We start from the raw sequence: 136,888 nt of genomic DNA on the forward strand, positions 1-136,888 counted from the left end.
CCTGACCCCAAGGCGGGGGTGGGGTGGGGTGGGGGGAGGGCACCAGAACCCGCCAAGCAGCCCCTGAACGGAGGGTTCAGGGGGCCCAGGATTGGTGGGAACCCGTCAACTGTGTGCAGGATGGGGGTGGCCTGCTCAGCCCTCACCAGCCTCTTCTCTTTCAGCTACTTAGATTTTTCCATGTTAATGCACAGGCTAAAAATGTGGAACAGTACAAAAAGTAATAAATTAAAAGTAGAAATCTCTGTCCCCGACACCTGGACCTCCTGCCCATCGCTCAAGGAGGCTCCCACCAGAGGAGCCATGACGTCAGGGCTGGGGCAGGCTCAGCACCCCGCAGTCCAGGCCCCCGTCTGGGACCCAGAGCACATGCAGCCCGCCCTGTCCTCCCCAGGAGTAGGCCCGCTCAGCCCCCCTCTCCTGGGCCCTCGCCCTCCGTGTCCTGTGCATGGCCAGCCCTGCCCGGGCGGGGGAGGGGGGGTCAGGAGCCCTCGCAGCCCTGACACCCTCTGCTCCAATGCCCCTCCTTCCGAGGCCCTTCTCTCTCCAGGGCACCCTGAGCTCTGAGTGAGGGGAGCCTGGCCCCCAGATCATCACTCTGTTCCCTTCCTCCCAAGTCTTTCATTTGAACCCCTGTGGCAGCACCCTGACTGGGACTGTCCCCCATTTAGAAATAGTGACTGGGTCCAGCCGGCATGTCTCAGTGGTTGAGCGTCGACCCTGCACCAAGAGGCTCCAGTTCGATTCCCGGTCAGGGCACATGCCCAGGTTGTGGGCCTGATCCCCAGTGTGGGGCGTGCAGGAGGTGGCCCATCGATGTTCTCTCTTATCGATGTTTCTCTGTCTCCCTCTCCCTTCCTCTCTCTAAAATCAATAAAGAAAGAAACAGTGACTGGCAGAGGCGGGGAAGGGTTGGGGCTGTGCGTCCTCACAGTGACCCCACCCAGCTGCTGGGACACTGGGTCAGGACGGGACAGCCCACCAGGGTGTGCCCCACCCCAACCTCAGAACTCTGGAGCCACTTGGTGAAGCTGCCCCCGCTGGCCCGGGTCTGACTCACTGTCCCTTGATTTTATTTTATTATTATTTTTTTTAATCATCCTCACCCGAGGACATTTTTCCATTCTTTGTTCAGATAGAGTGGGAGGGAGAGAGAGGAACAGAGAGAGAGAGAAACATCGATGTGAAAGGGACACATCGAGTGGCTGCCACCCGCACAACCAACCAGGGCCGGGGACAAACTGCAACCGAGGTACATGCCCTTAGCGGGAACCGAACCCGGGTCTCTCCGGACCGCAGGCCGACGCTCTAACCGCTGAGCCAAACCGGCCAGGGCACTGTCCCTTGATTTTAAAGTCCCTGTGGTTCTGCAGACCAACCAACCGTGGCTGCTTTTGATCCTCAGTAGCTGGAAATGTGGGGAGATCACCCCCCAACCCATGAGGGAAACCAGAGCCCCTGGCCCCCGGGTCAGGCAGGGCAGACCCGCTCTGGGGCCAGGAAGAGGGTCCCAAGGAGTGAGGGCGGCAGCTGCAACCCCTGAACCCTCAGCAGCAAGGGCCCGGGACCTGGGGACCCTCCAGGAGCCCAGCATCACGCTCCCCCTTCCTCTCTCCCAAGTCGGCCCTCCTGCTGAGACAGCCCCACATTACTGCCCGGGGACTCCGGCTCTTTCACCAGCAGGTCCCTCCGGCCCTGCCTGTCCCGGCCCGAGGCCCAGCTGTGGGTCAGAGGAGCCTGAGCCCCAAGGGCCGAGCTGACAGAGGCCGCATTTGCGTCTACAGAAATGAGAACCAGCTGACATGTGCAAGACATTAAGCCCCTGTCCTGCTCTGGTGGTGTTGCGCAGGCCCCTGGGGGAAATTTTCCTTCTAAGAGGTGGCTTTTCTGTGCAAGTGAAACTGGCTGAAAACTCAGGGGAGGGCCGAAACTCAGAAAAAGAGCAGCAACACCCAAGCTCATGACGGGGGAGCAGAGCGGCACCTCCCTGCTCCCGGCGCGTCTGGTGAGTCTAGGGGCTCCCGAGGGGGCTGCGGGCCTGGGCGCTGGATCCCCCACCTCTGCAGCCACCTGGGTGGGGGCCCCCAGGGAGGCCTCTGAGTTTGAACGGGGTAGGGGATGGGGGGACAGACAGGTGAGTGCTTCGTGGGCGGGGGAAGGGGGGCCCCCAGGATGGAGTTCTGGGGTTCTGTGGCAATGGATGGAGGGCAGGATGGAGCAGGGATCACTACTGCCAGGTTGGGTGGGGGTGTGGGGAAGAGGGTGGCTTCGGGGTGGGGGGGCATGACATAAGGCGGGGGCCACCCTCCTCTCGGGGTGTCCCTAAGGGAGGACGCGCTGCTGTACAAACCAGGGGTTGCAGGGAAGCCAGCCAGGACGTATGGCCACCGCGGGCAGAGTGGGGTCAGGCAGGGCCACCTGGAGGACTGGAGAAGCCAGCTGCCTGTGAGCTGCCGTCCTCGGGGTCCGGCAGGCTGGGGCCAGCGAAAGCTCAGGTCTGGCTGGGCCGAGCTGTGAGTGATAAGACAGGGGGGTGCTCCAGGGGACAGATCCAGGTGGCAGACAGACTGCGTGCGGGCCGCCGCCTCTGGAGGAAGGGACAGGTGGCACCTAAGGCAAGCACGCAGGGGGGCCAGGCCCGCTCTTCCTGAGCCTCAGCAGGCAGGTGACCTGGGAGGTGGGCTCGTGCCTGAGTCCAGCCTGGCACCGGGCCCGTCAGAGGCCGGCCGCTCCTCATTCTGCACAGAGCCCGGCGTCAGGACAGCCCAGGTGCACGGCGCCGGCTCCCCCGTGGTGGCTGCCTTCCCGCACGCTGACTTGGAGGAGGAGACAGCCGCAAACACAGCCCTGGGTCTGCACAAACTCACAAGTACAGTGAGTGCAGTCGGCCGAAGACAGAGCTTCTGGGCAGGCAGCGTTGTCTCGGTGACCAGAACCGGTGCCCTGGAAAAGCATCGACCACCGAGACAGCGGCAAACCACTCGAGACGTTAGCTCTGGAATTCCCCAAAGGAGATGCCAAGTGATTTGCGGGGAACAGAACAAAAGCAGATGCAGCCTGAACCGGGAGGGAAAGACAGGACACGGGAGGGCCAGTGTGAGAGGGCCGTCCTCCGGGCCAGAGCAGGACGCCGAGAGGACCGGGACCCGCCGCTTCTCTCGACAAGGGCAGAGACTCGGCTGTGGGCCCCGTGATGCTCCGGCCTCATGAACAACAGCCTGGAGCTCGGCGCTTGCGGAGGTCAGAGCCCTGAGGACAGGAAGATGAGGCCCTGCGGACGCTGGCCCCACACCAGAACAGGTGCACCTCCCGGCAGTGTGTCTGAGCGCAGCCCCGACCGCAGGCGCCCGAGGTGCGGACACTCCTCCCCACATGCCCACGGCCAGGGGAGGACCTGAGCACCAGCTCCAGCCAAACAAGCACAAGAACGGAAGAGGAGAGAAGCCAGGTGCAGAGATCACCTGGAACCATGCATTACAGCTAGAGCTTCGCAGACAAGGCGATCGACTCTGGGACCGTGGTGGCCTCCACCTGACAGACAGAGGCGTGGACTGACCTGCTCCTGCAGCAGTCGGACTCGGGGCCCACTCAGCTCTCACCTGGCCACCCCAGCACAGGTCAAATGGGAAAAATATGCAAGATGGGCCTGCTCAGAGACTCCGCCGCCATGAGCTCGGCTGCGGTCGGGATTCCTGAGCAGTTTGAACAGGGTGTTGGGGGCGGGGGCCCATGGTGTGGCCAAGGCGCCCGGGTCCTCTCCAGGCTGCACTTAAGGACGATGGTCACACCCACAGCGTCCCTCCTAGAAATGCCACCCTGTCACCAACTTGCAAGAAACACCTGGAGTTAGGAGTTAGGAGCCAGAATGAGACTGTCCCCAAGAGACCAGGGCAGGAGGGAGAAGTCAGAAAACCGGCTCTTTCTTTACTCAAAAGTTGTACGTTTTGTTCATCGTGGGTTATATTTGCACAAGTTTCTTGTTTTTTAAATTATTGCGTTAAAATGCTACTCATTCAGCCCGGCCGGGGTGGCTCAGTGCCTGAGCATTGACCCTGCACCGGGAGGTCGCCGGTTCGATTCCCGGTCAGGGCACCTGCCCAGGTTGTGGGCCCGATCCCCAGAGGGGGGCGTGCAGGAGGCGGCCAGTTGATGTTCTCTCTCATTGATGTTTCTATCTCTCCTTCTCCCCTCCTGTCTAAAAACAATACAGAAAAAAATTATTTTTTTTAATTTATTTTTATTATTTTTTATTTTTTTTATCCTCATCCGAGGACATTTTTCCATTTTTTGTACAGACAGAGTGGGAAGGAGAGAGAGGAAGAGAGAGAGAGAGAGAGAGGGAAACATCGATGTGAAAGGGACACATCGAGTGGCTGCCACCTGCACGACCAACCAGGGCTGGGGACAAACTGCAACCGAGGTACGTGCCCTTAGCGGGAACCGAACCCGGGTCTCTCGGGACCGCAGGCAGACGCTCTAACCGCTGAGCCAAACCAGCCAGGGCTATTATTTTTTTTTTAATCTTGTTAAATGTATTACAGATGTTCCTCATTTATAGAAAACAATTTTTTAAAAAAATACTACTCATCACGAAGACGGAGGTTTCTGGTGCCCCCTGTCTGACAGTTGTGCCCGAGACTAGCGCCTCTGTCATCCCCACCCAGCCCTGTACCACCTGAGCTGCAGGGAGATGGGTTGAGCCAAACCGTGTCAGCGGTCCTCCTGCGACCTGGCTGTGGGTCCCTCGGGCCCTGGACACTGTAGCCTCCGGAAGATTTCTGACCCAAGCCCCAAAGTCCAACCTGCTCGGCTGGAGCCTGCAGCGGGGGTGCAGGTCCCTGTGAGCCCAGAGGCTTCTGGCCAGGAGTTGGGGTACAGACCCCGGTACTGGTGGGTGTGGTGGGAACAAAGTCCAAACGACTTTCTTTCAGTTCTAGTTTGCAGACCTCTGACAGGCCGCGGTCTGATGGAGGGGGTCATAGCAGCACAGCCCTGAGCTTGTCACCTCTGAGCTGCATCCTTCTGTCTGGACTCTGGCCCCTCCCAGGGGTCAGCAGCCTCTGACTACCTCTCAGCCTGGTCCAGGCAGCAACGCCCAGCCACAGGTTGGGGCCATCTGTCTACCCACCCTCCCAGAGAATGTGCTGATTGCTGATAAACTGAGCGGCTCCTGGCAACAAGTACCTGACCAAAGGCCTCTGCTGCCTTCCAGCCGCGGCGCGTTCTCTGTGCACAGGTAGCCAGGCAGGAGCAGCAGCAGGAGCAGGCGCTGGGGACCGTCATGTGGACCAGCTGGTGGCTCTGGTCCCTGGTGGCCATCTGCACCGCCGATCAGTTCCAGGACAGGGCGAAGAAAATTATGCAGGATACACCTGTCATTGATGGGTAAGTGGCCATTCCTGGGGTGGGGCTGGGGACTGGGCCTGGGGAGCCAGGAGTCAGGCTATGTGTCCCTGACCGGAGGCAGGCACCGCCCTGTCCCTGCCAGGACGCCATTTCTCCAGCTGTAACCTGGGTCATGCCCTTTGTTGGCCTTGGTTCTTTGTGGGGTCTCAGAGGACCCCAAAGTCCTCAGCAGACGAGGACCTGTAGGGAACAGAGCAGAAGGAGAAAAGTGGCGAGGTCCCTGGGGCACCCCACAACCTGACCCCCACTGTACCTTGGGGGCCAGGTCCCTGCTCAGAGTGGGTGCTGGGGCTAGGGGCCGCGGGGAGCCTGGCCAGGTTGTGCCTCCTCTGGCCACACGGCCTCAGGGAGCACCTTTCGCTCTCGGGGCTTCAGCTTCCTCACCAGAAGCTGCAGGTCGAGTGGTGTCCACCGCAGTCCCCAGGAGTGACCTTGTTCCCTGAGACCCTTTCCTCGTGGCCCTCCCTGTCCTGCATGCACCTGGGGTGTCCCAGCACGCGTGGGTCTGCTTGACCTCACTGCAATGCCCGGAGGGCCCCCACAGTCCAACCCAGCCGAGCCCCTGCTGTGTGCACACCGGCAGCCGAGCCCCTGTCCCTCCTCTGAGGCCACAGCCAAATGGCAGCCCTGTCCCTTCCACCTCCCAGCCCTGCTCTGGGCTGGGCTCCTCGTGAGCCAGACTCTCCTCCGCTTCTTTCACCCAAGGTCTGGTCTCAGCACCGTGGCCAGAGGGAGCCTTGGAGACATACGTCCCAGCTCCTGTCCTCCCCGCTCAGCCCCTCCTGTGGCAGCAGCTGGTCCTGAGTCCGCCCAGTGCACCCCCTGCCTCCTGCTGTCCCTGCTCATCCTGCATCCACACCCTCAGCTCCCCGGGGCTGTGTGCAGCCACCAGAGTGGCAGGCCTTTCCTGGCCCTTGACACCCAGCACCCGCCCCTGCCTGTGCCGCCGTGTTCGACTCCCGGGCTGAAAGTAGGGACGGGGTCCCCGTGCAGGGGGCGTCTGCACCCACGGGCATGGGGGCGGGGACTGGCAGTGTGAGCAGGGTCCCCCGCGTGCTGTGCACAGTCAGTGCTCAGCAATGTGCAGTCGTCACTATTTGGCAGATGCCTCGGGATTTCGTTGGACAAAAAAGTCTGTAAGGGCCCTGGCCGGTTTGGCTCAGCGGTTAGAGCGTCGGCCTGCGGTCCCGAGAGACCCGGGTTCGGTTCCCACTAAGGGCATGTACCTCGGTTGCAGTTTGTCCCCGGCCCTGGTTGGGTCCTGTGGGTGGCGGCCACTCGATGTGTCCCTTTCACATCGATGCTTCTCTCTCTCTCTCTCTCTTCCTCCCACTCTATCTGAACAAAAAAATGGAAAAATGTCCTCAGGTGAGGATAAAAATAAAAACCAACTCTGTAAGGTAAGAGAAAACAGAGGGCGGCGGAAGGATGTCAGGTGCCGGCCTCGCTTCCCCCCCAGCCCCCGCTCCATCTCCGGGGACCGTGCATCCCCTGCTCTCTCTGCCTAATGGTCCTGTCCGAGGGTGTCCACACACACTCGCCCCACCCTGGAACCCTGCAGTCTAGCAGAAGGGAGGCAGGGGAGCAGCTCCTTCATTCCAGGGGACTCGGGGCAGCTGGGCACAGAGAGGGGGTCTGAGCTCAGGTGTTGGGAGCTGTGCAGAGGCCCACTGTGGAGTACGACGGCTCAAAGAGGCTAGACAATCGGAATACTCGGGGAGCTGGGGTTGTCCATGTAAGGTAGCCAGGTGCCGCCGGTGGGAGGTGGGAAGAAACCGAAGAGCCAAACAGCCGAATAAGCAGAAATCGGGCTTTATTGGGTACACTCCGGGCGGGTTCACAGACTCCGGGGGTCGAGTCCGAGAAGCCGCGCCCGATGCTGGGGTTTGTGATTTTTATATCTGCGCCTATGGCAGCAGGAACTTGTTGTTAGGGTTAGGTCCTGAGGGGCTACGCATGGGGGCCCCTGGAATGTGAGTCTATTGTCCCGGAGCGAACAGTTCCTGGACTAGGACAGGAGAATGGGACAGGAGTTGATCTATGAGTTCGGGGCAAACAGTTCCTGAAACAGGGTGGGAGTCTAGGTTGGGTAAGCGAGGTAATGGCTGAACAGTTTGCCTGGCGCCAGTTCCCAGGCTATCGGACAGTCCAAAGACCTGAGAAGCTAGGACTAGGCTGACAGAATAAAAACCAGTAACAGTGGATCTGTTAGTATTAGCTGTTCTTGCAGGTAAGAGACCTAACTAAGTAGCTTCAACAACAGAGAAGTTCAAAGGGAGTCCAGGCACATTGCTCACAGTGCCAAGAACTTGGTGTGGCCACCATTCCCTACATTACCTCATGGTTTAAAGTGGCTGCACCAGCTCCGGCCATCATATGTGCCTGCCATCCAGCAGTAATAAAAGGGCAAAGGGTGAGCGTCCGTCAAGGCCAGCTTTAAGAAGGTGTGATTTAGTTACATGGCCACGCCCAGCTGTCAGGGGTGGAAAGCAATGACTCCAAATGAGGGTGTACCCTGCTGAAAATGGGGGGCGGGGTCTGTCTTCAAGGAAAGGAGGGGCATGGCAACCGGTAGTGTCTCCCACAACAGCCGCCCAAGTGTGTCTGTTGTTCAGCACTGTCCAGCACTCAGAAGCCTCACCTTCCCCCTTGAGTGGGTCTCTCCCCCCCAGGGACAATGCCCAGTCCCTGAGGTAAGGAAGGTGGACGGCGGAACAGCAGGTTGATCACGGGTGGAGGCACCCTCTTTTCCCCACTTTGGGTCCCAGCAAAGGGTGGAGAGGTTGAGGGGAGAGAGGGAAGACAAAGCGCCCCTCCCTCCGGGTGGCACTGGGGGGTGGGGCTGGGGGTCCTCAGGGTGAGGAGTGATGTCCCCTCCAGAGGCCCTGTTCAGCCCTGCCCCCGGGACAGCACCCAGAGCTGAGACACCCCCACCCCTGCAGTGAGATAGTGACTCTGCCCACTGTCCACCACTCAGACAGCAAAAGGGTCCTGACCCCCAGCCCAGTCCCTGTCACGTCCATGAAATCTCACAATTCACAGAACCTCTTGCCCCCCTCAGAGAGCAGGGGCAGCTTCCAAGGTCTGAGATGGAGCTTGCAGAGAAGGGGTGGTATGCAGGGGCCTCGCAGTGGCCCCCAAAGGCGCCGGGGTCCCCAGGACAAAGCGCCCTCCGGCCCAGACGGTCCTCATAGCCCCGTCGCCACGTTAGAAATCCACAGGGGCCCCGGCTGGTTTGGCTCAGCGGTTCGAGCATCAGCCTGTGGAATGAAGAGTCGCAGGCTGGATTCCAGTCAAGGGCATGTGCCTGGGTTGCAGGTTCAAGCCCTGGTCAGGTTGGGGTCATGTGGGGGGGCAGCCAATCAATGTGTCTCTCTCACACTGGTGTTTCTCTCTCTGTCTCCCTCCCTCCCTTCTACTCCAAAATTCAATGAAAAATATCCTCAGGTAAGGATTAACCAAACCAAACAAAACAAGGAATCCAGAGGACCCCTCGTGTGCGTGTGTGCGCGCGCGCAAGGACTTGTGTGTGTGTGCACGTGTGCGCGCTTGTGTGTGCTTGTGTGCACACATGTGGGTGCGTGTGCACGTAGGCATGTGTGCATGTGTGTCGTATGTACGTGTGCACATGTGTGCGCACGTGTGTACATGTGTGTATGTGCACTTGCTCACAATGACGGGTAAAGCCAGGATCCGACTGGTCAGTCTGGCTGGGCCTGAGACTCTGCATTCTACCAGCTCCTAGGGGCTGTGCACAGGACACCTAGGAAAGGCCCTTGGAGGGAAGACCAACCATGCAGGGCTCTCAGCTCAGGTGACCTGGCTCAGGTGTATTCGGATAATGGGCAACCTGTGACCCCTGTGCCCGCCTTAGTCCTGAGCGTGTGAGAAGTAGGAATTGGAGAGGGGAGACAGAGGCCCTGGAGGAAGCACGGAGCCTCAGGGTCAAGTGGCCACCGCGACCTCCCATCCCTCCTCCTCCTGCCCCTCCAGGCACAACGACCTGCCCTGGAAACTGCTGACCATGTTCAACAACCAGCTTCGAAATCAGAAGGCCAACCTGACCAGCTTGGCCCCCACACACACCAACATCCCCAAGCTGAGGGCTGGTTTTGTGGGGGGCCAGGTACGGCCCAGCTAGCCCTGTGCTCACCTCTGTTGGGATCTGTCCCCTCCTCCCTTGGGTCCTGGCTAAGGTGCAGCGCTCCCTGGTGGTGGCAAAGCCCCGCCCAGATCTCCTTGGGGCCACAGACCTTCGGAGGGTGATAGCCACCCAGGCTGTGGGGATGCTTCCACGGGGGGGGGGGGGTGCAGACATTCACAGGACGTGGGCAGAGGGGCCTGGAGCCTCGGTTCCCAGCCCCTGCCCCTTGGCCCCCAGTTCTGGTCTGCATACACAACCTGTGAGACCCAGAACAAAGACACCGTGAGGAGGACACTGGAGCAGATTGACGTCATCCAGCGCATGTGCCAGATGTACCCCGAGACCTTCAAGTGCGTCACCAGTAGCCAAGGTGGGTTCAGCCAGCCCGTCCTCCGGCTGGCACCACCTCTTCCTGAGCAGCTGGTGCCAGTGCGGCGGGCGCAGCCTCTGGGGTCTGTGCCCCCTGGGCGCCCAGGGTGCCTGCTGCCTCGGTGCCCACGGCCCCGCCGGCTCTCCTCACAGGCATCAGACAGGCCTTCCAGGAGGGGAAGGTGGCCAGTCTGGTCGGCGTGGAGGGCGGCCACTCCATCGACAGCAGCCTGGGCGTCCTGCGGGCACTCTACCACTTGGGAATGCGGTACCTGACCCTCACGCACAGCTGTAACACGCCCTGGTAAGGGACCCCAGGGAGGTCCGGGCCTGGGAGAGGCTGCAGGTGGGCTGAGGCACTGTCCCCTCTTCCCGAGAGCACTCCACGGGGGTGGGTGGGGACGTCCACTCTCCTCCCTCCCAGGGCCGACAACTGGCTGGTGGACACGGGGGAGGAGGAGGCCCAGAGCCAAGGCCTGTCGCCCTTTGGGAAGGTAAGTGGCTGGGGCAAGGCCCAGTCATCCTCAGGGACGTGACCCAGGACCCGGTGTCTCGTCTCCTGGGACCTCAGTCTCACTTGCAAAACGGAGCCGGCAGGGTCATCCCGGGGCTGTCTCATTCAGCTGGAGGCCACGGGCCATTAGAGTGGCCCCAATCTTCTAGCCACGGAAGGGTTGAACACCTGGCCAGCGAGGGGTGCCTGTCCGGATGCCCTCCCCCTGCCCGGACTTCTCAGGGGGCGGTGGTGAGTTCCGGAAGGCTGTGCCAACACAAGTGTGCACAGGGCACCGGCCATCACCCCCGGGATGGGGGCAGGCTCTCCTCCCGAGCCCTGTGTCCCCACAGAGTGTGGTGAGGGAGCTGAATCGGCTGGGCGTCCTCATCGACTTGTCCCACGTGTCCGTGGCCACCATGAAGGCCGCGCTGAATCAGTCCAGGGCGCCCGTCATCTTCAGCCACTCCTCGGCCTACAAGCTGTGTGCGCACCGGCGGAACGTGCCCGACGACGTGCTCCGCATGGTGGTGAGGCCCTGCCCCAGGCGGGGGGGGGGGTCCCCGCTCCAGGGCTGCCCCAACCTGCAGCTCCTCTCTGTCCTGAGCAGAAGCAGACCGGCAGCCTGGTGATGGTGAACTTCTACAACGACTACGTCGCCTGCAAAAGGGAGGCCACCCTGTCTCAAGTAGCAGGTAGGTGGGTGCGAGCAGCAGAGCCGCTGAGTGGGGAGGGCCTCCCCCGGGACCCACACCTGCTGCCTCCCCCACAGACCACTTGGACCACATCAAGAAGGTGGCGGGGGCTGGAGCCGTGGGCTTCGGTGGGGACTTCGATGGTGTTTCGAGGTAGGGTCTGAGCCTGTGTTCCGTGTGTGAGCTGGGGGTCGTGACCCCCCGGGAACCTGTCTGAGGGGCTGGCGGGGGGAGTGGGAAGTGTGTCCCGAGGACCTTCCCAGCATGCCTCGCTCGGAGGGCCACCCCACTGGACACAGTGCCTCAGGATGGGGAGTGGACAGGTCCCCAGGCCCCTTCCCCTGGCTGCACAGCGTGGTCCTCTCTGCCCTCCTCTCAGGGTCCCCTCGGGGCTTGAGGACGTGTCCAAGTACCCAGACCTGATCGCCGAGCTACTCAGGAGGCAGTGGACGGAGGCGGAGGTCAGGGGTGCCCTGGCTAACAACCTGCTGAGGGTCTTTGAGGCGGTGGAGCAGGTAAGGAGGGCTTCTCCGCCCATCGGTTCCTCCCAGGCAGGCAGGCAGGCAGCCCAGCCTTGTCTCTCCTCAGGCCAGCAACCACGCCCTGGACCCTGAGGAGGAGCCCATCCCCCTGGACAAGCTGGACGGTTCCTGCAGGACCAATTATGGCTACTCAGAGGCCCCCCGCCTCCACCAGTCGGGGGTCCTGGTGGCCTCCCTTGCCCCCCTTCTCCTCAGCCTGTGTCTTCTATGACACTCTGGGGACCAAACCCCTTGGGCTCCTGAAGCTCAGGGGAGACTGTGGCCACGGGAGCAGCCCAGACCCCAGGGACACTGCTCCCCATGTGCAAGGACTGGCCTGTCCTGAGCAAGCACCTGGGAACACGCTGTGGGGAGCTCAGGACAGGCCCACAGTGGACTCTCAATAAAGGCACCAACCCCTTTGAGCCCAGCGGTTGTGTCGTCCTGGAGGGCTCTGCGACGCATCCCAGGGCAACTGTGTGGCGTGGCCCTGGCTGGACACCCAGGCCCAGGGTGCTGAGTCGCGGAGGGCCAGGGCCAGAAGGGCTCAGGGCTGAGGAGGGCTTTGCACAGACATTGCAGAGGGTCTTTGAGAACAGTCCAGGCTCCAGTACCACCCCTGCACTTGTACACATGCACACACCTGCACACCCACCTGCTCATGCACACCTGTATGCACACCCACCTGCTCATGCACACCTGTATGCACACACCCACCTGCACTCACACCTGTATGTAAACACCCACCTGCACACCCACACCCTCCTAGTTATGCCCACTCACACACCTGTATGCACACCCACCTGCTCATGCACACCTGTATGCACACCCACCTGCTCATGCACACCTGTATGCACACACCCACCTGCACTCACACCTGTATGTAAACACCCACCTGCACACCCAGACCCTCCGTTATGCCCACACTCACTCACACCTGTATGCACACCCACCTGCTCATGCACACCTGTATGCACACACCCACCTGCACTCACACCTGTATGTAAACACCCACCTGCACACCCAGACCCTCCGTTATGCCCACACGCACTCATGCACACCTGCAACCTGTATGCATACACCCACTCATGCACACACCAACCTATACACACACACTCACGCACATCTGCACACACACATTTACACATATTCATATATATCCACATGCACTCACACGCGTGTACCCCCTCCCCCCCAGCTCAGCCTGTGGTGGTAGATTGGAACCAGGCTTGAGCAGGCCTCTCTGGCTACTCCTGCAGGGTCTCTTCACATACAGGGGACTAGGTCCTGCCAGACCCTGCAGGGCAGAGCTCCATGTGGTGGGAGAGGAACAGCACCTCCTGCTGGACATTTGGTGGATGACTCGAGATGAATAACTCATGGGTGACAGACCCAGCATGGGACCCCAACATGTTGGAGCCCTTCCAGGCTCGAGAATGCCCCTTCTCAGCGTGGCCCCGGCGGACACGGGCAGCCTGTGCCTGTCATTAGTGTCCCTCAGACTTGCTGTGAGGCCGTGACTCTCCAGGCCCTGGGCCAGCCGGGCCTGTCCCTGTCCCGCTGGCACCCCCTCCAGGGGATCTAAAGTGACCAGAAAGGACATTGTGCGTGCTCGACGCCTAGGGTCAAGTTAATGTTAAAGGGGAAAAAAAGCAAGCCAGGATTTCTCTTGAGCTGGCTGAATTCTGCCAGCGCCCCCACCGTGCCAGGGCCGCTCCTGGTGGGGCCGGCACGGTGGAAAGGGCCCCCTGGTGGGCTACGAGAAAGGCCTTATTTACTTTTTCTTTATTGATTTTAGAGAGAAAGTCAAAGTGAGAGAGAGATAAAAACATCAATGAGAAAGAACATCGACTGGCCTCCTGCACGCCCCGCACTGGGGATCGGGCCCACGACCTGGGCATGTGCCCTGACTGGGAATCGAATCAGCGACCTCTTGGTGCAGGGTCGATGCTCAACCACTGAGCCACACCGGCCGGATGACAAAAGCTTTAATACTCGTCTTGAAATAGTCTCAAAACATTAAGTTTACAATTATTTCAAAGTAAAAATTTACTACAGATTCTGTCTGGGCGGAGACTGAGGATCTGTATTCCCTGTACCCTGCCTGCCCTCTTGCAGGTACCCCTCAGCCTCCTGCGTGGGGGGCTGCACGGCCACACTGAGGGTCCCACGTATGGCTGCCCCCACCCCAAAGCCACTGAAGCAAACTTGGAGCCATTTCTTAGGGATCAACTTGTTTACTTACAGCATTCTAGGAAAAGGGCACAAATACCCACTGCCGTTCATGGGCCACGGCCTCTCCCCCACTAGGTCCAGGACACACAAATCTCCTTTGAACCCCAGTACGTGGGCACCCCAAGGGGTCACAGCCAGGGCACTGAGGGGGGTATTGCAGGAGAAAAGCCAGAAAGCGCCCCGCCCCCACTCCCGGGCCTCAGCCCACAGCCCACGGCCAGCAGGCTGCCCAGCTCCCAAGTCCGGGGAGAAAACGCAGAAGTCAAGGTGAAGGTCTCCGATGTCTCTGTTCCCAAGAACCACTGGAGTGAGGACAGACTGGGCAGCCAGGACCTCAGCTGTACAAGGAGCCCCCTGGTTGGCACCCACCACGCCGCTCCCACCAGCTCCCACCGAGGGCACAGACCCAACACTCTCCCTCTGCCACCCATTCCTTCTGTTTTGGCAAAAAAAAGAAACCCCAAAAAACAAAAAAAACAAACAGCTTCAAGAACAAAGTAAACCTCAGGAACGTGGCACAGACAGTGCAGCCGTCTCTGGGCCCCGAGGCACCGGGATGCACCTGCTGTCCTGGGTGCCTGGCCCCAGCTGCCCCTCAGCGGCTGGCTTCCAGGGTCAGCAGTGAGCACAAGACAGGAGGCGTCAGGGAGGCACCGCAGTCGAGGGCCAGGAGGTGTGACCGTGTGGCTGCCTGCTCCTGGGCCGGGAGGGCCTGGCTGACTGGGCTCCGAGGGTCACCCCACACCTCCTGGGCCCTCCCAGAGGCAGCAGTGGTGTGAAGATGCGCCCCCAGAGTGGGCATGCCTGACCTGCGGCTAGGTACCCCCAAGGAGCTCAGCCAGCAGGCACGAGAGCAGGTCCAGGCTGGAGGGGAACATTCTGCAAAGGCCGCAGGGGGAGCGTCTGTGGGTGGCCCTTGAGGGCGCCCCCCACAGGTCCTGGGGCACTGCCTGTGCCGTGTCTGCCCAGGGGCGGGGAGCCCCTGCCTGCTGCGGGGAGGGCTCCAGGTACTGCCTAGCAACAGGGGCACCAAGCCCACTGGCAGACAGCCAGCAGCACAATGGCTATCGTAGGGCGCCCTCAGAGTGGGGCACAGAAGGAAGCCTGCAGGTCCTCCAGCTGCTTGGCCCAGAGTCACAGAAATCACCCACAAAAGTCAGTTTGTGCAAACTCATCCGCCACCCAGCCTACGAGGGCAGGAAGGTCTAGGCCGGGCGGGCGGGGAGGCCGAGAGCAGCGAGGGCCCGGCTGCTGCAGGTGAGCGGAGGCCCGGCGCGGGCGGGGCGGGCGGCGGCTCCTAGTTCCTCAGGGCAGCCAACCTGCAGATCACAGCGGAGCCGCCATGAGGAAGGCGGGATCAGCACCCTCCCCCCGCCCCTCCTCCAGTCCGGCTTCTCCGGGCTGCCCCAGCAACGCTGGGGAAGGCTCTGGGAGCAGCTGTGTCCACCCCCACAGGGAGCTGGGTGCACTGGGGGCAGGGAGAGCCTGAGGTGGGACCTGACACAGAGGGGCCTCACTTCAACTCAGGAACCTGGGCAGAGCCCCCTCCCTGCCGGCACCTGGACCGTGCTGCGGGGTGGGGTGCGCTCTGTCTCCTCAAGGCTCAGAGCACGGTGCCCCCGCACCCACCTGCGGGACAGCTGGTCCTCCTGGCTGCGCGTGGAACTCTCGCCCACGGCGGAGGCGCCCTCCGGCAGCTGGCTGAGCTGGTCCAAGACCTCCAGGCCGTTCTCCTCCGCGATCTGCACGATGAGACTGTCCACCTGCTCCTGCGGCGTGGTCAGGGTGGTGGCCGAGCTCATGGAGTCCTCCATCACCTGGGGGTCAGGTTCTGGGCGGTCAGGTCCAAGCCGGGAGCCGCACTCCAGCCTCACAAGGGCCACCGGCCCTGCGTGGTGACTGGCCGGCCGCATTTCCTGCTCACTGCCCCTCCGGCCTCCTCACTCTGCAGCACGTGTCTGGCTCTCCAGCCTCGGGGTGTCCCACAGGAAGCCTTTCTGGCCACCCATCTGGCAAGGAGCTAGCACCCCAGCCCCAGCTTCATCCGCTCAAGCTCTGTGTGCTACAGGACCCCCGATAAGATGCCAGGCACCCTGGGAGCGGCCCCAGGGGCTCAGCACACAGGACACTTGCTGATACCAGGGGGGACAAAGCATGGCAACCAGAAGCCACCCTCCCGACGCGCTGCCCACCTGCCTGGACACAGCCAACCTACCGAGGTGTGCACATCCAGGTTCTGCACCTGCTGCTCGAACCTGTCCATCACCGCAGACACCTTCTGCAAGTCCATGCTGCTCAGCGCTCGGTCCAGAGCTTTGGTCACCTGCGCCATGTTCTTGGTCACCTGGCACAGGAGGGAGGGAGGAGGCAACGCAACTGAAGAGAGCAACGCCCCCCCCCCCCAGACAGGCCCCCGAGCCTCCTCTACTCAGGCCCACAAGACCCAGCCCTGCTGAGCAGACAGCCCCCCCCCACCACTGGGACAGGCCCCTGAGCCTCCTCTACTCAGGCCCCCGAGACCCAGCCCTGCTGAGCAGACAGCCCTCCCCACCCCACTGGGACAGGCCCCCGAGCCTCCTCTGCTCAGGCCCACGAGACCCAGCCCTGGCTGAGCCAACAGGCCCACACTCTCCCTGGGACAGGCCCCCAGGAAATGCCGTGAAACAAATGGACACGAGGAGACCAGGCTGCGGCACTTAGGAGCCCAAGGGCTCCAGGGCTCTCGGGGGCACTGTTCTCTTCGGCACACACCTGCTGTGTGGAGGGACCCCCCAGACCCTCTTCCAGCCTCAGCTGGTCCCTGGACGCAGCCAGCAGGGGAGCGGCCCGCACACACAGCCTGGCTGAGCACTCACCCCCTTCATGGTCACAGCTGTCTGCACCTTGGAGGCCACCGCATCCACGCGGGACGCCATGCGGAGCCAGTTCACGCCTTCGTTCTTCTTGCGAATGGCATTCTCCGCGTACACACGGGCACACTCCACGTTCTTCTGCTGCAGGGCCTGAAATTCGGGGCAATGCCACCCCTGCTCAGGGGCCTGGGCCTGGCCTCTCCTGGGCGTGTCTGCTGGTGCGGCCCTTTCACAACCCTCTGCAGGCTCATGTTGATGCGACACCAGGCCCCAAGCCTGCTCAGGAGCCAGGGCGCCAGGGCAGAGCCGCTAGACCAGCCTGCAGCGGGGCCCCGACAGCAAAGCCAGCAACACGGTCACTGCCCCACCCTCCACTTCCCCGTCTCCCAGCCTCTTCAGCTCCTGCCCGGGTCTCTCACATCACCTCCCACACACACAGAGAGGGAGACACCAATTTCAAAGGGATCACAGCGGTTGAAGACAAGAACTCCGACTACACTGGGCTCTCTGGCCTCCTTTCTACCTGGAATCCACCATCTGGGTGGGAGTCACCAAATCCAACACCCCACTCAGCAGCCATAGCAGAGGCTCCACCGAGAGGAGCCAGACCCCTCTGGCCTTTCCGTCTTCCCTCCCTGGAGAGGCCCCACTAGACATGGGGACCCCGGCAGCCTCCAGCCCTGCCCCTCTCCCCACAGACAGGCTGCCTCCCCTCTGCCCAGGCTCCGGGAAAAGAGGGCTCAGAGTGGTGGAGTCCGGGAGGGACCGCCAGAAACCCACGTCCTACGTCCTTTGTTGGGAAAATCAAGTTCAGACGAAGGAAGTGAATGAAAGTCACGGGCAGAGAGAGCACAGGCGACGCCTGATCTTTCTGCTCCGGACACATGGGGCGCGGAGGCAGAGGAGCCACTGCAGGCCTCAGGCACGGCCCCTCCCCGTGGAAGTGACAGCCCCAGGGAGACGCAGGAGCGAAGATGGGGACGGGCTGCAGGCCTCACCTTCTTCACCTTGGCCTGCTCCGCCTTGGAGTCCTTCTCCGCCTTCTTGGCCAGCTTCTCGAGCTGCTTCGCTGTGAACTGAGCAGAAGCCAGAGCCCGGGTCACACTGGCAGGGCCGCCCCAGCCTGCCGGCCTCTCAGGCACAAGCCTTCTCTACAAGGTCACCCTGAGTCCTGACCACCCAGCCCATCCCTGTCTTCCCCGTGGTCATCTGACACTCCGACCGCTCTCTCCTCCCCTGACCAGGGAGCCGACAGAGGGGACGCCCAGGTGACCCACGTCCCCAAGGCCCAAAGTCTCCTAACGCTGGTCCTGCGAGTGTTGTCCCCTCTGCCCCACACCACCCACCGGGGGCCACTGCCTCAGGCCCTCCCACAGCCATGCGTCTCTCCTATGCACTCGGTACTGGGACCTTCTGTCACCGAAAAAGAGTCTCGCGCCTGTCTACTCACACTCCTACGCTCCTTACGGGGAAATCCACATTTTCCCGCCCTGGAAATCTGGTCCTGGTCACCTAACACGGTGCCGTCCACACAAGGGCTTGCGAACAAAGTGCCCGAGGCCTCCCATGCCCCCTGCCCTCCCTGTCCGTGGCAAAGCCAGGGTGACAAGCAGCACCCACAGCTGGCGGGCATCAGTCTGGCCCAGTCGTTCAGCACCAGCCAGGATGGTGAGCTATTAAGGGAACAGTGCAGGGGCTCACCTTGGAGTCACCAGAAGTGCAGCAGCCCCAGACCGGAGGGAGCACCCAGACCAGAGGGAGCCCAGACCGGAGGGAGCACCCAGACCAGAGGGAGCCCAGACCGGAGGGAGCCCAGACCGGAGGGAGCCCAGACCAGAGGGAGCACCCAGACCAGAGGGAGCCCAGACCGGAGGGAGCACCCAGACCGGAGGGAGCCCAGACCGGAGGGAGCACCCAGACCAGAGGGAGCCCAGACCGGAGGGAGCCCAGACCGGAGGGAGCCCAGACCAGAGGGAGCACCCAGACCAGAGGGAGCCCAGACCGGAGGGAGCACCCAGAACGGAGGGAGCCCAGACCGGAAGGAGCCCAGACCGGAGGGAGCCCAGACCGGAGGGAGCCCAGACCAGAGGGAGCACCCAGACCAGAGGGAGCCCAGACCGGAGGGAGCACCCAGAACGGAGGGAGCCCAGACCGGAAGGAGCCCAGACCAGAGGGAGCCCAGACCAGAGGGAGCACCCAGACCAGAGGGAGCCCAGACCGTAGGGAGCACCCAGACCGGAGGGAGCCCAGACCGGAAGGAGCCCAGACCAGAGGGAGCCCAGACCGGAGGGAGCACCCAGACCAGAGGGAGCCCAGACCAGAGGGAGCCCAGACCAGAGGGAGCACCCAGACCAGAGGGAGCCCAGACCGGAGGGAGCACCCAGACCAGAGGGAGCCCAGACCAGAGGGAGCACCCAGACCAGAGGGAGCACCCAGACCAGAGGGAGCCCAGACCGGAGGGAGCACCCAGACCGGAGGGAGCACCCAGACCAGAGGGAGCCCAGACCGGAGGGAGCACCCAGACCGGAGGGAGCACCCAGACCGGAGGGAGCCCAGACCGGAGGGAGCCCAGACCAGAGGGAGCACCCAGACCAGAGGGAGCCCAGACCGTAGGGAGCACCCAGACCGGAGGGAGCCCAGACCGGAAGGAGCCCAGACCGGAGGGAGCACCCAGACCAGAGGGAGCCCAGACCGGAGGGAGCACCCAGACCAGAGGGAGCCCAGATCGGAGGGAGCCCAGACCAGAGGGAGCCCAGACCGGAGGGAGCACCCAGACCAGAGGGAGCCCAGACCGGAGGGAGCCCCCAGACCAGAGGGAACACCTAGACTGGGGGGGAACCCAGACCGGAGGGAGCCCAGATGCCACAACAGCTCCCTTCAGTGGGATTGCACAGGACCTGAGTTCAGTTTTAAATCCTAGTGGAACATCAAGGGAGGAGCCACAGGCCCAAGCTGTGTTTCTTCTTTTTTTTTTTTTTACCCTCACCTGAGGACACCCTTCCACCTTTTGTTCAGATAGAGTGGGAGGGAGGGAGAGGAAGAGAGAGAAAAACATCGACGTGAAAGGGACACATCGAGTGGCTGCCACCCGCACAACCAACCAGGGTCAGGGACAAACTGCAACCGAGGCGCATGCCCTTAGCGGGAACCGAACCCGGGTCTCTCTGGACCGCAGGCCGACGCTCTAACCGCTGAGCCAAACTGGCTAGGGCCCACGCTGTGTTTCTTAAAGATAACACATCCACTCTTTCACGGGTGAGCCCAAGTGACCCTTCCCCTCAGCCTGAGACAAGAGAATAATGAACATGCCATCAAGCCACGCAGTAGCCCCTTGTCAGTCTGGCTGAGCACTGTGCAGCATCAACCATTCACAGTCTGTCCCTCTGAGTGTGACTTACTCCACTGTCCCCTCTCACTAACCAGCAGGACAGGGTTGGGGCGCATGGTCATTCAACACATACCTTCAGCTGGAACAGGGTATCTGCAAAGAGAGGAGATGGTTTGAGTATTTTAAGAAATGTGACAAGTGATACTTCCAAGAAGCAGATAGGATCACAGACCCTCTAGACACGCAGAGATGAGCAGAGCACAGGAGTGGCCGGCACTGACAGGGCCTCAGGAGATGGACCAACACGTAGCAGCTCTGCTCCCTCGTTGCCGCAGGGCCTGGGCAACTGCAGGGCCTCCTGAACCTCCAACTGCTCAGCAGTGACACAAGGAGGCACCAGCTGACCTTGAGGGTTGGTGTGCGGGCAGTGTGTGGCCCACAGTGAACATTCAAGGGGGTGGTCTGTCATTAAAGCAACTTTACAAAGGTCCTTTGGAATTCTCTCCCAATCTCACAAGGCTCAATACTTGACAATCTATTTTTGATCCACTTTCTCCCCAAAAGTAAATGGATGGGTACAGCAGGGTGATGCCTCTGACACCATCAGATCCGGCTGAGGCGCCTCACCGCACACACTGAGGAGCGAGGAGACCTAAGTGTGTCCTTGGCTAACTGCCTTGACAACGGGGGGGACTCGCTGCTCACTCACTAAAGCGCAGGGCCAGGGAGGTTCGAGTGCATCTTAAAACCATCTCAACTGACTCCATCTCTCAGCCTGGAGACTGACTCCCGAAAGACTGCACCACAGCAGCTCAGAACGAAGACATCGCCTCCCGTGACCAGACAGGGTGCTGAGGGGCCTCTCCCAGCACAGGCCTGGCCAGGGCCGAGGGCGGTGACTGGAGCCACAGCTAGGCTGGCACCGTGCAGGCGGGTGCTCTCACACGGGACACAGGGCTGGCCGGGGTGTGGCCCTGCTGCTAAAGCACCCTCTGCCCCTGGCCTTCTCCTCTGGGCCTGAGTGGTGGGGAGACTCTGGAAGAGCAACACTTGGCCAAGGAAATCTCTCTTCCTGAAGAAAGTGGGGCAGGCAAAGCCAGCTCCCTTGAGCGCCCACCCAGGGAGTAAATCCCGTGTGTGAGTGTGAGTGTGTGTGTCTGTGAGTGTGTGTGAGTGTGTGTGTGTGAGAGTGTGTGTGAGTGTGTCTGTGAGTGTGTGTCTGAGTGTGTGAGTGTGTGTCTGTGTGTGTCTGTGAGTGTGTGTGTCTGTGAGTGTCTGTGAGTGTGTCTGTGAGTGTGTCTGTGAGTGTGTGTGTCTGTGAGTGTGTGTCTGAGTGTGTGAGTGTGTCTGTGAGTGTGTCTGAGTGTGTGAGTGTGTCTGTGAATGTGTCTGTGAGTGTGTGAGTGAGTGTGTGTCTGTGTGTGAGTGTGTGTGTGACTGTGTGTCTGTGAGTGTGTGTGTATCTGTGAGTGTGTGAGTGCGTCTGTGAGTGTGTGTCTGAGTGTGTCTGAGTGTGTGAGTGTGTGTCTGTGTGTGTGTCTGTGAGTGTGTGTGTCTGTGAGTGTCTGTGAGTGTGTCTGTGAGTGTGTGTCTGAGTGTCTGTGAGTGTGTGAGTGTGTCTGTGTGTGTGTGACTGTGAGTGTGTCTGTGAGTGTGTGTGTATCTGTGAGTGTGTGAGTGTGTGTCTGTGTGTGTGAGTGTGTCTGAGTGTGTGAGTGTGTCTGTGAGTGTGACTGTGAGTGTGTCTGTGTGTATGTTTGTGACATGTCATCTTCCCAGGCCACCTGTGCAGAACTCCCCTCACTGAACGACGGGGTTGGTGGCTCTTCACTTGTCAGGAAGAGGTTTTCCAAACCCCCCTGGGGCGCCAGCACCCAGCGAGCGGCCCCTCCCTGCCGGTGTGCTGAGCGGGCAGGCAGCCCCCCGGTCCCATCTGCAGGAGGAGGCCCCTCCGGAGGGCTGCCGGGGGCCGGCCTGGGCTTTCCTAGGCTCTTCGCGGGGTCCTGGGCCGCGCTGCCCCCGCTTCTTTTCCCGGTGCCCTCTGACCTGACATCCCAGGGCCCCAAAGCCCGTGTCCCTCACAGGCCCCGGGGCTGGAGGGTGGGGGCAGCCGGACGCCCAAAAGGGCCGGGGGCCGGGGATCTGGAGCCTCGGGCCGAGGACCGGGGGCCTGGGCCGGGGGCTTGGAGCCTGGACCGGGGGCCGGGGGCCGAGGACGAGGCCTGGGGCGCCCGCCTGCGCCCCGAAGGGCCGCGGCTCTTACCGTCCATGGTCAGTCCGGCGGCGGCAGCCCTCGAAACGGCGGTGGGACGGTGTTTCCAGCGGTCGTCGAGCGGCCAGGCGGGAACTTCCGGGTTGCCCCCGACTTCCGGCGGCCCGCCGCTCTCGCGAGAGGACGGCGGCCGGTCCCGCGAGCGGAGGCGTTGCCGTGGCGACCGCGCAGCAGCGGCTTCTGTGAGTCACTGGCGCGGCCGCCCGCGAAGCGCAGGTGTCCGGGCGCCGGCCGGGAGCAGGCTCACCCATGGGGCTTTGCAGAAGCAAACACAAGTCCCGGGAAGGTAAAGCGCCGCCGGCAGGCCGTCTCTTAGGAGCAGCCGCACCTGTTGGGGCTTGGGGTGCTGGGCACCCGCCCCCCTTACTCCCGAGTCCTCTCCGGTGACCGTGCCTCGGGACGTTTCCCTCCATGGAAATACCCAGTTTAGGGAGATGGAGCGACCCAAGTCTGTCAAGCCACCCATTTCATTGTGAACCAAAGAAGGCAACTGAAGAACGGACCCACTGCCCGAGTCAGGAAGTCATAGGTCTAAGTAATCATCCGTATACTCCAGATGCGGAGCAAGAGGGGTGCACCTCCTCAGGCCCAAAGCCTAAGGAGAGGTGGATGGAGAGGTATTCCCAGGACTCTGAGAAGCCTCCAGACACTAAGCCTGCGGGCTTCTCTCGGTCGAAGGGCAGCAGGGGCCGTCACCCGAGATCGAAGGGAGGACCCATGCAGAAGGGGGGAGAGCCGGAGTTGCAGCTTCAGGGAGTTTGGGGATGGGGTAAACAGCTGACAGCAAGGGGCATGCCCTCCTGGATGGATTCAGGACCTTTATATAGGAGAGAACAAGTTCCGTGAAGTTGCTAAGCGATCCACGCGTGACAGATAATCAAGTGCGGGCGCAGTGCGCAGACACGGGGCACACGCTGTTGTCCGAGGGTGGACGTACTGCCGCTCTTCAACCTCAAGACCGGAACAAGCTGGAGCAGTCACCTGTAAGAGGGGCCTCAGTGGCACAAACGCTGCAACAGTTTGGCAAATGGCTGCACGTCACCCCTGTGGCCAGACCCTTCCATGTGGGTGAGAGGTGAGGCCACAGCAGCAGCCGGAAGATGAAGTCTTCTATCAGTTCTATCGTGTGGGTTGTGGAAACGGACCTGAATTAAAACAAGGGACGTGTGATGGGGTTTGTGCCCTGGAAAAATCTGTCTCCAGCATCAAGGCTCTTTGGGGCCGCGGAGAGACCTGTCACAGGCCCACAGTTCCTGCCAGGAGGTAGGAACTAATGAGGCAGTGGCCGTGGGAAATACAAAGGACCCAGGAGGCAGAACCAGCGCAACCTGCTGTGTGATATGTGCGGAAAACCAGGGGCAGGAGGGTGGCGGCAGTGACCCAGAGACTGAGTAGTTGCTGGGTCAGGAGGAGCTGGGCTCAGGCAGGTTCAGACTGAAGCATCTGTAGGGTCAGGAAGGGAAGGAAGCAGTTTGAAATGAGGGTGTCGGGCTTGGGAGCAAGGCCTGAACTTCAAATCCCAATTTAGGGACCCTCGTTTGGGGTTGGAAGATCGAAGGAGGGGCCAGAGTCCTAGGGAGGAGGTTTGGAGAGTGCTGCCAGTCTCAGGAGGCTTTTGGCTGCAAGTCACAGAAAAGCCAACCAGAGGTGTTTTTACTGCCGAGGGTTTGATGTTTCCCATGTAAGGAGGGGTCAGAGGCAGAGCGCTCAGGTAGCTTGCTCAGCAGCACAGCAGGTGGACATGGTAGGACTGTGAGCACCTATACTTTGCCACCCTCCGGATGTGGTCCCAGACTGCTGGACAGCTCCAGGTGTCACAAGCAGACAGGACTCTACAGTCCATGAGAGGCGTTTCTCCTTTCTTTGTATTAGCAAGAACCTTTCCCAGGTGGGCAGCACCTGCCTGGCATCTCCAGGATGGGCTCATCTGAATCTTACAGGGCTGGACCTCTGCCTGCAAGGAAAGTTGTGGGCAGGCGACTGCATGTTGGAAAGGCACCAACATTGTCTGTCACACTGTCATTTCAGGAGGGCGAAGAGAAGATTGATATAGATGGGGAAAGGTCAGAGAGCAAGAGGGAGAATGGTTGCCCTGGCTGGTGTGGCTCGTTGGAGCATCATCCAGTACACCAAAAGGTTGTGGGTTCGATTCTCAGGACACATACCTAGGCTGTGGGTTTGATCTCTGGAACAGGAGGCAACCAATAGATGTTTCTCTCTCACATCAGTTTTTTTCTCTCTCTCTCTTCTTCCTCACTCTCTAAAAAATAATAAACCATCCTTGGGTGAGGAATAAATTTTAAAAAGAGTGAGGATGGAGCTTTAAAAAGGTGAAGTGTGGTTTCTCTTGCAAGGTGGCATCTCAGCAACGGGCAAGGTACTGACACACGCCACACCGCAGGGGTCTCTACAGCCAGCGTGACGTGAAAGGGGCCACACGTAAAGACCATGTGTATTATTATTCCATTTACATGAAATGTCCAGAAAAGGCTAATGTACAGAGCGGGAAGCCCGGGATGAGGGCGAGAATGGGGATTGGCTGCAGATGGGAACAAGAGGTCTTAAAGCTGGATCGACAGTTGCCCAGCTCTGGAAGTTCACTAAAATCACTGAACTGCATGCCTTAAACCGGTGGATGTTAGGATGTGTAAATTACACTGCAATAAAGCTGTTAAGAAGAAAGGAAAATCAGTCAACAGTGTTCAGCGCTGCACAGAGACCGAGGAAAGCCAGACAAGGCTGCATAGAATGAGCCGCCAGGCTCCGTGGCAGAACCGTGTCCAGGAATCTAGTGGAGTCCACCAGGACGAACAGCAGAACCAGGATGGAGACATCTGCTTTCACATCTGTACTTTATTTTACTTTATTGATTTTAGATAGGAAGGGAGAGGGAGAGATAGAAACATCGACGAGAGAGAACATCGATGGCCGCCTCCTGCTTGCCCCCCACCGGGGATCAGGCCCACAACCTGGTCATGTGCCCTGACGGGGAATCAAACTGGTGACCTCTTGGTGCAGGGTCAACATTCAAGCACTGAATCACACCGGCCGGGCTACATCTGTATCTTAAAGCTAAGGAATGTCCTTACTAGATTTGGAAAAGTTTAGATCTTTGGGAAGTCTAGTTTCTTTAGTTAACCTAATACCATAACAGCTTCAGGGAAATGGAGACTTCCAACAAGTCAAGAATCTGTGTGTTATCCAAGTATTGAAAGTAAGCTTGACTACTATGGGATAGAAACCAAGGGGACTGCTGGCCTGAGCTGAGGATGCTGGCTGACCAGAGGATGCTGGCTGACCAGAAACAGGCCTGAGGGAACTTTGTGGGACGATGGAACATTCTGCATCGTGTTTGGGTGGTTACACCGCTGTATAAAATTGTGGAAACTCATCCAGCTGAGCAGTCAAGAACTATGCATTTTATCTTGTGTAGATTATGCCTCAAAGAAGCATAGGATATAGGCAAGTCCTTGTGTGAGATCTGCATCCAGATACTTTAGGTCTAAATGGACATGGTGTCTGAGGTCTGCTGCAAAGTGAAGGTGTATATGTGTGGCTGCTGGTGTTTCCCAAAGACGAACCCAAGTCTTCCCGCCATGTGCTCCATCATGTGTCCTTGACACGCCTCTCACCTGGATGTGGTCTTGTGCCCCTCCTTAAGTCACTGTAGGCTCAACATTCTCTTGTAACCACCAATACAATGTGGCAGAAGTGACTTCTAAGGCTGGGCCAGGACAAGCTTCCTGGAATACTGGCTGGGGCTTGGAGCCTCGAGCTGCCCCCTGGTGGAGGTGCTGCAGTCAGCTGTCCCCCATCTCTGAGCCTTCCAGCCAGAGGCTGCTACATGTCAAGCAGAAGCCTGTGTCAGTTAGCAGTCCTGTGAGTGGCCACCACCTTGCATGTCCTGCAAGGGGAAGAATCATTTCATGTGCAATTTTTAATTGACATGTATTATTTTAAATTAAGTATTCATAGCCTTTTAAGTAGTCTTAATGTATAAAAAACTTGTATAAATCAATGTAAAAAATTAACTCCCCAATTGAAATTAAATGGAGAATATGATGAAATGCAAGTTTTTGGCTTCATGATCAAAAGGAATGAAAATCTCAGTGCCCAGTGCAGGCTGAGGTCATTTGGTTAAAATATTAAGGCTGTGGGCCTGGCCGGTTTGGTTCAGCGGTTAGAGCGTCGGCCTGCGGTCCTGAGAGACCCGGGTTCGGTTCCCGCTAAGGGCACGTACCTCGGTTGCAGTTTGTCCCCGGCCCTGGTCGGTTGTGCGGGTGGCAGCCACTCGATGTGTTCCTTTCACATCGATGTTTCTCTCTCTCTCTCTCTCTCTGTTCCTCTCTCTCCCTCCCACTCTACCTGAACAAAAAATATATATATATTAAGGCTGTGGATGCAGCACTGACCTTCAAGGGACCTCTGGACCTGATGATACCCAGGCTCCAGCATCTCCCTCTGCCGCCAGCCTTGGGTGGGTGACTTAAACTTTCTGTGCCTCAGTTCCTTCATCTGTAAAATTAAGTCATAGGAGGACCTACTTCAGAAGCTTGCTGTGGGTCATTCATTATTCACTGCCATCACTCTAGGGCTCAGAATGGGCAATTATTTGTCCCGTGTGACTGGGTCTGTGAGTGTTAAGTGAAGAACAAAGCATGCTGCAAAGTCATGTGGTGCAAGGATATGATGGTGTGCACATTCTAACCATACATGCACGTGCATGCGCAGAGAGACCTCTCCAGAGCACTTTGACAGAGGCTGCAGGGATGTCCCTCAAACGGTGACCCCAGGGTGGAAGCAGGGCAGGGCCTGATGCTTTTGTAACATTTGACAAACTCAGCATTGCACAGGTTCTGTGTATTCCTTGTAACGTTAACAAGTTTAAGAAAATGTGGCCAACATCAGAAACGTCCATTTGTACAGTGTTCTGACAAAGTTCTGTACAGAAAGCTTTTACCAGACTTGGAACCCTTTGGAAACTGCACCTGAACCTTTGCCTGAGGCACACCTGCCTTTTCCAGGTGTATTATCTGAGCCTTTGGCAGCTCTGGGTCTCCACAGTGGATGGATGGCAGGTGTCTCCTGTTTTCGTCCTAAAAGAGTGTCTAGTTTAAACTTTGGAATATCCATGCGGTTTGACTGCTTTCAACCTCACCTGTTTCTTTTTCCTGAACCACAAATGTAGTCCCTGTGCTTTGGCCCTAACACAGACATTGTCTGTTTTTCCAGACTTTCTAAATACCTGGATGCTTCCTTCCTTCTAGAGAAACCTGACAGAAAGGTAAAGTCGACGAAGAAACTTGTTATTCCAAAGATCATCATCACTGGAGCCTCAAATGAGACTCTGACCAGCTACAATTCCACTGGATGGGAAGAGCAGAGAACCATTGAGGAGAGGAGAGTTTGTGGCCCCTACGCCCAGCACAGGAACCCCAGTACAGTAGATGCCTATGCTTCAGACCAAAGCATAAAGGAGCATCCCAAGTAGCTGTCCCTGTTCACTGCGGTGTCTCAGCCATGGTGGCAGAAGGGCCATCTGTCCTGTGGAAGCTGCAGGTACCCTTCAGGAGACAAGGACCCCCAACCCCTGGGTGACCATGGTGGTCTCCCCTTCCCCAGAGCTGCTGGCAGCTTGGCTGAGGGCAAGAGTGACTCTTACGTGGGTTTAAATGAATAAATCATTTCCCCCCGTTGGAAGTGGCTGGCTGTGCAGACTGATGAACAGACAGCAGGTGGCATCTCCTACGTCAGCTCAAGTTCTTTCGGCCCACTCCAAAGGAGAAGGAGCGTGGGCAGCTGCAGTGAATGGGGTGTCCCCCCCGACTTGGAAAGAAGGTGGGGCTCTGAGCACTGAACTCCAAGGTATCATGTTCCGTGCAGGGCCTAAGGGCTCCTAGCCTGATCCTGGGCATTAAGATTCAAAAGAAGAATGTGGAATGGGGGTGGGGGGTGGGGGGAGGGGAGCAGCCACACACTCAGAACTTTGGAAGTGGCCTTGTCATATCTACCCCAGGAAGAGGAGAGTGGAGCTGACAGGTCCTGTTTTTCTGGCTGAGGATGCGGGATCCCTATGGCGGGGGCCCTCCAGGGGACTCTCAGCTGTTCCACCCTCGCCAAGCTGCAGAGAAGGCCCCACTCAGGCTGGTCTCACGTTAGTCTGTGTGAGCTTCCTTAGTTCCTAGAATGGTCAGCAGGCTCTACACACAGTTCCTATTTCTCTGTCGATGAAGAGTATGTTCTTTTAGTATTAAACAGTACAATTCATTTCCAATCAGTTAAGTTTTGGAATAACACGAAAAGTAATAACTCTCATATTGACATTGTTTACTGACACACTATTGACATTACTCAATATATTTAGGCATTCTGACTGCCACAACTAAATATACAGACAAATCAAGTCCATACAAATGTAGGTTTGAATCCATAGGGTCAGTATGCCTACCCTTCTCCATAAGTTTCTAGTAGCCATTACATTTCTACTGGACCTACAAATTGCCCTCCTATGCCTGTCCCGAGCATCTCAAATAATCTAAAAACTGCACTTACTATGGCACTAATTCCAACCTCATTATCAGCTTGTGAACGAATTCAAAAAGGCTAGAATGAACTGAGAGTTGCCAGAGTGGGGGCTGGGGGCTGGGTGGACAAGGTAAAGGGATTGAAAGGTAAAGGGATTGAGAAGTAGGGATTGGGAACCTCTCTGGGACAAACGTGTGAACAAGGGTGACGAGCAGAAGCTGAAACGGAAGGAAGCCGCAGAGCTGTTGGCTGTGATCTGACAGGATGTGAAGCTCTGGACAAGATGTCTTCTGGGCAAAACCAAACAGGCATTCACACCTGTGGAACAGGTGTCCGTCCTCACCAGAGAAGATCCAAAGCTGGGCTCAAACGTATCCCCAACCACAAGACACTGACCGCAGAGATTAATTTTCTAGTATGGGTGTTAGGAGATAGAAGTACCTTCTGGATTTCATCACATATTTTTATAAAATAGAATCTAGAGGGTTGGGGGGGGGGGGCGGTCTTTTAAGGATCGGGTCAGAAAGTTCTTCCCTTTTGTGAGCCCAAGGGTCATACAAATGCTTATGTTAGGTGTTTGGATTTTGGTTAAAGTAAACAGAAATGCTTTCTGTTTAAAAAAAAAAAGTACAAATTGGCAGCTACAGAACAGTCGGGTAAATACAGCACCGCGCAGTCAATAACGCTGTAATAACTACGGATGGATGGTGCCAGGCGGGTATTGGACCTGCCAGGGGATCACTCTGTAAGTTATACGAATGTCTAACCACCGTGCTTATACCGCAAATTAATATAAAAAAAGTTTTAATGTTAGGCTAGAACGAATCAGCTTAAATGGAAACACAAGGTTTCCACGCATTAACTGATTCACGTCCTCGTTCCGCAATGTCCGAGACGGGCTGACAGCGGCTCGGCACTAGCAGCGCGTCCCCTGGCACAGGAGGCCCCCCCGCTCGGCGGCCCCTCGGCCGCGCAGCTCCCGAGCCGCCCGCCCCGCAGAGCCGGGCAGGGCCGAGCAGGCGCTCAGCGCGCACGCGCCAGGTGGCCCTGGTCCCGCCCGGTCCCGCCGCTGCCGCCGCGCGGTCCCCGCAGGCCCGTCCGAGCCCCCAGCCCCCGGGCGCCAAGCCCCTCCCGAGGTCCGAGCTCCGAGGCCCGGCTCCCGCGGCTCCACTTCCTCCGGCGGCCGTCGCCCGGCGCCCCCGCCCGGCCAGGGGCCATGTTAAAGCCGAAACACGGCGCGAGCCTCCGCAGGCCGAGTACACGGTGGGAGCTGAGGTCCTGAGGGCTTCGGTCCCCTTGGTAACCGTCGCTACAGGGAACGCCCCGGAAGTGGCAACGCGCCTGCGCCGAGGAGCCCGGCCCGCGCCTGCGCAGCGGGGCGGCTGGTGCAGCGCTCGGCATGGGGGAGCCGGAGCCGGAGCCGGAGCAGATCCGCCTGAAGTGTGTCCGTAAGGAAGGCTTCTTCACGGTGCCCCCGGAACACAGGGTGCGATCCGAGGGTCGCCGGCGGCAGGGCGGGGCCGAAAGAGCCCGGCCTCAGTGTCGTGCGGCGGCGCCGAGGTTTCCGGCTCGGGCGGGAACGACAGTCCCAGAGTTCCTCGCGGCAGGCGCGGGCCGGCGTCCCACCGCGGCGCGGGGCGGGGCGGGGCGGCGCGGGGCGGGCGGCTCTGCAGCCGCCGGCCTGCGCGTGGGGAGCGGCTGCAGGCTCCCAGGGGCCACTTCCTAGGGCCTCTGCCCCGGGCCGGCGGACGTGTGCCTGCGGAACCCTTGGAGCCGTGGGCTCCGCTGGGTCGGGAATGGGCCGGGCCGGGTCGCGGCCGCCGCTTCCATGTGTTCTTCGCTCTGCGCGGGCCCTCGCCCGTGCCCTGTGCCTTCGCCGCAGGCGCCCCCACGGTCCCCCTTGGGGAGACGAGGAAGGGGAGGCTTCGGGGTGAGAGGGTCACACCACGGCGGGCCGGAGCCCCGGCGTGGGTTGCACTTGCACCCGGTGCTCCCGGAGGCCGAGTCTCGACCCATCGGGATGTCACCGGACTGGAGCGAGCGAGCGCAGGAGCCCCCGGAGCCGCCCCGCGGGGCGCAGCCCCTGCGCCCCGACACCGCGCTGGGAACCCCGCCCCAAGGGCGGCGGACACACACCCCGACCCTCAGTGCAGAGGCGCCACAGCAGGGCTCCAAGGCGAAGCCACCGGCGCCTCGGGGGAAGACTTGTCTTCTCCTGGGGGCCAGGAAGAGATTGTGGAAGCAGTGACAGTTCTCTGGGCCAGGACGTGACACTAGAAGCTGTACACGCAGAAACGAGGCCAGACTTAGGGAGTGGCAGGAGCGGTCACGGAGAAGGGAAATTAGGCGGGAAAGGGAGCCTGCCCGGAGATCGTGGAGGGGCTTCTTCAGGCCGCGTGGTTCCCCAGATGTTAGAAAGCAGAGTTGGGTGCCCAGCGGGTGTGGCTCAGTGGTTGAGCGTGGACCCTGCACCAGGAGGTCGCCGGTTCGATTCCCGGTCAGGGCACATGCCCAGGTTGTGGGCCCGATCTAATATCAATAAAGAAAAAATTTTTTTTGAGAGAGGAAGGGAGAGGGAGAGATAGAAACATGGATGAGAGAGAACATCGATTGGCCACCTCCTGCATGCCCCACACTGGGGATCGGGCCCACAACCTGGGCGTGTGGGGAATCGAACCGGCGACCTCTCGGTGCAGGGTCCACACTCAACCACTGAGCCACACCAGCTGGGCGAAAAAAAATTTTTTTATAAAGAAAGAAAGTAGAGTTGGAGGGTAAGGGTTGGTAAGAAAATAGAGGCAGAGGCCAAAGAGGGGCTGTTAGAATTCAGCTCGAACCTTGCTCCCTGTGCTTCTTGGCCTTAAGCAAAGGTGTTCAACTCAGTCTACCTACGAGTGTGCCAGGTTGTCTCTTGTTGGCCAGAATTTAGTCACCTGCTCATACCTAGCCACAAGGGAGGCTGGGGAAAACGGCCACCCACTGTGCGGCTGCATGCCCTTGGGCAGCGTTTCATAGCTCAAAGGAAGGAGTAGTGTCTGCATGTTAGGGACAGTCAGTCTCTGCCACAGAAACATTTCCACCCTGGTAGATATTTCATCTTGAAGCTGTTGCCATCCGCAGAGCATAATTTAGGCCAGGGCTGCTCAGTAGACTTTGTGATGATGGAACTGTACTGTTTCCTGAACCATCTGGTGTCACCATGAGCCACATGGAGCCATAGAACACTTAGCACGTGGTAATGCAGCTGAGGAAGCAAACTTCTATTTTAACCACGGTTGGCTGGTGGTTACTTGTTTAGACAGCGTACATCTGGACCATGGGACAAAGGGAGAGTGGTTAGGACGTCTCTGGTTTTACATTAGAAGTATCTGGCCCAGTATCATCACCCCCCTTTTCTCATCTGATAAGCCAAGTGTGTGATTACCTTTCTGTTTGGTGAGACGTACGTGGTACAGATTAAATGTGAAATGGCAGTCTTCAGCTGCCCATTAGCTACCAAATCCTCGCACTGCCAGCACCTCTCTCTTTCAGCTGGGACAGTGCCGGAGCGTAAAGGAGTTTGAGAAGCTGAACCGCATTGGGGAAGGCACCTACGGCATCGTGTGTGAGTGAATAAGATGGGAGGCCAGGGGCTCAGGAAAGTCCCACAGCAGCCATCATAGGGCGGGAAGGAGCCAGGGCAAAAGCCCAGACAAGTGATTACCTGTGTGAATGATCATAGCGTCGGATCGCTAACTTGTAACCATGAGTGCTGTAGCTGTTACAGTCGCAAAGTGCAAAACTTCTAAAAGCAGCCAGAGCTGCAGCAGCTGCAACATCGGTGTGGTTCCCAATGCTAAACATTTGGAGGCTTCACAGATCAGCACAATGCTGTGGGGAGCCATCTTTGCACAAAATAAGGGTTCTTTTTTCTAGGTAAAGTACCTGATTTGGTGCTAGAACATAGTAACAACAGAACACCAAGCAGTGATCTAAGAGGGAATCTTAGAGGGAGCTTATTACAACTAGGCACCCTGTACCCAGCACAGAGACTCCCCGGGAACACGTGTCCAGTGGGGCCATGGGTGTGGATTGCACAGAGAGAACAAGTGTCACTGGGTACCTGGTTCTCAAAGAAGAGAAAGGGAACCCCAGATATCAGGAAGAGCCCCTCTGTGGCCCAAGGGTGTGAGATCAAGGAGCAGGTTGGATTCTATCACAGATGAGTTTCCATCCCAGATCGGGCTCGGGACACCCAGACAGATGAGATTGTCGCCCTGAAGAAAGTACGGATGGACAAGGAGAAGGATGGTGAGCAGGTGGGGATGCTGGACCACTTCCAGCTCAAAGTGGGAGGAGGCAGAAAGGTACAGGTTGACTGGGGCTCGCTTAGGAGAGAACCTTCTGTGCTGAGACTGCGTGGTGGCCTTCCCAAGAGCATCTGCGTGGTGGTTAAGGGGGCTGGTCTCGGCTCCAGCTCGTCATCCCCACCCTCTGGGCTGTAGTCCTGCTCTGTCTCATCTTTCTCAGCTCTCACCCCCCAGAGGGCCTTCCCCTACAAAGACCTGGCAGCCCCTGTGTGCTCCATGCACCCCTGCTCACCACCCCCACACCTCCCTGGCTGCCTGCACAGAGCCCTGCCCATTGTGTGGTCAGTGGTCAGTGTAGAGCTGCTGCCTTGCATATGATGAAGGAAGGAAGGGCTCAAGGTGCTTGTTGGGATGGCCTCGATTCTCCCTGAGCTACGAGCAGAGCCCTGACAGTGTAGGGTGGGGGTCACTGAGGGCTGATGTGGGCCTGGGGTGCTTGCTGAGGTGGTTGGGTGAAGGGGTCCTATCTCCAGATGTGGGCTTGCTGAGGCATGTCCGGTTACAGGGGTCCCCATCAGCAGCCTTCGTGAGATCACGCTGCTCCTCCGCCTTCGCCATCCAAATATCGTGGAGCTGAAGGAGGTGGTTGTGGGGAACCACCTGGAGAGGTGAGCAGTCCGCTGGCCTCCATGCTGGGCCCTGCTGGGCCCACTCTGCCTAGCTTCCACAGGCAAGGAGGTGCGAGGTGGCATGTGTCTTCCCTTCTTCCAGCATCTTTCTGGTGATGGGTTACTGTGAGCAAGACCTGGCCAGCCTTCTGGAGAACATGCCAACGCCCTTCTCTGAGGCCCAGGTGCGAGGTCAGGGCACGGGGGGGTCTTCGGGTCCTTATCCAGCATATTTGTGCCGAGCAGGTTGCCCTGACTGCCCGCCCTCCACACAGGTCAAGTGCATTGTGCTGCAGGTGCTCCGGGGCCTCCAGTACCTACACCAGAACTTCATCATCCACAGGTTGGGAGCCCTGGAGAACCAGGGGCTGGTGTGCATGGGGGCAGGGCCTCAGGGTGCTGGGATGGCAACAGCCTGGAAGAGGGCAGGGCCTCGAGCATTTGTGCTTGTTCTTTTTTGGTTTTTTTGTTTGTTTGTTTTTAATTTTATTTATTTATTTTAATCCTCACCTGAGGACATTTTTTGATATTTTGTTCAGATAGAATGGGAGGGGGAGAGAGAGAGCGAAACATCGACGTGAAAGGGACACATCGAGTGGTTGCCACCCGCACGACCCAACCAGGGCCGGGTTCAAACTGCAACCGAGGTACGTGCCCTTAGCGGGAACCGAACCCGGATCTCTCCGGACCGCAGGCCGACGCTCTAACCGCTGAGCCAAACCGGCCAGGGCTGTGCTTGTTCTTGACACGGGGAAGGGTGACCACCATTACTGACCCCTGGCTTCCAGTGCATCATTGCCCGGGGTCCAGGAGGGGAGCAGAAGCAGGCACAGCCCCAGTGCAGTGGAAGTTCTCATGATGCTCCTGGGGAGGGGTCCAGGAGTTAGTCAAGGCTCTGAGAAGTCCTGCAGTGGAGAGCCTGCTTGGAGTCTCGTGGCAGAGACTTGGAGGGGAGGGCCTTCTGAGCCCAGAGCAGAACTACAGACAGCAGCTCCCTGCGTCCTGGGGCAGTTTGTGCTGCCCGGGTGGGGAGCTCGGGCAAGACTGGACCTGAGTTGTGGGCCGGAGGCCTGGCTCTGCTGCTCCGAGAAAGGCACTGGTGGCCCTGCCCACGTGCCCCGCGCCGCCTGCCCTCGTCTGTAAAACATTGGCAACAAACTAAAGAAAATAGAAAGTTCAAAGAGGAGACATGGGGAGCGCTGAGTGTCACCCTGATGTGACAGGACTACCCTGACAGTCCCTTTCTGTCGCAGGGACCTGAAGGTTTCCAACTTGCTCATGACTGATAAGGGCTGCGTGAAGACAGGTGGGTGCAGGTGCTGGCTCTGAGGTGGGCGTCTGGGCACGCCAGCTCGCGGGGGTGGGGCCTGCAGGCTGAGAGCTGGCCCTGGATGGGTGACACCCTTCCTCTGTCTGCCTCTGTCACAGCGGATTTTGGCCTGGCTCGGGCCTATGGCATCCCAGTGAAGCCAATGACGCCCAAGGTGGTCACTCTGTGGTGAGTCCCTCGGGACAAGGTGACCTGGTGGAGGGAAGGGTTGGGGTGTCGCTGCAGGTCTTTGAGCCGCACACACTTGGGGCGGCTGGGTCTGGGGCAGCTTCCTGACAGCAGGTCGCCCAGCCTGGCCCTGGGCTCTCGGGAAGGGGCGGCTGGACTACGTCCATGGGCTGTGTCCTGGCCGAGCTGCTGGTCCAAGTGCCTTCCTGTAACTGCTTACTATTACAGGAAGGTGGGGTGTGGTTAAGGGGAGGTCACTGGAGTCAGGTGCCTCCTGCCATGGGTCACTCAGGCCCAACTATCACCAGGGAAGGTGTAGGCCCCGCTGAGGACCCTGATGCACTCGGCCAGGGCTTCACGGGAACGGTGGTGTCAGTGGTCCTGCCGTCCACCGTCTGGGTCCCAGGAAGGCCAGTGGCCGGTGGGCGGGCTGCACACATTTGCTGTGCCCTGTGGGGGCCCAGGAACTGCTGGACTCGAGGTGGGTGGTTCTGTTGGCAGGTACCGAGCCCCAGAACTGCTGCTGGGAACCACCACGCAGACCACCAGCATTGACATGTGGTGAGAGGGGTGGAGTGCAGGCCCTGTGGGAGCTGCTGTCTGGGGCCAGAGCGGGGCTGTTCCTCCAGCTCCCCTCCTAAGCCTGGGTCCCAGAAGGGAGAGGGAGAGCTTAGCACCGCGGGCCCCTCGCACTGAGGTCCACAGGATGCCGGCCTTGCCCTCGTGGCCACCCAGTGAACCCGCTGGGCCCAGTCAAGTGGCCTCCATGCGACCTTCTCTGGAGCTCCACCCTGGCCTGACCCTGGCTCATGGGGGACGTAGGGCAGAGCTCGGCCTCCGGGGGTCTCGTTGGAGTGGCCCTAACAGGTGTGTGAGGTGAGGCCCTGCTCTGCTCTGCAGGGCCTTGGGCTGTGTCCTGGCTGAGCTGCTGGCCCACAAGCCCCTTCTCCCTGGCACTTCTGAGATCCACCAGGTGGACCTGATCGTACAGTTGCTGGGGACACCCAGCGAAAACATCTGGCCAGTGAGTCCTCAGCCTCCACCCTGCCCACCCTACCGGCCTGCCCTGCCGCTCCGGCTCCCACACCCACCCCCATCCCGCAGGGCTTCTCCAAGCTGCCCCTGGTCAGCCAGTACAGCCTGAGGAAGCAGCCGTACAACAACCTGAAGCACAGGTTCCCGTGGCTCTCGGAGGCCGGCCTGCGCCTGCTGAACCTGCTCTTCATGTATGACCCGAGGAAGAGGTGCGGCCCGTGGCGCTGGGGCACCCCCAGCTCGAGCTTGGTTTTTGTGGTTTTTGTTAATCCTCACCCGAGATAGAGTGGGAGGGAGGGAGGGGGAGACACACACATTGGTTGGTTGCCTCCCACACATCCCCGGGGAGGTAGGTGTCCTTGACCAGGAGCCAAACCCGTGACCCTTTGGTCTGAGGGCCGACACTCTAACTGCTGAGCTAAACTGGCCAGGGCCAGCCTGAGCCCTTCAAAGGTTTATCGGAACACGGACCATGCCACCACCAAGGTGCTCTCTCCCCAGACACGCACGGCAGGCCGGGTGCCCAGCTGTGGTCTCTGTCCACTCAGTCCCTGGAGCCCGTTCTGAGCTTCCCAGCAGCGTCTAGGCCCCAGGCCCCTCCCTCCCACCACCCCTGTTGTCGGGGAATCCGAACCTGGGGCTGCGGAGTTGGGCAGGTGTGAGGGAGAGGAGCTTCGGAGACCCAGGATCGGGCTGACAGCAGTGTCCTCCAGGGCGACAGCGGGGGACGGCCTGGAGAGCTCCTACTTCAAGGAGAAGCCCTTGCGTGAGTCCCCAGCTCCCTCAGGCTCAGTGTGCAGAGTTCTCGGCCAGCGGCCTTCTCCAGGGTGGGCGTGTTGGGACAACCTCAGAGAGCTCCCCAGGCCCCCAGCCCATGGTGTGTGTATGGGGGCTCCCAGTCCAGGTGGGGTATTGGCCCTGCATAGGTGGCAGCTAGACACTCTGGCCACACGTAGTCTGCAGGTCACAGCAGGGGAGCAGGAGGTGTGGGGGGCTCCCGGGGCCTGCTGTGAATGCAGAGCAGGGCTCAGACCCCCACGCAGTGCTGACAGCCCCTCCCTGCAGCCTGTGAACCGGAGCTCATGCCTACCTTCCCCCACCACCGCAACAAGCGGGCCGCCGCGGCCACGTCTGAGAGCCAGAGCAAGCGCTGCCGGCCCTGACGCCAGAGGCCCATGAGATCCGACTGGACCCTCAGCTGGGACGCACCAGCTGCTTCAGCTGGCGGCACGGATTCCTGCTGCCTTTGCCCGGTGCTGCCCCAGAACAGCAGGGCGTGGACGCAGGGTGATGCGTGCGGGGGTACATCCTGAGGCTGGCCCTACCTGGGCTGTGGTGGCACCATCTAGTAGCACTTCTGGGTCCTGCCCATTGCCACACCCTTGGCTCCTAGCAGCTCAGGAAGTGCCCACTGGGTGTTGCTGGCTTGGGATATGCAGACCGCTCATGGATGCTGTGCCCTCTCTTGGTCACCAAGGTCTGCCTGGGGCAGCGCTGGTGGGACTCTGTGGGGAGAAGGGACTGGGTGTAGGTTGGACTGGGGTCTGGGCCAAGACCACTCTGACACTAGAGCAAGGTCCCTGCTGGGGCAGGGCCCCAAGGGGAAGGGTGTGGTTGGTGCTTCAGGAACTCGGAGATAAAAGCTTTCCTGACAGATGCGGTGGGTTCAGTGTTCTTTAATGTATTTGAGATTCTGTCCTGTGACATGATGAGTGCTGGGAAGGAGGGGAGGTGGGTGCCGGGCAGGTGCTGGCTGAGGAGGTTGCCCGGCAGGCAGGACGGTCCCACGGCTGCGGATGGTGGACACCCTCCAGGCCTGGGAGCTAGCGGTTCCCAGGACCCAGAAGAGGGGCTGCACCTGCCCACCTTGGCCTTGGGAGTCTGCCCAGCCAGATATTTACCATTGGTCCTGGGGTGGACTGACAGCCAGTCCAGGCTCCGTCCGCACCTGCCTGCTGCTGCCTGTTCCCCAGAGCTCTGGGCCCCTCCTCTCTGGTGTGAGATCCGACCACTCCTCCTCCACCTGTGGACCTGGTTTCCACGCACAGCTGTGGCTGGGGCACACGTAGCCAGTGTCCAGCCAGTACTCAGTGCTAGCCTGCGACACCCACATCAAGGGTCCAGATCTCCAAAGCCAGGTCAGCCTAGCTCTCGGCAGAGCCCCCAGACGAGGCCCAGCAGACACTGAGCTCACAGCGTCACCTCCAGGTCCCTCTGGACACTTGGCGGGAGGCGATGTGCTTCAAGTGGCAACTGCAGGGAGCAGGTCAGGGCTCCAGAGTGGCCGCTGGGCCCTGGGGACAGGCTCAGGTGCCTTGACAGGGGCACAGGCTGGACTTCGTCCGGCACGTTCAGGCATGGGTCTGAGGGCAAGGGGGTGGGGGTGGGTGAGGCAGGAGCCCGCCATGGGAGGCAGGACCCACTCCTGCCTGTGGGCTCTCCGCACTGTTCCCACTGTGCCTGGGACCCCTCTCCAGGGCAGCAGCGGCCCAGGCCTGAGGAGGGATGAGAGCCAGAGAAGCACCGCACACTCCGGAAGCCCTTAACCGCGGCCTGGGTAGGCCTACGGCCGGGCCCCAGGGCTGTCGTAGAGCAGGGTGTCCACCGCCGCCCGCTGCAGCCACAGGCGCTGCTGGGTGTCTCCGAGCAGCGCGCGGAGCTCGTGGCCCAGACGGCAGGCTGGCAGCACGGCGCAGTGGGTGGTGTGCAGCTGGCGGCAGGTGTCACAGCAGAGGGTGGGCAGGGCACCAGGGGCCAGGCAGCTGTGTGCCTGGTAGCCAGGGGGCTCGGGAATGGGCCTGTGCCCGTGCTGGGGGCTGGCCCGCCCGGGGCTCCCCGGGGCTTTGGGAGAAGCCAAGTCCTCAGGCTGACTCAGCAGCTCTCGGTGCAGAGAAAGGAAGGAGAAGTCCTCGGGTTCCAGCTCTTGTTCCCCCAAGGCCCTGTAGGGCGGGCTGCTGGCTGGTTGCGACACCTCAGCCTCCTCCAGGGGCTCCCAGGCCTCACCCCCAGCACCCCACAGTTTGGCACTCTGCTCCCAGAGCAGAGGCTGGTAGGCCAGCTCCAAGGAGGGCGACCCTGGGCCTGGAGAGTGCTCTCCATAAAGACTGGCCTCTTCCGAGCCCTCGTCCTCCTGCAGGTCCCGGTACAGATCCAGCTGGGCCCGGAACACAGCTGGGGAGCCCCGGGGGGGCAGGGGTGGAGGCTCTTCTTCCCGGGCCAGCCGCTGCTGCAGCCACGCCACGCAGGAGGCCACGTCCCCGCTGGCTCGCCGAGCCTGCAGGAGCTCCTCGGCTGGCAGCACGCTGGTGCCCAGCTGCTCCAACACCTCGCCCAGGATCTCACACTCCAGCCGCAGGGCGAAGCAGCCCAGGGCCACCTGCACCAGCTGGCAGGCGGGAGGCAGGGCAGTCACCGTGAGGCAGTGGTTGTCCCTGGGCACATAGCCCATCTTCTGGAAGCTCTGGATGAGGAGGTCCTCCGACAGCGTGCCCTTCAGCACGTGCACGTAGCCACCCGAGAACGTCTGCAAGGGAGGGGCCTGGTCAGCAGCAGCCCAGCCACACTCCGCCTTGGCCAGCTTCAGGGGCCGCCATCCTCACTCCAGATGGCGGGTCCCAAGTGACCAGACGGTGCCTGGCTGTGCGGACACTCAGGGCCATCCCGAGACTCGACTGGGGCAGCCCATCATCACAGTATAAGAAACGAATTCATTCTCCTGGCTCATAAGTCAGAACAAAAGGAAGAGCCCTTGCACTGAGAAACCTCGCTGCCTTCTGGGTTTCAGGGGGTGAGTGGTTTCTGGACTGCAAAGCCGTGTGTGCAACTAGAGCACCGTCAGGATGGAGAAGGTGTCCCCCCGGCTCTAAAATTCCACAGCCCTGGGACTCGTGCCAGGACCCCCCGTCGGCCCTGACGGCTCCGTGTGCAAGCAGCGCACTCAGGGCTTTGCCTCACACTCCACTACTCTCGAGTCCACTGGGAAATGAGTTCAGAGATTAGGGAAGCTGCCCAAAGCCACACAGCCAGGAGGAGGCAGAACCAGACCTCATCCAGGTCTGTCCAATACCAAAACCCAGGATGCCTCCAGAGCACCCCCCCACCCGTGTGCCTGGCCCTGCAGGCCCCCCACCCTCCACCTCTTACCCTCTGAAGAGATGAATAAAATTCCTAGAACCTCGGACCAGCTGGTGGGCTCTGTGAGCAGTGGGTTCCAGAGCTCACCTCCCTGGAGAGGCTGCCGCTGCCATGGCAACCGGCAGAGGCAGCTCGCCCGCGTGCCCAGTGACATCATTACCTCCCCACTCTTCCGAATTGAGCACTGGGCGACCTGCCCCCTTCCTGCTGGCCGGCAGCTCACCTCCAGGGTCCAGGCAGCCCTGAGTACACCCTCTGTACCAGGCCGAGCAGTGAACTAGGTTCGTGCCCATCCTGGCCCCCCAACCCCAACCCCTGCGTGCACCCGTCTGCATTATCTATAAATGGGATCAGCCCACAACCTGGGGGAGTTAGGGTGACCATGGAAACTCAAGTCCCTCCCATGCGCCTGTCCTATAATTTTTATGACAAGCAGGGCCGCAAAGCCACTTTGGTGAGGGCAGTGATGCTTTAAGGGGTAGGACACCCCCCCCCAGGAGGCAGGCACCCGGAGTGGGGGTTGGCCTCCGCCCACCCCATGTTCTCAGCGTTGGGAGTGCCCAGGGGGACTTCGACCCAAAGATGCTCCAACACACGCAGGACCCCTCAGCGAGCTCTGAGGCCTGAGACCACCGGGGTGAGGACCTGAAATCCCGCATCCCCAACGCCTGGGCAAGGAAGCCCCTGGCCCGGCGCCCTACCTTGATGGTGGTGAACTCCTTCCTCCAGGGCAGCAGATACAGGTGCACGGCCGCCAGCTCCAGCAGCTCGAAGGCGCGGGCCAGGCCGCGCAGCGCGGGGGCCAGGTCGGCGCGGCCCCACAGGCCGTCCGTGAGCAGCGCCAGCGCGTCGTCCTGCAGCGCCCCGTGCAGGTCGAAGTCTTCCACCAGGATCTGCCAGAGCACCGCGCGCAGCGAAGGGTCCCCGCACACGCCCGCGCGGCCGCGCCGCAGCTCGCGCTCCAGGCACAGGCGGTAGTCCTCGGACAGCGAGCTGCTGCCCATCCTGGCGGGCGGGGGTAGGGTTTCAGGAACCAGAGACCCCGCCCCGCCGGCTGTGCGCCCCTCGAGCCCCCAACCAGCATCCACAGGTCCCCCTCCAGCCTGGTGACCCTGTCCTCGCCAGCTGAGCGGCCCCCGGTACCTACTGTAACCCCCTTCCTGGAAACCCGCCTCGCCCCTCCAGCGGAGCCCCCCATCCCGAACGGAGAACCCCTCGCCACGAGATCCTGCCATGAGCCCCGCAGGCGACCCCACTACCTGTTTCCCCAGCGGCCCCAAGCGCCCACCGCTCAGCTCTGGCCTCTCGCCTGGAGGGCGCTTCCGCCAGGAGCCAGCTCCGCCCGTCGGCCTCGGCCGTCACTCTCGGGGCGGGACTTGAAGCAACTCCCTCCGCCGGAGGAGCTGGGCGGGGCCGGCCTGAGGGCGGGGCCTTCCCGGGGGCGGAGCGGGCTTGGTGGGCCCGGGAGGACCGCCGCGGTCCCGCCCGCCGAGCACCTGCGTGACGCGCCCGCACGGCCACCTGTCCCCGCGTCGCCAGTCACGGCCGAGCCCCCAGCCGAAGACCGCAGGCCCGGCGGGAACTCAGTAAACGGGCGTGTCCCAGCAGCGGTCCGCCGGGGCGGGCACCAGGGTCCGGCCCTCGGGAGCGCCCGGCCGGAAAGCAGGAGCGGAGGCTCCTCGAGAACCCGCGGGGCTGGGAGCCCGGCGCGGGGCGGGCCCTCCGCCTCACACGGGGTGCGGGCCTGTCTGTTCCCGCCGCACTTGTGGGCAGGGGACTCCAGCCCACACCGGATCCTGCAGGACAGAGACCCAGGTGCCCAGTGGCTTTCAAAGTTGGCCCGCTGGGCTGAGACCCAGGTCCCTCACCATGAGATGTGGACTGGAGAAGGGCCTTCACCGCCCGTGGCTGTTACCTCGTGGGATTCCTGTGAGGGGCAAACCTGGCAGGAACATTCTGGCCCAGCAAATGCCACCTGCCGCTACTCCGCAGGAGCCTTTCCCAGGGAACGTGAACCTGCTCCCAGGACCAGCACCTGCTGTGGTCGGGCCCCTGCTGCCCACCTCTGGGGCCACCCTGGCGGCTGGGGGTGGGGGGCTCCTTCCCTGGCAGGCACTGCCCATGGCTGGGGCCCAGCCACATGCTCTCTCCTGTCCCGGAGGCGTAGGTACCACTGCTCAGGGTGCCCGTGTGTTCACCACCTGGCGCAGAAAGCGGTTGAGCGCCCTTTGGGCTGAGTGCTCTGAACTCGGGGTCTGCCCAGGTGTGATCTCCAACCCTGCCAACCCACTAGGCCCCCCAGAGCATCCTCCCCTGGGGCCACTCCAGGGTTATCCTACTCTGTGCAGAGGGACTGGGGGCAGGCCTGTGTGGTGGACCCCAGTGTCTCTGGGAGTCTGGCTGTTGTTGGTCAGGAGAGGGGGTGGCTGTCCTGCCTAGGCCTCTGCCCAGACAGTGAGTGGGGAACAAACAAGCTACATGGAGTGAGACACCAGTGACCTCTTTTATTTCCAGCCAGGTCAGGGGCTGCTGCGGGCACCTGGAGTCAGAGCAGGCAGGCGCTGACCCTCAAGCTCTCACCCACCCGGAAGGGGATGTGCAGGGGTAGCCACCTGCCAGGGGGTTTTGATGCCCAATGCCAAGGGTGCGGATGCGGCTCAGAGCCCTCAGACACGGGAAGGTCCCCCGGGGACGCCTGGGCCTCAGGGGGGAGTGGGATGTCAGTGCCCAATAAATAAGCAGTACAGTCTCAAACCACCTGGGCCCCGGGCCTCCAAGAGCAGAGGGCTGGCACACGCTCTTCTTGATTCTGACAAGAAACTGGCTCAGGGAGCTGTCCCAGGGAACAGAAGGCCCACACCCTTGCTCTGCCCTTGTGTCCCCCAGGGGAGCCCGCAAGTCCAGTTCCCTGCACGGGGTCTCTCGGAGCCTGGAGCAGGAAAGAGACGGGCCTGATCCAGCCCAGCCCATCCTTCCAGGAGCAGCTCCTTGGGGCAGGGGTCGGGTTGGGTGGGGCGAAAGCTGCAGAGCCCCCGGAGCGGCTCCTGGCCAGCCCTCGGCAGGTCTGTCCTGCTCTACTTGCCCAGGGCCCCCCGGGGCAGCAGCTCCACATAGCTCAGGGCGCTCTGCAGCGACGTCAGGCAGTAGCCCCCCTCTCCAATCAGATACCTGTGGGCACAACACCCGTCACTGGGGAGCATGCCAGGAGGCCTGGTGCCCTTGAGGGGCAGGACCTGGACACAGAGGTCCCATGGGGCTGTCAGGGAGGCTGGGCAGGGGACAGCCCACCCCAGGCAGATGCTGCTCAAGGCGTAGCCCCCACCTAGGCAGTGTGCTAAGCGAGGGGTGGTAGAAGGGGCTGGGGAGAGGGTCCTGGGCCATGCGCACAGGTGCCCTACCCCTCGTGGATGAACTCCTCCAGAGCAGCACACTCTGACACCAGCTGGGGGAGGCCGCTTCTCAGCACCACAAAGGACAGGATGGGCAGGAGGTCGTCAGCGCCACTGCTGGGCAGAGGCAGCTGGCTGGAGGCTCTGGGGCCTGTGGGGCTGCTCAGTCCCCAGCCCCTGAAGCCCCAGCCCAGCCCCTGGAGGGGCCCTGGGTTTGTGGCTGCTCACTCTACACCCCTCTGCACAGAGCACCTAGGAGCAGCCAGGCCATCCCCAAACAGGCCCCCGGGGTGGACAGGCGGGGGCGGTTGCAACCCAATAAGCTTGCCCGAGCCTGGGGAGCAGGGTAGTGGAGGGGATGGCCCGGGGCCCGGGCAGCCTGCTCGCTCCTGAGATCAGGTGTTACAGCTCAGCCAGCCAGGACCCCAGACCCTCTGTAAGAGGCAACTAAGTGAGCTGAGTGGGGAGTGAGTGGGAGTCCTAGAACCCCAACCCCAGGGCCCCACGACCAGTGCTCTCTGGGGAGAGCAGGGGGCAGGCTGTGACCTGAGTCTGACTGGGGGGCCTAGCCCACCCCGAGCTGTCCCGGCCGTGCCTCCATGTCCCCGCACTGCGCAGCTGCAGGGACACAGAGGCCTGAAGAGGGAGCTCGCGAGGGCTTCAGCCTGACTAGAAACACTTCCAGTCCCGGACTGTGCTCCCGCAGGGCCTCCCCTGCAGGCAGGTGGCGTACTGGTGAGGGGGCGTGTGGGAGCCAGGGCAGAACCCCGCTCACCCTGCACTGAGGCACAGCACCCTGGCCCTGGGGTGGGTGGGGTGCATCTGTCTCCCTCTCCTTGGGTGAAGCTCCTCCCTGCTGACCTCACACTCAGCTCTGATTTCTACTTGCCCCTCATCCGCAGGCTCCTGGGGGTGGGTAGGTGCCTGCCCACCAGGCTGCAGTGATAGGCCCAGGGGCAGGGTGGCAGGAGGCAGAGCCCTGCGGGTGCTGTGGGAGCACCAGCCCCAGGGGGGCACCAGGGCAGGAGACTGCAGGCGGGACCGACAGCAGAGCTCTAGGCTGCAGCACCCAGGTGGCAAAGACCCCTGCCCCACCCTCCCCAGGTGCACCAGGCTCCTCACTAAGCCAGGGCAGCTTCCCTCGTGTGCAGCGGAGGGACCAAGCACGTGCTTCCGGGGTGAGCAGCCCTAAATCTCATCAGAGTAGCCAGAGGTCCCTGGCCCTAAGAAACCCTGACCAGAGGAGCGGAAGGTGTGGTCATGGGGCCGGAGCCTGGGGTCCTCGCGCTCTCCTGGAGGGTGAGCTGCTGGGGAACAAAACCTGGCCCTGGTGTTGAACAGAGTGGGAGGGTTCTCTTCCCCCGCCTCTGCGGGCAGCCCTCACGTGCCCGGTGTCCACCCCAGGCCGTGCCCTCCCAGGACTCACATGGCAGCCATGCCAGGCTGTGGCTTAGCCTCAGGTGCAGGCTCCTGGGCCCGGTAGTAACCCTCAGCACAGGCACAGATGACCCGCAGGGCCCGCACTGCAGCACAGAAGCGAGGCTTTGGGTGAGGGGCGGGGGAGCCTGTCCCAGGACAGCTCGGCAGCCAGAACAGCTCCCAGCACCCGGCACTGCCCCACACCCGTCCTGTGGATGAGCCCTCCCACGGACACCACTTGCACCATTCATGTCCCCGGGACACACCCCACTTGGCAGGAGGAGGACCTGCAGCTCAGAGACAAGGCACACAGGCCCTAGGTCACCCACTGAGACAGGACGCTGGCTGGTCTGGCCACGTTCCCTTCCCCCTCCTCCCAACACCCTCCTCACCGACGCACTGCAGCTTCTTCTGGGGGCAGCTCTCCAGGACCAGCAGCCCCAGCTCCTGGGCTGCCGCCCCGTAGGGGGCGGCGCTGGCTCCGGGGGCCTCAGGGTCCCGAGGGAGCAGCTTGGGGGGGATGCCGAGGGCTGCTGGCGGCGCGTCCCTGTACAGCTCCATGCTCCTGCTCAGGGCAGCCTCCCGGGGGCGGTGCACACTCCTGCGGCCAAGAAAGGCTCAGCTGCCCAGGGCCCGGCCCTGGGGACACAGGGTGGGGCAGTGGAGCCACCACCACACACCGACATGGCCGAGGATGGCCTCAGAGTAAAGCACCAGGGGAGGCAGTCACAGGTGTGCCCCGGGTGGAGAAGGGGCAGCGACACCTGGGGAGCCGGTGGGGGACTGGAGCTGGGACAGCACCTGTAGAGGGCCAGCAGCAGGGGCCACAGCGGGGAGAAGAAGGGCTCCTCGATGCAGGCCAGGCAGCGGTCCTTGGAGGGGGCTGTGTTCAGGCCTTCGAAAGCCAGGAGGGTGAGCGAGAGCAGCCTGTCTGCTGGGGCAGAGCCAGCACACACTGCTGCGGGCCAGCTGGCAGCCCCGGACACCACCCAGACGAGCCCTCCCCACCACCTTCCCTCTGCCCTCCGAGCCCGCCTCAGTGTGCCTGGGGTCAGTGCACCCTGGCTCAGAGGGGAGGGGTGTCTGCTTGGCCCTCCCTCCACTCCCCTTCGCCCCACCCCCTCCTATGTCCATGTGGCCTCGGGTCAGAGCTGGGAGTCTAGACCCTCATCCCTGGGTGCTCACAGGGTCGTATCCAGTCCCCCCAAAGGGCCAAGGAGGCAAGCATGGGAAGGGGGCCAGAGAATGGGCCCTTTCTGAAAAGGATTTGTACCCCAACTGCAGGAACCCAGAGAAGCTTTAGAAGCAAGTTCAAAGACAAAAAAATCTCAGGCCCAAAGAGACGAGGTACCCTCCTGGGGACGAGGCAGACCTGCTCCAGAAGATGGGGACCCACTCAGGGAGGAGAGGGACTGCCTGAGGCGATGGGCAGGACCTGGCCAGGCCCCTGGAGCGTGTAGCGTGTGCCCCACAGTGAGAGCAAGGCCCTCAGCTGTCAGGACCGCCTGAGGCGATGGATGGGACCCGGCCCAGGCCCCTGGAGCGTGTGCCCCACAGTGAGAACAAGGCCCTCGGCTGTCAGGCCTCGGTTGCTGGTTCTTAGAAACCCTGAAGGCCTTCCTCCTCGGAAGGGACTCGAACGTCACTGGCCACCCTGGGCTCACACTGTTCTCAAAACGGAAAAAGCTGGGGGAGCCATCGTCACCACCAGGCTGCACACCCCCAACCGTCCTTGGTTTGGAAGGACGTGGAGCCCACCCCAGTGAGACAGCCCAGGCCACCTGGCTGCCAGAGGCTCTGGTCGGGGGACTGTCCCCAAGCACAGGACTGCAGGGCCGAGGCTGCACCTCACTGTGCAGCCCAGAGAGGCCACAGCTGCTCCAGAGGCAGGGCGGGTGCCTGTCTGTAAGCAGCACGTCTGGCCACAGGAGGGTGGAGGGACGGGCCCTGCAGGTCAGCGCTGGCCTGGCTGCTGTCCAGAGGAAGGCCCTCCTCCCCGGGCCTATCCCAGCTCCTGGCCTGCTTCAGAGACAGAGCAGCGCCCCCACCCATCGGGGGTGCTGCGCTCACCGATGGCATTGTGTATGTCCTTCGCGGTGCTCCTCAGCTGCTCCAGCAGGGGCCCCTCCTTCACCCCTGAGTTTTGGGGCTCAGCCCGCCCCCCAGAGCCCGGGCCACACCTCTCAGAAGTGGCCAAGAACTGTTCCAGGTCCTCGAAGGAGCTGTCCTTGCCCGCCAGGGTTGAGGGAGGCCCCTTAGAGCTGCTGTCCGCCCCTCTGTCGGGGGGCCCAGGCTGGGACAGGGGTGTGGGGGGACTGGCGAGGGGGTCGTCAGGGGGCTGGGGGGCTGGGCTGGGCTCTGGGGGGGAGAGCATGCAGTAGAGGCTCTGGGAGGGCCGGAGCCTCCGGCGTCCGGGGGCCAGCAGCCCGTCAGCGTCAGGGGGCAGGGAGCAGAAGCCAGGGGCTGAGGCAGCCTCAGCGCCCCGGCTCACGACGGGGTACAGAGCCCGGTACACCGCACACTGGAGCTTCTTGAGGAGCTGTGAGATGGGGTGGTCGGGAACACTGCAAGCAGAAGTGGAGGCCACATGTGGGGGCGCAGCTCGGGGAGCCCAGCGGGTCGGGGGGCTGCAGTCCCTTTGCTGGCCTCTGGCCTGGGGGCTGACTAGCTGGCCCTCCCCCCACACCCCTCGCCCAGAGAAGCATCTCGTGTTCTTTCTCGAGGGAATGTTGCAGATAGAGTCTGACCCACCCCTTGGAGAGAGCAGAGGAGCCCTGGCTGGTTTTCTCAGTGGTTAGAGCCTTGGCCCACGGACCAAAGAGTTGTGGGGTTGATTCTGGTCAAGGGCACATGCCTTACAGTTTAGTCCCTGGCCCTGGTGGGGGTCATGCGGGAGGCAACTGAACCATGTGTCTCCCTCACATCGATGTTCTCCCTCTCTCTCCCCATCCTGCACTATCTGAGGTTAAATCCTCTATCTGAGGATTTAAACAAAATAATAATAATAATAATAATAATAATAATAATAATAGAGGCCCTGCTGGTGTGGCTCAGTAGATTGAGTGTCATCCTATGGGCTGAGAGGTCCCGGTTCGATTCCTGGTCAGGGCACATGCCCAGGTTGTGGGGTCGATCCCCAGGGGGGTCATGCAGGAGGCAGCTGATGTATGTATCTCTCCATACATCGAATTTTCTCTCTCTCCCTTCCCCTCTCTCTCAAAAAATCAATAAAAACATATTTAAAAAAAAGAAAGCAGAGGAAGGTCAATGAAAGACCTTCAGGGCAAAGGGGCTGGAGCCCTGGGGCAGCCTGGGGGCCCCGCCCTTCCAGTCCTCCCCACGGACCCGGTACCTGAGCAGGTGGGACACCAGGCTGGTCACCAGCGACAGGTCCCCAGGGCTCCTCTTGAGCTTGGCCCTCCAGTGCGCCGGCCAGTCCTGCAGGACAGGAGGCCTTGGAGGAGAGCTTGTCGGGGCCCAGGATGGGACGCCCCTCCTTCCTCCCCGCCCTTGCCATGGCTGCACCCTAAAACACCAGGCCTCACTGCCGATACCCTCCGCGGGGTTCAGGGCAGACCCGACGCCATCAGGCCCTCGCCTGCTCCAGCACCGCGGCCCCCACGCCCCCCGCACGCGCCCGCATGCCCCCCACGCCCCCCACGCCCCCGCCCGCGGACTCACGTGGTCTTGCTCGTACTCCAGGATGGCGGCGTAGAGGGCCCGCTGCTCGCGCTCCTCTGGCGTCAGGGCGACCTGACTGCAGAACCTCCTGGAAGGAAGCACCGGCTGGGGCCCCAGGCCGTGGAGGTGGGGGTCCCCGCCAGTGCTCCCAGCTGCCCGAGGCGGGAGGGGCGCACCTGTTGGCGGCCTCTTGCAGCCGCAGCCGGCGCTCCTCCATCTTCCTCTGCAGCTGGGCGGCGGGTCAAGGCCTGGTGGCCGCAAGCGCGCTGAGCCCGGCCCTCCCAGCGCGGGGCTGGACGTGGGGTCCAGCGGGCAGGGGCATCTTCAGGAGGTACGCCCAGCCGGGCGGGTCAGAGGATGGGCACCCGCTCAGGGAGGGGAGGCAAGTCCTGGGCGACTTGCAGGACCGAGAGGTGCTGGGAGGGCGCACGGCCTTTGCAAGGGCCCGTGGTGGGAGGGGCTGCTCCCTGACCCCAGGCTTTCTCCCCGACCCTGTGCCCTTTACTCCCCCACCTCCTCCTCTCTTGGGTCAAGGTCGCATTCTGAGTTCTACTCTGGACACCACGGACGGACGGACGGACGGAAAGGATACAGTCTCCTCCCGGGCCCTGGCGATCACCAGGTTCTCCATCATCTGCCGCTGCAGGGACAGGGTCTAGGAGAGGAGGAGGGAGTAAGGCCTGCCCCCCTCTCCCTCCAACACGGAACCTCCTTGGGTGCCGCTCACCAGCGATGTCTTCTGCAGGGCCTGGCTGGGGTCCAGACGGGCCATCCGGGCCTCATATGCGGCCTTCAGCTTCTGATTCTGCAGGGAGGCCTCCTCCAGGGGTGTCAGCTCCCTGGAAATGGTGACAAGCTGTTGTCTGAGCCCCAAGAAGCCCAGCAATGTTCTGGTGACCTAGGACCCTTCCGGACCCAGCCCTGGGACCAGAACGTGAGGAAGTAGTGAGGGGGTCCAGCAGGAAGTATCAGGGAGGGGGGATGTCTGAGTGCACCTGCTGAGATGTGGGTGTCCTGCTGCCAGGGCTGCTGGCTTTTCTGGGAAGCTGGACAGACCTTGACGCAGCACAGTTGTGTCGTGGGAACCATGTCTGCTGGATAACAGTCACCCACAGCCCCCCACCGCCAGCTTCAGCCCCAGCTCTTCCTGCTTTCATGGGTGGAGGGGGAAGAAAGTCTGTCCTGGGATGGAGTCGGCCTGGCCCTGCCCCAGGAGGCCTGGAAACTCCGGAGCCACTGGCCCCGGGGCTGGAAGCAGCAGGGCCAGGAGGAGCTGGTTCTTGTTTATCCTACTTGGGATGCTGGCATCTGTGTCTTTTCTTTTTTTTAAGAGTGAAAGAAAGTGTTTTGGAAATTTGTTTTTATTAATTTTTCTTTTTTTTCTTTTTAGAGAGAGAGGAAGGGAGAGATGGAAACATTGATGTGAGAGATACATCCATTGGCTGCCTCCTGCACGCCTCCTACTAGGGATCGAGCCTGCAACTAGGGCACGTGCCCTGACCAGGAATCGGACGGGGACCTCTCAGTCCACAGGACGACACGCAGTCCACTGAGCCACACTGGCCTTGCTAAGATTTTTTATTGACTTTCAGAGAGAGAGAAAGAAACATCCATGTGAGAGTGAAGCATCAATCAGCTGCCTCCACTCGCCACCTACTGGGGATCGAGCCTGCAACCCAGGCAAGTGCCCTGACCTGGAATCAAACTGGCAACCTTTCGTTGCGTGGGATGTTGCCACACTGGCCAAGGCTGTGTCTTGATTTTTTCCATCAGTTCTAGGAAATGTCACTATATCTTCAGATAACGCGGCTCTCTTGTCTTTTTCTGGAACTCCAGTAGCCTTATGTTACACTTTCTATTTCTCAAACGTTGTCATTTTTTTCTTCCTGTGGGTCATCTGGCTATCCTTTGATTTCTTATCCAAGTCACTAATTCTCTCTTTAGCTGTGTCTACTCTACTGTAATAAACTTGTCTTTTTGTTCACAGGTATGGGTTTTTACTGGAGGATACACAGTTGACCATCGAACAACACAGGGCTGAACTGCGCAGATCCTCTTGTATGCAGATTTTACTTAAAATGAAAAATGTACTTAAAATCCACATATAAATGACACACAGTTCAAACCAATGTAGTTAAAGGGTCAACTGTACTTTTTTTTTTATCCTCACCCGAGGACATTTTCCCATTTTTTTGTTCAGATAGAGTGGGAGAAACATTGATGTGAGAGACATATCAAGTGGTTGCCACCCGCACGACCCAACCAGGGCCAGGGACAAACTGCAACCGAGGTACATGCCCTTAGCGGGAATCGAACCCAGGTCTCTCAGGACTGCACACCAACGCTCTAACCGCTGAGCCAAACCGGCCAGGGCTCAACTGTACTTTCAATCTGCTACTGGGAATCATGCATTTGGAGACCAATTTAAGTTAATCTTGGATTTTCTTTCTTTCTTTTTTTGTTAATCCTCACCTGAGAATATTTTTCCATTAATTTTTAGATAGAGTGGAAGGGAGGAAGAGAGAGAGAGAAAGAGAAGAATCAATGTGAGAGAGACACATTGATTGGTTGCCTCCCGCATGACCCTGACCAGGCTTGGGGATCAAGCCTGCCCGAGGCCCGTTGCTCTGTGGGCCGACACTATAACCACTGAGCCACACCGGCCAGGGCAGTCTCAGATTTTCTTTTTCTTTATTCTCACCCGAGGACATTTTTCCATTTTTTTGTTCAGATAGAGTTGGAGGGAGAGAAACAGAGAGAGAGAGAAACATTGACATGAAAGGGACATATCGAGTGGCTGCCTCCCACACGACCCAACCAGAGCCAAGGACAAACTGCAACTGAAGTACGTGTCCTTAGTGGGAACTGAACCTGGGTTTCTCTGGACTGCAGGCTGACGCTCTAACTGCTGAGCCAAAACCAGCCAGGGCAGTGTTATATTTTTCATTTCATTTATATTAGGTTCTTTATTTGGTAGGTCAGATTTTATAGTTTCTTGTTCCCTGCAGGTATTTTTTTCCCTGTAGGTATTTTCTTTCTCTTTTTTAATTTATTTTTTATTATTTATTTATTTATTTATTTTTTTATCCTCACCCGAGGACATTTTTCCATTTTTTGTACAGATAGAGTGGGAGGGAGAGAGAGGAAGAGAGAGAGACAGAGAAACATCGATGTGAAAGGGACACATCGAGTGGCTGCCACCCGCACGACCAACCAGGGCCGGGGACAAACTGCAACCCAGGTACATGCCCTTAGCGGGAACCGAACCCGGGTCTCTCCGGACTGCAGGCCAACGCTCTAACCGCTGAGCCAAACTGGCCAGGGCTAATTTATTTTTTAAAACTCATCTTTATTGTTTAATATCTTTTTCTTTTTTAGATGTTTTTATTTTATTTATTTATTTTTCTTTATTGATTTTAGAGAGAGAGGAAAGGAGAGGGAGAGAGCAATAGAAACATCGATGAGAGAGAACATCGATAGGCCGCCTCCTGCACGCCCCCCACTGGGGATCAGGCTCACAACCTGGGCATGTGCCCTGACCAGGAATCGAACCAGCGACCTCTTGGTGCAGGGTCGAAGCTCAACCACTGAGCCACACCAGCCGGGCAATATGTTTTTATTGATTTTAAAGAGAGAGGAAGGCCCTGGCCGGCGTGGCTCAGCGGTTAGAGCATCAGCCTGCGGTCCACAGAGACCCAGGTTCGGTTCCCGCTAAGGGCATGTACCTTGGCTTCAGTTTGTCCCCGGCCCTGGCTGGGTCGTGTGGGTGGCGGTCACTCGATGTGTCCCTTTCACATCGATGTTTCTCTCTCTTCCTCTCTCTCCCTCCCACTCTATCTGTACAAAAAATGGAAAAATGTCCTTGGATGAGGATAAAAAAAAGAGGAAGAGCCCAGCCGGTGTGGCTCAGTGGATTGACTGTTCCGTGGGCTGAGGTCCTGGTTCAATTCCCCGTGAGGCCACATGCCTGGATTGTGGACTTGATCCCCAGTAGGGGGCATGCAGAAGGCAGCCAATTGATGTTTCTCTCTCACATGGATGTTTCTATCTCTCTCTCTCTCTAAAAAAAAAAAAATCAATGAAAATATATATTTTTTTTAAAAAGAGAGAAAGAGGGAAAGAGAGAGAAAAACAGAAACAGCATGAGAGAGAAACATCAACTGGCTGCCCACAACCCTGGCATGTGCCCTGCCCGGGAATCAAACTGGTGACCTCTCGGTGCATTGGATGACGCTCAACCACTGAGCCGCACCGGCCAAAGCACCCTGTAGGTATTTTCATAGTTGCTTTTAATTTCTCTGAATATAGAGAGCACAACTGTTTTATAAGCTGTGTCTGATAGCTCTGAAGACTTTGTAGGTCTGTCTCTGCTGTCATTCCTTCAGTTTCTTACTTCTGTTTGTGCTTGGTTATCTTGGACTGTGTGCCACTTATTTTATGAAAGTTGAAGGTGTTTTTCTCCAAAGACAATTTAGATTTGTTTCTGCCAGGCACATGGTATTTCTGTTCTGGGACCCATTTTAACTAAACTCACCATGGTTAGCTCCCTTTGCCGAGCCTCCAAACCCAGACTCAACCCACCTTCCATTTGCCCCATCTTACTTCTTAGAGTTTTGTGACTCTACCACCTGAAGCCTCTGGAAGATCTCAGGTGGGAGAAATGGGAGGAGCTTCCCCCCTTCGTCTGAGTACACCCGGCGGTGTCGGCTGGTAGGTGAGGGGACAGGAGCAGCCACGGGCATGGCTGTCTTCAGGCATGCTTTCCCTGTAAGACACACCAAGCCGCAAGTCAGCACAGGGCCCCACATATCACAGGGGAGACAGACTTGCGGGGATGCCCCAGGAAAACCTTCGACTGGAGACCCACCGAGCTTGGCAGCTGTCGACTGGGCCCTCTCCAGACACTGCTCTGCCAGCTTCAGCATCTTCAAGGTATCCAGGGGCACAGTCTCCCCAGCTTCTGGGGGGCAAGGGGCAAGAAGACTGGTTACCTTCACCTCAGTCACTGATCAAGTTTTCTTGCTGAGATGAAAACAAGAGCAAGTTTGCTGTCTGCTCACCTCTGACTCCTGGGCCAGCCCACCCGCCCCTCATCTCTGACCATCTGCCCTGGGGCTCTGGGCTTGTCCAGTCCAGTCTCTGGCCGACTGTCCCAGGGTCTCAGCTGGGCTGTCAAAGCCTGCCCTCTACCGAATAGGGCCTTTTCTCCTGAGGATGTCATTGTACCTACAGCTCCTCCTCCAAGTGGGCCACCAATCATGGGCCATTTCACAGAGACAGCTTCATCACCCATTTCCCAACCTCTGGGCGTGCTCAACCCACCCTGGCGCCTCCCCAGGGCTTCTATTCTGTAGACTGCTCCTATCAGCAGACACCCCTGAAGGAGCTACCACCTGCAAACCCCTGTGGCCCCCAACCTCTCAGGGTCTCTGTCCTCCAGAACACCTTCTTGGCTACTACCACCAAGCTCCTCCCAGTCTTCAATCCTGGGGTGCCCACAGCTCTGTTAAACTCACTGGCTCCCTAGGGCAACTCCGATTGTAGTGACTCCCACCTCTCCCCGACCACTGTGCCTTTGTGTACGAGGCTGCTGGATACTTCAAGTAAAGTGTGCTCATGGTGGAGCGCTCTGCTCCTCACAGGGCTGCTCCTGCACCCCCATCTCACAGTGTCCCCCCAAGCAGCTCACCATCTCCCCCTCCAGCAAGTCTAGTGAGGTCCACCTTTAAAGAACATCCCCAAGCTCTTCTACCTCCAGGAGGTCTCACCACTACTGTGCCCACTACGAGAACCTCGTGGAGGCTCTGCTCCCATACTGGCCTCTCTGCACAGAGCCTCCACGAGCTAACCGTCATTTGAGAACAGCTCCAGTTCCACCTAAAGCCTCGCCTGCCTCTAATGCACCTGACCCTCCAGCCTGCTTGCCCTTCCTTGTACCCAGCACCCACTCTCAGCTTGGGGCTTTTGTACACCTTCCGCTGGGAATGCTGCCCCCAGCCTCTGCTCAGCTCATCTCTCCCTGATCCTGTCTTACCCCGCTTCTCCCCTGAGGCATCTGTCCCTTCCTGTTCCATGTCACACCATGATAGCTCCAGCTTACTGGCTGCCCACCCATTCGCCTTCTGCTAGTGAGCAAGTGGGTAGGACAGGACGCCCCCACGCCTGAAATCCACCAAGGGCTTGTGTGTCCAAGACTTGACCAGCCCAGGAGCAGCAGTGAGGCTGAGAGCTGTACCTTTGGTGGTTTCCACTTCTTCCAGCAGCACCTGGGAGATATAGTGGATGCTCCTCAAGTATTCTGTATATGCCTCCTGTGCCCAGGGAAGAGAAATGGCAGGGCTCAGACCATGGAGGCACGGGACTCCATCACGCCCGCCTGTTGCCCTTGTGGAAAACACAGGAACAGTGGTGTCTGCTTATCTCTAAGATGCACCTGAGCACCTAGCCTGAGGTGGTTAGCTGCTTAGCTGGTCTGCCTGGGGCACTCCAGACGAAGGAGAAGATGCCCACCTGGGTAGCCATCCCTTCTCCCACTGCCTTTCTCTCCCGCACAGGAAGGAACTGAGATTCTCCTTCAACTCAGAGTTGCTGTCATTCGCCCTATGCAACAAGTTTCCTTTCTCTGCTGTTCATTCCATGGCTTTTAATTTTTTCCCTGGGAGGTTGAGGAAGTGATGTTGCAACTCTACGAGTCACTTTCTGGCTTAGGGTCCAGGAAATCCCCTTCCCGAGCCCCTGGATACATGGGGTTCTAGAGCCCTAGAATATTGCTGTTCCAGGGTGTGAGCATTCTGTTTGCGCTCCCTGGACAGAGCGCAGGCAGGCATCTGGAACGCACCGCACGGTGCTTCGTGTTCACTGCGTCCCAGTTCCCAAATCATTCATGTTTTCGTCTGCGTCTCAGACTAGGATAAAATGGATTCCGGGAAAGGCACCTGCTTCCCTAGAAAGCCAACCGGGGACGGAGCGGAGGGAGGGACCGGGGCGCGCGTCCTGGGCTCGCGCAGCCGGAGCGGCTCAGCCGGCTTCCCCGCGGTCGCCGCCCTCGATCGACCCCGCGCCCGGGACGCGGCGGCTCCGCAAAGGCTCTGCACGCAGGGGCCGCGGCCGGCCGGCCTTTTCGGGGTGCCGTGCCCCGGAATCTGGCGATCGGCAGCGTCTGCCCGCACACACGGGCGTTTGCCAGGTCTATTCGGAGGCTGCTCCGCGCACCCCCCGTCTCCCCGCACGAATAGCTGCGCCGCAGCGACGCCCGACGGGTCGAGCAGCGGGGACAGAGCCCGCCGGCCTGGGAGCTGTCCAAGGTCAGAGCGACGCCCGCTCCCGGCGCCCCGCAGCCGCCGGAGGGTCCCGACGGCGCCCACCCCGCGGCCCCGCCCTCGCCCACGCCCCCCGAGCCGGCCGCGCGTGGGGTCGTCCCCGCCGCGCCTCTCTCCGCCTCACCCGGGGCCGGTTGCCGGTGTCCAGCTCGATGGCCCCGTTGGCCAGCTTCATGGCACACTGCAGCGGCTTCACCGCGCCGTCCCCGGCCGCAGCGGCCATGGCGCCGGGCGGGGGAGGCGGCGCTGGCGGCCCAGGGGCGGGGAGAACGCCGGAGGCCGGAACAAAGAACGCGCGGGCGCGGGCGCCGCCCGGACCACGGACCGCCGGAACCGGAGACCGGCGCCGGCGCGCTTCCGCCTGCCCCGCCCGCCCTGCGAGCTGGGCGCCGAGGGCGGAAGGGGCGGGGCGGCGCGGCGGAGCTCGGCGGTGACTCACGCCGTTGCCACGGACGTGCGAGCTCAACGACCGAGCCCTCGCTCCACGTCGGAGACACGCCAGCCGCGCGCCCCGCCCCCGCGCCCCGCCCCGCCCCGCCCCGCGCGTCGTCTCGCGGCCCCTCCTCTGCGCGCCCCGCCTGCCCGGCTTCCAGGCGGCGGAGCGGGCGGCGCCGTCGGGCGGGAACGAGCGCGCTCAGTGCCCGGGGCGGACGGGAGCTCCGGGCCGAGCGCGAGCGAGCGGGCCCCGCAGCCGCCCAGCGAGCCGAGCAGGCCCAGCGCGGCCGGGCGGGGCCGAGCGCCGGGCGCCGCCATGAAACGGGACCGGCTCGGCCGCTTCCTGTCGCCCGGGGCGGCGGGGCAGCGCGGGGGCTCGGGCGGCGGCCGGACCCGGGGCCGCCCCGCCCGCAGCGGGCCGAGCGTGGACGAGGCGGCGGCCTTGGTGGCTTCGCGGCTGGGCTGGGGGCCGGCGCGGGCCTGCGGGGACGCGGGCGAGGACGGCGCCGACGAGGCAGGTGGGTGCGGCCGGCGCCCCGGCCAGTCCCGCTCGTGCCCCGGGCCCGGCGTCCTCGGGCTGCGGGAGGCGGGCGGGGCCTCCCCGGCGCCCGCGCTGTTTCGCAAGACGCTGACCCTTGCCGCCCGAGCTCGCTCCCGGCGCAGGTCTGCGGGCGGGCGGGCCGGGTCTCCGTGCGGGTCGGCGGGGTCTGCAGCCTGACGGACTGCGCACCCGCCCGAGCCCCGCTGCCGGCTCGTGAACACCCGCGGGTCAGGTGGAGGTGAGGGCGCCTCCCGGCAGGGGGTCCGAGCCCCGCGCCCGCCTGGCCTCCGGTGCGCTCTGGCCCCTCGGCTTCGCGCTGCTTCCTTTCACCCTGGGTGGCGCGGGTGGGGCAGAGAGGGTGGTGGCTTCGCCCGCGAGTGGCGGGCAGGAGACCCACGGGGGCGGCGGGAGCGCGGACACCCCCCTTCGCTTCTGGCCTCAGGGCGTCGGTGCGAGAGAATGAAGTTCCCGCTTCCTTTATGAACTTACCAGTTGTGGAGGCACTTATTTAAAAACATTTTTTTTTTAGTTTTCTTTGAAAAATTTTTTTATTGAGCTATAATTGTTAGTTTCAGATGTACAACCTAATAATTCGATATTTGTATGTATTGTAAGATGGTTATCACAATACGGTTAACATGTCTCACAATGACTTTTTTTAAAAGAATTTTTTTCTTTATTGATTTAGAGGGAGAGAAACATCAGTGAGCGAGAACATGGATTGGCCGCCTCCTGCTCCCCACTGGGATTGAGCCCACAATCTGGCCGTGTGTCCCAACCGGAGTCTGATCTGTGTCCCGTTGGGGCACGGGTCCACGCTCAACCACTGAGCCACACTGCCGGACACAGCTTTTTTTATGATGAGAACTTTTAAGATCTACTCTATTAGCAACTTTCACATATACAGTCAGTGTTGTTCATTATAATCACTATGCGGCCCATACATCCCCAGGACTTACTTCTTTTATCAGTAGAAGTTTGTACTTTTTGTACCTTCACCCAATTCACCAACACTTCTCCAACCTGGCAACCACCAATCTGTTCTGTGTATGTGTTCGGTTTTTTTTCCTTTTTCTTTTTTTAGATTCCACATACTGTATAAGTAAGAACATGGGGCATTAGCTTTTCTCTGACTTATTTTACTTGGCATAGTACCGTTAAGGTTCATCCACATTACTACAAATGGCAGGGTTTCTTTCTTTATGGCTGAATAATATTTCATTGTATATGTATATATGTAGATTTCTATATCACATCCTATCCAGCCATTGATGGATACTTAGGTTGGATTTTTTTAAAAGATTCTTAAAAATTGATTTTAGGGGGGGGAGGAACATTGATCAGACTCCTCCCAAAAGCACCTAAACCAGGGATCGAACCCAAAACCTGGGTAAGTGCCCTGATCCGGAATTGAACCTGCCACCTTTCGGTGTACAGGATGATTCCCCAACCAACTGAGCCACACCAGCCAGGGTGACACAGGTTGTTTTTAGGTCTTGGCTACTGTGAAGAATGATGCTATGAACATGGCGGCACATGTAGTTTTTGTTTCCTTCGGATATGTACTCAGAAGTAATCACTAGGTCATGAGGCAGTTTCATCTTAAATGTTTTCAGGACCAATCTGCATTCCCACCTACAGTGCACAAGGGTTCCCTTTTTCTACATGCTTGCCCACCCTTGTTCTGTTTTTGATGATAGCCATTCTAACAGGTGTGAGGTGGGATCTCATTGTGATTTTGGTTTGCTTTCCCCTGATGATTAGTGCTGTTGAGCACCTTTTCATAAACAGCAGGTCCTTGAATAACATTGTTTCATCGGTGTAGTTTTGTTACAAATTGGATGAGGTGCCACAGGAACTTAACTCTTGTTCATATCAGTTAACCTACTGTAAAACTGGTTTCCTTATATGTTGTTTTGCCACAGTTGCAAGAACCTGATGACAACATTAAGTGAGGACTTAACTGTACCTGGTGGCCATTTGTATATCTTCTTTGGAAAAATTTTAATTCAGATACTCTGTCCATTTTTAAATCAGATTGTATGTGTTTTTTTGCTATGAGTTCTTTATGTTTTGGATATTAACCCCTTAGGTAAGTGCCTGGCAAATAATTTCTCCCATCAGCAGGCTGCCTGTTCATTTAGCTGATGGTTTCCTTGCTGTGCAGCTTTGTAGTTTGATGTAGTTCCTCTTATTTTTGCTTTTGTTGCCTTTGCTTTTGGTGTCAAACCCAAAAATTATCACGAAGACCAATGTCAGGGATTTCACAGCCTATGTTTTCTTCTAGTCATCTTATGGTGTCAGGTCTTTCAAGTCTTTAATCATACGCAAAAGTTGACTTTTGCGTATGGCATGAGATAGTGGTATCATTTTTCTTTTTTGCAGGTGGCTCTCCAGTTTTTCCAACACCATGTATTGAAGAAACTGTCATTTCCCCATTGTATATTCTTGGCTTCTTTGTCATCGATTAATTGACCATATATGCATGGGTTTATTTCTGGGCTCTCTATTCTTATATTAAGGGTCTGTTTTTATGCCAGTGCTATACTGTTTTGATTACTTTAGCTTTGTGACTCAGTGTGACGAAGGAATTGTGATGCTTCCAGCTTTGTTTTTCTTTCTCACGATTGCTTTGGCTATTTGGGGTCTTTTGTGGTTCCGTATGAATTTTAAGATTGTTAGTTCTATTTAGTTAAAAATGCTATTGGACCTAGCTGGATAGCTTAGTTGGTTAGAGCGTCCTCCTGAGCATGGAAAGGTCATGGGTTCGATTCCCAGTCAGGGCACATACCCAGGTTTTGGGTTTGATCCCCAGTCTAGGTGTGTACAGAAGGCAACTGATCCATGTTTCTATCTCATATGATGTTCCCCTCTCTCTCCCCCCGCACCCTAACTCTCTCTTTAGAATCAATGAAAAACATGTCCTTAGGTGAGGATTAAAAGAAAAAAAAAGAATTAACCAATGAGCCCTGGCTGATTTGGCTCAGTGGTTAGAGCGTTGGCCTGCGGTCCAGAGAGACCTGAGTTCGGTTCTCGCTAAGGGCACGTACCTTGGCTGCAGTTTGTCCCTGGCCCTAGTTGGGTCGTGCGGGTGGCACCCACTCGATGTGTCCCTTTCACATCGATGTTTTGCTCCCTCTCTCTCTCCCTCCCACTCTATCTGAACAAAAAAATGGAAAATGTCCTTGGATGAGGATAAAAAAAAAGAATCAACCAATGAATATATAAATAAGTGGGACAACAAATCAATGTTTTTCTCTCTCTCCTCTCCCTGTCCCCCTTTCCTTTCTCTCACTAAATGCTATTGGAATTTTGATAGGGATTGCATCGAATCTTAGGTGGCTTTGGGTAGTGTGGGCATTTTAACAGTATTAATTCTTCAAATTCACGGTATTTGTCTACTTATTTGTGTCTTTAATTTCTTTCATCAGTATTTTATAGTTTTCATCATCTTGGTTAAATTTATTCCTAGGTATTTTATTCTTTTTGATGCAATTGAAAATTGCAGAAACAATTTTCCGTTTCTGATAATTTGTTACAGCTGATTTTTGCATATTGATTTTGTATCCTGTGACTTTACTGAATTTGTTTATTAGTTCTGACAGGTGTTTTTGTTTGATTGTTTTTGGTGAAGCCTTTAGGGTTTCCTGTATATAATAATTATGACATCTGCAAATACAGTTTTACTTCTTTCTTTCCAATTTAAATGCCTTTTATTTGTTTTTCTTGCCTAATTGCTCTGGCTAGGACTTACACTATTATGTTGAATAGAAGTGGTGAGAGCAGGCCTCTTTGTCCTGCTCTTGATCTGAGAGGCAAGTTTTCAGCTTTGCACCACTGAGTGTGGTGTTAGCTGTGGGCTTTTTATGTACAGCCTTTATTATGTTGAGGTATGTTTTCCCTAAGCCCACTATGATGAGAGGATTTTTTAAAATTGTTAACTGTTGTTAAACTTTGTCAAATACATTTTCTACATCTATTGAGGTGGTCGTATGATTTTTATCCTTTATTTTGTTAATGTGGTGAATTGCATAGATTTGTGGATGTTGAACTGTCCTTGCATTCCTGGAATTAATCCCACTGGATCATGGTGTATGATTCTTTAGATGTATTGTTGAATTTGTTTTGCTCCTGTTTTGTTGAGGACTTTTGCATCTATGTCCGCCAGGGATATTGGTCTGTAGTTATCTTTTCCTGTGGTGTCCTTGTCTGGTTTTGGTCTCATTGTAATACTGGCCTTGTTATGGAGGCATTTAGAATTCTTCGAAAGGTTCCCTGGACCAGAAGGCCCTCCACTGACCACATCTTTCCAAAGGCCATATGTTTAGCTGGGAACTCAGAGCCAGAGCCCTACCTTTGGCCCAGACAAGGGCTTGAGTTTTGGCAGTATATGTAGGATCTAGGAAGGCCCCAGGGAGAGTTCTTGTCTACTCGAGGCTGTGGGAGGCTGGCAGAACATGGGCCTCACCTCCTCTGGGGCCAGTGGCTCCCCTCCTGGACCTGTGTCCTGCATGCCCTGTGCAGCAAGCAGTCTTGCGGGCTCACTGAGCATGTTCTGTGCTTGCCCAGGAACAGGCCGGGCTCTTGCCATGGGGCACTGCCGCCTCTGCCATGGGAAGTTCTCTGCGCGGAGTCTCCGCAGCATCTCTGGCCGGGCGCCTGGGCGGAGCTCAGAGGAACCACCCCCAGGGGACCATGTGTTCGTCAGGGACTTTCAGCACCTGCTGGGCGTGGCCATCCACCAGGACCCAGCTTTGTCTCAGTTTGTCTGCAAGAACTGCCACACCCAGTTCTACCAGTGCCACGGCCTCCTCAAGTCCTTCCTGCAGAGAGTCAACGTGTCCCCGATGGGACCCCGGAAGCCCTGCACACAGTAGGCGCTCCTTTATTCATTTGGGGGTGCTCGGGCTAAGCCCCGTGTGCTGTGCTGTGCTGTGCTGTTCTCGGCACAGGGAGTGCCTGGTGGGAACCCGGCAGTGGGGAGGCCATGGTGGGGGCAGCAGATGTGTGGAAGCCCCAGTACACTGGTGTGGAGGTGAGGCCTCAGCGGCTCTGGGGGAAGGAGAGACAGCCACGAAGGGCCAGGGGCAGCCCGAACGTGGGAGAGGGCCAGTGAAGGGACCCCACTCATATCATGTTGATCCTTTGCAGGGGGGGTGCCCAGTCCCGGACAGAGGCTGAGGAGGGAGCGTGTCTGGGTGAGTGCCCTGTACATGGAGGGTGGTGCGTGGGTGGACTCGCTGTGGGCTGGGCGCTGACCAGCCGCGGGGCTGCTGTCTCTGTGCCTTTCCAGTGGACCTGATTACTTCAAGCCCCGAAGGTCTGCGCGGCTTGGTGGGGTGGGTGCACGGACACGCAGGCAGCTGCGGGGCCCTGCCCAGCCTCCAGAGGACACTGTCCTCCGAGTACTGCGGTGTCATCCAGGCCGTGTGGGGCTGTGACCAAGGCCACAACTACACCATGGACGCCAACTCCAGCTGCGGGGCTCTCTTGCTGGACAGTGCGTTGGCAGTCAAGTGGACGTGGGACAAGGAGACGGCCCCACGGCTCACCCAGCTGCAGAGGTCCAACCCCCCTGGGGCTGCCCCTGCGAGCTCCCAGGGCAGAGCGACTGCAGCCGGGGCCGAGATGGAGACACTGCCCAGCGCAGACGTGGCCCAGCCCCTGTCGGACGGCAGCCCTCTGGGGCCTGGGCCGAGTCCCTTGCCTCAGCCAAGCCTGCCCCCGAGTGGGGCTCCAGGTAGGAGGTTCTCTGAGCAGTTAGACCAGGATTCCTGTCCCTGAGCCAGCAGGGCCCTCAGCAGGAAGTGATGTCTGCACTCATGGGCCCTGGTGGGGCCCTGCGGCATCCAGCAGCAGGGAGGGCCGAGGACCCTGTGCCAGCGTGTCTGGGGCGTGAGCCTCCGCTGTCCTGTCTCCCTCCGCCTGCTCCAGCCAAGGGACCGAGGGGGGAGAAGAATGGGGCCCTTGTGTGGGGTGTGGGGGAAGAGCAGCTGGTGCCTCTGAGACTGTTTCGGGTCATTTCCTGGGCCTCAGCCAGCACCCTGGTGACACCCTAATGGGACAAGTGTGGAGAGGCTCCTCTGCTGAGTGGGGAGGGGAACACAGGCCCTTCTGAGGTCCAGTCCCACAGAGTGCGGTGCAGCTGTTCACGGACATCATGTCAGGAGGGCCAGGCCAGCCCCACCTGCCATCTGCTGCACGTGTGCCGCTCCTGAGTGCGAGGCCCCTGTGCACCTTCAGGAAGTGCAGCTCCCAGGGGGGCTCAGGGGTGGAGATTCTCAGATGCTGGGAGGGAGCGGGGACTGCGTCGGAGGGTCCTTAGGGCTACACAGCTCTTTAAACTGCATGCAGTACCTTGATAACAATGATGTTTTCAAATGTCCCTAAACATCCACGAAGTGTGAGTCATCCCACCCGGAACCGGCTGGATCTGAACCTCTGGGGAGGGGCTGGGCAGCTGAGACGGACTGTCAGCTGGGTTTCTGGCGCTCGGCACTGCCATGGCCTGTGCTGGGACAGGGGTGGCCCCGTGGGCTCTGCAGTGCTGGGAACTTCTGGGGGATGGAGTTGGGAGGTGGGTGGAACTTGAGGCTGGAGGACCCCAGGCTCCCCCATGAGGAAGGCTCTGTCCTCGCACAGCCCTGCCTCCTGGCCAGGAGCCCTGCCTGCGCTGTGTTGGTAACAGGAGCCTTGTTCTTGTTTCTCAGGGCAGTTGGGGGAGAAGCAGTTTCCTTCTTCAGCCTCGGATGATCGGGTAAAAGACGAGTTCAGTGACCTTTCTGAGGGGTGAGAGAAGAGTGGGTTTAAACAGCCTAAAATTTCTCCTTGGAAAACCAAACTCTACCATCCTAGGGGCTCGCTGCCTGTGTCCTGGCCAGGGGTGCTTCCAGGCTTCTCTGTCCTAATTGGGGGCTCCTGGGTCCCAGAGGGAACCCCACCCTGATGCAGCTACCAGGCCGCAGGGCCCAGGCAGTGTGGAACTCCTGTGTGTGTCCTGCGGGCACCCTCTGCTGCTACCGCTGTCTCCTCCTCCAAGGCCTTAGTTCTGTGCTGACCCACATGTCCCTAGAGCAGAGGAAGCCTGCCTCTGGCCCTTTGTCATGATCTGAGTGTGACTTGTAACTGTCCGCTCCTGGGCCACCCCTATCACTGAGCCAGGAACCACTCACCCTTCCACCTCACCCCCATAGCCGTGGCTGGAATGCAGATGCACCCTAGTCCATAGAGTACAACAGTCTTTAGTGCAACTGTAGTGGGGCGCCCGTGGCCAAGGTGCGGGAAGAACCCAAGTGCGTGTGCTAGAAGCACTCCTGGGGCCAGGGGGGCATGGCTGTCTTTCAGGCCACCAGCCAGCCCCAAGCCTTTTCCTGTCTGTGGCGGCCCACAGAGGAAGGCCAAAGCCAACAGAGAGTGAGTAGTGATTCGTACTTCAGGGCGAAGGCTACAGATGGAGAACTTTTCTGGCCTTTGTAACCTTTGAACTGGCTGACAGCTGGCCGTCAGCTTGACAGGTGCTCAGAGGGAGGTGATGTTCTGAGCGCCACTTATTCCCTGCCTGGGGCCCCCAAGGAGAGGCTCCTGAGTTTGGGGTCCTGGTGTGAGAATATTCCATTAGGAGATGGGGTCAGAGATTTGGGGTTTTAGGTCTCCTGTGACCTTTTCAGGAGAACTGAAACATGGAGCACGGGGACTGGTGTGGTCTTCAGACAGGAAGTCGCATCGGATCTGTCTCCGCCCCGGGCTTTCTAAAGGCTCTCTCTTCTGTCCCAGGGACTTCCTGAGCGAAGATGACAATGACAAGAAGCAGAATACCCAGTCGTCAGATGATTCCTTTGAGCCTTACCCAGAGAAGAAGTAAGGGCACAGTCTTGGTGCAGGTGCCCCGGCCTGGGGTGGTGTCCGGCAGGTGACCCAGCACAGGGTTCATGTCACCTGCTGAGCGGAGTGCAGTGTGGCTTCTGAGTGCGTGGAGGCCTCTCCCAGCTCAGCTGTGGGACTCGGCCTGTGTCACTCAGGAGGCAGCAGATGGCCCTGTTAGGGTGAGCCCCATGGGCCCGCGCTGCTTACAGCTACACCACTGGTGTCCACCCTGCCGGCCTCTGGTCCTGCTCTCAGATGAGTCGCCGGGGCTCGGATTCAGCCTGATGCCGATTTCTATGCTACTTCCTTGTTGAGTCACTTCTATGACCTTGTCTTGACCTTCTCTTTTCAAAGACTTTGTTGTCTCTGGCAGGCAGGGACATTTTTATGTGTCCCTTTCCTCCCAACCCTGTGCCCAGGACGCCCCAAGCCCTCCCAGTCGTGGGGGCCCGACGTGGGCAGTGTGTTCAGCATTGTAAGCACAGCGGAATCAGGAGCGCACCACAGCCAGGGAAAGTGCAGATGGAGGGGCAGTCATGGCTTCTCGTCCTTTAGTTCTGACATGGGTTACAGGGAGCAGGACAGGAGACGGCCCTGGGCAGAGACCCCACACAGCCTCCCTCCTGCAGGGACCACCTGTGAAACCCACAGGATCTCAGGCCTCCTGCTCTCAGCAAACGTGTGCTCCAGGGTGGGGGGGACATGGCGAGTCACTGGTCAGTGTGGCTCTGATAGGGTACATGCCACTCAGAAGAGGGTGGAGGCCAGTGAGCAGCAGACACGCAGCCAGGTCTCAAAGAACAGTTATTAGAGACGAGGAGAGGAGAAGCCTGTGTAGTCACCAAAAGGTTCTTTTAATAGACTCTTCAAGGAGGAGGATAGTTATTTATAAACCTTTTCAATTGTGGTAAAATAGCCCTGTCTGGTTTGGCTCAGCGGTTGGAGAATCAGCCTGAGGACCAGAGAGTCCTGGGTTTGGTTCCCGCTAGGGACATGTACCAAAAATAATAAAATTGTGGTAAAGTACACGTAACAAAGCTTACCATTTAAAAATTTATTTTTATTTTTTTTAGAGAGGAAGGGAGAGGGAGAGAGAGATAGAAACATCAATGAGGGGGAACATCGACTGGCTGCCTCCTGCATGCCCTGCATTGGAGATTGGGCCTACAACCTGGGTGTGTGCCCTGACCGGGAACCGAACTGGTGACCTCTTGGTGTATGGGTGGATGCTCAACCAGTGCGCCACACAGGCCGGGCACAAAACTTTAACATTTTAAAGTATATAGTTCAGTGGCATTAAATACATTTACAGTGTTGTGCAACAATCACTATTTCCAAACTCGCCATCCTGAACAGAAACTCTGTGCCCATTAAGCAGTGACTTCCCCTTCCTCCTCCCTCCAGGCCCTGACAACCTCTAATCTAGGTACCACTTCTAGGGATGTCACAGAAGTAGGGTTATATAATATTTGTCCTTTTGTGACTGGCTTCTTTCGCCAGCATCATGTTTCTGAGATGCACCATGCAGCGTGTGTCAGAACTCTTTCCTTTCTGTGGCAGAATAATGCTCTGCTGTGTGGCTAGACCACATCTGGGCTGCCTCACCTCGTGGTTATTGTGAGTGACGCTGTGAACACTGGTGCACAGGTGTCTGCATGAGGCCCTGTTTCGGATTCCTTGGGCCCGTGCCCACAAGTAGAGCTGTTGGGCCCATGGCAGCTCCACATTTAACTTTGAAGAGCTGCCTCCAGTTTCGCACAGCAGCTGCACCATTTTCTCTTTCCACCAACAAGGGTTCTGATTTCTCCACATCCTTGAAATATTTTCTTTAAAAAAAAAGAAAAGATCATCCTAATGGGTGGGAAGTGGTATCTCATTGTCATCTGATTTGCATTTCTCAAATGACTGGTGATATTGAACATCTTTTCACATGCTTATCTTTTTACAAAATTACTGATTTTAGAGAGAAACATCAATTTGTTGTTCCATCAATTGTTGTTCCATTGGTTGATTCTTGTCTGTGTCCTGGCCTGGGATCAAACCTGAAACCTTGGGATATAAGGACGATGCTCTGAACAACTGAGCTTCCTGGCCAGGGCTCCATGCTTTTATCTTCTTTGGAGAAATGCCTCTTCAGGTCCTTCCCCCATATGTTAATTAGGTTGTTTGCCTTTTTGCACTTGAGTTGTAAGATAGTTTCTCCTATTCATGGGCTATCCCTTTCACTCTCTTGGGAATGTCATTTGATGCACAAAAGTTTTCACTTGAAGTCCAGTTTACCTGTGTTTTCTTTCATTGCCTGTGTTTCTGTATCATATTTAAGAAACCATGGCCAAATCCAAGATCATGAAGATTTACCCGTTTTCTCCTAAGAGCTTTAGTTTTAGCTCATATTTAGGCCTTTGAACCATTTGAGTTATTTATTTTTAAATCCTCACCCGAGGATATTTTTCCATTTATCTTCAGATAGAGTGGAGTGGAGGAGGGGGGGGGGACAGACAGACACCGACTGGTTGCCTCCTGCCGGACCCTGACCAGGGCCAGGGCCCGAACCACAACTGAGATATGTGCTCTTGACCTGAATCAAACCCACGGATCTCTGGTCTGACGCTTTAACTACTGAGCTAGACTGGCCAGGACCGAGTTAAATTTTTTTTTTTTTTTTTAAATCATCCTCACCTGAGGACATTTTTCTATTTTTTGTTCAGGTAGAGTGGGAGGGAGAGAGAGGAACAGAGAGAGAGAAACATCAATGTAAAAGGGACACATCGAGTGGTCGCCACCCGCACAACCAACCAGGGCCGGGGACAAACTGCAACCGAGGTACGCGCCCTCAGCGGGAACTTCCCGGGTCTCTCCGGACCGCAGGCCGATGCTCTAACCGCTGAGCCAAACTGGCCAGGGCAGGACCGAGTTAATTTTTGTGTGTGGTGTTCATTAGGGTCCAGCTTCCTTCTGTGTGCAGGTATCATTTCCCAGCGCCTTTGAGGGAGAGACTCCTTTCCTCACTGAAGTCTTGGCACCCTTGTCAAAAATAGCTGCTTGGCCCTGGCCGGTTTGGCTCAGCGGTTAGAGCATCGGCCTGTGGTCCGGAGAGACCGGGGTTCGGTTCCCGCTAAGGGCACGTACTTCGGTTGCAGTTTGTCCCCGGCCCTGGTTGGTCGTGCGGGTGGCAGCCACTCGATGTGTCCCTTCACGTCGATGTTTCTCTCTCTCTCTCTCTCTCTCTCTCCCTCCCTCCCTCCCACTCTATCTGTACAAAAAATGGAAAAATATCCTCGGGTGAGGATAAAAAAAAAAAAAAATAGCTGCTTGTACTCATGAGAGTATTTCTGTTCTCTCAGTTCTATTCAGTTGGTTTACATGTCTTTCTTTATGCCAGTACCATACTGTTTTGATTATTGTGCTTTTGTAGTAGTTAATTTTGGAATCAGGAAATGTGAATCTTCCAGCAGTTTCAAAATTGTTTGGCTATTCAGCATCCCCTGAAATTCAATGTGAAATTTAGGATTTTCTATTTCTGCTAAAAACACCATTGGGATTTTGACAGTGACTGAATCTGCAGATTGCTTTGGGGAAGCACTGCCATGTTAACACTCAGTCCTCCGGTCCATGAACACGGGTGTCTTTCCATTGATTTAAGACTTGGTTTCTTTCATCAGAGTTTTGTGGTTTTCAGTGTCAAGTCTTTCACCTCTGGATTATTTATTGCTACTTTATTCTTTTTGATGCAACTACAAATGAGTTTTCTTAAATTCCTTTTTGGGTGGTCCACTGTTAGCATGTAGAAATAGGACTGATGTTTGTGTTGATTTTGTGCCCTGCAACTTTGCTGAATGTACTTTGTACGTGGATTCCTTAGAGATTTTTACGTATAAGACATCATCTATGAATAGTTAATTTTCCTTCCTTTCTAATGTAGATGGATGTTATTTTTTCTTGCCTAATTTCTCTGGCTAGGATGTCCAATACTATTTTCTTGTTCTTGACCTCAGAGGGCTTTCAGGCTCTAAGCATTGAGAATGATGTCAGCCGTGGCTTGTCACATGTGGCCCCAGATGCTCTCTTCTATTTCTGACAGAATTCCTTAAGTGTCTGGATCCAAAAAGGAAAACAAGTGTGTGCATCTCTCGAGACTTGCGCTAGACACTACTGGATGTTGCTGCACCTGCGCTCATTCCCCACACTGTTGGGGGACAGGGTCCCCACAACCCACTCTGGCCCCAGCAACAGGGCTGAAGAGTGGGGGTGGCAGCTGGTGAAGCACAAAGCACTCTTCTGAGTCAGCACTTACCCCTCAAGGGCTTCCCTGGTTGCTGAGTCTCCCATCAGGATCCAGAGTTCCACAACTGTTCATCTGTTCTTTTTTCTAGCTCAATGGTTGTTTTGGTAGAGGGACTGACCCCTAAAGCTTCCCTACGCCGCCGTTTTCCATGGTGTCTCCTGACAGTGTTTGGTTTCGATGTTTAGAATAGGGGTACGGCTGTAGTCCTGAACACCCACTCCTGTCGTCACTGTGCTCATGGTCCCTGTACCGGGTATCAGCCCCGAGTTGTTCTGGCTTTGGTGGCTTAGGGTCCATTTCAGGACCCCCAGTTAGCACCGAGACTAAAGCAGGTTCCCTGGAAGCTTGAATCATATTGGAGGAGAGTGGGAAGGAAAACGAGAACCATGTACAGAGGTACGAGTCCAGACATGTCACTGCATCTGATTTCCTTTTCCCCAGGGTCTCTGGTAAGAAGAATGGAAACAAAGACGCCAAGAAGCCTGAAGAACCAAAAATCCGAAAGAAGCCTGGGCCAAAGCCAGGCTGGAAGAACAAGCTCCGCTGTGAAAGGTGAGGCTGCCGGTATGGCTGAGGGGTGGAGCGTGGACCCTGCACCAAGAGGTCCCGGTTCGATTCCTGGTCAGGGCACGTGCCCAGTGGGGGGCGTGCAGGAGGCGGCCAGTCAATGTTCTCTCTCATCAGTGTTTCTCTCTCTCCCTCTCACTTCCTCTCTCTAAAATCAATAAAGAAAAAACTTTTTTTATCCTCACCCAGGGACATTTTTCCATTTTTTGTTCAGATACAGTGGGAGGGAGAGGGAGAGGGAGAGGGAGAGGGAGGGAGGGGGAGAGAGAGAGAGAGAGAGATACATTGATGTGAAAGGGACACATAGAGTGACTGCCTCCTGCATGACCCACCCAGGGCCAGGGACAAACTGCATCCGAGGTATGTGCCCTTAGCAGGAACCGAACCCGGTCTCTCCGGACTACAGGCTGATGCTCCAACTGCTGAGCCAAACCGGCCAGGGCAGAAAAATCTTTCTTAAAGGCAAGGCTAGGTGTGGGCTGCACTGCCAGGCAGTGGCAGGGCAGCAGCTCCACACTGTGCTCTGTTGCAGAGAGGAGCTGCCCACCATCTACAAATGCCCCTACCAGGGCTGCACAGCCGTGTACCGAGGGGCTGATGGCATGAAGGTGAGGACGGTCCTGTTGGAGCCAGGGCGGGAGTCCACGGGCCCGGGTGAGGCGCCAGGTGCAGACACCCAAGGGTGCTGGGGAGATGGAGATGCGAAGCAGCCCCGCCATTGCCATGGTCCACAGGGGGGGTGCACCAGCCTTTGCTCTTGGGAAAGCACCCATCTTGAGTGAGGAATGGTTGGGTCTGTTCCTTCAAGGGTGCTGGGCAGGTGCTACGTGATGGGCAAGCTCTGTCTTGGCCGAGCCCAGGTGCTCAGGGCCTTGCTGTCCCCGCAGAAGCACATAAAGGAGCACCACGAGGAGGTCCGTGAAAGGCCCTGTCCCCACCCCGGCTGCAACAAGGTGTTCATGATCGACCGCTACCTGCAGCGGCATGTGAAGCTCATCCACACAGGTGCGTCCCTGGGAACAGCCTCAGCCTTGTGGGCCTGTCCTTGGGCTGCAGTGTTGGCAGGTCAGCTCAGCAGGAACTGACAGCCAAGAAATCCCAGTGCCTTTCTGTGCGTTTTCTTTTTTGTTTTTTTTGTTAATCCTCACCCTATACTTTTCTATCAGTGTTTAGATACAGTGGGAGGGAGGAACATCAATGTGAGAGAGACATCAATTGGCTGCCTCCCACATGTCCCTGCTGAGGTCGGGGAATTGAACCTGCAACCCAGGTACATGCCTTTGACTGGGAATCAAACCCGTGACCCTTCAGTCTGTGGGCTGACACTCTAACTGCTGAGCCAAACCGGCCAGGGCTGTGGTGTTGAATAAAAAATTTTTAAAGGCTCTTTGGGGTAAGAGGAAGTGTCACGTGCACTGTGAAGATGGTGAGGATAACAACTCGGGTGCCGCTGTCCCCGTCAGCACTCGAGGGCCACTCCTCTGCCCCACATGCCTCTCGGCTGCTCCTGCCCAGGAGACAGCTCCAAGCCAGCACCTCCTGAGACAGTGTTTAGTAGTTTGCTTGCTTGTAGATTTTGTAAAAATGACTGACTTCGTTCAGGTCTGTCCACTTCACTGCTGGGTCACTCCTGTTTCAAATGAATACTGTCTCCCTGTGGCTTCTGCTGAGTGTTCTTGCTTGTCGAGTCCCTGACACATCGTTCTGAGGCTGGGTCTCCAGACGGTGTCTCAGTGGACTCAGGGGACTGGTTCATGTTAGACAGCAGGTGGGATGTGAAGTGACACCGAGCAGAAGCATGTGGCTGAGCCCAGGTGCACATCCAGGGGAATTGGTGGGGTAGAGTTTGACCATTCAGCTTTTGTTCAAGACTGTAAGAAAATGACTTTCAAAGTGGGTGCTCCCGTGGCGAGTCCAACGTGGGGTAATTTCTGGAGTAGCCGAGACGTTGTGATGTGCCTTCCTCTTAAGAATTTGTGTTCGTGAATAGAGGGCCTTCTAAGACATTTAAGAAAACGGTCTTCAAATGTGCAGTGGATTCTGAGGAAGCCCCAGTCACTGGTTGGAGGGCTCTAACGATTTGTATCAGAATTGTCTTTCATCTGACTTAAGTGAGGTTGGCAAGGTCCCCTGCTTGGGCACTCAGTGTAGGAAGCCTAGCAGGGTGGGCCTTTCTGGGGCCTGTACTCACTCGCCTCTTCTCAGAGGTGCGGAACTACATCTGTGACGAGTGTGGACAGACCTTCAAGCAGCGGAAGCACCTCCTCGTCCACCAGATGCGGCACTCGGGAGCCAAGCCTCTGCAGTAAGTGTGGGCTGGCACCTCCGCGCACACACGGGCACCCAGATCCTTGCTAACCTCCTTCTGTCCTCAGGTGTGAAGTCTGTGGGTTCCAGTGCCGGCAGCGGGCATCCCTCAAGTACCACATGACCAAACACAAGGCCGAGACCGAGCTGGACTTCGCCTGTGACCAGTGTGGCCGGCGGTTTGAAAAGGCTCACAACCTAAATGTGCACATGTCCATGGTCCACCCATTGACACAGACCCAGGACAAGGCCCTGCCCCTGGAGCCACCACCTGGGACCACGGAGGGTCAGGCTGTGAAGCCAGAGCCTACCTGAAGGTGTACCAGCATCTGAACTCGCCAGGTGGTAGATGAGGCTGAAGGACGATTTTCATAGTTCTTCCCATGAGACCCGATGGCACAGCTTTGCTCCCTCTTGAGAGCCCCCATGCGAACCCCACCTGTGCTGGAAGGCGGGGAGCTTGGTGCAAAGCCCAGGTAGCCTGTGTCCACTCTGGGACCAGCAGTTTATTTTCCTATAAACACTGACTTGGGGCCAGATGCAAATTTTTAATAATTGATTCCCCACTAAAGCAATCAAAGAGATTTGTAATCCACTTTTTAGTGCAACCGGAGCTCTGTGTCACGCTCATAATAAATTATTTACAAAGGAGTGGTGCCTGTGCGGGTCGTCAGGACAGGTAGGGCTCCTGGGACTGCTGCCTGCTCAGGAGGGCGGCACTCACTTCTGGGTCGTGGTCTCGAGTGGCCAGCAGCTGCAAGAAAACACCATGCTCAGCACAGACACGGCACCTGGGGCCTGGGGAGGGAAGCTGGTGACCACAGCCTACCAGAAAGTGGCCAGCAGCCACAGGCCAAGTGCTGGCCTCTGCATCCTCACATAGTGAATTGGATTTAAAACCAAGGAGAAAAATCACCAAGGTGAACATCTGGGTGTTACCTCTGCCACGTTTGAGAAGCTCTTCCCAGGGCACCGAGGTATCAATTGTAGCAGAAAAAGACGAGCTTTTGTTATCAGGCCAACAGGGTCGCCCTAGAGAGGGGATAGGCAGAGCCACGGTCAGGGTGCCCACACATGCAGGAGGGGCTGTCACTGGGCTCAGGCCCCAGAGAGCTTGCGACATGGGCCTGTGGGATGTGCCATTTGCTTGGACACAGCCCACTCTTCCACCTGCCTGGGATTCCTGGCTCCTGCCAGACAGAGTCGAGAGTGCACCTGTCTCCCCAGCTACAAAGAGGCCGAGCAGCTTCAGGTACATGTCCACAGCCACGTGCAGAAAGGCACCGTCCTGGAGGAGGGCGTCTTCATCAAAGTATGAGAGGAGGCTAAAGGTAAGACGAGAGGCCAGGTGACACCAAGACCTCCCAGAGATAAGTGCAGTCAGCACAGGAGGTTACAGGCCACCTCTCCCATATGGAGGAAAACCCACGGGAAGGCCCCATGTGTGTGTGCTCCTCCTGGGAGGGACAGCACTGTGGCCCGACAACAGGGAGTTACCTGTAGAAGGCGACTGGCAGCAGCCTGATGTGCTGGTCCGGGGCCAGGCGGAGGAGGATGTGCCCCAGTCCGGCATCTGCAACCCAATGGACTCAGTCAGCCCTGGATGCCTCCCCGCAGGACCGGTGTCTTCAGGGGGCCTTGTGTGCCTCTGGGAGCCAGGCAGGCAGACCCCTCACAATGACAGCCCAGTGCCACCCTGGGGTCCTCAGTACTCCACTACATTCTTTGTTTATATGAGCTTCTCTTGCTTTTGTCTTGATGAAAACTTAGGGTTTCATATGCTCTGCAACAAGATAACTCTTTGCAAGTTGCTTCTGAAGAGAAAGACTCAAATGTCAGGAGTCACAGTCTGACCCTACTGGGTCACCTGTGCTCCTAGCCGATGGCAGGTGACTAGGAGACACAGGCCACCCATTTGCCGTCAGGTCCAGTGGATTTCTTACCTGTCTCTGTCAACTGGAAGAGTGGCAGCCAGGACACTTTCCTCTTCTTCAAACACCCCAGGATCTCGGCACAAACATCCAGAGCTGTCGGGAAGTCGACAGCCTGTGGCCACAGCAGGGGAAGGGTGGCTCAGTTGCAGCAGAGCCGACTGCTCACTGGAGCTGGGCACACAGGGAGGAGGGACGACCCTCTTCACAGAGGGGAGCCTTTCCTTGTCACAGAGAGTAACCCAAGGCCTGAGGGAGGGAGCTCAGGCAGGAGGAGACGTGACCCAGGGCACCCAAGTTCTGAAGTAAGACAGAGGCCCACAGCCGAGGGGTTTCCATTCCAGTGAGCACAGGACTCCTAAGTTACCAGGGGAAGATTCCGTAACTCCTCGCCCACCCTGACTCAAGGGCTGGGGGGCTCCTGGGGACCTGCAGTGTCAAGCACCCTGGAGTAGAGCCCCCTTAGCTGATGAGGGATCACGTACGTGTGGGGTTAGATGTGATGACAGCAGGTTCATCAAGGAAAAGAAAAACAGGACAACCAGCAGCTGCAAAAACAAACAGGGTCACTGCACAGTGAGACCACCAGTGCTGCTCCCACAGAGTCCAGGGCACAAGCCTTTCCTCTAAGTGGGTATTCTCAGAAAGAAACATTTCCAATCACTTTTAAACAGATAATTTAATTGCATTAAATTATTACTGACTGGGTCATTTTTGTGCTTGTCTTTAAACCACTGTTGCCAGGGGTCTCCTGGTGTATAAGCTTCCCCACCACAGGCACTGAGCTACCAGCTCAGCCTCGCTCCCCAGCTTCCTGCCCAGAAGTACTTGTAAAACACTGAAGATAAGCTCACAGGGTCCATCTTGTCTCTCCCAACCCTGGCCCCAGGGCGCATCCAGGCTGGGTGGGGTCTCTCGGGACGGGTCCCCTGGGTGCACTGAGCTGGGTGAGGTCTCTAGGGACCTAGTCCCCTTGGTGCACTGGGCTGGGTGGGGTCTCTGGGGACCCAGTCCCCTGGGTGCACTGAGCTGGGTGAGGTCTCTAGGGACCTAGTCCCCTTGGTGCACTGGGCTGGGTGGTGTCTCTGGGGACCTGGTCCCCTCAGTGCACCAGGCCTGCAGGTTTGGAGCCACTCAAATCCCAACAGAACAACCTGAAAACAATCAATGACGAATCACATCTATAGGCGTTTTACTTTAAATTATAATTACCAAGCACACCTTGGCTCAACAAGTGATCTTGTTGCCAAGCAGGTGGCAGTGCTGAGCTGATAGGTGGACCATGGCTCTGTAACAGGTGGGCGGGCGCCCTGGGTACAGATGGGTCCCACAGCTCCCAGTGGGGACGTTTCAAGGTGCCAGCCTGCAACTTGGAGCACCTTTCTCCACCCACCCTGTCTCAGCCTGTGCCTAACTGTGGTGCATGTGAACCGAGGCTGTGAAAACAGACACAAGGTTCATTCCACTGGACAGCTGGCACCCTGCTCTGGGTTGTGGTGTGGATAAGAAAAAGATAAATGCAAGCACTTCAAAAATGAAACAAGGTATTCTTTTTACTAATAAACTTGAGAATCAAAGTCTATTAAATCTTAAACCCAGAAACTTTTCCTTCCAAATAAAGTATCAGGATCTCTAAACCTCCCGCTGTGTTTGGAAAAGCTGTTAATCAGGTGAGCTCCAAGAAACACCGCTGACCAGAACACGGACAACAAGCCTACTGGGGAGGGAAGGTCAGAAGCAGTCCTTGCCTCCTCTCTGGGGCAGTGCAGCCTCTCCAGGCCTCTCCTCAGGCCCCCTTTCCCAGCTTGCTGAATCGCAAAGTGTAGTGCAGCAGCAGAGACCCAGGCTGGGCTCAGGGCGGGGAGCACTGTGTCGGAGGACTCTGTGTCGGAGGACAGGAGACTGGGAGGAAGAAAGACATATCGTCACAGAAGCCTGGCAACCAAGCCACCATGGTAACCCTAGGGTCCTTGTTCCCCAAACTGTCACAGTGCAGACCCCACCCACCTCAGGGTGACCATGACAGGCTGAGTCAGAAACAGTCTTCGGAGCCTAAGCCTGTCATGGGCTCATACTTGGCTTAGGGTCACCTCTGGTTTCAGTATGCCTGTGCCCTGGACATGAGCGGTGGGGCCTGACCAGGGCACCTGTCCCCAGCTGCCTGAGCTCTGAAAGGAGGTTGTGGGACACTGAAGCCCGTGGCCCAGTCTGCAACTTGGACCCTACTCTGACTGCAGTGCTGCTCAGAAAGGTTCTGCAGCAGGTTAACAGCTGGAAATCAATAATGGGATGTAATCCAACAGCTTAAGAAACTTTATCTGCTCTGTAGAACTAGGTTGGTGGGCAGGACTTGCTTTCCTTGTTTACTGAACAGATTTCAAGTGCCCTGACCCTGAGGGAGACACAGGTTTGCATCAGGGATAAAAATTCAAGTCACACACAATGGGGGAAAAAAGGAGAAACATCTGTAACAAAAAAAAAAAAAAAAATTCAAGTCACAGAAATGTAAGGAGGCTGGATGGAGACCTGTGATTCCTTCTGATGACCTCCCTCCATCCAGCAGGATACTGGAAACCCAGAGGGTAGGTGAACCCAGGTCACTGGCCTAGGTCCAGAAACATAAGCAGGGTTTTTAATTAATCTCTCAGCTGAAATAAGTCTTTCCCCAAAACATTCTTGAACTTCTCCCTCAGGGACCTGTCCGATCAGTTCTGCTGCTTCCCTTTCTCACGGGTCCTGCCGAGCCTGCCCACAAGACAGCCCTCAAACACCCCAAAGTGTCCACAGAGATAACCCAGAGCAGGTCCTAAAAACACCCACGCTTCCTCCTCATGCCCCACTGCCAGCCCTACCTGCTGGCACACTGCCAGGCTTCACGCAGCCCCTGCAGCCCCCGGGGCAGCGGGCCCTGGAAGCACCCCCACCGGCACCGCAGCTCAGGCTCCAGGCGCAGCCACCACAGCTGCCAGAGAGAAAGGGCCGAGTAAACAGGTCAGGGTGAGGCTGGGCAAGAGATGTGCACCCTGCCCGCCAACACCCGCAAGCCCGTCTCACACTCATCTAGTGCTGCGTGAAGTCAAGGGCAGGGTCTCATGCCCCATTGCTGGAAGACCGAGCCGGCCCCTGAGGCACTCATCCTCCTGTGCCAAGAACACAGGACGGAGACCAGAGGCCTTGCCCGAGGACATGGCCGTGTGTGGTCAGCCACACTGCCCAAGTGCTCGACCGGGTCCCCCAACATCCCCGCTGAGAGCTCGTGTTTGAGGCACAGGACAGCCACCCACTGAGCAGGTGAGACGCCACCTCCGCCCTGCGAAGCAGCTCAGACCCCACAGTCAGTGTCAGCGAGACGGGGAGGGAGTGAGAGAGCCGCATTGCCGGGGTGCGGAGGAAGCCAGCAAAGGCACCCAAAGGTCCCACTAAGGCCACTGGTAGGGGCTGAGGAAGCCTCCGTTGTCCTTCCTGAGAAGGCAGCCAAGACGGCAGATGCAGCAAACACAGAGTGACACCCACGGAGGCGCACAGGCTGCCACTGTCCAGCCTGAGCCAGAGCAGAGGGGTGGTGACTGAACAAGCGCCCAGACATGGCGGGAAGAGCTACTCCTCTCGCACTTGCGGGTTTCTGTGCTGCCCACGGCCTGTCACCCCAACTGTGTCCTAACAGGTTCTCCTTACCCTCACTTCTCCCAAAGTTTTTCCCTTCGAATTACAGTAACTGGGATGCGAGTTCAGTTAAACAGACAACACCTCCGGGAGGGTAGCTGGGCCTACCAGAGCAGAGGTCAGAACCAAGGGGCACTCGGTCTGGCAGGCAGTCAGGGTCAGGTCAGCTGTCAGGGCGGGGTCTCTACTTCGGGAGCAGGCGTAGAGGAGCCCCTACAGGAGAGAATGTGCCAGAAGTTTGTGGTCTGCACGTGAACCCAGGTCCTGGAAGGCACCATGGCTTCCAAGCAGCACCAGACACAGAAATCTGGCCCGGAGTCTGCTCAGCCAGGCAGGATAGAAGGAAAGGGAATTACCCTGAAGAAGTGGATGGTGATGTCATGCGTCAGGGCACCTCCGTGGGAACAGAAGTTTCTCTGCAAAACAGGCCAGGCCAGTGAGAGAAGAGCCAATGGTGGGAGCGATGGGGACAGCATGACAGTGTTGAGCCGTGAAGACAGTTGCCATTCACAGCACCACTGTGGACCCCGGAGGGCTGCCTCTGCGCACCTTCGTGTTGTCCCAGAACCTTTCCTGCTCACTGACTCCACACGCCTCCTCTCAGCAAGCAGATCCCCCACCTGCCAGCAGCTCTGGCTCTCATGGCAGGGGGGGTGGCTCCAGGAGGCCAGGTGCCCAGTAAGGCAGGAGAGCAGCTCTGTATGCTAGATGGAGCCTTAGTTCAATCTCTAGTCATACCTGTGCTTTTCCAAACACTAGAATAACATCTCCAGGGTAGAAGCTATACCCTGAAGTGTGCAGGGGGCACGCCTAGTAAGATCGGAGCCCGACACCGAGCTGCCTGTAAAATGGAAGGAAATGAGGCCACCTGGTGCGTGACGGTGTGGTCACAGCATCACCCAGAGTCAAAACTGGAGAGGTGCGTGGTGAGCGAGTGGTCTGCAGCCTTCACAGGTCTAAACTACTCAAGCTGAGGGCAGTCCCGAGGAGGACGAGGGAGTGAGCCCGTGCCTGCATCTTGCTGGACCATGTTGGCAGTGGGCGAGGACTGCCAACCCTGCTCCAGCCAAAACGGCTCCACATCCCACATGGTCAAGACCCACACCGAGGCAATTAGCTCCAACTGACCAGGCACACTCATGAGTTCAGGAGCCAGCCCTCAGGGACCAGATCGCGCCTTGTCCCCTGGTCCTGAAGTCACTTGCATGGCACCTACCAGCTCAGAGTTGACCAAGTGGAAGAACTCAGTGCAGTCGGGGGCTGTGGGCTGGGCCGCTCGGGGGCTACCAACAAGGACAGACGGAGAGAGGCCGAGGAGGATCCTTAGAGAGGAGGCAATGAGTCAAGGGTGGAGATACAGCCTAACTTTGCTTCTCCAGAACTCAGATCTTGGGGCTGCAAGGACCCTCCCAAATCACTCTTGGAACCAGTGTCTGGTCTGCAGCCCCCATTGTGCCCAGCCTGGGACTGGCAGAGCACCTGGACCCCCCGCCCCAGAGACACTCAAAATCTGTGACCCAAAACCAAAATGTAAGTTGCATAAGAAGCAGGGCACAGGCTAGGAGGTTGCTGTAACTGGAGGAGTCTAGCACTTCACATGATGATCGACACACTGAGCACACACGGTCCTCCTCATTTTGACATGAATTCTTTTTAGCCGTGTCTTTCAGCAGATGGATGCTGAGTCTGAGCAGGAAGCTTTACTCCCAAGAACTTTTCACACCTCCAGGCCCTGAGCCACATGGAACCCCAACAAGATGCCATCCCAGGCTGAGGGGCAGGAGAGACAGAAATGCATGACAGGCTCTGGTGCTGTTACCTTTTGCATGTGAGTAGCTCCCGCTGTCTCTGAAGGTGGGAGGCTACATCCCCCCCGCCTGCCAGAGCCTGGAACCGTCTGCAGAAAACCCCGAAGAGGAAGTGTCCCCGAGAGGGAGCGTGGCCCTGGGCCATCACCGGGCCCTGTTCCAGGTCAGCAGCCATCTCCTGGAAAAGCAAGGCCAAGACTCGCATGAGCTTTCATCTCTGGTTCCAAGCGGTTCTGCCCCCAAATGTGAAGGCAGAAAGTCTTCGGGGCTCAGCTCTCCACCCCAATGAGGAGCCTAAAATGAGCTTGGGGGAGACATCTCCACAGGGGCTCGGAAGGATAAATGGGACAAACCTTTTTACTTGAAATCATTAGAGAGTTGCAAAAATTTGTAAAAATAAGACTAGTACAAAGAACACCTTTACCCAGATTTGCTACTGCTGACATTTTACACCATTTGTCACTTGCTCTTACTCTGCATGCACAGTGTGTGGGCATAATGCGGGGTCAGTTACACAGGTAAGGACTCTACACAGCAGGCACTTGATAAATGCCTAAGCACACACACGAACAGTGTCCTCGACACACTCAGGTGCCTGCAGAGAAGCAGCCACGCAGCCTGTCGAATCACTGCCCTGAAATGACTCGGCCGTGTCTGTTCTCCCCAGTCCCTCTTCCTTCCACATCAGTCACGATGGGTGTGGAGAGCAAGAGGTCAAGATGAGGGTTTGGGACACTCCGGTTTCTTTTTTGTGAGATTTGCACTCATTGTAAGTAAATTTCCTCAGTGCTCCAAGTCACAGCCTCCATGGTTTCCCTTCCATTCCCCACATTTTCTAAATCCAGGCACTTTGAGAGGCAGGAGAAACGCCACCAGGAAGCATGAAATCCACACAGTGCCGTGCACTTCCGAAGGCAGATCACCATGGACATGTGGACATGGACGCAGGTGGGGCCTAGGGCCCGACTTTTACACCCTGGGAAGGTCTGAGGAGGGCAGGCATGCTGACCACCCCGTTCTTGCTCTCAGTGCTTCTGAAAGAGCCCAGCTGCCGGGAGGTGCCACCGACCCTGTGACACCCCGTGAACAGCTGATCCTCCACCAGGTAGAGGCATTGCCATCCCTTCTCAGAGCCCGGCATCCAAATGGAGCCACCAAGAGTAAAGCAGAAAACAGTGGGGTGGCAACCGTTGTATTACCAAAGTCGGTATTTTCTTAACTGCCTCTATTTTCAAAAATGTCCCATAGCCTGGGGATGATTCTAACATCACAGCTTTGGTTTCCATGTTTCTGTGATGTGCACAGGGCACGTACACAGAGCACCTGTTACTCTGGGTCTCTGCCACTGTGTCTGTGATGCGAGTTTTCATTCTGCCCAGTTGCCTTAGGACCCATTACGGATATTCACAACAGAAGGCTTAATGCAGTGATCACACTGGTTTCGCACCTTCTAACTCACCTGCAGTCTTGAAAAAACATCCCGACTTCCTGTGCAGCCTCCAAGAACCAAATCATTCTCTGAGTGGGCATCGCACCTCCTCGAACTGAAACACACACAACGCAAGCCGCTGAGAATCCCCGGACAGTGCTGGAGCTGCTGCTTCTCCTCTTGCCTCCAGAGTGGATGTGGTCATAGGGATCGACAAACAACAAAACCTTCTGTGACAAATACCAGCAACTCCACTCCAGTGACATAGAAAACCAATTATGTACCATGACCTAATGGGACTTATCTCAAAAACCCAAGGTTGGTTAAACATCCATAAATAAATAAATATAATATACATATCAATAGAAAAGTGAAAACTATGTAATCATCTCAATAGATGTAGATAAAGCATTAGACAGAATTCAATACTCTTTTCAAGATTAAAAACAATCAACAAGCTAGGAGAAAGGAACTTTCTCAACATGACAAAGAGCATTTGTGAAAATCACACAGCTAATCTCACTTAATGATAAAAAACAAAAAACTTTCCTTCTAAGATGAGGAACAAGACAAAGATGTCCCCTCTCACCACTTCCGTTCAACACAACAGTGGAAGTTCTAGCCAGGACAACTCAGCCAGAAAGAGAAGTAAACCATCTCTATTCACAGATGACATGATCTTATGTATAGAAAATCCTGAAGAATCCACAATAAAAAACTACTGAAGCCCAGCCAGTGTGTGGCTCAGTGGTTGAGCACCGACCCATGTACCAAGAGGTCGACGGTTCGATTCCCAGTCAGGACACATACCCAGTTTGTGGGCCTGATCCCCAGTGGGGGGCATGTAGGAGGCAGCCAGTTGATGTTCTCTCTCATTGATGTTTCTAACGCTCTCCCTCTCCCTTCCTCTAACATCAATAAGGGAGGGGGGGCTATTAGAGCAAATAAATGACTTCAGCAAAGTTGCAAGATAGGAAACGTATATACAAAAATCATGTGTGCCGTGGTCAGTGTGGCTCACTGTTTTTTGTTGTTGTTTGTTTTCTTTATTGATTTTAGAGAGAGAGAGAGAGACACAAACATCGATGAGAGAGTACATCGAATGGCCAACTCCTGCATGACCCCCACTGGGGATCAAGCCCACAACCTGGGCATGTGCCCTGACTGGGAATCGAACCAGCGACCTCTTAGTGCATGGGTTGATGCTCAATTACTGTTTACAGTGATGCCCCACACACCAAAGGTGTCATGGGTTCAATTTCCGGTCAAGGGCATGTACCTGGGTTGTAGGTTCGATCCCAGGCCCTGGTTGGGGCGTATGCAGAAGGCAACCAATCTCTCTTACATCGATGATTCTCTCTCTCCCCCCACCAACTCTCTCTTCCTTTCCCTCCCTCCCTTACACTCTCTCTAAAACATCAATGGAAAAAAATATCTTTGGGTGAGGATTAACAACAAGAACAAAAAATAAGTTGTATTTCTATATAATACTAAGGAATAATAAAAAATGAAGTAAAAACATTAATTTAATTTACAATAGTGTTAAAAAGAATAAAATACTTAAGGATAAATGTAACCATGGAGGTGCAAGATTTATATGCTGAAAACTGTAACACGCTGTTGGAAGAAAAAGGCCTACATAAATGTAAAGACGTCCCATGTTCATGAATAGAAGACCCAGTGCTATACTACGGGGGAGGTAGAAGAGGGTAAAGGGGGATAAATGGTGATGGAAGGAGACATGACTTGGGGCAGTGAACGCACAGGACAACACATCAACGACGTATTACAGCACTGTACACTTGAAACCTATGTAATTTTATTAGCCAATGTCACCCTAATAAATTTAATAAAAAAGATTGCAATGCCCCCCAAATTCATCTACAAAGACAATGCAATCCCTATCAGAATGCTAGCTAATTTTGTAGAAAATGAGAAGCTGATGCTAAAACTCAGATGAAATTTCAAAAAACTCAAAACAGCCAAAACAGTCTTGAAAAAGAACAAATTTGAGTGGCTCGGTTAGTTGAGCATCACCCTATGTTGGATTCCTGGTCAGGGTACATGCCCAGGTTGTAGGCTCGATCCCCAGTAGGAGGCATGCAGGAGGCAGTCAATTGGTGTTCCTTGCTCATCCATGTGTCTCTCTTTCTCCCACTCCCTTCCTCTCTCTCTCTCAAATCAACAAAAACATATTTCAAAAAAAAGAACAAAGTTGACCCTGGCTAGTGTGATTTGGTTGGTTGGGGTGTCATCCCATACACCAATATACCAGATTCTATTCCTGGTCAGGGATATCTAGGATGCAGGTTCGATCCCAGTTGGGGCACCTATGGGAGGCAGACCATCAATGTTTCTTGCATCGATGTTTTTCTCTCTCTTTCTCTCTGAAGATCAACGAATGTGTGCTCAGGTAAGAATAAAGAAATAAAGTGGCTCGATTTATATTATTTTTTTAAAAAAGAACAAAGTTGCTGGTCAGTGTGGCTCAGTGGATTTCACGTCTTCCCATGGACCAAAAGGTCCCAGTTTGAATCCTGGTCAGGGCGCATGTCTGGGTTATGAGCTCGATCCCCAGTAGGTGGCATGCAGGAGGCAGCCAATTGATGTGTCTCTCTGACATTGATGTTTCTCTTTCTCTCTCCCTTCCACTCTCTAAAAAAATAAATAAAAACAAACTTGGACAACTCACAATAACTTGTACAAAACTACAGTAATCAAAACAGTGTGAGGCTGGCATAAGGACGGACCTGTAGATCAACAAAAGAGAATCCAGAAATAAACCCTCACATGTACAATCAACTGATTTTTTTTTTGGTAGTGCCCCTAACAGGAACCGAACCTGGGACTCTGATCCGCAGGCCGACGCTCCAACCACTGAGCCAAACCGGCCAGGGCCAATCAAATGATTTTTGACAAGAGCACCAAGACCATTCAATGGGAAAGGGAGTCTCTCCGACAAGGGAATTGGGGAACTGGACATTCACAAGCAGAAGAATCAAGTTGGATCCCTAATGTACACCATATAAAAAAATTAACTCAAATGATCAAAGCCCTAAATGTAAGAGCTAAAACTAAGAATAGATGAATTGGGCTTCAACAAAATTTAAAATTCTTATACATCAAAGTACTCCATTGAGGGAGTGAAAAGATGACTTATAGAAGGGGAGAAAATATGTGCAATTCATGCATCTGATAAAGCTCTGGTATCTAGAACACATAGAGAACTCTTACAACCCAATAAAACAAATAATCCCATTTTAAAACAGGCAAAGGATCTGAACAGACATTTCTCCAAAGAAGATACACAAATGGTAAGTAAATGAAAAGATGCTCAATGTCATCAGCCATCAAAGAAAGGCAAATAAAAAACCTAATGAAATATACCACTGCATACCCATCAGGACAAATGTTATAAAAAAGCTAGGTAACAACAATGTTGGTGATCATGTGGGGAAACTGGAACACCTCAACACTGCTGGTGGGAATGCAAAATGGTATACTTTTGGAGAACAGCCTGGTAGTTCCTAAAAAAGTTAAAACACAGAGCATGACCCGGCAATTCCATTCCTTGCATATGCCCAAGAAAAATAGAGGAAAAAAAGGACCACATGAGACCTACACACAAAAATTCATAGAATTATTCACAAAAGCCAAAAAGCGAAAATCCAAATGTCCATCAACTGATGGATAAAAGTGGTACACCTTTCAATGGGCTACTCAGTCACAAAATGGAATGAGACTGATACATGCCACGAGATGAGCCTTGAAAACATTCTTCTGAGTGCGCGAGACACAAAGGACACGTACTGCGATTCCATCTACTCAAAATGCCCAGAATCGATAAATCCATACACAGAAAACATGCGTGCACCCTGCTGAGCTGTGTTCAAGAGCCTGTGGGAAAGCTGGAGGCCGAGATCACTGGCCTACGAGCTGTTCCTGGCCACCATACGCTAGTAGGAAGAACGCCGACACTGATTGTACTGAAAGTATGAGTGTAAGAGTTGTGCTGACAGGGACATACATTTACAGATTCTCATGGAGGACAGAGAGACAGTGGAACAAAGAAAGGTATCTGTCCTGTATTGTGTCTTCAGTAACCATTTGCCTGTGTCCCAACAGGACTCTTTTCCTGTGGTTCAATAATATAATGTGTCACCTAAAATGTCGAACAAGGACTCTCACCTCACCCCTTATACAGCAATCATGAGCATGAAGAGACAAAAGCAGACCCCCTGGCAGAAACACACCCAGCACAGCTTAGAGGACCCCTGCCTTCCGCGGCAGCTGGGCCACGCTGCTGCTCCCTGCACCTTGGGTGGTGACACGCAGCACTTGCCACTTGCTCCACTCTTCACACTCACTGGCCCTGAGTTCCGAGTGGCAAAGCACGACAGAGTTGCTGCCAATGGCAAACGTACACAAAGGAAAGTGGTTCAGGAAGCTTACCTTTACTTCAAATAGACTCAGATTTGCTATCAAAATATGTTCAATCATGTTTTGGATAATACAAACTGGACTGAGGGAAATAGAAATATTCTTAGAACTACCCAAATTAAAAGAAAGATGCTTTTTGGCATCAGCACTCCTGACCTTTGGCAGAAGTCCATCAGCACGTCGACAAGGATAGTACACGCTGTCTCCAGGTCTCCGTCGCAGCCCCCTGCAGCGGAGGGTTTGGGGAGGAAATGCTCACGGATGGCCCACTGGTGGAAGTCCCACCTGCACAGCAAACATCAAGCCTGTGCTGTAATGGCTGCAAGCAGGAGCTCCCATAGTGAGAAGTGTGCCCCCGGTGAGGGCACAGCATGGTGGGGTGGGATCAGGGGCCTGGGACTTCAGGAAGGCCCTCGACCACCATGGAAGAACCCCTCAGGGGCCACCCACAGCTGCTAAGCTGGGGACAGAGGCTCAGGACTCCCCCCAGGGTGCCTGTGAGCTGCCCCAGGTCCTCAGCACAGGTGTGCAGACATGGCCAATTGCCCACAAGAAGGTCTGAGGACAACCTGCAAACAGCACAGAGCCACAGGAACTGGCACCTGTGAAAAAGGAGCCAAACCCGAGCACGAGCAGGCAAGGAGTCACGACGATCATCTCGTGCTTTCTCCATCGGAACCCGTGCAGACCCTCTCAGGAAGGACAGCCCTGGACAGGTGCAAACACCGCATCCACACGCAGGGCTCAGGGTGAGCTGAGTGGTCATGGGCACCAGAGAACCCTTCTCTTCCTGCTGGAAGAGGTCAGGAAGAGCAGAGACCCGGGGCATGCGAGCACATGTGCAAAGCCCTCCCCAAACTGGCCTGGTGCAAGCAAATGAAAATCCATTTTGTCGGAAAAAGCAACCAGTTGCTCTTTTCACTGCCACAGGCTTCTCTTTTTCTTATTATTTCTATTAATCCCGTCTAGAATCTGACACCACAAGACCAGTGTGGGAACAGATAGCCCTCCATGTGACTGGGAAGGTCTCTGACCTCACGAAGCACAGTGGGGCTCCAGGACCCTTTCCCTTGCCCTCAGCTGCCACCTTGGGCTCCCATGCCCTCCCTGACCTCTGAGCCCCCAAATCCATGGGCCCTACCAGCAGCCCACTTGCTTGAACAGCATGTCGGACCTCCCGATGGTCAGTAATCAGCCTTCAGACCTTGCTCGGCCCACCATGGAGCCATCCCCACAGCCAGCACTCCGTGGGCACCTAGCCCTCTGCCTCCTCAGTGGGCTGCATGGGCTTTTCGCACATGGTAGGCGGGAGCAGGGCCAGCAGATACTAGCTGAGAACATGCTTGGTCAGGCCCCACCATGGCTTCTCACCACACGACTGCTCTGTCCCCACCTTGGGAAATGTGTTTGCTCCTCCTGCTGCCCCTTCTCCGGGCCACTGCTCTCATGGCCCTGTCTGGTGTCTTCAGAGAGCACATTCCTACTCCACTCTGTCTACATGCTTGTCCTCAGGCCCACACAGGTGTCAGCTCTGTGCACATGGGCAGGTGTGTCCCATTTACGAGGCATCCCTGGCTGCTAGAACATTCTAGAAGTGTCTAGTAAACAGCTCAAGGTTTCTTGAATAAAGGAGTGAATAAAATTGTGCTCACAGATATGTTAAACTGAACAGTAAGTTAAGGATATAATGACAAAACTCAAGACTTTAAGATAATGGAGAAAACCATAAAACATTTTGAGGAGTGGAACCCTTTAAACACTTACCTTTCTATGTCTGAAAGAGAATCCACTTCAGGGTGAATTTCCAGTTCCAGCTGTACCCAGTCTCTGTAAGTTAACTGAGAGAAGCCCGGCTGAGTGCCACAGCGAGGATGGGCCCAGGAGGCACAGGTCCAGTTTATTCAGTAGTCCCACAGCCCAGCACCCTCATGTGGTCAGAGTAACTTCTGCTCTCACACCATTTCCCATTACTGGACGGAGGTGTCAGCCCCAAACCCTGGTGAAGAACTGATCTATTGCTTACTCTAACTCTGAAAGTGAAGCTAACCAAAACGGGAAAGCAGGAACTCATGAATGGAGTTCTCCAGCACACTGTTGGCGTGAGCCGTGACCCTGTGGCATCGGCATCTGCAAACCTCTCAGGTCACTGCTCACTTTCTAACTCCCGGGAGCTAGGTGAGTAACCGAAGAATAAGCTTGATACAATAAAATGCTTCAAACATTCATGGTAGCATATTTCTTGTTTTCAAATTCTTAGAAAAATGTCACACATCAACCTGGACTGATCTCAGAACCTAACGTGGGGTGTAGAAGAGCACCTCCCAGAATCACGCCTGCAGCACATTACAACAGGGTAAGGACAAAAGCCAGGCGACACACAGCCGTGCGGTGCTCAGGGATGCACCTGTGGTAGAGCCTGGGCAGGGCTACGATGTTCCAGGGCCTGAATGGTGACCCCGAGGCGCAGGGGAGGCATCTAGTAAACTGCCAGTGGGTACGGCCCTTCCCAGGGTCACTGCTCCTTACATTAAACAGACCATTAGGCCTACTCTTGTATACGTGATACAGTTACAATATAAGAACTGAAAAGATAAATAAAGCAGCTATAGTAATTTTTCTCTAAGGACCAAACAAGCAGGCAAACATCCCTGAAATAAATGGAAGTTTGAAAAGAAAGCAGAGACGAGTAACACAGGCAACTGGCCAAGTGGCCAAGACTCCCAGGGACTGTGCTCAGAGAAGCCTAGTCCCAAACCGGAGCCTGGCAGATGTTTAAAATGCATTTTTATCCACTCTTAAAATTCTCTGCACGTTACTGTTGGGGGAAACTGGGAAAAGAGTAGAAGGCACCTGTCTGGTTTCTCACACTTGCATGTGAATCTACAATGGTCCCAATAATGGTGCCAACCAAAGCCACGTCTGTGCTGCTTGCACAGTGCTGGGTCAGCCCACCTGCACACACATCACACCCTCAGGCCCCAGATCTGTACCCACAACCCCAGGAGTTAGAACAAGGTGAGAAACAAGGGGAGGGACAGTGGGACTTACATGAAATTCCTTCTTCTTCAACAGTTCCCGGAAGGCCCTCTGTCTCCACAGACAGAGAGCGGCTCGCCGCCAGTCTGCAGAGGGCAGGCACAAGGGCCTCCAGGGAAAGCTGGCTGTGTCCTCTGCATACAGAGGGTCTCGGGCTTCTGAGAACAATCTGAGCACAACAAACTGAAACTGAAAAGAGACAGCAACACATCTGAGGTTCAGAAAATATGTAACCTGGCCATGTACAGCAGGGTAGCAGAGACTCTGTGTCACCTGCAGTGGCCTCGCCTTCCCCTCGTGGGTCACCCAGTGACCAAGTACAGACGGCATCCCCGTGAGCAGTCCTATACTTAACCTTGGTGCACACGGGAGGGTTTTCCTGGCTGATGCCTAGAAGCTGAAGGGCTGAGCCTGGCCTACCCTCCACAGGGTGGTGCTGTCTTCCCAGGCCTTGGCCAGCACGGGTGTCTTTACTAGGAAGTGCACACTGGGTAACAAAGCCTATCGGGGATGTGTTAATTTGTATCCCTTTGCACCTTAGGAAGTCAGCTGTTCCCCAGTTCCTCTGTAGGCTGGACCACACAGGGATCGAGACTAGACAGTGTGACTCAGGATTTCCTTGTTGGGGCCACTCTTCCTGCTCTTCCCTCCATAGTTTAAGCTTTGGCAGCTCCTGAGGAGAGGCCCCCAGCTGCTCCCAACACCAATCTACCTGTCAGGCCCAGGAGGCTGGGCTTTTAAAGATTCTCAGTTGATCCTAACGTGGACCCTGGACTGAAAAGCAGGTTTAAAGCTCACAAGGGAGGCTCCTTAAATCTCTACCAAAGGAGCAGCAACATCCCCTGCTCAGCTGACACTACAGGTTTCTGACACACTTTAAATTTCTTGTCTCCTAACAAGCACTCATGAAAAGAAACTCTCTAGAGGAAATGGAATTCTTTGAGTGGGAAGTTTCTTTCACCCTTTGATTTTAACTCAGAACAAAAGGAAAAGGCAGCATCAGCTTCCGACTCCTACAGAAAAGCCAGATGCTCAGGACAACAAAATAAAGGAACCTAAGAGAACCCACCTTTTTTATAAGGCCTGGAGATAAACAGCTGTACCAACCATCACTTGATTGGGAAGAAAACTTACACAAAGAGTAAGAAATTGCTGCAGTACAAAATCTGAAAATAGAAAACAGAGATTGTAACATAGAAATGTGATTCATGGAAATCAGGGATGAAAAACAAGTAAGTGTGAACCTCACAAAGTGAACCAAGTGCCTTCGAAATCAGAGTCTGAGCACCCGTCCTTGGCCTCAGCTCCCGAGCACTGGAGAAGCAGCCCCTGTTATGCCATCCGGTCTGAACTCTGTCCATGCTGTAGGCAGAGACCAACCAAAACCGACTGACCCCTAATGGGGACTGTTTGATGTTGCCAAAAGTCCACGAGGGAGACGGGGGATAGGCCATCTGCCTCTTGGTGTGGACAATGCAGATGTTGGGTGGACAGTGGACAGAGGCAGGCTTTCCCGTGCTCATCTATTCTGCTGCTTACATTCCTCATGCCTTTTGTCAACTTCATCAATAAACTTCGACCCCAGTCCCAGCCAACAGCTCCCAATTCAGACCCCATCACACAGGGACGCTTCAGCACAGACAGCCCTGCCCTCCCAGGGCAGCCACTCTGGCCCCTATCTGCCCACCTGCCCCCAGCACCTGCCACCCCACATGCTTCATGCTGTCAAGTTAGCAGGAGTCCCTGAACAGAAGGGCAGGGATGGGCTCCATCCCAGGGCCTGGCACAGTGGTGCATTATGGGACACATGGGGTGTAAACTGGCCCAGACTTAAAGGATGATGGATCTCAAAGCCCTTTAAGATGAATTTGCCTTTGGACAGGGCTGTTCCACAGGTAGGGAGTTACCCTGGAGAAACAGCTGCAGCGGCTGCTCAGAACCAGGGACCTAACCAGAGGCCACAACCCAGAGACAAAACCGAGCAGCTGTCACAGGCCCAAGGACTGAGTGATGTGCAAGGGCACTGAAGTCTGATGCCAACATCTCACACGCAGTTTAGTGCAGCCTTTTTATAATCAAAGAAACCAACACTCTCACATAAATACACACAAACAAGCTTCTGGAAGGATATACACCAACACGTTAACCAGGGATCGTCTGAGAGGCACATGTTACTGTTGTCAACAGAGGAGACAAGTGATTGAGGATGAGAGGGAGCAACTCACTTGAGGCAGAAGAGCAATGACTCCTTGGACCCACACATCAGTAGGCTGTTGAAGAACTCAGGGATGGAGAGGCCCCTGGCAGGAGCAGGAGGACCTACATGAACCTCTGGGAACGCAGACCTGGACTCACCAAGGTGCACAGCCAGGGCAGCCAACCCCAGCACGTGCGAGGCACTCAGGCTCGGACTCTAAAATGGGACAGAAAACTGGTTCTGTAGGAGGGAGGGTGCAGGGCCCACTTCCTAGCTGGAGGGAGGCAATGGCACTAACCTGGTGATGGAGAAGCTGGCAGAGCCTGGAGAGCACAGCAGGGAGGAGTGTTTGTCCACAGGTGCTTGTCACAAAGCGGGCAGCCCAGGATCCCTGCCTGCAGAGACATGGCCAGTCCCAGTCCTGCACAGCCTTCCCAGGGGCTGGGGATGACCATTCAGGCACAAGAGGCCTCAGCAAAAACCAGGCAGTTCCCCAAGTAGTGAGGGGGGTCTGTGGCAATGCTCAACTTCTGCCACATCCCCACTGGATAAGCCAGCACAGCCCCCCACCAGCAGCGCAGCAGGAAGCGAGAGGACTGAGAACTGAAGGCTACTGTAATCATAAAACATGGGGAGAAGCTTTGCTCCACAGGGAGGCCCCCCAGAGCACCAGGCTGTCAACAGAATGGCTCTAATTGCCCAGAAAAACTGCCCAGACTACCTGTCCGGTGGGGCAAAGTTGGAGGCTGCCATTAGGTTCTGACAGAAAGATGTCAGCAGGAGATCCACAACCTGAGAGAAGAGACGTCCCAGAGGGGACCATGTGTGAGCCAGATCTTGCATCGTTTACAAAAATCTGACAGGCTTGCATCTGGAGAAGAAACTCCAAAGCAAACTGGTACAAGAATCCTCACTCTCAAATCCTGGAAACATGATAGGCCACGTGTTGTCACCCAATCTCCTGTCATGAAATTTTACAGCAGAGAGCAGGGCCAGAGAGTGAATATTTTAGGCTTTGGGGCCACAAATGGCCTCTGCTGCATGTTCTTTACACACGCAGGCGGGGCCAGCGGACCCGGTACCGAGTACCTTGACTGCCTTGGCTCCACAAACTACTTCACGTAGCAGAGCAAGAGTGAGGAGAAGGGTTTTCATTCTTTAGCACAGCCAGCAGGTGCGACAGCTGTAATCTCTGACGTCCCACACACCTGCTGTTCTCGCAGCTCTAGTTTGGGAGCAGGAACAATGAGCTGGATCTTCGAGACCTCAGAGCTGCTGTGGTCTTCCCTGAGGCCCAGGGCAGAGCTCAACCTTTCAGAAACCACCGCGATCTGAGCAGACAAGACTGCGAATAGAAGAGCCGAGACAGGTGAGCAGACATGTGGATAGGAGGTGCAGAGGGGCTGATGGGGTGCAGAAACTACCCACCGCCCTGACTGCACACCAGGGCCAACTCACTACAGGTAGCAGTGACTAGACTGTGGAGAGCAGGTGACACAGCAGAGGGGACAGTTGCCATCCACACCTGTCCTGTACGTGTGAGGGCTGATGCATTCCTTTCTGCTACCATCACAAACCTCACCGCTTACTTAAAGTCTTCATCTGAATCACGTGTCGGCTCTCCCCCACACTATAACATCTGCTAGAAGCTGGCATCCTAGCCGCCACTGTGTCTGTGGATGGTGAAGAGGAACAGCCTCTGGGCACCAGAGGTTGGGCAGGTAGAAAGTAGGCCAAACACAGTGCGTGGAAAAGGAAGGTCTCCTGTCTTTGGAAGCACGGCTGACTTGACCGTTTGGTCATCTTGCTGGAGCTCTGGGGTTCCATCAGGCCCGCGGGTCCTGACGCCACATGTCACAGGAGCACAGCTCTGCAAGGCCACGCTCCCACCATCGCCCACCCAGCACTCACAGGATCGCAGCTAAGGCCCTGCAGGCACCCAGCAAGCAGCGGAACTACGGTGGCCTTGTTAGTATTTCCTCAGTGAGGCTCTCCCAGGTTATTCTTTTCAAACTGGACTAAAATGCATTCATAATAGCTCTGGCCAGGTGGCTCAGGTGGTTGGAGCGTCGCCCCATGCATCAAAAGGTTTCAGGTTCAATTACAGGTTGCGGTTCAATCCCTGGTCGGGTGTGCACAGGATGCAACTGATCGATGTTTCCCACATTGATGTTTTTTGTTTCTTTCTCTCTCCCCTCCGCTCTCTCTAAAAATCAATGAACATATCCTTGGATGAGGATTAAGAAAAAAAAATTCATACTAAATAAAGCCTGTTACAGTTAGTAGGTAAAAAGTGGACTATTATTTTGGATTCTGCACTTCCCAGGACAAAGCCTGTAAGTGCTGGCAGCTGGGATTTCATTCACGTGACCACTGCGGGCTCTGAGCTGTCCCAGCCCCGCTCCAGAGGAAGGCTCATGGTTTCGCAGAGGCTCAGTCACAGCCACTCAGGCGTTAGCAAACAAAAGAAAACCCCACACCGAGCAATACTGCCCAGCATCCTCTCTACTGGATGCAAAAGAGCAGAACAGTCACCTTCAAGGGTTTGTGACAGCTTGAGTGACTAGATTCCCATCTTCCTAGACACCTGTCAGCACTGTGGTCAGGCTAATGTACCAAACACTGGATTGCAGGGGTAAGTACCAGACACTAACACCTTGAGGAAGGAGGAGTGGACCAGTGAGCCCCACCCAGTGCTGCACACAGCCCATCCTCACCGTCGTACTGGGTGGGGTCTGTCATGGTGGCCCTGAGCTCTTGAAGTGCAACTGTGAGCAGTCTCAGGGAGCCTTCCACCCAGTCAGGTTCTGCCTCCTCCTTCACTCCCAGGGATACATCTGAGAGACCGAGAACAGTGATTTTAACAATTAAGCGACACAGGAAACACAAACAAGCTGAATATGGACCTGCTCATTCCCATGGTTTCTGTCCATGAGAGGGAAGTGAAACCATCCTGAGGCTGGATGCTGTCATATCAAAAATCAACACACTTATAAACAACTTTTAGAATAAGCATGGTCTACCCAACCCATTGCCACAAGTGCAAAAAGCATGTGCCTGATGAAAAAAGATGAGAGGCAAAGCGGGGGAGGCTGGGCAGGAGGCAGAATCATGAATGACTTATTCCCCATTTCTCACACCCATAAGCAATATCATTATATTGTTGTTTACCATGGGATGTTAAAAAAAAAAAAAAGATAAAGCAAAGAAAAAAGATAATCAGTGTTTTAAGAGCAAACCAAGTTCAATTCCAGTGTTCCTGGGGAAGACACTGCACAGCGAGCCTCACAGGCCCCCACAGCAACACCAGGAATCAGAACAGAAGGCCTCTGCTGATGAGCTCCATCACACAAAGTCCTACAGCAGAAGATACTCTAAAAGGCCCCAAAATGGGACCCAGGGCAGGGTGAAGAGGATCGAGGCCGCACATGGCACCCCCAGCAAGGCTGCCATCTCAGCACTGGATCTAACAGCTGTGAGATCTGAGACCTTCATTCACTGCCCACTTAGGGGTTCTGGGTCTCCATCTGTTACAAGTTATCCAGGCTAGTGAAAGGGGGTTCTAGCAGACAGACACCCCATGAGCCTACATAGCCCTGCAGAGGTCAGAAGGTTGAAACCAGCAAACACAAGCTGCGTCAGCGGCTTGGCTCCTACTCCTTGTCAAGTGCCAGTGCTGAGAAACCAGCCTGCTGGCACTGCCTCGTGAATGGCCAGAGTGGGCACAGACACGCCGACGAGTCTGCCCAGATGCTCCGAGCACAGCCGTTTTCTCTTCATCCTTTCAGATGTGACCTAGGTCCACATCACTGTTCCCTAGAAGCAGAAAGACCTTTCAAACCACCACAGAAGAAAACTGTCCAAATGGTCAGAAAGATGTCACAGACCTGCCTGGCCAGTTTGGCTCAGTGGAAAGAACGTCAGCCCAAGGACCAAAGGGTCATAGGTTCAATTCTCAGCCAAGGGTACATACCTGGGTTGCAGGTTCGATCCCCAGCCCTGGTCAGGGTCATGCGGGAGGCAACCAACTGATGTCTCTCACATCAATATATGTCTGTCTGTATCTCTCTCTCTCCCCCCGCCCCTCCTTCCCTTCCACTCTGTCTAAACATCAATGAAAAAATACCCTCAGGTGAGGATTAACAACAAAAAAAGATGTCACAGACCAGGCCCTGTGAGACTCCAGAAACAATACAAGCCTAGAGCCCCGCTGAGTCTGAGAAGTCACCTAAATTTAAAGCTTGAATTCAAAACAGGCAAACAGAAACCACATTACCCCTCAGCAGGGCACGTGAACAACAGAGTGGCGTTTGTAGGGCATACACTGCTTCAGGACTGCGCTCCTTCAGGTAGCGTCAGGGCCTCCAGGCTTAGAGCCTGTAAGCTGACGGCATCACTTCTGGCCCTCCCAGTCCAGGACTGGCACCGGTGTTGGGCAGTCTCTGACCCCAAAGCTCTGGTCAGACTCAGCACGACCTAACCAGACAGCACTAACCAAGGTGTCATTGACGCATCTCGTGACCGAGAACCCGTTACCCTTACCTGCTGGTGTCTTCTCTGCAGCAGCAGAGCAGGCTTGGCGGTAGGTGGAGTACAGAGACAGGGGGATTTTATCGGCTCTGGATCAAAACAAAACATTAAAATCAGGTCAACTATAACTCAAGCTAATTCTCAAGCTTACCATTCCAAACACTATCACAAAACACGTGACACAGTAAATATAATTACACAACGTTGTACTTTGTAACCCCGTTTTAGAAAAACAACTATACATGCAAACGGTTCTTACTGGTTCACAATGTCATGCATTCACATCTGCCAGCAATGGTGTCCTTGGGCACAGAGATTAGAAATGGTTCTTACTTCTCTCAATCAAGGTTTGGTAATTTCCAAATTTTAAAAAGGAACTTATATTACTTCTAATGAATTACATTGACATAAAAAAAAAACCAAATGTGACTAAAAATACAAAAAACTTGGAATCATTTATAGAGTAAGTCCTGTGATAAAGACACAGGGTATTTGCAGGGCACAGACCCTGGCTGGCACTGTCTCAGGGCAGTGACAGGTCCAAGGACCAGAGCCATGGAGTGACCCTCAGAAGAGGAGTCATGAGCGGCAGCCCAGGACGGGACGTATAGACAGTGACACAGCCTGCAGAACAAGAAGCCTCCAGGTGAGCCACGAGGCATGAGGGCACCTGACCCACCAGTACTGCAAACCATGACCACACAAACAGAGGAGGACACAGCTGAGCTCCAGAGTGAGGTCCTATCAGGGGACCAGAGTGAGGCAGGAAACAGCCTGGAGAGCAGGAATCTGAGGGACCACCACCAACCAGGAACTGGAAAGCTTTTAGCTTAAAAAATAGAAACCAGACTTCCGGTCAGGATGGCAGGTAGGTAAACGCGGTATCATGTCCTCCCACAACCACATCAAAGTTACAACTAAACTACAGAACAACTATCATTCAAAACCACCTGAAATCTAGCTGAATGGAAGTCCTACAACTACGGAATTAAAGAAGCAGCTGCATTGAGACTGGTAGGAGGTAGGAGGGTGGAGGTGGCCAGGCTCGTCCCACATCCACGTGTGGCAGATAAAAATCAGGAGGACACCTGGGCTGGGAAAGTCCTCCCTGAGAACTGAGGGGTCCCCATCCCACACCAGGTGCCCCACTCAGGGTTCCAGTTTCAGGAAGAGAATCCCCATAACTTCTGGCTGGAAAAACCAGCGGGAACTGAGGCTCAGGGAGGCTGAGGTGGCTGGAGCCCAGGCAGCTCGAGGGGAAAGAACTGAGCTGTTTGGCATGGGAGCGAGGGCTGGAGAAGGGGCTTTCTCCAGGACAAACGTGCTGTCAGAGGCCTTTGTTCCTTTGGTGAGCCCTCCCCTGGGACTCCAGCAACCTGGCTCACACTGGCTGCCCCGCCCTGGTGATTCCCTGAGGCCCTGCCCCACCCAACTTTCAGGCCCACCCAAGCTGTTGCAGGTTGCTGAAAAATAGGATTGGCCTGTCTTGGATCCTGCTTCAGGTTTTCCTAAATTCTTTCAAACAAGCTTCTGGTCTCAGATAACCCCATACCTCTCCTTAAGTAATACACAGAAACAAACACAGGGAGGCAGCCAAAATGAGGAGACAAAGAAACAGGTCCCAAATAAAAGAAAAGAACACAACCCCAAGAAAAGAACTAAGCGAAATGGAGATAAGCAACCTAACAGATGCTGAGTTCAAAATATTGCTTATAAGGATGCTCAATGAGCCCTGGCCAGTTTGGCTGAGCGGTTAGAGCGTCGGCCTGCGGTCCGGAGAAACCCGGGTTCGGTTCCCGCTAAGGGCATGTACCTCGGTTGCAGTTTGTCCCCGGCCCTGGTTGGTCGTGCGGGTGGCAGCCACTTGATGTGTCCCTTTCACATCGATGTTTCTCTCTCTCTCTCTCTCTCTCTCTCTCTCTCTCTCTTCCTCTTCCTCTCTCTCCCTCCCACTCTATCTGTACAAAAAATGGGGGGAAAAAAAATGTCCTCAGGTGAGGATGAAAAAAAAAAGGATGCTCAATGAACTTGGTGAGAACCTCAACGAACTTAGTGAGGGCCTCGAGAATATAAAAATAGACCAGTCAGAAATGAAGGATGCAGTCAGAAATGAAGGAGGCATTAACTGAAATAAAGAATAATTTACACAGATTCAATAGTAGAGTAGGTAAAGCCAAGAAGCAAACCATCAATTTGGAATATAAGGAAGCAAAAAATGCCCAATCAGAACAGCAAAAAGAAAAAAGAATCCAAAAAAATGAGGATAGTGTAAGGAGCCTCTGGGACAATTTCAAGCGTGCCAACATTCACATCTTGGGGGTGCCAGAAGGAGAATAGAGAGAACAAGAAATCAAAAACCTATTTGAAACAATAATGGTAAAAAACTTCCCTAACTTGGTGAAGGAAACAGACATACAAATCCAGGAAGCACAGAGAGTCCCAAACAAGATGAATCCCAAGAGGCCCACAGCAAGACACATCATCATCAAAATGCAAAAGGCTGAAGACAAAGAGAGAACTTAAAAGCAGCAAGAGAAAAGCAGTTAGTTACCTACAAGGCCGTTCCCATAAGACGGTCAGCTGATTTCTCAAAAGAAACTTTGCAGGCCAGAAGGGAGTGGCAAGAAATATTCAGAGTGATGAAAAGCAAGAACCTACAACCAAGATTACTCTATCCTGCAAAGCTGTTGTTTAGAATCGTTGGCCATATAGTTTCCCAGACAAGGAAAAAGTTGTTCATCACCACCAAACTGTTATTTATTTATATTTTTATCCTCACCTGAGGACATTTTTCCATTTTTTGTTCAGATGGGGGGGGGGCATCGACGTAAAAGGTACACATCGATGCATGGTTGGGGGAATAGGTGAAAAAGGTGAAGAGATTAAGAAGTACAAATTCATTGCTAGACTGACAAACCTCAATGGGAAGGTGGTTGGGGGGGTGGGAAGAAATAAACCAAAGAACTCATATGCATAACCAATGGACACAGACAATAGTGTGGGAAAAGGTGGGAAGGGGGCGGGAGTGGGGAGGAGGGGTTCAATGGGGGAAAAATGCGGAACATCTATAATACATTTTACATCCAACAATAAAGATTAAAAAAAAATAAAAAATAAAAAATAAAAAAAAAAACATTTTCTAAATTAAAAAAAATTTTTTTTCTTTACTGATTTTTAGAGTGAGAGGAAGGGAGAGGAAACGAGAGAGAAACATCGATGACAGAGAACATCGATTGGCCGCCTCCTGCATGCCCCACACTGGGGATTTGGCCCACAACCTGTGCCCTGGCCAGGAATCAAACAGGCGACCTCTTGTTGTAGGGTCGATGCTCAACCACTGAGCCACACTGGCCAGGCGACAAAACGTTTCTTAAGACTAGAAATAAATGTCAAAAAATTAAGCTATGCCAAATACCGGGAAAAAAAAAGATTAATTCTCCTCCCTTCACAGTGATTTTGTACCAATAACACTACTTTCATTCCCGGATCAATCTCCTACACATTTGTTGAAAAGTGATGCAAAGTGGCAATATTCGGAAGCAAAGAAATTCTTTTGAAAATCTTAACCAACTAATTTTGAGACAACGTTTTACAAATAAAACATGTATGTGATAAAACATGTCTACAAAAGGAACCAGAATTCTCTTCATTGTCAAAAGCCCTACTAGAAAGAAACAGATGTCCTTGCACACCTCTTCAGGGACTCTATGAAGGCCACTCGGGAATCAGGTGCTCTCGGAATCTGTGAGAGGAAACATGAGACTCCAGTGAGATGCAGACAGAAACATCCTTGCTCTCTGCCCCTCGATCCCAGTTCATGAAGATGCGTACTGACCACTCGAGGTGTGAGCAGGGCGGGCAGGAAGTGAGACACATAGTAGGGCCTCCTGAATATGCTGCAACAAAGAAAAGCAGGCTCAGACAGCAGAAGCATCAGGACAGCTCAGTGAAGGTAACAAAAAGGTCAGTTTCCACTCAGAGTGGCACTGGGTGGGTCATCTCATTTCATGGCTATGAAGTTACATCATATTTTTAAGACCCAGTTCATGCAATGGGTAGTCTGTGCTGGTGACAACCTATCTCTTAGGGAATCTGGACAATGCTCTCCCCCTCAGCATGGCCATGGCTTTGGGTCAATCCAAGGCCACAAGGGTCATAGTAGGTCAATGTGGGCATTCTCCTTAGAGAAGATCTAGAAATCCCAGAAGTTGGACATTTCTCGGAAGCAACACCTTAATAAAGCTACCCCAAACTCACAGCAGCCAGAATTTAACAAGTTTTGGGATCACATCAAATTCAACACAATTTTGGAACCTGACTCCCTGTACTGGGTCAACACTGGTCACCAGTGAAGAAGTTAATAAAAATCATCATCCCTCTGAACAGTGTGGCTCTGCTCTGCCCCACCTGTTGGCTCTGTTCTGGGGTGCTGCGTGCTTTTCCAAAGAAAACATATGTCATGGCAAGGGCTCCACACCAGCCAGCTGCAGGACCATCACCGGGACGTTCATATTAACAGCTGGTCTCCCCACGAACACAACTGACCTGCTGCATGTGGTTCTGAGAGCAGATGAGGGGATAACTCCAGCAGCATGACCCTACCTGGCCTCCATGACAGCAACAGGAATCTTCCCTGTGTGTTCAAACACCTGGATAGCCTTCTCCACATCCTGGGACGCCTGGCTGTGGGGCTGACTCCATGCAGGAGGAAGGGAAAAAAAGAGAAGGCTTATTGTTTTTATGGAAAAGGCGCTGAGCTCGATGCATGGCACACTGGGAATTCAGAACTAGGAAGGGCACCAATGGCTTTCTTTCTGCCCTCAGCAAGTCAGACCAACAAGCAGCCCAGCAACAGCACGGCCCCTAAGGAAGCCACTGCCACCCTCCCATCTCCGTGTCCTTCCTGCCTCTACCCTCTGCTGCCTCTCTAGGACAGGCGAGGGCTCCACTAAAGATTTTCAGGTGTGAAGGAACAGAGACTAAATTTGATTTTTTTTCTTTTTTTTTTTTTATCCTCACCCAAGGATATTTTCCATTTTTTTGTACAGATAGAGTGGGAGGGAGAGAGAGAGAGGAAGGGAGAGAGAGAAACATCGATGTGAAAGGGACACATCGAGTGGCTGCCACCCGCACGACCAACCAGGGCCGGGGACAAACTGCAACCGAAGTACTGTACGTGCCCTTAGCGGGAACCGAACCCGGGTCTCTCCGGACCGCAGGCCGACGCTCTAACCGCTGAGCCAAACCGGCCTGGGCTCATTGATTTTTTTTTTTTAGAAAGAGAGGAAGGGAGATAGAAACATCAATGAGAGAGAAACATCGATCGGCTGCCTCCTGTATGCCCCTACTGGGGATCGAGCCTACAACCCAGGCACGTGCCCTGACCAGGAATCAAATGAGGACCTCTCAGTCCACAGGACGACACTCAATCCACTGAGCCACACTGGCCAGGCTACGTTAAGTATTTCTTTTCTTTTTTTTAAAGACTTTTTAAATTTTATTTATTCATTTTTAGAGAGAGGAAGGGAGAGGGAGAGGAAGATAGAAACATCGATGAGAGAGAACATCGACTGGCCACCTCCTGCATGTCCCCCACTGGGGACCAAGCCCACAACCTGGGCTTGTGCCCTGACTGGGAATCGAACCAGTGACCTCTTGGTGCATGGGTCAACACTCAACCACTGAGCCACACCAGCAGGGCAAGTATTTCTAAATATTCACTTTAACAGCAACTCTAACAGTTTCAAGCAACTCACAACTTTTACGTAAAAGGATCTTCTAAAAAATATATACCACATAGCCATCTGACATTTAATTTAAATAATTGTAGTTAACCCTTTTTTCTGTCATTCCTAGAAAAAGCATGACACCTTGTCCACTCAAACCCATGTGGACGGAGATCTTCCAAAAGACAACCCTTCCTATAAGTCGTGCCTGTCTCGCTCCTGTTCTGAATAGTGTGACATTATAGAACAAGCTTAAGGTAACTGTCAGGCTCCACCTGCACCACACATACCAGGCCCCAGAGACAGAAAAGGCTCAAATGCTCAACTCAGTCACAGGAAACGAGACTGTGCTTGGTGAGCATGGGGACACACCCAAGGCGGCAGCACCGAGGTGAGTTACCTCTATGATGTCCCCGGCTGTAGACAAATCCTCATAGAGTCCCATGTTTTCCATGGAAACCTGCAGAGAAGACATGAGCGAGAACATAAGGACCAGATAGGTGAAGGCGGCTGAAGATCAAGGGGAGGAAGGGAGGTCAGGACTCACCTTGAGGTCAGACAGCCGTGTCCTGGCCAGTGCGATGTAGTCTGTAAGGAGGGATCGGTACCTGCTGGGGACCAGGGGTGGGTGGAGAATGTGCACCTATAGAGAAAACACAGCAGGGTGTTAGCCTGTCGGCCGCTCCTGACTTTGAGGAGACGCTCATATTGACGACAGGAAGTCAGAGAATTAGCCAGAGACCAGGAGGACAAAAGCTGGAGTGGGACAAACAAAATCCTGGTGAGGGTCTCCACATGTGCCTGAGGGTGCTCCTTCAGAAGTGGGTGGGCAAGGGTCCTGCAGGAGGACCAGGGCGCTCCTTTGCAAACCTCTCTCCTCAGATGGAAGGCACCAAGGCAGCCACTGCTGTTCACGCCTATAATCACGAGACACCTTTCCATCTTGAAGGCTGCCAGCTGAGGCCTCACCCAGGGTACCCGAGAGACAAGGCGGTCAAGCATTCAGGCAGGTGGGGGGAGGCCTAGAGGTGTGAGCAGCGCTCTGGGCTTCACCCTATGATGGGTACATGGCTTGTTCTATTCTTCTACCTATTATCTCACCTGGTTTCTTTGGAATATAATGCAAATGTCTTAGTTAAAAAAATGATCAGAATTGCCCTGGCCGTTTTGGTTCAGTGGTTAGTGTGTCGGCCCACAGACCAAAGGGTTGTGGGTTCGATTCCCGGTCAAGGGCACGTACCTGGGTTGCAAATTTGATCCCCTGCTCTGGTTGGGGTCATGCGGGAGGCAATCAACTGATGTGTCTCTCACATCGATGTTTCTCTCTCTCCCTTCCTTCCTTCCTTCCACTCTATCTAAAAAGAATCAATGGAAAAATATCCTCCGGTTAGGATAAACAGAAAAAAGGTCAGAATCAGTTTCCAGGTGCCCTTCCCCCAAAAACAAATGCTGGTACAGCTATCTAAGAAGGCTTACAGAAACAAACATATTCTAATTGTGAGATTCATACAGACTTATTATAAAAAACATTTCCCACACCTGGAAGCAATGGCCACTGGTAGTCTGGGGATATTCTTCCAGATTCTTCTCCTTCAATATAACAATGGATCAGAAATGGAATCATACAACACTCATGTTCTCCTGAGTCAGCTTTCAGAGTGCTTCATGGAAGGGCTGGGAGAGCTCCCTGCGAGGCCACCGCCCAGGGACAGCAAGGGGCTGGTTTCTGGCCTTTTATCATCACCAACACTTTCACCAAGGGCATGCCGACACCTCTGGTTGTCAGGTCTGCATCAAGCAAAGGTGCCAGCAGCCAGCTTCTCACCTGCAGGTACCGGGGGGCCTCAAAGGGCACAAGGTCAGACAGGAACTTGAAGAGGAAGACCAATGCCTTCTTGCTGCTGCAGTGGTGGCCCCTTGAGTTCCCAAAGGAGGCCTGGAGGGAGATGGGCGTGAGGCACAGGCAGCAGGCACCCTGCTACCCACACAGGGACCTGTCAACCCAGCGCTTCAAAAACAGAAACTACTACTAAGAAAAGAGAAACCACAGCCCTGGCCAGTTTGTTCAGTGGTTAGAGCGCCGGCCCTCAGACCGAAAGGTTTCGGGTTTGATTCCAGTCAAAGGCACGTACTTTGCAGGTTCGATTCCTGGCCCGAGTTGGGGTCATGCAGGAAGTAACCAATCAATGTGTCTTTCTCATATCGATGTTTCTGTCTCTCTCTCTCCCTGCCGCCATCCCTTCCACTCTAAAAGTCAGTTCATAAATTTCTGAATGTTACGGGGAAGCCTTGGCTAAAGATGTGAGATGAAACAGTAACCATGGTGACTTGTGAACATCAGAGGCACATTTTACTAACTGCCTAACAAGGGCTCTCCTCGGCAAGTACACTCCTTCCATGCAGTGAAGCCACTTCTCAACAGTTATGAACAAACTTCCAAACTCGTCTGTGTGGACAAGATCAACACAGGGGAGGCGGTGGCCCCTCAGTTCACTGAGAGTCCCGATCACAGCAGAACGAATGGACCTTCGAGGAACTGAGAGCGCCTGGGGTGACTGGAGGAGGGAGGTTTTTAACAAGTGTTGGCCCTGAACACTGCCAGAGAGCAGGGACCAGACACCTCGCCCCAAACTCAGGTCTTACAGCCAGGCCCACACCACAGCCCAGCCCTGTCACAGCCCCTTAAACGCGGAGTCATTGTTTAATCACCAGGAGACCCGCTGCAGCTCTTCTGCAAAGAGAACGTGATTCTTTTGATCATTTCGATGGGTGGACAGACGCAGAAGCCATTAGATGAAAAGGGCAGCCCCCACATCACCATTCTGTTCCCACTCTACACCCTCCCAGCCAAGTTCAAGAGGGATCATTTGCCTCCATTTAATCCATCTACACAGAAGGGTTCCACTCAATTGAGAAGAAGCCTGGCTACACTGAAGACAGGAACAGAAACAAAGCCCCACAGCAGATCTACAGTTCCCTGGAAACAACACACACTGAAAGTAACACACACCCCAGATTGAAGTAACAGCGGCACTTAGTGTCACTCCAGGAAAAAGGCAGTTCTTTTCATTATTAGAAAAGTTACACCCAAGCACATACTGGGATGAGCTAAGAGCTATATATTCCCAACCCCAGAGGCTCAAATTTGCAATCATATTGGTCTATTTACATTGACATCATTGAAAATAAAGATTAAACAGTTCTTCAAATGTTGAACACATGCATAAATACCTGTCAAAACACATCTAACCATTCACTGAAATTGAGTACATTTTATTTTATATACATTATATCTCAATAAAGTTGAATTAAAAAGGTAAAAGGACCCTGGCTGGTTTGCTCAGTGGTTGGAACATTGGCCCACGGACCGAACTGTTGAAGGTTCGATTCCAGTCAGGGGCACATTCCTCGGTTGCACTTTGGTCCCCCGCCCTGGTTGGGGTTGTGCGGGAGGCAACCAATCGATGTGTCTCTCTGACATCAATGTTTCTTTTTCTCTCTCTCTTTCCCCCTCCCACTCTATCTGAAGATAAATGGAAAAATATCCTCAGTTGAGAATTTAAAAAAAAAAGGAAGGAGAAACAAAACCAGAAAAATACCCGCAACACGGCACTGCAGTATTCTTCTCCTGCCCTCTATTGTCTTGAAAACGGAACAAACATAAGGTCTGGGCACAACTGGTTGGGGCCAAATCACCCCAGCAGAGCTCTCAGCAGATGGAGATGTACAAACACAGCAAAGTGCTGGGGTTCTGGGGAAAGTCCCTCAGCACCTTGAGAACACTACCGTCGACTGCACGCACATCCCTGGGAGCACAAGTCGATAAGAAGGAACTTCAGCAAATAAAACAATGAAGAAAGAACACCATGAGACCCGTCCTCTACTAACACCAGGCAGAGAGCAGCCGGCCCCCCGTGGAGCTGTGCAAAGTGGCTCTCCTTAGTAACTTCAGGCAGGTGAGCTCTCAAGAGGCACACCTACTCCACCCAAAGCTTTACAAGAATAACAGACTTACTCGTGCTACACCTCCTGAGCTAATGTTCATGAAAACACTCCCTCTCACCCAGGCATGGTCTAGGCTCTCCCAGGCTCCCTTAGAAGCCTGGATTCTGCAGGCATGAAAGAGATAGAAAGACCCCAGGAAGACCCTAAAAAGCCCATTCCCAGACTAACTGGAAAACAACGGACAGTCTCCAGTCTCCAAAAAGCAGTGGTCACGAGTTTTCACTCCTTCCAGAGAGATCCAGCAATCTGGAAAGGGGCCAGGCCCTGGGCAGGAGGGTTTGTCTGGGGCCATCTCTGCAGAGCTGACCCCAGAACATGTTCATTCTTATGACAGTGAGTCGTGAGATATGCCAACTCCCTACTGGGAGCACTGGCCAGTCAGCAGAGGTAACGCACCCGGAACCAGTCTGCGTAGGACAGGAACACAGAGGGGCCCTCCAGCGCAGCCTGACGCACAACCAGAAACACGGTGATCATGCTGTCCAGGTCGAAGCTCTCAAATGCACGGGCCAGCAAACGGGCCACCCAATCTAGGCAAGAATAACCAGTAGGAATGAAATGTGTAGATTCTGCCCCAACAGTGTGGCTCAGTGGATTGACTGAGTGTCATCTCACGGACTGAGAAGTTTCGGTTTGATTCCTAATCAGGGCACATGCCTAGGTTGTGGGCTCAATCCCTCATAGGAGGTGTGCAGGAGGCAGCCAATCAATGTTGCTCTCTCACATCAATGTTTCTGTCTCTCTCTCCCTTCCTCTCTCTCTAAAAAAAAATTTAAAAAAATATTTAAAAAAAAAAATGTGTAGCCCTGGCCGGTTTGGCTCAGCGGTTAGAGCGTCAGCCTGCGGTCCGGAGAGACCCGGGTTCGGTTCCCGCTAAGGGCACGTACTTCGGTTGCAGTTTGTCCCCGGCCCTGGTTGGTCATGCGGGTGGCAGCCACTCGATGTGTCCCTTCACGTCGATGTTTCTCTCTCTCTCTCCCTTCCTCTCTCTCCCTCCCACTCTATCTGTACAAAAAATGGAAAAATATCCTCGGGTGAGGATTAAAAAATAAATAAATAAATAAATAAATAAAATAAAATAATGTGTACATTCTGCTGGGGAGCAAGTGTTGCCCTTACAACTTGCATGCTCAACGCCAATTTCAAGGGACTGTAAACTGATCACAGCAACTACATGAGGCTGATGAGCAGCAAGTGTAGAGCCTGAGAGGGCACAGTCCACAGGATGCAGGGCACCTTCTGGGCAGGTGAGGACTTCCACCTTCGCTGAGATGGCTACTGTGATTCTGCCCATGGGCTCACCCTAAAACTTGGAGCTTTGCGGACAATAATATACGTATCGCGTGCGCGCGCGCACACACACACACACACACTCACACCCCCAGGACACCCAAGGCGCACCAGTCACCAGCTGCTGTGCTCCAGGGAAGCAGATCACCAGCGTGGACACACAGGACAGCACGTGCTGCCAGTTCACCTCGTGCGTCTCCAGAACTTCTTCTAAGTGGCCAACCAACTCCTCTGGACTCAGGAACACGAAGAGCTGAAACAGTGTCCTGGGCTGTCAGAGCAAACCACTGCTGGGCAGGGACTGGACCTCACCCCTCCCACTTCCAGCAGGACACAACCCAGAGCTGAGACAGGACACTTCCGGGTCTCCTCTGCAGCAGTCAATACTGGCTGACGACTGTGGGAGATCTTCCATGGCCCCTGGGCCTGCCCCGAGAGACTCACCCTGCGGTACAGGCCAGTGAGCAGAGGGTGGGTCCTCGCAAAGCTCCAGTCCCTCTGCATTTGAACAGCACTGGAGACTTCACCAGGAAGAACAACAGACAAAAATATCAAGTCAGCAACCACCAAAATCTGTGTTTTAAAGCTCCAATGTCAAAGAACTACCTTGTCATAATTTGCATTTTTTCAGTTAGTGAAGTTCATTTCCCTGCTTGTTGACCATTTCTATGTTATAAAATGTCTCTCTGGCCCAGTTACCTGCTGGTGATCCTTTATCATATTTGCTATATATGTCTTCTAACCCATCAACTACATTTGAGTTTGGCTGCTTTTAAACATTAACTGTCAATAAGCATTCAGTGAGGACGGTGGTGAAAGACGGTGGGCTGGCGCAGGTCCTAGGGGAAGGACAATGGCTTCTGTCCGGAGTGTCCGGGTCCCACCTGAGGACCCTCCTGGGGACAGATCACAGCAGAGCCGGCTCAGTGGGCAGGGTGTGCATGTCAACCCCATTAGTAATAGTGAACACCTGCAGGTGGTGTTCATGATGGTGACAGCAACCAAAGGACACTCACCAGTAAAAGATGCATGAGCATTAAACACTTAAGAAAACCAAACTAAATAAGAAAGTGCTTAAGTGACCTTGAAACAGAACCTTGAATTTAAAGATATAACTATGTTTTCAAAAATCTATTTAGAAAAAACAAGAAGATTTTATGTTAAAGATATTTCTACTTTGGTGACGAGACGGATGAGTGTTTCTTTCCATGCTCCTTTGATCCTTAATGTTCTTTATGAAGATGGTTAATGATACAGTGTCCTTCATGATCTCAAAGTATCTGAACATTAACATAGGGCCCCCATGCTCCCATCAAGGGAGGCAACGGTTCCCCAAACAAACGGGCCCAGAACCCACCTTTTAGCACAGGCTGGTAAGTAAGTATCTGAGTCAGCGTGTGCCTGGAAAATCTCTTTGGAGAATCTGTCGAAAGTATACCGTGGAACGTATGTCCACTGAATCCGCTGAACCTGCAAATGAACCAGAAAAAGGATCTCAGGAAAAAAGATGCTCGTCAGTGTTCCAAATGTCACCATACGAGCTGGTCCATCGTTCCCACACCCAGACAGCTCATCAGAGATTTCTGTCGAGCAAAGCAGCCCTGGACCATGAGGTCCCCGACTCCCAGTCAGGGGCTCACAGGCTTGCCCCTTCCATAACCTTGAAACTCTCTCTGCCAAGGCCACCACACCACAGGCTAGACACAGAGTTCAGGTAAGTGTAGTTTCAACAAGAGAGAAAACTACAAGCAGGCAACAGAGATATCCTTTAAGCCAAAAGGAGGGAAGAGGTCAGATGAAGATCAGCAAGGGCTGGGCCTGCAGAACCACAGTGGGATGAAAGCCCCGCAACCGCTGGCCTGGACCCAATAGAGGGCCAGGGCCCAGAAAACTGCCAGTGCTGCAAAGCCTTGGTTTCCCCATCTGTGAAACAGGAATCGGACAGCAGGGTTGTGCCAAGTGTTGCACAGAGTGTCTGGCGCAGCACCTGGCACACATAGGGGCTGAAACTCAGCAACTGTTCCTAAAGCCAACAGTGTCCTGAGACGAGAAGGGAAGGAGAAACCACCCCTCAGAGGGAGCAGGCGTCACTGACAGGTCAGGAGGGACAAAGGATGACCAGGGCTAAAGTGGGGTGTGTGACAGGGTCAGCCCTACCGACTCCTCGTGGGAGAAAACCAAGGGTCCCAGCAGTTATGTGCACTGCCCCAGGGTCACATATGACAAGGACGTCAGGCTGAGGGAGGACCCGGGGGCCCACAGGCCCTGCTCCTTCCTGGGTAGCAGGGTCCCAGTGTGCCACTGCACTGATTAGAGGATATCTGATTTCACTGTAAGTATAGGCAACTAATTAAAAAATTTAAAAAGAGCCCTGGCCGGTTTGGCTCAGCGGTTAGAGTATCAGCCTGCGGTCCTGAGAGACCCGGGTTCGGTTCCCGCTAAGGGCATGTACCTCGGTTGCAGTTTGTCCCTGGCCGTGGTTGGTCGTGCGGGTGGCAGCCACTCGATGTGTCCCTTTCACATCGATGTTTCTCTCTCTCTCTCTGTTCCTCTCTCTCCTTCCCACTCTACCTGAACAAAAAAAAAAAAAAAAAAAAAATGGAAAAATGTCCTCTGGTGAGGATAAAAAAATAAAAATAAAAACAGATTTAAAAAAAAAAAAAAAAAAAAAAAAAAAAAAAAATTTAAAAAGAAACAGACTGATGATCATTATCTGACTCTTGGGACATGAGTTTGAGCAATCTAGGCATATTACAAAAATGCATAAAATTTAGAAAACAAAGCAGTGTTTTCACTGTGTAAGTAAAGCACTGGATTACATAGCACAGTTGAGGACTAGGAAGTATGTGTGGATGACCAGAGCAAACGATGACAGAGAATGCTGGGAGATTCTCTGGGTTTCCCAGAGAGAGAGCCAACTCCTAGGCTGTCCTCACACGTCTGACTGAAGTGAACCTGGACCCCTCAACATCCAATTCAGCATGTCCACGTGCAGCTCCAGAGCCAAAGAGAGAAAAAGCCAATGTGGCAAAACCAGGACCACTGTGGGTCTCAGCAGGAGCCCTGGGGCAGGTGGAGGGAACTGACAGCTATGTGCTCCGGGAAGCCCTGCAGAGGGCCAAGAGGGCAGGCACAAGGGACAGAGAACCAGTGAGATGGTCACCCTGGGAGGAAAGAGGGGTGTACCATCAGCAGCAGGAGCCTGGGCCTAGAGAAATGAGGAGCCCAGAGAGGGGCACCTGGCCCCCTGCCTCATCTCAGATGAAGCGGGCAGGCCAGGGAGTTTCAAGGGCTTCCCAGCTGGCACCTGCCCTGGCGCCGGCACGATGGCAGAGGAAGTGTGCTCAGGACTCACCTGTTGTATTTCAGAGTGTCTGAAATACCTAGGACCTCTAACCTAGCGGGGAACCACCTCCAGGATCCCCCAAGGAACGTACCAGCACCTCACCGCCTTGTGTGCTGAGGACTCCTCCTGCACGCCAGCAGCCAAGGTTTCAAGTGCGACTGATGTGAGAACGCGGAAGCAGAAAACAGACAGTACATAGTCACAGTCCATCAAAAATACCCCTATGTGTTTCTGGGCAAGGCAGGCATTTCATCGTTGGTTAGGAGCCCCTCACTTCCAAGTTACAGCCCTCCCCACAGACAGCACAAGGCCTTCAGGCTTCCAAGCATCTCCGTGAAGCCTTTAAAACCAATCAAAGTGTGTAGACAATGAAATGTGCCCGAATTCACCATTAAACAGAATCACTCATTCACAGCTCTGGAGGAACTGAGCCAGGAGAAAAAGCGGAGGCTAAGTTTATACCAAACTACAACCAAAAAAGGGGTTTTCTGGTACAAGGACTCCATAGGGAGAAATATACAACAGGTAAAATACGTGAAACAGAAAGGCAGAGAAACTGAGGACACTCCTGGAAAGCAAGTGGAGCCATACAGTCTGGGCGCAGGGCAGGGCACTCACAGAGCAGCATTCTCTGCAACACGGCCAAAGCAATCTGTGAACACAGAACGGAGTCGCTGTTGCTCGGCCACATCTGGGCCCCACAGGAAGCTAGTCGTTACTCTAGAGTCAAATACAGAATTGACTTTCCAAACAGGTACACTGTTAAGATTTCCTCTTAGGTCTACATATTATCCCAGCACTGAACAGACCACACAGAGTGAAAAGCAGACTTTCTGGAAGTGTCTGCTGTGGTGCCCCGGGCCCTGGGTCCTGGGCCCTGGCTGCAACCTGCCACCCCCCCAACCCACTTCCCACAGGTGCTGTCTTCCCAGAAGAGCTCTGCTGAGGCTATCTCTACTGTAGCCAGTAAAGAGCACCCCTTCCCTCATCTAAAAGCACAGGCCCGAATTCCAGGCCATGGGGAAGACCTTTGGAAACCAGAAGACATGGGAGAGATCACAGTCTGTTTCCACTTCCCACACCTACTGGTCAAGGGAGGAACACTATGGAAGCATCTCATGATCACAACAAGATCAGCCACTGGTCCAGGAATGTCCAAGGAAGAACACTGGCTGGTGGGGGTGGGGGTGGGCTTATTCAGCAACGCCATGACACTTCCCTTCAAATTTTTTCCTACCTGGGGCATCCGTTCAGCCTCCATATCTCTTCTTGGGCCCAAGATTCTCTGAAATCCCTTCAAAACAAACATTTGCACAAAACCTGAAAACCACAAAAACAAAGTATTTACATATACTGGTCTCCACACAACCAGGAATCACACAGACCACCCTCTTCAGGAGCTCTGAAGCAGCAATCTAGGCACTGACCCACAGGGAGCTAGCTGTGAGAACACTCTGGTCCTGGCCTTCGGGAGCCCTGCATGTTACTGCCCACCAAATGCAATGCGCAGTACTCACCAAACCCAACCAGCAAAGTTCTGACCAAAGAGACTCTTCTCCTTGCCCTTCTATTTGAAAGGAAAACACAGCTGACCCTTGAACACCACAGGTTTCCACTGCTCCAGTTCACTCATCCAAAATTCTCCCCCGCCCCAATAAGTGTCCAGTTGGCCCTCCCAGGCTTCACATCCACAGTCAACCTACCTCAGATCAAATATGAGGCCGGGAACCCCTGAATGCACAGGGCCAACTTAAGTTTTCAGATTTTCAACTATGTGAGGCGTTGGCACCCCTAATCCCACTATTCAAGGGTCAACTATACTTATAATAAATCAAGTTTACAAGTAAGGAATTTTCTTTTAAAAAAGTAGCTTCCAGGGGTTTCTTGGGGACTCTCTCAGCCCATCTCCTATGCTGACACAAGAACCTTTACAGAAGAATCCAGAAGCACTACACGCTGGGGAATGAAGCAGAAAGGGGACTCATATCTTCTGAAAAGGTTAGAGTCGAGAGAGCTAAAATGAAAAAAATTCTCTATCTAATCTTCAAATTAAACTTAAGCTGTCTGGGGCCAGATTAAGGATTCAGGGATCACAGAAAGTTTCAGGAAATCATCTGTATGTAGATTTCACTCCTGGGATTACTGGCTCCGAGAGCAGCAGGAGAGGACCCACTCCAAGGGAGAGGTGTCCAGAAAAACATGAGTGATGAGCTTACACCCAGTCTGGACTTAAATAAGGGCTGAACTTAGAATTCCCAATCCACTTTGCTTTTCCTTGGGCACTTTTCACCTTTCAAAATAAGTTAGAAATGCCCAGCTGCTGTGGCTTAGTGAACTGGGTGTCATCCCATGAACTGGGAGGTCCCGTTCGAGTCCCAGTCAGGGCACATGCCTGGGTTGTGGGCTCAATCCCCAGTGGGGCGCATGCAGGAGGCAGCTGATCGATGATTCTCTCACATCAATGTTTCTGTCTCTCTCTCCCTTCCTCTCTCTCTACAAAAATCAATAAAAACATATTAAGAATAAAATAAGTTAGAACTGAGCCCAGGAAAAGTTACTTACCTCTGTTTCTAACCACCTCATAAGTAACAGGTACTCCTACTGCCCTGCTGTCTCCTACAACACATACTTTGTGGGGTGGAACTGCACCTCAATCAGCAGGTCATAATCTACATAGTTTTCAACTTGACACACTAGCTACAAGCCTCCTAACACAATGGGTCAACAGGCTGACTTACCAAAATTTCTACACAGTTCAAGTACAAAGGCACGACGACAGGTATGGCCCAAGATGACCTAATGCTAGATTTCCATGCCATGGTTGTGGGGCCTGTTTTGCTTCCCGCAGATCTTCACAGCAGAAAGCTAACCTAAGTGGATTCTATCCCAGAACCCATCTCTGTGATGCACTTACCAGACAGCACAGCCCTGGCGATGTCAGTGTGCTGACAGGACTCTGTCTGTTCGCACAGACAGCGCAGCTTCCTGAAGAGCCATGCCTCCACCGCCTGCATGTCTGTGTGGCTGGGGACAAGCATACAGCACACCTGGTCTCCTGCTCCACAGCCACCAGGCCCTTTCTTCCCACTCATTTCACTAGGAAGGTCGGACCACTGAGAATGAGCTAAAAACATTCTGAGCTTTCTGCACCAAGAAGTCACTGCTGACATGGAAGATTGTCAGGGACACCTGACACTAAGATCAGAAATAATCATTTTCTGGAAAGGGAACCCACTATATAGGAGAGCATACTTGCCAACGATACATCAGATAAGGGATTAATTTTCAAAATATATAGAGTACACATACAACTCAACAAAAGACAAAGAATCCAATTAAAAATGGGCAGAGGACCTAAATAGACACCTCTCCAAACAGGACATAAAAATGGTCAAGAGACATATGAAAAAATGCTCAACATCACTAATCCTCAGAGAGATGCAAATTAAAACAACTGAGTTATCACCTCACACCTGCCAGGATGGCTGCCATCAACACACCATCAAACAACAAGTGCTGGCGAGTGTGTGGAGAAAAGGGGACTCTAGTGCACTGCTGGTGGAAATGTAGACTGGTGCAGCCACTAGAGAAAACAATATGGTGTTTCCTCAAAAAGTTAAAAATTGAGCTGTCATTTGACCCAATGATCCCACTTCTAGGAATATATCCTAAGAAGCCTGAAACACCAGTCAGAATGAATATATGTGCCCCTATGTTCATAGCAGCACTATTTATAATTGCTAAGACCTGGAAACAGCCCAGGTGTCCATCAGTAGATGAGAGGATAAAAAAGCTGTGGTACATATGTACAATAAAACACTATGCAGCTGTAAGAAAGATCTCTTTATCCTTTGAGATGACATGGAGGGACCTGCAGAGCATAATGCTAAGCAAAATAAGCCAGTCAGAGAAAGACAAATACCACATGATCTCACTTATTTGTAGAACATAATAAACAAAACAAACTGATGAACAAAACAGATTCAGAGACATAAAAGTAGGGGACAGATTGACAAACCTCAGAAGAGGGCGGGGATAAACCACAGAACTTATATACATGTATGCGTAACCAATGGACAGACAATAGTGTCAATGGGGGAAAAAGGAGAAACATCTGTAACAAAAATAAATTAATAAAAAAATTTTTTTAGATAATAATAATTTTCAAGTAGTTTACTTGTTCAGAGTAGCTTACTATCATTGGGAAAGGGGGAAGAAAGTTTGGGAATGACAATCATACAAATACAACAGACAGCAGCAGTTACAGCAGTAGGTTGTCACCCAGCATGTCAGCCACACAGGACAATCCGTGCGGTCTGCAAAGCCCTGATGGGGGACCCTCACCTGCCCCGCCTGTCAGATGTGCATCTCCCTGATAACCAATAATGTGGAGCATCTTTATGTGCTTGGCCATCTGGATATCATCTCTGGGGAACTGACTACTGAAATCCTTTGTTCGTCGTTAAACGGAATAGTCAGGCCACCCCCACATCAAGATTACAAAAATTCGGTATTCTCTCTGGTGCTTTTATCATTTTTTTCCCTTCTTTGATTCATCAACAATATTTTTGGTATAAAGATTCCACTTAAGCCCTGGCTGGTATGGCTCAGCAGATAAAGCATGGCCCGAGGACCAGAGTTGTGGGTTCGATTCCGGTCAAGGGCACGTGCCTTGGTTCATCCCTGGCCTTGGTCGAGGTCATGTGGGAGGCAGCCAGTTGTCTGTCTGTCTGTCTGTCTGTCTGTCTCTCTCTCTCCCCCGCTCACTCTCCCTCTCTCCCTCTCTCCCTCCCTATCTGAAGATAAATGTAAAAACATGCTCAGATGAGAAGAAAAAAAGATTCAACTTAAAATCCAGATGTGGTCCACATGTACCACCAGTGTTTCAATATGGCATTTTCAACTCTGCTTGCAATCGCCCAAACGAGATGCAGTTTTTCATGGCCAGAGAACAAACATACAGACCATCACCTCCTGCTCAACAAGGGGAGGAGCAACTGCCTAGCTGCCTAGAGTAAAGAAGTGACTGCCTAAGGTTCTAAGTGCTTCTGGCACTTGCTTTCAATCCACAAGTCTCTCTCCTTCCCCCTACATCCAGAGGCACCTGGGCTGTCAACCCCTGAGTCTTTTAGGGAAGAAGAAGAAACTGGATTGGTTCCCTTCTTTCCACTGGTGGCTTAGCACAAGCCCATCTCAGGTTTGCTCAGCTGTCTACCACTGGTCCCTCTGCACCCTGCTTCCAAACTCTGTTCCTCTTACATCCTCTCCCACGCCTTCCCATCTTCATGGGTTGTGCCTTTTTACAAAACCCCCTTTCTGAGTCTTGGTGGGATTTCAGAAGGAAATAAAGTTACTTGCAGACATTTTATTAACCATATTTACTGGAACCTCTTTTTAGTTTTTAAAAACATTTATTAAATGGTATATCTTATACAAAGAAAACATCAGCAAGTCTGTTCATGGTTAAGACTTCAATTATAAAAAATGTTCTCTTTAAATAATAGAGTAAGTGGACCCTTGAACAACATGGGTCAAATATACACATATAACTTTTGACTCCCCCCCAAATTTAATACAGTTGTCATCCTTCACTGTATCTGCGGGAGACTGGTTCCAGGATCACCCCCCAATACCAAAATCTGCAAGTGCTGAAGTCCAGTATGTTAAGATGGCGTAGAACAACACATACAGTCAGCCCTCTGCACCCACAGATTCTCAGCTGCAGATCAAAAACACTGTTTTTGAACCTCTCAGTTGGTTGAATCCACAGATGCAAAACCCATGGATACAGAGGGCCAACTGTACTTACTGGAAAGAAATCTGCACATAAGTGGGCCTGCGCAGTTCAAGGCCACGTTGTTCAAAGGTCAGTTGTAATAATTTCTCGAAGCAATTTTCAGCTTTGATACATGAGACATACAAGATTAGTTATAAAAAATAAACCACATGATATTAGAATAATGTTACATTGTCACTACCTTTCCAGCAACTCTTGGAGGCTCACAATGTTCTGTATGTGAAGATGCCACACAGCTTCCAGCAACAAAGAATCCTGAGGAAAATAACAGTATTATGTGTCCTTCATGACACTTTCCTACAGAATGTTTAGCCTCTGTTCTCAACCACCAAGCTCTACTGAAAATCCAAGTGGAGGAACAGCACAGCCTAAAACATGTTTTATCCACTACGGGTTTAAGACTTACCAAACCTTCAGACATACCCGCTGCCATCTTCCCTTCCCCCTACGCATCCCCACCACTGCGTGCCCTGCAGGCTCAGACAGGGCCCTACCCAGTCTCTAGCTTCACTCGCTTCTAGACCCTTCTCCACTGTGGCCAACACAAGATTCCAAAATATAAAGGGACATGCCAATCTCTTAGAATCCTCCATAGCTTCTCACGCCTCTCAGGATCAAATTCCCTCTTTGCCGTGGCATAGCCCTTTGTGAGCTGGCCCTGCCTGTTCTGTCCTCTCCCAGTGAGGCCCTCCCTCCTGCAGCACAGACACACACCATCCCCTCAATCACCCTGCTCCAGTCCAGGCACCACATTCCTCCTACACTCCCTGCACCTCCCAGTTCTCCTAGGAAGCCTTCCCCAACCACCCAGATACAGTCACCCACTCTTTTCTGCACCCTGTGAACACTAACACATACAGTGTTTGCAGGTACTTCCTTCCCATCCAGAGGCATTTGCTGAACCCTTTTCCCTACACTCTGCAACTAATGAGATGTTTGGTGGGTTCCAAAATAAACATAGAGGTTCTCTTGGATCCACCCAAACAACACAACACTGCTTGGAAAACCCCTGGAGTCAGAGTTACAATCTCAGACTTACCTGTACTTTCCACAATTCTTGACAGAAGGAGAGCCGGGAGAACATACTGTGTGCTAATAAATGCCCAGCGATCTCTAACAAGGAAGACAGTTTCTTCTGAAAAGAGAGGTTAAGTCTTTTTTATAAATGGGCAAATACCACCCTGACCAGTTTGGCTCAGCAATTAGAACACAGGCCCGTGGATCGAAGGGTCACAGGGTTCCAGTCAAAGGCACATACCTGGGTTGCAGGTTTGACCCCCAGCCCCAGTGGGGGCCCTGCAGAAGGTAACCAATAGATGTTTCTCTCTCTCTCCCTCCCTCCCTTCCACTTTCTCTTAAAAAAAAAAAAAAGTCAATGGAAAAATATCGTCGGGAGAGGATTGACAACAAAAAATGGGGGCAAATACCTGAAACAATATTAAAGAAAAGCCCTGTTTCCCCCAACAGCTTAAAAGTAAGTAAGTGCAACACAATTTCCATGTCAGGCCATGCCTTACTCTTTGCTCCGGGTCCAGCAGCACCCCGCAAGAGGGCTCAGCACACGTCTCGCAGATCTGCACGAAGCTGGAAGCTACTGTCTGGCTGGACAGGACTGCCACCGGAACCCCCAGCCGTGAGGCTTGATCCTGAAAAGTAGAGCCTTAAGACAACACAAACATGAGAGACATTACAAAATCTGAAACAGAAAACTTGGAGTTTAAAATACCTTCTATCAAGCTGTAGCACCACAGAAAATTGCCTTTTGAAGGGCAGAATAGACCTCCTGGGAAAACACAGGTATCAAGTGAAGACAACTTCACGACTGAGGCAGCTCACCATCAGGGCAGCATCTGAAGCCCATAATTGCGTATTCATACTTGTGTGTTTTGTGGGACACAAACAAGAGAGCTTGGCAGACACAGTCTGATTAAGAATTTTATCTCAGGGCACCAGGAAATTCAAATGGGAGAGGCGAGTCAAATGAGGCAGTGGAATAGATGCAGGAGTGGGAGCTGTCCCGTGCCCTGCTGGGGAAAGGGTGGCTGTGCGACTGAGGCCCTTTGTAGACTGAACATCTGGAGCAAATGATACCCTCTGTGTACAGGCCTGGACAGCTACTCTCTAGAGATTGCCGACTGGAAGAACCACCAGGAGACTCTCAAATACCAGTCTGATACTTTCTACAGGGAAAGTTCCAAGCAGGATATCTATGCCAGATCAGGGCGGCCCATCCTAAGGCACTTGCTGCCACGGCAGAATGCCAGTGTGCTTGCCTGTGGGCCCAGGGGGGCAAGGGAGGTGCACACAATGCTAGGCATCCAGAGCAACCTGGAGTGATTCCCCAGGCTCTCATGCACCTCCTAGAGCTCATATGGGAGGAGGGCCCCGAGGGCCAATCATGGGCCCTCTCTATCATTATGTCCTACTTAAGAGATCTCCCAGGAAAAGGTATTAGATCTGGACCCTGCATTAGAGACCTGGTGATCTGAGAAAACTGCCCAGGAAACACAGTACTGATTCTGGGCCTCACTCAGGAACCCATCACTAGCTTTGCTGATTCTGAGTAGCAGTTCCTGACATCCAGTTGAAATCAGACTGTAGGAGCCACGAGGCTCAACAGTCCTCTTGAAGTCATGCTGTGCTCCTGGTTAAGGTGGATCAGCAGGAACGCTTGACTCCATTTCACCCGTGGGAAGGGAAACTCTACCTGACTGGCGGGCTCAGAGGACAACCAGCGCACAGGCAACACGGGCCTGGGGCTGAAGGAGAGCGGAGCCATCAGCTCCTCCCTCTTCATACAAGGCAAGGTGGTAGATGCGCTGAACCAGGGCTGCCCTCATGTGCCTACCAGGGCAGCATGGTAGAAAGACAGAAAATGCTAATTTCTAGCCATTTATTTCCAGTGTGTCTCCATGGGAAAGTTATTTGTTTTTATTTACAAAGCTTTTCTTTCTTTTATAGAAGTACAAATAAGTATGGTAGTATCTTCAGCAGGGAAAACTGAAAAAGCTTATGAGCCTGGCTTGTGTGACTCATTGGATTGAGCATGGTCCCATGGACTGAGAGGTCCTGGTTTGAGTCCCTGTCAAGGCATGTGCCTGGGTTTCGGGCTTGATTTCCCAGTAGGGTGTGCAGGAGGCAGCCGATAGATGTATCTCTCCTTTCCTCTCTCTATAAAGAGCCAATCAATAAAAACAATAAAAAATAAAATAAAGTCCTGGCCAGTTTGGCTCAGCAGTTAGAATGTCGGCCCATGGACTGACCAGAGAGTCCCGGGTTCAGTTCTTGCTAAGGGCACGTACCTCGGTTGTAGTTTGTTCCCGGCCTGGTTGGGGTCGTGTGGGTGGCAACCAGTAGATGTGTCTCTCACACATCGATGTTTCTCTCTCTGCCCCACACCCCACCTGAAGATAAGTACAAAAATGTCCTCAGGTGAGGATAAAAATAAAATAGCCCTGGCCAGTTTGGCTCAGCGGTTAGAGTGTCAGCGCACGAACCAGAGAGTCCTGGGTTCAGTTCCCACTAAGGGCACGAATCTTGGTTGCAATTTGTCTTCGGCCCAGGTTGAGGTAATGTGGGTGGCAACCAGTCAACATGTCTCTCTCACATCAATATTTCTCTCTCTCTCTCTCTTCCTCCTTCTTTCCCTCCTGCTCTATCTGAAGATAAATGCAAAAAAAAAAGTCCTTGTGTGAGGATAAAAAATAAAATAAGAAAGTTCATGACTTAACAGTCTCTTCATAGTTCTGTGGTCGAAGTTAAGAAATTCTTATGTTAATTCTTATTCCTTGATCCAAAGTCCATATAAGGAAGGGTGTGGCTGAGCTCGGCTCCCTGGAATGATGATGCATAACTTGTGAAATGCAGTTAGTTATAACAGTGAAAATCATTTTACCAAGCTCACTGTTTAAGGTTACTTCAACAGAAATCTAAAACAAATCAATGAATTAGTTAACATCTCTGGCTTCTGACTCCCCAAGTTCCCACTGCTCCCTGAATGTACATCAATGTCCACCTTTCCAAGGGACATGCTTCCTACTGTGTCAGATCAAACCGTGTATTTTTTGTTTGTTTTGTTTTTATTGATTTTTTTTTTCTCTGAGAGAGAGAGAGGAAGGGAGAGGGATATGGAAACATGGATGTGAGAGAGAGAAACATCGACTGGCCGCCTCCTGCACACCCCCTACTGGGATCAAGCCCAAAACCTGGGCATGTGCCCTGACGGGGAATCAACTGGGGTCTCTCCGTCCATGGGAGGACGCTCCATCCACTGAGCCACACTGGCTGGGACAAGCCTTGTTTTTACTAGCAGCCAAGCATGCCCCAAGCGAGTCACAAACGCCCGGCTCCCTGGTAAGCAGAGCGCACCAGCTGGGGTCTGAATCCCGGCTCCTCTGGGCACCCCGAGGAGACTCAGGGCGCTGACACGGGAGGGAGGCGGCTCTCACTCACCAACGAGCGCGCCCGGGCTGCCGTGGTCCACCCACTGGTCCACCCGTCCGCGGAGAGGCAGCTCTGCAGGCCGCGGACCGTCCACCTGGAACAGCAAGAACCTGCCAGCGCGCGGGGACCCCGGCCTCCGCCCTGCGCGCGGGAGATTCGCCTGCACCAGGAAACCTCGGGAACCAGGACCTCCGAGCTCGTCTCCGGGGAGACCCCCGCCCCCTCACACCCCCACCCTGCACCAGGAAACCTCGGGAACCAGGACCGCCAAGCTCGTCTCCGGGGAGACCCCCGCCCCGCACCGGGAAACCTCGGGAACCAGGACCGCGGAGCTCGTCTCCGGGGAGACCCCCGCCCCGCACCGGGAAACCTCGGGAACCAGGACCGCCGAGCTCGTCTCCGGGGAGACCCCGCCCCCCCCACACCCCCACCCCGCCCCGGGAAACCCCGGGAACCAGGACCGCCGAGCTCGTCTCCGGGGAGACCCCCGCCCTGCACCGGGAAACCTCGGGAACCAGGACCGCCGAGCTCGTCTCCGGGGAGACCCCCCCCGCCCGGACGGCACCCAGCGGGCCAGGCCCCTTACCTCAAGCAGCAGCCGGCTCAGGTTCAGGTGGCGCCTCAGGAGCTGCGCGGCGGCCGCCCGTACCTGCTGTGCCCGCTCGGGACCGGCCTCCGGCCGCCGGACCCTGCCCGCTGCGGGACCGGTTCAGACGAGGGGCGCCGGTCAGGGACCCGCCGACCCCAGTCCCACCCCCGGGCGGCCGACGCCCAACAGAGGCCACACGCCACCGTCACCGGCGTTCCCACAGCCGCCTTTCCCAACACCGCGCAGGGCACTCGGCGCCCCGGGGAAGCACCGAGAGGGCAGGGCCCGGGGGCCCGGGGTCGGAGGTCAGGGGTCGGCTCCAGAGGCTGAAGGCAGCCTGTGTGCGGAGGTCCCTCCGGGTCGGGCCGAGGGAGGCTCGGTCGGGAACGGGGCTCGGGCCTGGCCCTGCGCACGCCCACGGCCCCCGCACCCACCTACCCAGCAGCTCGGCCCACGTCCTCCTGCAGCCCCCGGGCCGCGGGTCGGAGGCCGCGTCCGGAACGCGGGAGCCCGACATGGCGAGAGCGCGGCAGCCGGCGGCAGCTCCGTACGTGCGGCCCGCGCTGCCTCCCCATTGGCTGGGGCCCGCGCTGCCTCCCCATTGGCTGACGGCCGGCGCTGCCTCCCATTGGCTGGGGCCCGCGCTGCCTCCCCATTGGCTGGCAGTGCCCGGACACACCCCCACCTGGGCGGAGACCCAGCGCAGCAGCCATCTTGGTGGTGGCCAAACGGGGGAGCTGCCGACGCCAGGTGGAGCTGGGCTTGGAGTTGGCGGCTGGCAGGGCGGATTCAAAAGGCATCACCTGCGAGAAAACGGCAGCATCCCTGGTGAGTAATTGCTGCCAACGACGATGCACAGCAGCTGGCCGTGAAGAAACCCCCTGACAAACCCAGACCCTGAAACCCGCGGTCAGCGCCCAGCAGACCCTCGGTGTCCACCTTCACCCACGGGCGCGGCGCAGTGGGACCCGCAGTGACATCCACGGGTTGTCCTCCCTCCGCCCGAGACGGCAGTTCGTAGGCGGCCAGTGACACCAGGAGCTAAATGCCTGAGTCACTTGACTTTATATTTCAGTGACCACACGCGCCTGGCTCCCAGGTGGACAGCACAGCGCCGCCCTCCAGCCGCAGACACGGGTCAACCCCAGGGTGAGGGGCCCTCTCCAGTCTCCAGTGCTTGGGGTGTTTCCCATTCACGTTGTACAAAGCTCATGTTCCTGGCTATCTAGTATTCCACTGTGTGAATACAGTTTGTATTTAACATTTTTATATGCTTATGTGTTATTTTCTGGATATTGTGATGTTTTGACATCTTTTTTTTTCCCCCCTTTATTGACTTTACAGAGAGAGGGTGAGAGAAACAGAAACATTGCTGGGAGAGAACATCATTGGCTGCCTCCTGCACACCCCCATTGGGGAATTTGGCCCACAACCTGGGCACGTGCCCTGACAAGAAATCGAACTGGCGACCTCTTGGTGCACCGGCTGACGCTCAATCAGTGAGGCACAGCAGCTGGACTGTTTTGGCATCTTTAAAAGCCTTTTTGGCTGGGAAGAGACTGCCTGTCCCAGGTTAGTCAATTCTTAGAGACAGCAAAGGGCCTGTGATCTGCCGGACCTGCTTCTTCTGGCCCCAAACCCAGGAAGCAGCAGTCCTCTGCCCTAAGCACTGCAGCCAAGTGCCAGGCATGTTCGAACTACTTCTACAGCCCAAAGCCCCTGAAATTATTCAAACTAGCCAGTCCTGGCTGTTCGCCCTGCCCAGCCTTGCCATGCCTTTCCCGTGGAAACCTTAATAAAGGCAATGACCTAACCTAAACCCACTCCTCATTCTGTTTTCTGCCTCCTGGTCATTCTGGTGCTGCTCCATGTGGCTCTAAGACTCGTGAATGTAATAAACTTTCTGCCCCCTGAGCCTCTTGTGACTAGCTCATAAAAGTATACAAAACTTTTTTTTTATCCTCACCTTAGGACATTTTTGCATTCATCCTCAGATAAACCAAGAGGGAGAGGGAGGATGAGAGAGAGAAACATCAATGTGAGAGAGACACACCGACTGGCTGCCACCCACACGACCCCATCTGGGGCCGGGGACAAACTGCAACCAAGGTACTGCCCTTAGCGGAAACCGAACCCTGGTCTCTCTGAACCGCGAGCTGACACTGTAACCACTGAGCCAAACCGGCCAGGGCTACGAAACATTTTTGAAAAATTAAAGCGGCCCTGGCCAGTTTGGCTCAGCAGTGAGAGCATCAGCCTGTGGTCCAGAGAGACCCGGGTTCAGTTTCCACTGGGGGCACATACCTCAGTTGCAGTTTGTCCCTGGCCCTGGTTGGGTCAAATGGGAGGCAGCCACTCAGTGTGTCCCTTTTGCGTCGATGTTTCTCTCTCTCTTCCCCTCCCATTCTATCTGAACAAAAAGTGAAAAAATGTCCTTGGGTGAGGATAAAAAAAAAAAGTTAAAGTGAGGGCCCTGGCTGGTTTGGCTCAGCGGTTACAGCCTCAGCCCGTGGACCAAAGAGTCACAGGTTTGTCAATTCCAGTCAAGGGCATGTCCTTGGTTGAAGTTCAGTCCCCTGCCCTGGTCAGGGTCATGCAGGAGGCAACCAGTCAATGTGTCTCTTTCCAATTGATGTTTTTCTCTCGCGCTTGCTCTCTCTGTCTGAAAATAAATAGAAAAATATCTTCGGGTGAGGATTAAAACATAAAAGTTACAGTGACGGCAGCCTAGAATGAGGAAGGTTGGGGCCCCCAAGCCCAGTTTATACCTTGTCTGGGGCCAGCAGTGGATCGAGGGCCACAGGGCTTCACTGATGCACCTTGGGCAGGGGAGCAGACTGGCTGGCTCACTGGGCCAACAGTAAACTGTAGAAAGCCCAACAGATGATGACACAGGCTTTCTTATCACCTTGACTGGAAAGAGCTCTTTAGATTTCTCTCGACAGAGTTGACCAGTTGTGAGCTGCATGCGTGGAAAAGCAGGCGAAAGCCACGTTGAAGGCGTCCCGAGTGCTCTGGTCCTTCTGAAGGGCCCATTAGAAGAACCATCCAAGTTCCCAAGTAGGAGAGCCTCAGTTCTTCCCACTGTGTCAGTCTTTGTCCCGTGTCTCCTCAGCTGTCACACAGAACACTGCACTTCTGATGTTTCTGGCCACCAAAGATGTGGAGGTTCCCCCACAACAAGCAGTTCTGACACTGTCTATGTGGAGACAGATCCCGCAGGTTAAGGGCTCAGTCCCACAAGGCGACCCCCACCTCAGATGCCAATTCTAAGGCATATGTCCCCAGATTACCCACAACTTCTGCCCCATTTGGCAACTAATTGGGGAATCCTAAGACCTTCTCTGGGTTTGATTAATTTGCTAGCGTGGCTCACAAAATTCAAGGAAACATGTTTACTAATATATATATATTTTTTTTATCCTCACCCGAGGACACTTTTTTGATATTTTGTTCAGATAGAGTGGGAGGGAGAGAGAGAGAGAAACATCAATGTGAAAGGGACACACCGAGTGGTCACGACCCAACCGGGGCTGGGGACAAACCGCAACCGAGGCACGTGCCCTCAGCAGGAACCGAACCTGGGTTTCTCCAGACCGCAGGCCGACGCTCCAACCGCTGAGCCAAACCGGCCAGGGCAATGCTTACTAATATTTTAAAGGATGCGATCAAGGATACAGGTGACTGACCAGATGAAGATACACAGGTAGCGGTCTGGGAGGGTCCCAGGTGCCAGATCTTCTGTCCCCGTGGAGCTGGGGTGCAGCCCTTTCCTGGGCTGGATGTACTCACCAAAATGAGAGCATGCGCTTGGGACTTTATAGAGGCTCCCTCAAGTGGGAAAGATCCACAATTAACTCCGTTTCTAGCCCAAACTCGCCCCTTCGTGGAGGATGTGGGTGGCCGAATGTCCAGGTTTCTAATCATGGCTGAGCTCTCTGGTGACCAGTTTCCATCCAGAAGCCATCTGGAGCCACCCAGAGTTGCCCCATTAGAACGAGAGATGGTCTTCGTGCTCTTACCGACGAAGAACTCACAAGGATTGGGGGCTCTGTGTCAGGAACGGGGGCAGAGACAAAGGGCTTTTATGTCTCAAAAAATCCATAGAGCAGATGCCTCAGGGATGCTCTTCGAAGCCCAAGGGGCAGGAGAGGCCACTGGTGCTCCACGTGCACCCCACCCTCCTAGCAGCTCAGAGTCCTAAGGGATCTGCCCTCCGAGATGGCCAGACTGTCCCTGGTATGTGCCCCTCCTCTGCCTGAAAGCGAGGCCCCATTGGGACCATCTGCCCATCCCTGGGCTGCACTGGTTACTCAGGTCCCGTTCAGGACAACCACACTCTTCTTTGTGACTGAGACACACACAGCGGCGCCAGGTGTGGGACGTGGACACTCATTCAGAACCCATGGAGTCCCCACGAGGCTTCTCTCGGAGCCTGTGATGACTAGGAAGCCGCAGGGAACAGACAGGCTCATAAAAGGCAGTGGGGCCGGGGCGTCTCCTTAGGAGTTTGGTCCAGGGCTCTGCCCCTCTGCCCCCTCCCATGCATGCCAAGCCTCTGACAGAGACCCCAGACCACACCAAGAGCTGCCTGTTTTCACACCTTTGAGGTTATTTGAGGGGGGAGTCTATTGTGCTTTGGAGAACTCTGTTTCCATTTGGCTCTGAGTCACTCTGAGAAAAGCTTTTCTCTCTTAATTTCCTCAAGCTGCTGACTGGGAGAGAGCCCTGATTATTTTAATTACTTTAATTAGCAATAAAATCAGACTTGCGTTCTCTCTAAAGCTTGCCAAATTCCAAAATGTAGACACAACAAGTCCATACTCTCAGGAACCTCTAAAACTTCTCCAGGTGGAGCAGGGCTTTTATAAAGGGCTTGATGAACGGAGTCCAGCTGGAAGTGTGGTGGGCGCTGTGCTCAGAACTGCAGGCGGTGTGCAGACCCTGAGGCCACGTACCTGCCCCCAGCTGTGTGTCTGCGGCTCCGGGCACGCTGTGGACGGCACCCTCGCAGCTGTGCAGGCCGCACGTGAGGTGGCCGTCCATGTCCAGTTTCCTGTGAGAACACACATCCCACATTTCCACCCTTAGAGGTTGTGTTGTAGGACGAGGCAGCCAAATTGCTTTGTGCTGTGGTGTGACCTCCTAATCAGGAAGGCAGGCATTCGAGTCAGAGGGGTAGAATTCGTAAGACCGTCTCCCATACGCACCCAGACCGCTCAGGAAGGAGAACAAGACAAAGAAAGCCTTCCAGCCTCAGTTTGTCCATCTGTAAAATAGCCTGCAGAGGCCACCAGGATCCCTGGGGAAGTGCACATGAACGTCAGAGTGCTGTGTGCACGGCCAAGAGTGACCTTTGCTGTTCAACCTGAGGGTTGCCTGAGGCCCACAGGTAATGAGAGAGAGGAAACACCCTCCACCCCAAATATTCCTTCCCCACCTTTTGGCAACAGCCAACATCTGTGCCGCCAAGCACGCCTCCTACAACTGATCTCTGAGAAACGACGTGGGCTGCTCCAGTTCCAGGAGCAGTTTATGAAATGGAGCTGGAGGTGATGGGAGAAGGCGAGGAGGGGTGCAGCAGGCGCGGGGAGTCGATGCTGCGTCCTTGTGTAGTGGCTGCCGTGAATCCCAATTAAAGAAAGCCATACTATGAAGCTCAGCATGTGTGGGCACACACACACACACTTCACTTCAGTCCCACTGATCTCTGCTCCTCCCGGCAAAGTCACTGGTCAACGGCAGCAGCAAACGGAGAAACAGGTGCTGCACTGAGCCCTGCAGCAGAGACATGAAAACACTGGGTGCCCATGGGAGGGGGCAGGAGCTCAGGGAAGGCTTGGATGGGCCTCTGAATAAAGTTGAGCCTAGGAGGGGGTGAGTCAGGGGAGCAGACTGGTCCTTCTTCCCCTTTTCTTTTCGTGTCCTATCCAAGCAGCTGTCTTGAGAGGGACAAGGAGGCCCAGCTCAACCTTGAGCTCTTAGAGAGGAGTCAGCCCACCTGCCTAGCAGGTAGGACCATCATATACTTCAAAGAGACAGAATTTATTTTTTATCCTCACCGGAGGACATTTTTCCATTTTTTGTTCAGATAGAGTGGGAGGAAGAGAGAGACAGAGAGAGAGAAACATCGATGTGAAAGGGACACATCAAGTGGCTGCCTCCTGCATGACCCAACCAGGGCCGGGGACAAACTGCAACGGAGGTACATGCCCTTAGTGGGAACTGAACCCAGGTCTCTCTGGACCGCATGCCGACGCTCCAACCGCTGAGCCAAACTGGCCAAGGCGAGACAGAATTTCATTAGAAAGAAAAACAAAAGGAGAAAGGGAGTTGATTCAGCAGCAGAAAACACTCAAAACACCAAACAGGGATGGGAGCAGCCTGTCTAGGTTCTCAGAAGTGCCCCTCGGGAACCAGCCACGGAGGGGCTGGCCGCAGATCTAGAAGGTGGGACGCTTCCAGCACAGAAACTCCCACTAGCACCGGGCATTTCCTCCTCGCTTCGGCTCCGAAAGGAGATCTGTGTTTCAAACCCAGAGAGGACTTTCTCCTGCAAAGTAGAAACACCTGCTTATTGACAAACAAAATTAAAGGTACAGAAAGGTACTGATTTGCCTGAAATCATACCCAGAAGTAACCACCATTAATATTTTACTGTATATGTTTCAGGCGTTCTCCTTTGCAATTTTTATTTATTTATCCTTTTTTTGTTGTTGTTCAGATAGAGTGGGAGGGGGAGAGAGAGAGAGAGAGAGAGAGAGAGAGAAACATCGATGTGAAAGGGACACATTGAGTGGCTGCCACCCGCACAACCAACCAGGGCCGGGGACAAACTGCAAATGAGGTACACGTGCCCTTAGCAGAAACCGAACCCAGGTCTCTCTGGACCACAGGCTGATGCTCTAACCACTGAAGAAACTGGCCAGGGCTCCTTCACAATTTTTAAACTGCTGCTTTCTGCCCGGCTGGTGTGGCTCAATGGTTGAGCATCAACCCATACACCAGGAGGTCACCGGTTCGGTTCCCCATCAGGGCACATGCCCGGGTTGTGGGTCAGATCCCCAGTGAGGGGTGGTCAATAGATGTCCTTTCTCATCAATGTTCCCATCTCTCTCTTCCTCTCTCTCTAAAATCAATAAAGAAAAAAAATTTTTTTAACTGCTGCTTCCTAATCATGTTTTCCGTCCACAACCCGTGGGCGCCCCTGGCACTGGAGCAGTTGCATTCTCTTCGAGACTCTAGCCCACGCACTAGCCGCTCCGGGCTGCCCTGGGTGGGTGGTGTGACCCAGCCCTCTGCGGAGCAGGTGAGTCACCCCCTCAGCCTCCCTTTGGGAGCCAGACTCCTTTGAAACGTGCCAGCTTTGAGAGTGCAGACCTGTCTCGACTGCCCTGCGATCAGTTCCGAACAGTGGAATCGCTGGGTCAGAATCACACAAACGTCAATGTGCGCTCTTGATTATTTGGCCACACAGGGTCTTTACTTGGGAACATTTGGGCATGCAGGGTAAGTGCGGCGTCGCAGACCCAGCCCTGCGCTCTAGGGGAGGCCGGCAGCCCCAGGTGCAGCCTCCCTCAGGAAACCGAGCCCAGAGCACAGAACGGTAAACACGTGTGTTTGAGGGACTAAGGGTCAGGGCTGATAAAAGTAGCAGTTGTGTTGCTCCCCAAGGAAAAGCTTTACAACTGGCTTTCCTGTCTCTACCCCCACACCCCACACTTTGTCCTTTTTTTTTTATCCTCACCCGAGGACATTTTTCCATTTTTTGTACAGATAGAGCGGGAGGGAGAGAGAGGAAGAGAGAGAGAGAGAAACATCGATGTGAAAGGGACACATCGAGTGGCTGCCACCCACACGACCAACCAGGGCCGGGGACAAACTGCAACCGAGGTACATGCCCTTAGCGGGAACCGAACCCGGGTCTCTCCGGACCGCAGGCCGACGCTCCAACCGCTGAGCCAAACCGGCCAGGGCTGTCCTTTTTCTCACTAAGTGCAGCACCTACTGCTACCGTTGACTGTGCAGCCTTGACTCACGCTGAGGTGCAGCAGCTTCACCCACTGTGGGGTTGCGGTGGCTCCTGGGAAGACGTGTCCCCATCTTAGCCCAGATCTGTGACGCAACTTCATCTGCAGACAGGGTCTTTGCAGGTGCAGTTAGGTAAGGATCTTGAGATCGCCCGAGTGGGCCCTAAATCGAATGACAAGTGTTGTAAGAGACAGAAAAGATGACACAGGGAAGAACAGGCTGTGTGAAGATGAAGACAGAGACTGGCGTGAAGCAGACACCGCTCAGGACACCTGGAGCCCACAGCTTGGACAGGGCAGGAGGGTCATCCTGGAGCCTCTGATGGGAGTGTGGGCCTGCCTTACACACACCTGAACGTACGCACACCTTCTGACACTTGATTTCTGACGCTGGCTCACAGTCCAGGAGAGGAGACAGAAAATGAGTAAAAAATAGTATGTCCCATGACAGATGGAGAGTATGATAAAAAAATAAAATAAAATAAGATGGCATGAGGGAGAGATGTAGGGGGGAAGGCAGGTGTTCACATGGACCTTATAAGCATCGTGAAGACCCCGGCTCGGCTCCCACGCCCAGTGGGCAGGGCCACGGGGGGTACATGCCCTGCATTATGCAGCTTGTCAAAAATCAGGCAAAATCAGGGTGTGGAGGCCAGTCTGATGGATTCCGGCGATTATCGAGCAAAAGACAGGGTGATGGGGGGTGAGGACCTCGGATCAGAATGGTGTCCTCCAGGGGGAAGAAGGAATCAGATCATCTGTTTGAAGGTTGATCCGCCAGGTGAGATCCACCATCGTTTGGAAACTGAGCCATTGGAAGGGTGATGTCAGTACTGAGAGAAGACACTGGAATGGGGCTGGAGAGACAGGAACAGAAGATCAGGGTTCTAACATGAACAAGTCAAATTCAAGATGTAGCTGTCCGGCCAGTGCGGCTCAGTGGTTGAGCGTCGACCCCTGCACCAGAAGGTCATCAGTTCAATTCCTAGCCTGGACACATGTCCAGGTTGTGGGCCAGATCCCCAATGGGGAGCATGCAGGAGGTAGCCAACTGATGCTTTACTCTCTCTTTCTCTCTCTAAAATCAATAAAGAAAAAAATTTTTCTTTTTTAAAATCGAGATGGAGCCGTGTTCTAGGAGACACACACACACACACACACACACACACACACACACCACCAGAGCGCTCTCAGAGACCATCAGTCCTTTCTGTCTGCTTCAAAATAAGATGGAGCAAGGATACCGGCGATTAGAAGCACCAAGCATGTCCTCGTGATGCACCCAGGTGTCCCCTATGCTGGGGGAGACCTTTCGAGGGAAACAGGCAGAGCTTAGGGTTGTCAAAACACCAGTCACTCATGTGCCTTCCCAATGTCCACTGAGACTCAGCATTATTTAAGGACATTTTTCTTTAACTCACTTTTTTTTTATCCTCACCTGAGGACATTTTTGCATTTATCTTCAGATACAGCAGGAGGGAGAGAGGGAGGAAGAGAGAGACACATCAATGCAAGCGAGACACATCGAGTGGGTGCCACCCACACAGCCAACCAGGCTGGGGACAAACTGCAACCAAAGTACACGCCCTTAGCGGAACCGAACCAGGGACTCTCTGGTCCCGGGTTGACGCTCTTACCGCTGCGCCAAACCGGCCAGGGCTTTAACTCCTTAAAAGTGAAAGTCTAAAAGAAAATTTTATCTACCAATATAAAGGGAAATCCAATATTCTCTGCATGCACAAACTAAATGTGAAACAATTTAAATAAAGTTCTTAAAAAATGTACCTTTGGCCCTGGCCGGTTTGGCTCAGCGGTTAGAGCGTTGGCCTGCGGTCCAGAGAGACCCGGGTTCGGTTCCCGCTAAGGGCATGTACCTCGGTTGCAGTTTGTCCCCGGCCCTGGTTGGGTTGTGTGGGTGGCAGCCACTCGATGTGTCCCTTTCACGTTGATGTTTCTCTCTCTCTCTTCCTCTCCCTCCCTCCTGCTCTATCTGAACAAAAAATGGAAAAATGTCCTCGGGTGAGGATAAAAAAAAAAAAATTAAAAAAACAATGTTATTACTAAAACTGAGTGATATCCCAGCATTTCATGTAGGTGTGGAATAAATTTGCAAAAAAAATAAAAAGGAAAAATGTCCTTAGGTGAGGATAAAGAAAAAAAAATCTGCCTTTGTTTCACTTAAGATCACCTTGAATTTCGCTCCGCTTAAAAACATGGGATGCTGGAAAGAGCATCGCCCTCCCTAAAAACAAGCAAAAGGAAACAGATAAATCACAATAACACCTTTGCTTGTGTCCCTTCAAAGCAAGTAGCCTAACATCTCCGGAAAGATGCCGCCAAAGGGGCCGAGAGCACTGGTCCAAGTGGCACAGCACAGGCAGGAGACACCAGGTGCACCTGCACAGGTGAGAATTCAGGTGACACGTTTTCGCAAATTGCTGATGGCCACCGATGGTGAGTGTGAGAGGACAGAATTCCAGAGCCTCCGAAACAAGGAGCCAACACCCACCTGCAAGTTCTCACCACATCTCCACTAGGAACATGAGAAAGAGTCTCCCCGACTCTTCAAACTTGGGGATGGGGAGCAGTTCCCTCTACCAGAAAGGCACCAGCCCACTGGAACCCTTCTCTCCTGGGAAGCCAAAACCTTAGCAGAGCAGGTGGGCAGCCCTCAGGGCAACCTTGAAAACCATTGTGCTGGGGGTGGGGCACAGGAAGAGTCATCTGCCCTGGGGGACGGGGACAAACCCACCTGGGACCACACCACGGGGTCTCCCACCACCAGGACGGCCGGAAGCACCCCTGCAAGAGGCATAACACAACTTATCGCAGACTCCTCTGGCCCACGCGGTTCACATTCAATAAAAAAGTATGAGGAAAAAATGCAAGAAAAAAAATCAACCCATTCTTCAAAGACAAGGCAAGTAACAGAACCAGTCCCAGATGTGACCCAGATGTTGGAACCATCAGATAGGAAGTTTAAAATAACTGTGATCCTCCTGGCTGGTTTGGCTCAGCAGTTAGAACGTCGGCCTACAGTCCAGAGAGACCCGGGTTCAGTTCCCACTAAGGGCGTGTACTGCGGTCGCAGTTTGTCCCCGGCCCTGGTTGGGCCGCGCGGGAGGCAGCCACTTGATGTGTCCGTTTCACGTCGATGTTTCTCTCTCTCCCTCCCACTCTATCTGAACAAAATATGGAAAAATGTCCTCGGGTGAGGATAAAAATAAATAAATAAAATAAAATAACTGTGATCGATATGCTGACATCCCCGGTGGAAAAGGCATCACACAGACAGATGAAAACTATGAGAGACGCCCGGGGACTTCCCGTCAAGATGGCAGGTAGGTAAACGCGTCCTCCCACAACCACATCCAGTTACAACTAAACTACAGAACAACCATCATTCAAAACCACCTGAAATCAAGCTGAATGGAAGTCCTACAACTACGGAATTAAAGAAACTGCATCGAGACTGGTAGGAGGGGCAGCGGTGAGACAGCGGTGAGACGGGCTGGTCCCACACCCACGTGTGGTGGATAAAAATCAGGAGGACACCTCGGCTGGGAAGGTCCTTCCTGAGGACTGAGGGGTCCCATCCCACACCAGGCACCCCACTCAGGGTTCCAGTGCCAGGAAGAGAATCCCCATAACTTCTGGCTGGAAAAACCAGCAGGAACTGAGGCTCAGGGAAGCTGACGCGGCTGGAGCCCCAGGCAGCTCCTTAAAGGGCCCGTGCACGGACTTATCAGACTCTCTCCCTCTAAGTTTGGAGGGGAGGCAGCTCGAGGGGCACCAGAGTCATACAGGGAAGAACTGAGCTGTTTGGCACTGGAGAGGGGGCTTTCTCTGGGACAAACGTGCTGTCAGAGGCTTTTGTTCCTTTGGTGAGCCCTTCCCTGGGGCGGCGGACAGTCACCATATCTGGGACTCCAGCAACCTGGCTAACACTGGTAGCCCCGCCCTGGTGACTCCCTGAGGCCCCGCCCCACCCCACCCGACTTTCAGACCCACCCAAGCTGTTGCTACTTGCTTAACCATAGGATTGGCCTGTCTTGGATCCTGCTTCAGGTTTTTTCTAAATTCTTTCAAACGAGCAGCATCTGGTCTCAGATAGCCCCATACCTCTCATTAAGTAATACACAGAAACAAACACAGGGAGGCAGCCAAAATGAGGAGGCAAAGAAACAGGTCCCAAATGAAAGAACAGAACAAAACCCCAAGAAAAGAACTAAGCAAAACGGAGATAAGTAACCTAACAGATGCTGAGTTCAAAATACTGCTTATAAGGATGCTCAATGAACTCAGTGAGGGCCTCAAGAGCATAAAAAGGACCTGTCAGAAATGATCGATGCACAGTTAGAAACGAAGGAGGCTTTAACCGAAATAAAGAATAATTTACAACGATTCAATAATAGAGTACGTAAATCCAAGAAGCAAACCATCGATTTGGAATATAAGGAAGCAAAAAACGCCCAATCAGAACAGCAAAAAGAAAAAGGAATTCAAAAAAATGAGGATAGTATAAGGAGCCTCTGGGACAACTTCAAGCGTGCCAACATTCGCATCTTGGGGGTGCCAGAAGGAGAAGAGCGAGAACAAGAAATCAAAAACCTGTTTGAAACAATAATGGTAAAAACTTTCCTAACTTGGTGAAGGAAGCAGACATACAAGTCCAGGAAGCACAGAGAGTCCCAAACAAGATGAACCCCAAGAGGCCCACACCAAGACACATCATCATCAAAATGCAAAAGGTTCAAGACAAAGAGAGAATCTTAAAAGCAGCAAGAGAAAGGCAGCTAGTTACCTACAAGGGAGTTCCCATAAGGCTGTCAGCTGATTTCTCAAAAGAAACTTTGCAGGCTAGAAGGGAGTGGCAAGAAATATTCAGAGTGATGAAAAGGAAGAACCTACAACCAAGATGACTCTATCCTGCAAAGCTGTCATTTAGAATCGATGGCCATATAAAAACTTTCCCAGACAAGAAAAAGTTAAAGGAGTTCATCACCACCAAACCGTTATTATATGAAATGATGAAGGGTCTTTTTGAAGAAAAAGATAAAATATTTGAACAAACAAAATGGCAATGAATACATATTTATCAACAATGGAATCTACAAACAAAATGAACAGGTAGAACAGAAACATTCTCATAGACACAGAGAACATTTTGTTGGTTGCCAGATGGGAGGGGGGTTAGGGGAATGGGTGAAAAAGGTGAAGGGATTAAGAAGTACAAATTCATTGCTAGACTGACAAACCTCAAAGGGAAAGGGGTTGAGGGGGTGGGAGGAAATAGACCAATGAACTTATATGCATAACCAGTAGATACAGACAATAGTGTGGGAAAAGGCGGGAGGGGGGCGGGAGTGGGGAGGAGGGGATCAATGGGGGGAAAATGTGGAACATCTGTAATACATTCTGTATTCAACAATAAAGATTTAAAAAAAAAATTAAACTATGAGAGATGCCCAGCCCGTGTGGCTCAGTGGTTGAGCGTCGATCCATGAACCAAGAGGTCGCTGGTTTGATTCCTAGTCAGGGCACATGCCCAGGTTGTGGGCCCGATCTCCAGTGGGGGGCATGCAGGAGGCGGCCAATCGATGTTTCTATCCCTCTCTCCCTCTCTCTTCTTCTCTCTCTAAAACCAATAAAGGAAAAAAAATTACCAAAGAAAACTATGAGAGACAAGAACATGGGAACAGAAATAAAGAAAATCTCCAGTCCTGGTCGGTGTGGGTCAGTGGTTAGAATCAGCCCAAGGACCAAAGGGTTGAGGGTTCAACTTTGGCCAAGGGCACGTACCTCGGTTGCAGTTTAGTCCCAGCCCTGGTCAGGGTCATGCAGAGGCAACCAGTCGATGTCTCTCTCTCACATCGATGTTTTTCTCTCTCTCTGTCTGTTCCTCTTTCTCCCTCCCTCCCACTCTATCTAAAGATAAGTAGAAAAAAAAAAAATCTTCATGTCTTGGCCTGTTTGGTTCAGCAGTTAGAATGTTGGCTGGTGGAACAAAGGGTCGAGGGTTTGATTCCCAGTCAAGGGCACATACCTGGGTTGCAGTTTTGATCCCTGGCCCTGATCGGGGTCGTGCAGGAGGCAACCAATCAATGTGTCTGTTTCACATCAATGTTTCTCTCTCTCTCCCTCATCCCTCCTTTTCATTCTCTAAAATAAATAAATACATAAATAAATAAATGGAAAAATATCCTTGGGTGAGGATAAACTAACTAACTAAATAAAAAATAACAAGTTCATATACCCTTGGACCTAGCAAGTCCATTTCTTTTTTTTATCCTCACCTGAGGTCTTTTTTTTGTTTTTGTTTTTGCATTTATCTTCAGATAGAGCAGGAGGGAGAGAGGGAGGAAGAGAGAGAGAGAAACATCGATTCAAGAGAGGCACATCAACCCTGGCCAGTTTGGCTCAGTGGTTGAGCATTGGCATGCGGACCAGAGAGTCCTGGGTTCGGTTCCCGCTAGGGGCACATACCAAAAAAAATAAGATCCTATTTTTGCCCTGGCCGGTTTGGCTCAGCGGTTAGAGCGTCGGCCTGCGGTCCTGAGAGACCTGGGTTCGGTTCCCGCTAAGGGCGCGTACCTCGGTTGCAGTTTGTCCCTGGCCCTGGTCGGTCGTGCAGGTGGCAGCCACTCAATGTGTCCCTTTCACATCGATGTTTCTCTCTCTCTCTCTGTTCCTCTCTCTCCCTCCCACTCTACCTGAGCAAAAGATGGAAAAATGTCCTCGGGTGAGGATAAAAAAAAAAAGAGAGGCACATCAAGTGGTTGCCACCCACACGACCCCAACCGGAGCCAGGGACAAACCACAACCGAGGTACGTGCCCTTAGCAGGAACCGAACCCTGGACTCTCTGGTCCGTGGGCTGACGCTCTAACCGCTGAGCCAAACTGGCCAGGGCGCAAGTCCATTTCTTAGAATCTACACTGCATACCTGTTAGAGGGTCAGTACCACTTCTCTTACAAGGCCCGAGGTGCCAACAAGACCCTGTCCTTGGGGGAGCTTAAGCTACTTACCTGCCCACCGGTAGGTCACAGACACCCCACACCTGATACAAGCACCCCCACCCCCACACTGACGAGTGACAAAGCACAGGACAGGCTGAACAGGGTGCTGCTCCCTGTGTAAAAAGGACATGTGAGTTTGTAGTGAGTACACCACATCTCCCGAATGATAAACAGAAGACGGTGACAGGGACCATGTCTGGGGCCACTGCATGAACGTCAAACTATGTCAAGTGAGCCAACACAGGCTGGTCGTGATTTCTATACTTCCGCAGAGATGTCACTGATGTAAACGGGCTTCAGCGCGGCCGTGAGGAAGGCGTGGGCACGTCCTGTCCTTACAGCTGTGTGTGAGCAATGCACTTGGAAAGTGTTCCGCTTGGTCCTAACCACTGTGTGTTCCCTGTTCAAAAACTCCGACTTTGTAAACACCTCCAACATCTTCCATGGGAAGCAAAGCATTTCCTCAGTGTTTGCTCCACTCCCGATCAGGAACTCCAGGGTGAGCAACTCCTAAGCTCCCCTCTCCCCGTCCTGCCCCACACAGGACAGCCCCATCTGGCGTGGTCCTCTGAGGCGTACCCTCACCATCCTGGCCCAGCTCTGGGACCTTGTCCGTCCTGTGCTCGGCATCTCCTCTCCCTCCTCACCTTCTCCAGCACCAGCCTAGAAACCTTCCCTGGGAGCCGTTCTGGGCTCCCATTCAGACACGGAGCACCGCCTGGCTCTATGGCATCCCTTGGGATTCGTGGCCTTTATCATTATCCCAAAATAAACCTAACGCACAAAACCACGGCCTCTCACATTTCAGTTTTTCCTCCCGGACCCCTGAGCCCTGCCTCGCCGAGAGGAGCCGGACAAAGAGGGCATTCAGGGCCTCTGAGTCATAGCGACGGGGGCCTGGCTGCTCACTGCCCTCGGTGTGCCCAGATCCCTCGGGGGAAGCCGACCTGCTTTTCGATCTGAAGTGGAATCAGCAAGGGGACCAGAGAGCCTGGCTCCTCTCTGCACAGCTGATGTGTGTGCAGCTGAAGCCGTCTGCCGTGTCCAGGGGCGTCCACAGGCCGTCCATCTCAAACTGTCTTTGATCGTAAACCCAGGTGCCCACGTACCTGACTCACTCTGACCTTTGTCTCAGTACACAGTGTCCTCACTACGCCACCTGGGATCCTGGAGCCCTGCACGCCCCTCCTGGAATCGTGTAACCGCCTTCATGGCGCACCTGGAGATCCAGACCCAATGTATCCTATCGGCCTCCAGGAAGCTAAAGTTATGGTCCTCTAGCTTTTTAATCTATGGTCTAGTGCAGTCTGAGCCACCGCCCTCTGACTGCATGGCCATG

The 136,888-nt window shown here is 54.6% G+C and overlaps 8 protein-coding genes across 11 annotated transcripts; 4 read left to right on the forward strand and 4 right to left on the reverse strand.

Annotated features, from left to right (window-relative positions):
• The first annotated feature begins 1,811 nt into the window (after positions 1–1,811).
• On the forward strand, positions 1,812–12,049 carry DPEP1 (dipeptidase 1). Of its 3 annotated transcripts, none has more exons than XM_036275204.1 (11): positions 1,812–2,005; positions 5,213–5,385; positions 9,400–9,532; positions 9,788–9,920; positions 10,073–10,223; positions 10,344–10,413; positions 10,766–10,942; positions 11,023–11,107; positions 11,185–11,260; positions 11,487–11,622; positions 11,696–12,049. In XM_036275204.1, exons 1-11 carry the CDS (start codon positions 1,961–1,963, stop codon positions 11,858–11,860), a joined length of 1,344 nt encoding a protein of 447 aa, XP_036131097.1. In that variant the 5' UTR covers positions 1,812–1,960; the 3' UTR covers positions 11,861–12,049. The 3 variants fall into 3 exon arrangements, with proteins under 3 accessions (XP_036131097.1, XP_036131098.1, XP_036131099.1); XM_036275205.1 differs by having other exon boundaries at positions 5,237–5,385; XM_036275206.1 differs by lacking the exon at positions 1,812–2,005 and adding an exon at positions 4,996–5,105.
• A 3,041-nt stretch (positions 12,050–15,090) lies between these two features.
• Positions 15,091–22,403, reverse strand: CHMP1A (charged multivesicular body protein 1A). The gene is made up of 7 exons (XM_036275835.1): positions 22,307–22,403; positions 20,177–20,196; positions 17,714–17,791; positions 16,719–16,865; positions 16,079–16,207; positions 15,493–15,680; positions 15,091–15,182 (listed from the first exon to the last, which is right to left on the reverse strand). The coding sequence occupies exons 1-7, from the start codon at positions 22,311–22,313 to the stop codon at positions 15,161–15,163; spliced, it is 591 nt and encodes a 196-aa protein (XP_036131728.1). The 5' UTR covers positions 22,314–22,403; the 3' UTR covers positions 15,091–15,160.
• Positions 22,404–22,564: 161 nt separating this feature from the next.
• Positions 22,565–27,806, forward strand: SPATA33 (spermatogenesis associated 33). Its single transcript, XM_036276077.1, has 3 exons — positions 22,565–22,601; positions 22,872–22,986; positions 27,548–27,806. Exons 1-3 carry the CDS (start codon positions 22,565–22,567, stop codon positions 27,804–27,806), a joined length of 411 nt encoding a protein of 136 aa, XP_036131970.1.
• A 2,402-nt stretch (positions 27,807–30,208) lies between these two features.
• Positions 30,209–37,985, forward strand: CDK10 (cyclin dependent kinase 10). The gene is made up of 13 exons (XM_036274589.1): positions 30,209–30,326; positions 32,372–32,444; positions 33,059–33,130; positions 33,695–33,797; positions 33,901–33,982; positions 34,073–34,140; positions 35,051–35,103; positions 35,226–35,295; positions 35,797–35,856; positions 36,196–36,319; positions 36,400–36,539; positions 37,044–37,096; positions 37,396–37,985. The coding sequence occupies exons 1-13, from the start codon at positions 30,240–30,242 to the stop codon at positions 37,491–37,493; spliced, it is 1,083 nt and encodes a 360-aa protein (XP_036130482.1). The 5' UTR covers positions 30,209–30,239; the 3' UTR covers positions 37,494–37,985.
• Positions 37,986–37,990: 5 nt separating this feature from the next.
• On the reverse strand, positions 37,991–41,470 carry SPATA2L (spermatogenesis associated 2 like). The gene is made up of 2 exons (XM_036274588.1): positions 41,166–41,470; positions 37,991–39,853 (listed from the first exon to the last, which is right to left on the reverse strand). Exons 1-2 carry the CDS (start codon positions 41,466–41,468, stop codon positions 38,894–38,896), a joined length of 1,263 nt encoding a protein of 420 aa, XP_036130481.1. The 5' UTR covers positions 41,469–41,470; the 3' UTR covers positions 37,991–38,893.
• A 1,472-nt stretch (positions 41,471–42,942) lies between these two features.
• Positions 42,943–56,495, reverse strand: VPS9D1 (VPS9 domain containing 1). Its single transcript, XM_036275960.1, has 15 exons — positions 56,397–56,495; positions 55,189–55,264; positions 53,821–53,913; positions 53,556–53,718; positions 49,681–49,792; positions 49,546–49,608; positions 49,130–49,182; positions 48,954–49,041; positions 48,625–48,710; positions 47,343–47,836; positions 46,074–46,203; positions 45,665–45,873; positions 45,280–45,376; positions 43,863–43,967; positions 42,943–43,632 (listed from the first exon to the last, which is right to left on the reverse strand). The coding sequence occupies exons 1-15, from the start codon at positions 56,493–56,495 to the stop codon at positions 43,539–43,541; spliced, it is 1,962 nt and encodes a 653-aa protein (XP_036131853.1). The 3' UTR covers positions 42,943–43,538.
• A 4,937-nt stretch (positions 56,496–61,432) lies between these two features.
• ZNF276 (zinc finger protein 276) lies at positions 61,433–72,694 on the forward strand. 2 transcript variants are annotated; one of them, XM_036274261.1, is made up of 10 exons: positions 61,433–62,121; positions 62,400–62,446; positions 62,542–62,988; positions 63,959–64,037; positions 65,022–65,105; positions 69,838–69,948; positions 70,496–70,571; positions 70,824–70,968; positions 72,169–72,268; positions 72,339–72,694. In XM_036274261.1, the coding sequence occupies exons 1-10, from the start codon at positions 61,706–61,708 to the stop codon at positions 72,583–72,585; spliced, it is 1,752 nt and encodes a 583-aa protein (XP_036130154.1). In that variant the 5' UTR covers positions 61,433–61,705; the 3' UTR covers positions 72,586–72,694. The 2 variants fall into 2 exon arrangements, with proteins under 2 accessions (XP_036130154.1, XP_036130155.1); XM_036274262.1 differs by having other exon boundaries at positions 61,434–62,121; positions 70,851–70,968.
• Positions 72,695–72,817: 123 nt separating this feature from the next.
• FANCA (FA complementation group A) lies at positions 72,818–121,017 on the reverse strand. Its single transcript, XM_036276079.1, has 44 exons — positions 120,939–121,017; positions 120,498–120,607; positions 119,921–120,005; positions 116,986–117,128; positions 116,508–116,603; positions 115,650–115,723; positions 112,586–112,695; positions 110,909–110,991; positions 110,290–110,323; positions 109,763–109,829; positions 107,683–107,795; positions 106,770–106,846; positions 106,437–106,578; positions 105,432–105,565; positions 102,856–102,966; positions 102,570–102,620; positions 101,578–101,673; positions 101,431–101,490; positions 99,907–99,995; positions 99,140–99,200; positions 98,997–99,046; positions 95,317–95,393; positions 93,492–93,611; positions 91,983–92,119; positions 91,496–91,566; positions 91,073–91,169; positions 90,803–90,990; positions 89,647–89,743; positions 88,590–88,766; positions 87,306–87,379; positions 85,698–85,826; positions 81,132–81,216; positions 79,684–79,850; positions 79,081–79,186; positions 78,221–78,280; positions 77,973–78,077; positions 77,054–77,163; positions 75,950–76,103; positions 74,687–74,749; positions 74,214–74,316; positions 73,768–73,843; positions 73,445–73,595; positions 73,210–73,302; positions 72,818–73,024 (listed from the first exon to the last, which is right to left on the reverse strand). Exons 1-44 carry the CDS (start codon positions 121,015–121,017, stop codon positions 72,941–72,943), a joined length of 4,389 nt encoding a protein of 1,462 aa, XP_036131972.1. The 3' UTR covers positions 72,818–72,940.
• Between the last annotated feature and the right edge of the window lie 15,871 nt (positions 121,018–136,888).

This window comes from Molossus molossus, unplaced genomic scaffold, assembly GCF_014108415.1.
Source record: "Molossus molossus isolate mMolMol1 unplaced genomic scaffold, mMolMol1.p scaffold_m16_p_21, whole genome shotgun sequence".
In the NCBI taxonomy this organism is placed as follows: Eukaryota; Metazoa; Chordata; class Mammalia; order Chiroptera; family Molossidae; genus Molossus; species Molossus molossus.

Bases quoted from the DNA above. Each gene is read 5' to 3' on its own strand.
- DPEP1 (XM_036275204.1), top strand. From the start codon at position 1,961: ATGACGGGGGAGCAGAGCGGCACCTCCCTGCTCCCGGCGCGTCTG. The intron at 11,108-11,184 runs GTAGGTGGGTGC...CCTCCCCCACAG, and splicing joins CACCCTGTCTCAAGTAGCAG to ACCACTTGGACCACATCAAG. The intron at 11,261-11,486 runs GTAGGGTCTGAG...CCCTCCTCTCAG, and splicing joins GACTTCGATGGTGTTTCGAG to GGTCCCCTCGGGGCTTGAGG.
- CHMP1A (XM_036275835.1), bottom strand. The intron at 16,866-17,713 runs GTGAGGCCTGCA...CCCGAATTTCAG, and splicing joins AGCAGGCCAAGGTGAAGAAG to GCCCTGCAGCAGAAGAACGT. The intron at 15,183-15,492 runs GTGGGTGCGGGG...TGTGATCTGCAG, and splicing joins GAGGACCAGCTGTCCCGCAG to GTTGGCTGCCCTGAGGAACT.
- SPATA33 (XM_036276077.1), top strand. From the start codon at position 22,565: ATGGGGCTTTGCAGAAGCAAACACAAGTCCCGGGAAG. The intron at 22,602-22,871 runs GTAAAGCGCCGC...CGTATACTCCAG, and splicing joins CAAACACAAGTCCCGGGAAG to ATGCGGAGCAAGAGGGGTGC. The intron at 22,987-27,547 runs GTCGAAGGGCAG...CTGTTTTTCCAG, and splicing joins AAGCCTGCGGGCTTCTCTCG to ACTTTCTAAATACCTGGATG.
- CDK10 (XM_036274589.1), top strand. From the start codon at position 30,240: ATGGGGGAGCCGGAGCCGGAGCCGGAGCAGATCCGCCTGAAGTGTGTC. The intron at 33,983-34,072 runs GTGCGAGGTCAG...CCCTCCACACAG, and splicing joins CGCCCTTCTCTGAGGCCCAG to GTCAAGTGCATTGTGCTGCA. The intron at 34,141-35,050 runs GTTGGGAGCCCT...TTTCTGTCGCAG, and splicing joins CAGAACTTCATCATCCACAG to GGACCTGAAGGTTTCCAACT.
- SPATA2L (XM_036274588.1), bottom strand. From the start codon at position 41,468: ATGGGCAGCAGCTCGCTGTCCGAGGACTACCGCCTGTGCCTGGAGCGC. The intron at 39,854-41,165 runs GTAGGGCGCCGG...CCTCCCTTGCAG, and splicing joins AGGAGTTCACCACCATCAAG to ACGTTCTCGGGTGGCTACGT.
- VPS9D1 (XM_036275960.1), bottom strand. From the start codon at position 56,495: ATGGCCGCTGCGGCCGGGGACGGCGCGGTGAAGCCGCTGCAGTGTGCC. The intron at 49,609-49,680 runs GTGAGCGGCACC...CTCCTCTCCTAG, and splicing joins CCCTGCAGAAGACATCGCTG to ACCCTGTCCCTGCAGCGGCA. The intron at 45,377-45,664 runs GTGAGGAGGGTG...TCTGTGCTGCAG, and splicing joins GAAGAAGCTGCAGTGCGTCG to TGCGGGCCCTGCGGGTCATC.
- ZNF276 (XM_036274261.1), top strand. From the start codon at position 61,706: ATGGGCCTCACCTCCTCTGGGGCCAGTGGCTCCCCTCCTGGACCTGTG. The intron at 62,122-62,399 runs GTAGGCGCTCCT...GATCCTTTGCAG, and splicing joins CCCCGGAAGCCCTGCACACA to GGGGGGTGCCCAGTCCCGGA. The intron at 64,038-65,021 runs GTGAGAGAAGAG...CTTCTGTCCCAG, and splicing joins TTCAGTGACCTTTCTGAGGG to GGACTTCCTGAGCGAAGATG.
- FANCA (XM_036276079.1), bottom strand. From the start codon at position 121,017: ATGTCGGGCTCCCGCGTTCCGGACGCGGCCTCCGACCCGCGGCCCGGG. The intron at 91,170-91,495 runs GTAGTCTGGGCA...ATGTCTCTGCAG, and splicing joins AACTTTGCCCCACCGGACAG to GCAGGGATCCTGGGCTGCCC. The intron at 74,750-75,949 runs GCAAGGACTGCT...TTGTTTTTGCAG, and splicing joins TGCACTGCCCCAGAGAGGAG to CTGCTGGTTGTCCTGTTTTT.